Source organism: Rutidosis leptorrhynchoides, chromosome 2 (genome assembly GCF_046630445.1).
Source record: "Rutidosis leptorrhynchoides isolate AG116_Rl617_1_P2 chromosome 2, CSIRO_AGI_Rlap_v1, whole genome shotgun sequence".
Lineage (NCBI taxonomy): Eukaryota > Viridiplantae > Streptophyta > Magnoliopsida > Asterales > Asteraceae > Rutidosis > Rutidosis leptorrhynchoides.
The window spans coordinates 279731896-279876074 of NC_092334.1; positions in this window are offsets into that span (position 1 = coordinate 279731896).

Sequence of the window (144179 nt, forward strand, 5' to 3'; positions counted from 1 at the left end):
ATTGTATTGCAGTGGAAATAAATAATTGTTTACATCATAATCCAAAATATAATATAAATGTTTAATGCAAAGTAAATATGGTAAAATGAGGACTCCAAGTAGGCAGGAATCAAGTCACCAAGTAGCACAAAAGCTAGCAGTCACCCGAGACAAAACATGCTTAAAAGTATCAACTAAAAGGTTGGTGAAGTTCATAGGTTTATTAATAGTAACCAAATTTTTAGACCACAAGATTTACTTTAATAGCAAATTGATATATATATATATATATATATATATATACAAATTCAAAAGTAATGTTGTGTTATATGATGTCGAGACTAAACAAATTTACCTCATGACACTTTATCCGTTTGATCAATCCTTAATTAATGATGTTGGTTAATTACGGATTGAGTGCAATAAGATTATAATGGAGGATGGGATGTTCGATGATTATTTTGGGCCCCGATGATCGTTTTTCACTTTAACTATCAAGTGATCAACCACCCCGACCCGGTCTTCGTTATCGATTAGCATGATTCAGCTTAACTCAATGTAAGAAGTCCTTGGGCAAAGTCACAAGTGAAATCTACAAAGGCTTAGGCAAATGGCAGAGAATCAACAACCCATAAATGAGAGGCCAAGCTCCCTATTTATAGTATCCGTGATATCCGCGGTCTGCGAGATGCTCGGCTCTCCACGGAAAGTCAGCGGATCAAACCGCAGTTTGATATTTCAGCTAATACATAACCGCAGTATTTATTTTCAGCGAATATTGCATAACTGTGCCTTATAATCCGCGTAGTTCTGTCCTTAGCTTTTAGAAAATAAAATATACATATACAATGCTATGTATATGATCAAGTCCCCCCAGTTTATTATGATGTATTTTCGCGAAGCAAATGCATCATGATAAACTCTAAAATTCGCAATGTTCGCAGTTATTTTCCTCTTTAATTAATGTCGCGTTAGCATAGTTACCGTTGTAAAAGTTACCGTTGTTTCCTGCTAACTCAAATATTACCGTTTGAGTTTTTTACAACGGATAATTAAAACACTTGATTACCCCTTGCATTCGCCTATATATATTGTGGTTCACAATCACCAACGTCACACTTACCCTCGTTATTCTCACTTTCTTTCGCTTATTCTCAATTCATTTGTTCTCTTTGAAACATTATCAAGTCGACAATCACAACCTTCAATCATTAATCATGAAGATGGATGAAGTTGATCGAAAGGTGGACCCAAAAACGCTAATTAACAAGCTACTCGTAAGCCCGGAGGCGAAGTCAGTATTATCCAGCCGTCAAATTAAACAAGAGAAGCCTGACATTCCTCTTGTGGATTTGACGGCAAAGTTGAAATGTCCCGTTCTTATTGATTAAAAACGTTCCATATTAATTGATTTCGTTGCGAGGTTTTGACCTCTATATGAGACATTTTTCAAAGACTGCATTCATTTTTAAAACAAACCATAACCTTTATTTCATAGATAAAGGTTTTAAAAAGCTTTACGTAGATTATCAAATAATGATAATCTAAAATATCCTGTTTACACACGACCATTACATAATGGTTTACAATACAAATATGTTACAACAAAATAAGTTTCTTGAATGCAGTTTTTACACAATATCATACAAGCATGGACTCCAAATCTCGTCCTTATTTAAGTATGCGACAGCGGAAGCTCTTAATAATCACCTGAGAATAAACATGCTTAAAACGTCAACAAAAATGTTGGTGAGTTATAGGTTTAACCTATATATATCAAATCATAATAATAGACCACAAGATTTCATATTTCAATACACATCCCATACATAGAGATAAAAATCATTCATATGGTGAACACCTGGTAACCGACATTAACAAGATGCATATATAAGAATATCCCCATCATTCCGGGACACCCTTCGGATATGATATAAATTTTGAAGTACTAAAGCATCCAGTACTTTGGATGGGGTTTGTTAGGCCCAATAGATCTATCTTTAGGATTCGCGTCAATTAGGGTGTCTGTTCCCTAATTCATAGATTACCAGACTTAATAAAAAGGGGCATATTCGATTTCGATAATTCAACCATAGAATGTAGTTTCACGTACTTGTGTCTATTTTGTAAATCATTTATAAAACCTGCATGTATTCTCATCCCAAAAATATTAGATTTTAAAAGTGGGACTATAACTCACTTTCACAGATTTTTACTTCGTCGGGAAGTAAGACTTGGCCACTGTTGATTCACGAACCTATAACAATATATACATATATATTAAAGTATGTTCAAAATATATTTACAACACTTTTAATATATTTTGATGTTTTAAGTTTATTAAGTCAGCTGTCCTCGTTAGTAACCTATAACTAGTTGTCCACAGTTAGATGTACAGAAATAAATCGATAAATATTATCTTGAATCAATCCACGACCCAGTGTATACGTATCTCAGTATTGATCACAACTCAAACTATATATATTTTGGAATCAACCTCAACCCTGTATAGCTAACTCCAACATTCACATATAGAGTGTCTATGGTTGTTCCGAAATATATATAGATGTGTCGACATGATAGGTCGAAACATTGTATACGTGTCTATGGTATCTCAAGATTACATAATATACAATACAAGTTGATTAAGTTATGGTTGGAATAGATTTGTTACCAATTTTCACGTAGCTAAAATGAGAAAAATTATCCAATCTTGTTTTACCCATAACTTCTTCATTTTAAATCCGTTTTGAGTGAATCAAATTGCTATGGTTTCATATTGAACTCTATTTTATGAATCTAAACAGAAAAAGTATAGGTTTATAGTCGGAAAAATAAGTTACAAGTCGTTTTTGTAAAGGTAGTCATTTCAGTCGAAAGAACGACGTCTAGATGACCATTTTAGAAAACATACTTCCACTTTGAGTTTAACCATAATTTTTGGATATAGTTTCATGTTCATAATAAAAATCATTTTCTCATAATAACAACTTTTAAATCAAAGTTTATCATAGTTTTTAATTAACTAACCCAAAACAGCCCGCGGTGTTACTACGACGGCGTAAATCCGGTTTTACGGTGTTTTTCGTGTTTCCAGGTTTTAAATCATTAAGTTAGCATATCATATAGATATAGAACATGTGTTTAGTTGATTTTAAAAGTCAAGTTAGAAGGATTAACTTTTGTTTGCGAACAAGTTTAGAATTAACTAAACTATGTTCTAGTGATTACAAGTTTAAACCTTCGAATAAGATAGCTTTATATGTATGAATCGAATGATGTTATGAACATCATTACTACCTTAATTTCCTTGGATAAACCTACTGGAAGAGAGAAAAATGGATCTAGCTTCAATGGATCCTTGGATGGCTCGAAGTTCTTGAAGCAGAATCATGACACGAAAACAAGTTCAAGTAAGATCATCACTTGAAATAAGATTGTTATAGTTATAGACATTTAACCAAAGTTTGAATATGATTATTACCTTGTATTAGAATGATAACCTACTGTAAGAAACAAAGATTTCTTGAGGTTGGATGATCACCTTACAAGATTGGAAGTGAGCTAGCAAACTTGAAAGTATTCTTGATTTTATGAAACTAGAACTTTTGGAATTTATGAAGAACACTTAGAACTTGAAGATAGAACTTGAGAGAGATCAATTAGATGAAGAAAATTGAAGAATGAAAGTGTTTGTAGGTGTTTTTGGTCGTTGGTGTATGGATTAGATATAAAGGATATGTAATTTTGTTTTCATGTAAATAAGTCATGAATGGTTACTCATATTTTTGTAATTTTATGAGATATTTCATGCTAGTTGCCAAATGATGGTTCCCACATGTGTTAGGTGACTCACATGGGCTGCTAAGAGCTGATCATTGGAGTGTATATACCAATAGTACATACATCTAAAAGCTGTGTATTGTACGAGTACGAATACGGGTGCATACGAGTAGAATTGTTGATGAAACTGAACGAGGATCTAATTGTAAGCATTTTTGTTAAGTAGAAGTATTTTGATAAGTGTCTTGAAGTCTTTCAAAAGTGTATGAATACATATTAAAACACTACATGTATATACATTTTAACTGAGTCGTTAAGTCATCGTTAGTCGTTACATGTAAATGTTGTTTTGAAACCTTTAGGTTAACGATCTTGTTAAATGTTGTTAACCCAATGTTTATAATATCAAAAGAGATTTTAAATTATTATATTATCATGATATTATGATGTACAAATATCTCTTAATATGATATATATACATTAAATGTCGTTACAACGATAAACGTTACATATATGTCTCGTTTCAAAATCATTAAGTTAGTAGTCTTGTTTTTACATATGTAGTTCATTGTTAATATAATTAATGATATGTTTACTTATCATAATATCATGTTAACTATATATATAACTATATATATGTCATCATATAGTTTTTTTACAAGTTTTAACGTTCGTGAATCACCGGTCAACTTGGGTGGTCAATTGTCTATATGAAACCTATTTCAATTAATCAAGTCTTAACAAGTTTGATTGCTTAACATGTTGGAAACATTTAATCATGTAAATATCAATCTCAATTAATATATATAAACATGGAAAAGTTCGGGTCACTACAGTACCTACCCGTTAAATAAATTTCGTCCCGAAATTTTAAGCTGTTGAAGGTGTTGACGAATCTTCTGGAAATAGATGCGGGTATTTCTTCTTCATCTGATCTTCACTCTCCCAGGTGAACTCAGGTCCTCTACGAGCATTCCATCGAACCTTAACAATTGGTATCTTGTTTTGCTTAAGTCTTTTAACCTCACGATCCATTATTTCGACGGGTTCTTCGATGAATTGAAGTTTTTCGTTGATTTGGATTTCATCTAACGGAATAGTGAGATCTTCTTTAGCAAAACATTTCTTCAAATTCGAGACGTGGAAAGTGTTATGTACAGCCGCGAGTTGTTGAGGTAACTCTAGTCGGTAAGCTACTGGTCCGATACGATCAATAATCTTGAATGGTCCAATATACCTTGGATTTAATTTCCCTCGTTTACCAAATCGAACAACGCCTTTCCAAGGTGCAACTTTAAGCATGACCATCTCTCCAATTTCAAATTCTATATCTTTTCTTTTAATGTCAGCGTAGCTCTTTTGTCGACTTTGGGCGGTTTTCAATCGTTGTTGAATTTGGATGATCTTCTCGGTAGTTTCTTGTATAATCTCCGGACCCGTAATCTGTCTATCCCCCACTTCACTCCAACAAATCGGAGACCTGCACTTTCTACCATAAAGTGCTTCAAACGGCGCCATCTCAATGCTTGAATGGTAGCTGTTGTTGTAGGAAAATTCTGCTAACGGTAGATGTCGATCCCAACTGTTTCCGAAATCAATAACACATGCTCGTAGCATGTCTTCAAGCGTTTGTATCGTCCTTTCGCTCTGCCCATCAGTTTGTGGATGATAGGCAGTACTCATGTCTAGACGAGTTCCTAATGCTTGCTGTAATGTCTGCCAGAATCTTGAAATAAATCTGCCATCCCTATCAGAGATAATAGAGATTGGTATTCCATGTCTGGAGACGACTTCCTTCAAATACAGTCGTGCTAACTTCTCCATCTTGTCATCTTCTCTTATTGACAGGAAGTGTGCTGATTTGGTGAGACGATCAACTATTACCCAAATAGTATCAAAACCACTTGCAGTCCTTGGCAATTTAGTGATGAAATCCATGGTAATGTTTTCCCATTTCCATTCCGGGATTTCGGGTTGTTGAAGTAGACCTGATGGTTTTTGATGCTCAGCTTTGACCTTAGAACACGTCAAACATTCTCCTACGTATTTAGCAACATCGGCTTTCATACCCGGCCACCAAAAATGTTTCTTGAGATCCTTGTACATCTTCCCCGTTCCAGGATGTATTGAGTATCTGGTTTTATGAGCTTCTCTAAGTACCATTTCTCTCATATCTCCAAATTTTGGTACCCAAATCCTTTCAGCCCTATACCGGGTTCCGTCTTCCCGAATATTAAGATGCTTCTCCGATCCTTTGGGTATTTCATCCTTTAAATGTCCCTCTTTTAAAACTCCTTGTTGCGCCTCCTTTATTTGAGTAGTAATGTTATTATGAATCATTATATTCATAGATTTTACTCGAATGGGTTCTCTGTCCTTCCTGCTCAAGGCATCGGCTACCACATTTGCCTTCCCCGGGTGGTAACGAATCTCAAAGTCGTAATCATTCAATAATTCAATCCACCTACGCTGCCTCATATTCAGTTGTTTCTGATTAAATATGTGTTGAAGACTTTTGTGGTCGGTATATATAATACTTTTGACCCCATATAAGTAGTGCCTCCAAGTCTTTAATGCAAAAACAACCGCGCCTAATTCCAAATCATGCGTCGTATAATTTTGTTCGTGAATCTTCAATTATCTAGACGCATAAGCAATCACCTTCGTTCGTTGCATTAATACACAACCGAGACCTTGCTTGGATGCATCACAATAAATCACAAAATCATCATTCCCTTCAGGCAATGACAATATAGGTGCCGTAGTTAGCTTTTTCTTCAATAACTGAAACGCTTTCTCTTGTTCATCATTCCATTCAAATTTCTTCCCTTTATGCGTTAATGCAGTCAAGGGTTTTGCTATTCTGGAAAAGTCTTGGATGAACCTTCTGTAGTAACCAGCTAGTCCTAAAAATTGGCGTATGTGTTTCGGAGTTTTCGGGGTTTCCCACTTTTCAACAGTTTCTATCTTTGCCGGATCCACCTTAATACCTTCTTTGTTCACTATGTGACCGAGGAATTGAACTTCTTCCAACCAAAATGCACACTTTGAAAACTTAGCGTACAATTCTTCCTTCATCAATACTTCTAACACCTTTCTCAAATGTTCACCGTGTTCTTGGTCATTCTTTGAGTAAATAAGTATGTCATCAATGAAAACAATGACAAACTTGTCAAGGTATGGTCCACACACTCGGTTCATAAGGTCCATGAACACAGCTGGTGCATTAGTTAAACCAAACGGCATGACCATAAACTCGTAATGACCGTAACGTGTTCTGAAAGCAGTCTTTGGAATATCATCTTCTTTCACCCGCATTTGATGATACCCGGAACGTAAGTCAATCTTTGAATAAACAGACGAGCCTTGTAGTTGATCAAATAAGTCATCGATTCTCGGTAGTGGGTAGCGGTTCTTGATGGTAAGTTTGTTCAACTCTCGGTAGTCGATACACAACCTGAATGTACCATCTTTCTTCTTGACAAACAAAACAGGAGCTCCCCACGGTGATGTGCTTGGTCGAATGAAACCACGCTCTAAAAGTTCTTGTAATTGGCTTTGCAGTTCTTTCATCTCACTGGGTGCAAGTCTGTAAGGAGCACGAGCTATTGGTGCAGATCCTGGTATAAGATCTATTTGAAATTCAACGGATCGATGTGGGGGTAATCCCGGTAATTCTTTCGGAAATACATCAGGAAATTCTTTTGCGACGGGAACATCATTGATGCTCTTTTCTTCAGTTTGTACTTTCTCGACGTGTGCTAGAACAGCATAGCAACCTTTTCTTATTAGTTTTTGTGCTTTCAAATTACTAATAAGATGTAGCTTCGTGTTGCCCTTTTCTCCGTACACCATTAAGGGTTTTCCTTTTTCTCGTATAATGCGAATTGCATTTTTGTAACAAACGATCTCCGCTTTCACTTCTTTCAACCAGTCCATACCGATTATCACATCAAAACTCCCTAACTCTACTGGTATCAAATCAATCTTAAATGTTTCGCTAACCAGTTTAATTTCTCGATTCCGACATATATTATCTGCTGAAATTAATTTACCATTTGCTAATTCGAGTAAAAATTTACTATCCAAAGGCGTCAATGGACAACTTAATTTAGCACAAAAATCTCTACTCATATAGCTTCTATCCGCACCCGAATCAAATAAAACGTAAGCAGATTTATTGTCAATAAGAAACGTACCCGTAACAAGCTCCGGGTCTTCCTGAGCCTCTGCCGCATTAATATTGAAAACTCTTCCGCGGCCTTGTCCATTCGTGTTCTCCTGGTTCGGGCAATTTCTAATAATGTGGCCCGGTTTTCCACATTTATAACAAACTACATTGGCATAGCTTGCTCCGACACTACTTGCTCCGCCATTACTCGTTCCGACACCATTTGTTCCTTTTGTTCTATTAACCCCTGGTCCGTAGACCTCACACTTCGCCGCGCTATGACCATTTCTTTTACACTTGTTGCAAAATTTGGTGCAGAACCCCGAGTGATACTTTTCACACCTTTGGCATAGCTGTTTCTGATTGTTGTTGTTGTTGCGGTCATTATTGTTGTTGGGATGATTGTTGTAGTTGCTGTTGTTGTTGTTGTTGTTGTTGTTGTTATTGTTGAGCCGTTTGTTGTAGTTGCGATTAATGTTGCGATTGTTGTTGTTGTTGTATTGGTGATTCTTATCACCGTTTTCCTCCCACTTTCTTTTGACTTGCTTCACATTGGCCTCTTCAGCAGTCTGTTCTTTAATTCTTTCTTCAATTTAGTTCACGAGTTTGTGAGCCATTCTACATGCCTGTTGTATGGAGGCGGGCTCGTGTGAACTTATATCTTCTTGGATTCTTTCCGGTAATCCTTTCACAAACGCGTCGATCTTCTCTTCCTCATCTTCGAATGCTCCCGGACACAATAGGCACAATTCTGTGAATCGTCTTTCGTACGTGGTAATATCAAATCCTTGGGTTCGTAACCCTCTAAGTTCTGTCTTGAGCGTATTGACCTCGGTTCTGGGACGGTACTTCTCGTTCATCAAGTGCTTGAATGCTGACCACGGTAGTGCGTACGCATCGTCTTGTCCCACTTGCTCTAGATAGGTATTCCACCATGTTAACGCAGAACCTGTGAAGGTATGCGTAGCGTACTTTACTTTGTCCTCTTCAGTACACTTACTTATGGTAAACACCGATTCGACCTTCTCGGTCCACCGTTTCAATCCGATCGGTCCTTCGGTTCCATCAAATTCCAAAGGTTTGCAGGCAGTGAATTCTTTGTAGGTGCATCCTACACGATTTCCTGTACTGCTAGATCCAAGGTTATTGTTGGTATGTAGCGCAGCCTGTACTGCGGCTATGTTTGAAACTAGAAAAGTATGGAATTCCTCTTCATTCATATTCACGGTGTGTCGAGTAGTCGGTGCCATTTCCTTCAAAATAGTTAAATGGAACAAGTTAATCATACAGAATATTAAGAGTAGTTAATAGTATTTCGTAGCATAATATGAACTCATTTATAAAAGCTTTTTCTTCATATTAGCGTTTTATAAGTTTAAATTCGGGTAGTACCTACCCGTTAAGTTCATACTTAGTAGCTAATATACAATTCAACTACTACAATTCTATATGAAAAACTGATTATAATAATATTTCGCGTTCAAACTTTTATACAATATTTTACAAACTTACAATACCGCTTATTTTACATAAAGCATGAAATATAGCACACAATAACTTTGATACAAGATAGTTGTGAAGATAATTCTAGCTAGTACACAAGTCGTTCAGCAAAGGCAATAAAGACACGTAATTCATACGTCCAGAAACAAGTCATGCATTCTGGTTTTACTAGGACTACTTCCCATCCTTGGTCTTGTGCAACATAACCATTATGGCCATTGATAAGACAGCGTGTTGTAGCGTCGTCAAAGGGACGAGGGTTACGTAATGTCCAACAGTCCCGTAATAATCTAAAAACCTCATTTCTTACCCCAATTACCGACTCCGTCACTTGTGGAAACGTTTTGTTTAATAGTTGTAGCCCGATGTTCTTGTTCTCACTTTGGTGAGAAGCGAACATTACTAATCCGTAAGCATAACATGCTTCTTTATGTTGCATGTTAGCCGCTTTTTCTAAATCACGAAGTCCAATATTCGGATATATTGAGTCAAAATAATTTCTTAACCCGTTGCGTAAAATAGCATTTGGGTTCCCCGCAATATATGCGTCAAAGTAAACACATCGTAACTTATGGGTTTCCCAATGTGATATCCCCCATCTTTCAAACGAAAGTCTCTTATAAACCAAGACATTCTTGGAACGTTCTTCGAATGTCTTACAAACTGATCTCGCCTTAAATAGTTGTGCCGAGGAATTCTGGCCGACTCTAGACAAGATTTCATCAATCATGTCTCCGGGTAGGTCTCTTAAAATATTGGGTTGTCTATCCATTTTGTGTTTTTAAACTGTAAAATAGACAAGAGTTAGATTCATAAAAAAATACTTATTAATACAAGCAATTTTTACATATATCATAAAGCATACGAACACTATATTACATATATTACACCACACGAATACAACTATCTTATTCCGACTCGCTCGTTTCTTCTTCTTCGGTTTTGGTTCGTTTTGCCAAGTTTCTAGGGATATATGATGTTCCCCTAATACGAGCCGTCGTGATCCACATTGGTTTAGAAAAACCTGGTGGTTTAGAGGTTCCCGGGTCATTGTTACAACTTAAGGACTTCGGGGGTTAATGATACATATAAAGTTCATCGGGGTTGGAATTAGATTTCTCTATTTTTATGCCCTTTCCCTTATTATTTTCTTTTGCCTTTTTAAATTCAGTTGGGGTAATTTCTATAACATCATCGGAATTCTCGTCGGAATCCGATTCATCGGAGAATTGGTAATCCTCCCAATATTTTGCTTCCTTGGCGGAAACACCATTGACCATAATTAACCTTGGTCGGTTGGTTGAGGATTTTCTTTTACTTAACCGTTTTATTATTTCCCCCACCGGTTCTATTTCTTCATCCGGTTCCGATTCTTCTTCCGGTTCCGATTCTTCTTCCGGTTCCGACTCTTCTTCCGGTTCCTCTTCGGGAACTTGTGAATCAGTCCACAAATCATTCCAATTTACATTTGACTCTTAATTATTATTAGGTGAGTCAATGGGACTTGTTCTAGAGGTAGACATCTATCACATAATATCAAACGCGTTAAGAGATTAATATATCACATAATATTCACATGTTAAAAATATATAGTTTCCAACAAAATTTGTTAAGCAATCATTTTTCAAGTAAACACGGTCGAAGTCCAGACTCACTAATGCATCCTAACAAACTCGATAAGACACACTAATGCAAAATTCTGGTTCTCTAAGACCAACGCTCTGATAGCAACTGAAATGTCCCGTTCTTATTGATTAAAAACGTTCCATATTAATTGATTTCGTTGCGAGGTTTTGACCTCTATATGAGACATTTTTCAAAGACTGCATTCATTTTTAAAACAAACGATAACCTTTATTTCATAGATAAAGGTTTTAAAAAGCTTTACGTAGATTATCAAATAATGATAATCTAAAATATCCTGTTTACACACGACCATTACATAATGGTTTACAATACAAATATGTTACAACAAAATAAGTTTCTTGAATGCAGTTTTTACACAATATCATACAAGCATGGACTCCAAATCTCGTCCTTATTTAAGTATGCGACAGCGGAAGCTCTTAATAATCACCTGAGAATAAACATGCTTAAAACGTCAACAAAAATGTTGGTGAGTTATAGGTTTAACCTATATATATCAAATCATAATAATAGACCACAAGATTTCATATTTCAATACACATCCCATACATAGAGATAAAAATCATTCATATGGTGAACACCTGGTAACCGACATTAACAAGATGCATATATAAGAATATCCCCATCATTCCGGGACACCCTTCGGATATGATATAAATTTCGAAGTACTAAAGCATCCAGTACTTTGGATGGGGTTTGTTAGGCCCAATAGATCTATCTTTAGGATTCGCGTCAATTAGGGTGTCTGTTCCCTAATTCATAGATTACCAGACTTAATAAAAAGGGGCATATTCGATTTCGATAATTCAACCATAGAATGTAGTTTCACGTACTTGTGTCTATTTTGTAAATCATTTATAAAACCTGCATGTATTCTCATCCCAAAAATATTAGATTTTAAAAGTGGGACTATAACTCACTTTCACAGATTTTTACTTCGTCGGGAAGTAAGACTTGGCCACTGTTGATTCACGAACCTATAACAATATATACATATATATTAAAGTATGTTCAAAATATATTTACAACACTTTTAATATATTTTGATGTTTTAAGTTTATTAAGTCAGCTGTCCTCGTTAGTAACCTATAACTAGTTGTCCACAGTTAGATGTACAGAAATAAATCGATAAATATTATCTTGAATCAATCCACGACCCAGTGTATACGTATCTCAGTATTGATCACAACTCAAACTATATATATTTTGGAATCAACCTCAACCCTGTATAGCTAACTCCAACATTCACATATAGAGTGTCTATGGTTGTTCCGAAATATATATAGATGTGTCGACATGATAGGTCGAAACATTGTATACGTGTCTATGGTATCTCAAGATTACATAATATACAATACAAGTTGATTAAGTTATGGTTGGAATAGATTTGTTACCAATTTTCACGTAGCTAAAATGAGAAAAATTATCCAATCTTGTTTTACCCATAACTTCTTCATTTTAAATCCGTTTTGAGTGAATCAAATTGCTATGGTTTCATATTGAACTCTATTTTATGAATCTAAACAGAAAAAGTATAGGTTTATAGTCGGAAAAATAAGTTACAAGTCGTTTTTGTAAAGGTAGTCATTTCAGTCGAAAGAACGACGTCTAGATGACCATTTTAGAAAACATACTTCCACTTTGAGTTTAACCATAATTTTTGGATATAGTTTCATGTTCATAATAAAAATCATTTTCTCAGAATAACAACTTTTAAATCAAAGTTTATCATAGTTTTTAATTAACTAACCCAAAACAGCCCGCGGTGTTACTACGACGGCGTAAATCCGGTTTTACGGTGTTTTTCGTGTTTCCAGGTTTTAAATCATTAAGTTAGCATATCATATAGATATAGAACATGTGTTTAATTGATTTTAAAAGTCAAGTTAGAAGGATTAACTTTTGTTTGCGAACAAGTTTAGAATTAACTAAACTATGTTCTAGTGATTACAAGTTTAAACCTTCGAATAAGATAGCTTTATATGTATGAATCGAATGATGTTATGAACATCATTACTACCTTAATTTCCTTGGATAAACCTACTGGAAGAGAGAAAAATGGATCTAGCTTCAATGGATCCTTGGATGGCTCGAAGTTCTTGAAGCAGAATCATGACACGAAAACAAGTTCAAGTAAGATCATCACTTGAAATAAGATTGTTATAGTTATAGACATTTAACCAAAGTTTGAATATGATTATTACCTTGTATTATAATGATAACCTACTGTAAGAAACAAAGATTTCTTGAGGTTGGATGATCACCTTACAAGATTGGAAGTGAGCTAGCAAACTTGAAAGTATTCTTGATTTTATGAAACTAGAACTTTTGGAATTTATGAAGAACACTTAGAACTTGAAGATAGAACTTGAGAGAGATCAATTAGATGAAGAAAATTGAAGAATGAAAGTGTTTGTAGGTGTTTTTGGTCGTTGGTGTATGGATTAGATATAAAGGATATGTAATTTTGTTTTCATGTAAATAAGTCATGAATGATTACTCATATTTTTGTAATTTTATGAGATATTTCATGCTAGTTGCCAAATGATGGTTCCCACATGTGTTAAGTGACTCACATGGGCTGCTAAGAGCTGATCATTGGAGTGTATATACCAATAGTACATACATCTAAAAGCTGTGTATTGTACGAGTACGAATACGGGTGCATACGAGTAGAATTGTTGATGAAACTGAACGAGGATCTAATTGTAAGCATTTTTGTTAAGTAGAGGTATTTTGATAAGTGTCTTGAAGTCTTTCAAAAGTGTATGAATACATATTAAAACACTACATGTATATACATTTTAACTGAGTCGTTAAGTCATCGTTAGTCGTTACATGTAAATGTTGTTTTGAAACCTTTAGGTTAACGATCTTGTTAAATGTTGTTAACCCAATGTTTATAATATCAAAAGAGATTTTAAATTATTATATTATCATGATATTATGATGTACGAATATCTCTTAATATGATATATATACATTAAATGTCGTTACAACGATAAACGTTACATATATGTCTCGTTTCAAAATCATTAAGTTAGTAGTCTTGTTTTTACATATGTAGTTCATTGTTAATATAATTAATGATATGTTTACTTATCATAATATCATGTTAACTATATATATAACTATATATATGTCATCATATAGTTTTTTTACAAGTTTTAACGTTCGTGAATCACCGGTCAACTTGGGTGGTCAATTGTCTATATGAAACCTATTTCAATTAATCAAGTCTTAACAAGTTTGATTGCTTAACATGTTGGAAACATTTAATCATGTAAATATCAATCTCAATTAATATATATAAACATGGAAAAGTTCGGGTCACTACAAAAGTCACCACCGCCCCAGTCAAGTACTGGTAAACAACCGCTCGAAAACCCGCCTTCTACGCAAAGCAAGAGGGCCAAACAAAGTTCTCCCCTTTTCGATAATCCAATATCAGCGGATTATGAAGGAGAACAACAAACATGTATAAATCTAATAACCTTGATCTCATACCTTTATCTGAAATATTTATTGTTATGATTATAATCCGCGTTTCTTTTTTTGTTTGCAGAAGGCGCATCCTTCAATCCTTTGTTTCCCAGCCCGAACACTGTGGTGCAGATCACAGAGCTTTTTCGCACTCCTCCTGATTCATATGGAGTGCGAATTGATGGGTTATCGGGATATACTTACGCTTCTCCCGGTGCTGCTGCAGATCAGCACGAACAAATGAAGCTTGCAATTCCGAGCGAACTTCGTCGTGAATTCGCCAAACGCTCTGCCGTTGATGCACATAATAGTTTTGTACAAAACTTTTACATGTGCTTTAACTCGGCATATGATATGATTTTGCGCGAAGAAAAATTCTTCGACATCCTCGGCACTGAGCAGCAAAAATATAACTCTGAGCGGATCAGAGCTGAAAATAGCGAGAAGCGCGCTGTTGACTTTGCTTATCAACTTACTGCGGTGAAGACTACCGCAGAGGATTTGCAATCTCAAGTTTCAGCCGCTGCTGAAAATGAGAAGAAACTGGAATCTTCTATTTCCTCACTCAAGTTTCAGCTCACTGCAGAGCGGGATAATGCTCTGGCTAAAGCGGCTGCTGCAAAGCATGAATTTTCTCTACTCTGCCAACACTTACCGTTGTTTTCGAAAAAGGTGCTTAATTCAGCACCCGTGAACGCGCAGTTCACAACTTATGCATCTGCCTTGCAATTACGTGAAAGGGTAGAGTTTCTGCATGAAATTGCACCGCTTTGCACCATACCAGACCCTCTTCCCTCCGCAATTAGTGACCGCATTTGTGCTCTTGAAGACGCATGGAACGCAGCTGCTGTGGCAGAAGCTAAGTTAGCGGATATCCCTATTGACAAAGTCGTTGCTATTAGTTATGCATAGGATGCTACTGCTCAAGACATCATAGCACTTGACTTGTCAAAATTAGATTAGGGATATGTAATATAGCACGCAGCTATCTCTGCGGTTTTGTTAATAAAATTTTAGTGTTTTATCTTTATTTGCGAGTACTCAATATTTATATAGCGCTTTTTATTTTAGCAATATTCATAACAAAAACTTGTCCTTTGCAATTTACAACACTTTATTATGGTGCACATAATAAGCGCGTACTTTCGCGAAACAATTTGTATGCGTATATACTTATACGTTATGAATCTTCTAAGTCCGTCGTAACGATCCTTAGGTATGTAATCAGCATTGCGAAGCATCTAAATATTGGCAAGATCAAATATTTAGGAGATAATATTCCTTTCGCAATAATTCGCGTGCAAAAGTGGGCAATTTCATCACTTTGCTATATAAACAATGCGGAATATAAAAATATGAAATTAACTGCAAAACATATCATATTTATTCGCATTAGAACTTTCGCATACTTTTACAAGTGAGTATTCTTAAAATTTTAACAAGCGTGATCAAGACTTGCAAAAAATTAAAAACAAGGACACTTAAAAAGTATTTCAGCCATGTGTATTGAATATAATTTTCGCGATTTTTTACATATACAATTGCTAATTTCCGCAAAACTATGCATAATATCGCTTTAAAAGGACAGCATGCCATGCATTAGGAAAAGTTCACCCTTCCACGTCCGCGAGCTTATATGAGCCTGCCGCATTAATTGCCACAATTTGATAAGGGCCTTCCCAATTAGGACCCAATTTGCCTAGCTTTTCTGCTCTGCTTGCCTCATTATTACGCAACACCCATTCACCTATAGCGAATGATAAAGCTCGCACTCTTTTATTATAATACTTAGCAATTTGCTGTTTATTATTCGCTTCTCTGATAGCAGCTATTAATCTCCGCTCTTCTATAAAATTGAGATTTTCGCACAACGCAACATCATTTGCTTCTTCATCAAAGTTAGCGATTCGATGCGTTGGTACTAAAATTTCAGCGGGGATTACTGCCTCAGAGCCATAAACCAGGCTAAATGGTGTTTCACCTGTACTCTTTTTGAAAGTTATACGATGTGCCCATAAGACATTGGGTAATTCATCTACCCAACCAGTTCGCCTTTCGCACAACCTCTTTTTTATTCCACTTACAATATCGCGATTTGTTACCTCGCATAAACCATTAGCTTGCGGGTGCGCTACTGACGTGAACTTTTGTATTATGTTTAAGTCAGTGCACCACGTCTTAAATGGATCTTTCGCTATTTGTGCGCCATTATCGCTAACCAATTCTCGCGGAATACCAAATCTGCACACAATGTATTCCCACACAAAATTTCGCACCTGCACACTAGTGATTGTACGAACCGCTTTCGCTTCAACCCATTTAGTAAAATAATCAATTGCAACGATTAGGAATTTAACATTGCCAGGTCCTGCAGGAAATGGCCCCAAAATGTCAATGGCCCATTTACTAAACGGCCATGGCGAATTAACAGGGATCATATCATGCCGCGGCATTCGATTCTGCGGAGCATGCCTTTGACAACTTTTACAGCGTTTAACAATTTTTGCCACATCGCGGTATAGGGACGGCCAAAAGTATCCCATCCGCATAATTTTCGCAGCAATAGTCTTGTATCCTGAATGTAGCGCAAAAGTACCATTATGCACTTCTTCAACAATCATTTCCGCCTCAATTGGTCCAACACACCGCATCATCGGTCCGCAGTACGATTTGCGATATAAGACATCATCTTGTATGAGATACATCGGCGTTCGCTCTCGCACTAAACGAGCTTCGCGACTATCCTCTAGCAAAATATCATTGCGAATATATTGCAGGATTGGTTCCATCCAATTTGGCTGCGCCTCTGTAACAGATGCTACCATTAAATCACTATCAATTGACTTACTTGGCAATTCCTCAACCCATACTTGTTTTTGAAAATGCGAAAATGTTAGAGCGGCTAATTTGCTCAAAGCATCTGCCTTTTGTTTTAACTTCTAGGCACTTGCGCGAGTTCAAAGTATTCGAACCGCGCATTAGTTTCTTTTAGCAGTTGCAAGTACTTCTGCATAGAAGGATCATGCGCTTCAAAAGATCCGCTAAACTGATTCGCTACTAGTTGCGAATCTGTAAATGCACGCAACTTAACAATATTCATTTTTTGCGCAATATTTAAGCCTGCAAGCAATGCTTCATATTCTGCCTCATTGTTTGTCACATCAAAATTAAACCGCAGTGCGTAAGTGTGCTCTTCGCCATTAGAACTTACCAAAACTAAACCCGCACCTGCACCTTCTGCACAAGAAGCACCATCAGTATATAACTCCCAAGTTTCATTAACTGCTGGTTTTAGCGCGGTTCGCTCATTAATTGTAGTGACCCGAACTTTTCCATGTTTATATATATTAATTGAGATTGATATTTACATTATTAAATTTTTCCAACATGTTAAGCAATCAAACTTGTTAAGACTTGATTAATTGAAATATGTTTCATATAGACAATTGACCACCCAAGTTGACCGGCGATTCACGAACGTTAAAACTTGTAAAAACGACATGAAGATATATATATGGATATACATATGGTTAACATGAGATTATGATAAGTATGTATCTCCATAAGTATATTAACAATGAGTTATATACATATAAACAAGACTACTAACTTAAGGATTTCGAAACGAGACATATATGTAACGATTATCGTTGTAACGATATTTAAATGTATATATATCATATTAAGATATATTAATATATCATAATATCATGATAATATAATAATTTAACATCTCATTAGATATAATAAACAATGGGCTAACAACATTAATTGAGATCGTTAACTTAAAGGTTTCAAAACAACACTTACATGTAACGACTAACGATGATTTAACGACTCAGTTAAAATGTATATACATGTAGTGTATTTAGATGTATTAAAATACTTTTGGAAGACTTCAAGACATATATCAAAACACTCATACTTAATGAAAATGGTTACAGTTACTTTTCCATTCTTTTCTTTCATCAAGAATTCTAGTCGTATTGTTACCCGTATTATACACAGCTTCAAAACGTACTTACTATGAGTATATACCAATAGGAACTAGCATGGGATTCCACTCTTGATTATGTCATGTATGACTAATCAATTTTAACTTCTACCATGAGCTAGTCAACTAACTAGAACTCCTTTTAACCCCACTCACCACTCACCAATTACCACTCATCATTCACTCCATTTCACTTCCAATTCTCTTTCTAATTCTCTCTCAACACACACACACACTATTATGAACGTATTTTTCCAGTAGTTAATCATCATCTTCATCAAAAATCACTTCAAGAATCAAGCTATAATCATCATAGGAAGAACACTTCAAGAACACTTCAAAAATCCCTTCAAGTTTACTAATTTACTTCCAAGCTTTCTAATCCATTCCAAGTAATCATCTAAGATCAAGAAACCTTTGTTATATATAGTAGGTTATCTTTCTTATTCAAGGTAATATTCATATTCAAACTTTGATTCAATTTCTATAACTATAAACTATCTTAATTCGAGTAAAAATCTTACTTGAACTTGTTTTTGTGTCATGATCCTACTTCAAGAACTTTCAAGCCATCCAAGATCCTTTGAAGCTAGATCATTTCTTGTCACTTCCAGTAGGTTTACCTACTAAACTTGAGGTAGTAATGATGTTAATAACATCATTCGATTCATATATATAAAACTATCTTATTCGAAGGTTTAAACTCGTAATCACTAGAACATAGTTTAGTTAATTCTAAACTTGTTCGCAAAAAAAAGTTAATCCTTCTAACTTGACTTTTAAAATTAACTACACACATGTTCTATATCTATATGATATGTTAACTTAATGATTTAAAACCTGGAAACACGAAAAACACCGTAAAACCGGATTTACGCCGTCGTAGTAACACCGAGGGCTGTTTTGGGTTAGTTAATTAAAACTATGATAAACTTTGATTTAAAAGTTGTTATTCTGAGAAAATGATTTTTATTATGAACATGAAACTATATCCAAAAATTATGGTTAAATTCAAAGTGGAAGTATGTTTTCTAAAATGGTCATCTAGACGTCGTTCTTTCGACTGAAATGACTACCTTTACAAAAATGACTTGTAACTTATTTTTCTGACTATAAACCTATACTTTTATGTTTAGATTCATAAAATAGAGTTCAATATGAAACCATAGCAATTTGATTCACTCAAAACGGATTTAAAATGAAGAAGTTATGGGTAAAACAAGATTGGATAATTTTTCTCATTTTAGCTACGTGAAAATTGGTAACAAATCTATTCCAACCATAACTTAATCAACTTGTATTGTATATTATGTAATCTTGAGATATCATAGACACATATACAATGTTTCAACCTATCATGTCGACACATCTATATATATTTCGGAACAACCATAGACACTCTATATGTGAATGTTGGAGTTAGCTATACAGGGTTGAGGTTGATTCCAAAATATATATAGTTTGAGTTGTGATCAATACTGAGATACGTATACACTGGGTCGTGGATTGATTCAAGATAATATTTATCGATTTATTTCTGTACATCTAACTGTGGACAACTAGTTGTAGGTTACTAACGAGGACAACTGACTTAATAAACTTAAAACATCAAAATATATTAAAAGTGTTGTAAATATATTTTGAACATACTTTAATATACATGTATATATTGTTATAGGTTCGTGAATCAACAGTGGCCAAGTCTTACTTCTCGACGAAGTAAAAATCTGTGAAAGTGAGTTATAGTCCCACTTTTAAAATCTAATATTTTTGGGATGAGAATACATGCAGGTTTTATAAATGATTTACAAAATAGACACAAGTACGTGAAACTACATTCTATGGTTGAATTATCGAAATCAAATATGCCCCTTTTTATTAAGTCTGGTAATCTAAGAATTAGGGAACATACACCCTAATTGACGCGAATCCTAAAGATAGATCTATTGGGCCTAACAAACCCCATCCAAAGTACCGGATGCTTTAGTACTTCGAAATTTATATCATATCCGAAGGGTGTCCCGGAATGATGGGGATATTCTTATATATATGCATCTTGTTAATGTCGGTTACCAGGTGTTCACCATATGAATGATTTTTATCTCTATGTATGGGATGTGTATTGAAATATGAAATCTTGTGGTCTATTGTTACGATTTGATATATATAGGTTAAACCTATAACTCACCAACATTTTTGTTGACGTTTAAAGCATGTTTATTCTCAGGTGAATACTAAGAGCTTCCGCTGTTGCATACTAAAATAAAGACAAGATTTGGAGTCCATGTTTGTATGATATTGTGTAAAAACTGAATTCAAGAAACTGATTTCGATGTAACATATTTGTATTGTAAACCATTATGTAATGGTCGTGTGTAAACAAGATATTTTAGATTATCATTATTTGATAATCTACGTAAAGCTTTTTAAACCTTTATTTATGAAATAAAGGTTATGGTTTGTTTTAAAAATGAATGCAGTCTTTGAAAAACATCTCATATAGAGGTCAAAACCTCGCAACGAAATCAATTAATATGGAACGTTTTTAATCAATAAGAACGGGACATTTCAGTTGGTATCCGAGCGTTGGTCTTAGAGAACCAGAAAATTTGCATTAGTGTGTCTTATCGAGTTTGTTAGGATGCATTAGTGAGTCTGGACTTCGACCGTGTTTTCTTTAAAAATGATTGCTTAACATTTTTGTTGGAAACTATATATTTTTAACATATGAATATTATGTGATATATTAATCTCTTAACGTGTTTGATATTATGTGATAGATGTCTACCTCTAGAAGAAGTCCCATTGACTCACCTAATAATAATGAAGAGTCAAATGTAAATTGGAATGATTCGTGGACTGATTCACAAGTTCCCGAAGAGGAACCGAAAGAAGAGTCGGAACCGGAAGAAGAATCGGAATCGGAAGAAGAATCGGAACCGGAAGAAGAAATAGAACCGGTGGGGGAAATAATAAAACGGTTAAGTAAAAGAGAATCCTCAACCAACCGACCAAGGTTAATTATGGTCAATGGTGTTTCCGCCAAGGAAGCAAAATATTGGGAGGATTACCAATTCTCCGATGAATCGGATTTCGACGAGAATTCCGATGATGTTATAGAAATTACCCCAACTGAATTTAAAAATGCAAAAGAAAATAATAAGGGAAAGGGCATAAAAATAGAGAAATCTAATTCCAACCCCGATGAACTTTATGTGTATCGTCAACCCCCGAAGTCCTTAAGTTGTAACAATGACCCGGGAACCTCTAAACCACCAGGTTTTTCTAAACCAATGTGGACAACGACGGCTCGTATTAGGGGAAAATCATATATCCCTAGAAACTTGGCAAAACGAACCAAAACTGAACAAGAAGAAACGAGCGAGTCGGAATAAGATAGTTGTATTCGTGTGGTGTAATATATGTAATATAGTGTGCTTATGCTTTATGATATATGTAAAAATTGCTTGTATTAATAAGTATTTTTTTATGAATCTAACTCTTGTCTATTTTACAGTATAAAAACACAAAATGGATAGACAACCCGATATTTTTAGAGACCTACCCGGAGACATGATTGATGAATTCATGTCTAGAGTCGGTCAGAATTCCTCGGCACAACTATTTAAGGCGAGATCAGTTTGTAAGACATTCGAAGAACGTTCCAAGAATGCCTTGGTTTATAAAAGGCTTTCGTTCGAAAGATGGGGGATATCACATTGGGAAATCCATAAGTTACGATGTGTTTACTTTGACGCATATATTGCGGGGAACCCAAATGCTATTTTACGCAACGGGTTAAGAAATTATTTTGACTCAGTATATCCGAATATAGGACTTCGTGATTTAGAAAAATCGGCTAACATGCAACATAAAGAAGCATGTTATGCTTACGGGTTAGTAATGTTCGCTTCTCACCAAAGTGAGAACAAGAACATCGGGCTACAACTATTAAACAAAACGTTCCCACAAGTGACGGAGTCGGTAATTGGGGTAAGAAATGAGGTTTTTAAGTTATTACGAGACTGTTGGTCATTACGTAACCCTCGTCCCTTTCACGACGTTACAACACGCTGTCTTATCAACGGCCATAACGGTTATGTTCCACAAGACCAAGGATGGGAAGTAGTCCTAGTAAAACCAGAATGCATGACTTGTTTCTGGACGTATGAATTACGTGTCTTTATTGCCTTTGCTGAACGACTTGTGTACTAGCTAGAATTATCTTCACAACTATCTTGTATCAAAGTTATTGTGTGCTATATTTCATGCTTTATGTAAAATAAGCGGTATTGTAAGTTTGTAAAATATTGTATAAAAGTTTGAACGCGAAATATTATTACAATCAGTTTTTCATATAGAATTGTAGTAGTTGAATTGTATATTAGCTACTAAGTATGAACTTAACGGGTAGGTACTACCCGAATTTAAACTTATAAAACGCTAATATGAAGAAAAAGCTTTTATAAATGAGTTCATATTATGCTACGAAATACTATTAACTACTCTTAATATTCTGTTTGATTAACTTGTTCCATTTGACTACTTTGAAGGAAATGGCACCGACTACTCGACACACCGTGAATATGAATGAAGAGGAATTCTGTACTTTTCTAGCTTCAAACATAGCCGCAGTACAGGATGCGCTACATACCAACAATAACCTTGGATTTGGCAGTACAGGAAATCGTGTAGGATGCACCTACAAAGAATTCACTGCCTGCAAACCTTTGGAATTTGATGGAACCGAAGGACCGATCGGATTGAAATGGTGGACCGAGAAGGTCGAATCGGTGTTTGCCATAAGTAAGTGTACTGAAGAGGACAAAGTGAAGTACGCTACGCATACCTTCACAGGTTCTGCGTTAACATGGTGGAATACCTATCTAGAGCAAGTGGGACAAGATGATGTGTATGCACTACCGTGGTCAGCATTCAAGCACTTGATGAACGAGAAGTACCGTCCCAGAACCGAGGTCAATAAGCTCAAGACAGAACTTAGAGGTTTACGAACCCAAGGATTTGATATTACCACGTACGAAAGACGATTCACAGAATTGTGCCTATTGTGTCCGGGAGCATTCGAAGATGAGGAAGAGAGGATCGACACGTTTGTGAAAGGATTACCAGAAAGAATCCAAGAAGATATAAGTTCACACGAGCCCGCCTCCATACAACAGGCATGTAGAATGGCTCACAAACTAGTGAACCAGATTGAAGAAAGAATTAAAGAACAGACTGCTAAAGAGGCCAATGTGAAGCAAGTCAAAAGAAAGTGGGAGGAAAACGGTGATAAGAATCACCAATACAACAACAACAGCAATTACAACAATAATCGCAACAATTATCCCAACAATCGCAACATCAATCGCAACTACAACAAACGGCCCAACAACAACAACAACAACAACAACAACAACAACAACAGCAACTACAACAATCATCCCAACAACAATAATAACCGCAACAACAACAATCAGAAGCAGCTATGCCAAAGGTGTGAAAAGTATCACTCGGGGTTCTGCACCAAATTTTGCAACAAGTGTAAAAGAAATGGTCATAGCGCGGCGAAGTGTGAGGTTTACGGACCAGGGGTTAATAGAACGAAAGGAACAAATGGTGTCGGAACGAGTAATGGCAGAGCAAGTAGTGTCGGAGCAAGTTATGCCAATGTAGTTTGTTATAAATGTGGAAAACCGGGCCACATTATTAGAAATTACCCGAACCAGGGGAACACGAATGGACAAGGCCGCGGAAGAGTTTTCAATATTAATGCGGCAGAGGCACAGGAAGACCCGGAGCTTGTTACGGGTACGTTTCTTATTGACAATAAATCTGCTTACGTTTTATTTGATTCGGGTGCGGATAGAAGCTATATGAGTAGAGATTTTTATGCTAAATTAAGTTGTCCATTGACGCCTTTGGATAGTAAATTTTTACTCGAATTAGCAAATGGTAAATTAATTTCAGCAGATAATATATGTCGGAATCGAGAAATTAAACTGGTTAGCGAAACATTTAAGATTGATTTGATACCAGTAGAGTTAGGGAGTTTTGATGTGATAATCGGTATGGACTGGTTGAAAGAAGTGAAAGCAGAGATCGTTTGTTACAAAAATGCAATTCGCATTATACGAGAAAAAGGAAAACCCTTAATGGTGTACGGAGAAAAGGGCAACACGAAGCTACATATTATTAGTAATTTGAAGGCACAAAAACTAATAAGAAAAGGTTGCTATGCTATTCTAGCACATGTCGAGAAAGTAAAAACTGAAGAAAAGAGCATCAATGATGTTCCCATTGCAAAAGAATTTCCCGATATATTTCCGAAAGAATTACCGGGATTACCCCCACAGCGATCCGTTGAATTTCAAATAGATCTTGTACCAGGAGCTGCACCAATAGCTCGTGCTCCTTACAGACTCACACCCAGCTAGATGAAAGAACTGCAAAGCCAATTACAAGAACTTTTAGAGCGTGGTTTCATTCGACCAAGCACATCACCGTGGGGAGCTCCTGTTTTGTTTGTCAAGAAGAAAGATGGTACATTCAGGTTGTGTATCGACTACCGAGAGTTGAACAAACTTACCATCAAGAACCGCTACCCACTACCGAGAATCGATGACTTATTTGATCAACTACAAGGCTCGTCTGTTTATTCAAAGATTGACTTACGTTCCGGGTATCATCAAATGCGGGTGAAAGAAGATGATATTCCAAAGACTGCTTCCAGAACACGTTACGGTCATTACGAGTTTATGGTCATGCCGTTTGGTTTAACTAATGCACCAGCTGTGTTCATGGACCTTATGAACCGAGTGTGTGGACCATACCTTGACAAGTTTGTCATTGTTTTCATTGATGACATACTTATTTACTCAAAGAATGACCAAGAACACGGTTAACATTTGAGAAAGGTGTTAGAAGTATTGAGGAAGGAAGAATTGTACGCTAAGTTTTCAAAGTGTGCATTTTGGTTGGAAGAAGTTCAATTCCTCGGTCACATAGTGAACAAAGAAGGTATTAAGGTGGATCCGGCAAAGATAGAAACTGTTGAAAAGTGGGAAACCCCGAAAACTCCGAAACACATACGCCAGTTTTTAGGACTAGCTGGTTACTACAGAAGGTTCATCCAAGACTTTTCCAGAATAGCAAAACCCTTGACTGCATTAACGCATAAAGGGAAGAAATTTGAATGGAATGATGAACAAGAGAAAGCGTTTCAGTTATTGAAGAAAAAGCTAACTACGGCACCTATATTGTCATTGCCTGAAGGGAATGATGATTTTGTGATTTATTGTGACGCATCAAAGCAAGGTCTCGGTTGTGTATTAATGCAACGAACGAAGGTGATTGCTTATGCGTCTAGATAATTGAAGATTCACGAACAAAATTATACGACGCATGATTTGGAATTAGGCGCGGTTGTTTTTGCATTAAAGACTTGGAGGCACTACTTATATGGGGTCAAAAGTATTATATATACCGACCACAAAAGTCTTCAACACATATTTAATCAGAAACAACTGAATATGAGGCAACGTAGGTGGATTGAATTATTGAATGATTACGACTTTGAGATTCGTTACCACCCGGGGAAGGAAAATGTGGTAGCCGATGCCTTGAGCAGGAAGGACAGAGAACCCATTCGAGTAAAATCTATGAATATAATGATTCATAATAACCTTACTACTCAAATAAAGGAGGCGCAACAAGGAGTTTTAAAAGAGGGAAATTTAAAGGATAAAATACCCCAAAGGATCGGAGAAGCATCTTAATATTCGGGTAGACGGAACTCGATATAGGGCTGAAAGAATTTGGGTTCCAAAATTTGGAGATATGAGAGAAATGGTACTTAGAGAAGCTCATAAAACCAGATACTCAATACATCCTGGAACGGGGAAGATGTACAAGGATCTCAAAGAACATTTTTGGTGGCCAGGTATGAAAGCCGATGTTGCTAAATACGTAGGGGAATGTTTGACGTGTTCTAAGGTCAAAGCGGAGCATCAGAAACCATCAGGTCTACTTCAACAACCCGAAATCCCGGAATGGAAATGGGAAAACATTACCATGGATTTCATCACTAAATTGCCAAGGACTGCAAGTGGTTTTGATACTATTTGGGTAATAGTTGATCGTCTCACCAAATCAGCACACTTCCTGCCAATAAGAGAAGATGACAAGATGGAGAAGTTAGCACGACTGTATTTGAAGGAAGTCGTCTCCAGACATGGAATACCAATCTCTATTATCTCTGATAGGGATGGCAGATTTATTTCAAGATTCTGGCAGACATTACAGCAAGCATTAGGAACTCGTCCAGACATGAGTACTGCCTATCATCCACAAACTGATGGGCAGAGCGAAAGGACGATACAAACACTTGAAGACATGCTACGAGCATGTGTTATTGATTTTGGAAACAGTTGGGATCGACATCTACCATTAGCAGAATTTTCCTACAACAACAGCTACCATTCAAGCATTGAGATGGAGCCGTTTGAAGCACTTTATGGTAGAAAGTGCAGGTCTTCGATTTGTTGGAGTGAAGTGGGGGATAGACAGATTACGGGTCCGGAGATTATACAAGAAACTACCGAGAAGATCATCCAAATTCAACAACGGTTGAAAACCGCCCAAAGTCGACAAAAGAGCTACGCTGACATTAAAAGAAAAGATATAGAATTTGAAATTGGAGAGATGGTCATGCTTAAAGTTGCACCTTGGAAAGGCGTTGTTCGATTTGGTAAACGAGGGAAATTAAATCCAAGGTATATTGGACCATTCAAGATTATTGATCGTGTCGGACCAGTAGCTTACCGACTTGAGTTACCTCAACAACTCGCGGCTGTACATAACACTTTCCACGTCTCGAATTTGAAGAAATGTTTTGCTAAAGAAGATCCCACTATTCCGTTAGATGAAATCTAAACAACGAAAAACTCCAATTCATCGAAGAACCCGTCGAAATAATGGATCGTGAGGTTAAAAGACTTAAGCAAAAACAAGATACCAATTGTTAAGGTTCGATGGAATGCTCGTAGAGGACCCGAGTTCACCTGGGAGCATGAAGATCAGATGAAGAAGAAATACCCGCATCTATTTCCAGAAGATTCGTCAACACCTTCAACAGCTTAAAATTTCGGGACGAAATTTATTTAACGGGTAGGTACTGTAGTGACCCGAACTTTTCCATGTTTATATATATTAATTGAGATTGATATTTACATGATTAAATGTTTCCAACATATTAAGCAATCAAACTTGTTAAGACTTGATTAATTGAAATATGTTTCTTATAGACAATTGACCACCCAAGTTGACCGGCGATTCACGAACGTTAAAACTTGTAAAAATGACATGACGATATATATATGGATATACATATGGTTAACATGAGATTATGATAATTAAGTATCTCCATAAGTATATTAACAATGAGTTATATACATATAAACAAGACTACTAACTTAAGGATTTCGAAACGAGACATATATGTAACGATTATCGTTGTAACGACATTTAAATGTATATATATATATATCATATTAAGATATATTAATATATCATAATATCATGATAATATAATAATTTAACATCTCATTAGATATAATAAACAATGGGTTAACAACATTAATTGAGATCGTTAACTTAAAGGTTTCAAAACAACACTTACATGTAACGACTAACGATGACTTAACGACTCAGTTAAAATGTATATACATGTTGTGTATTTAGATGTATTAAAATACTTTTGGAAGACTTCAAGACATATATCAAAACACTCATACTTAACGAAAATGGTTACAGTTACTTTTCCATTCTTTTCTTTCATCAAGAATTCTAGTCGTATTCTTACCCGTATTATACACAGCTTCAAAACGTACTTACTATGAGTATATACCAATAGGAACTAGCATGGGATTCCACTCTTGATTATGTCATGTATGACTAATCAATTTTAACTTCTACCATGAGCTAGTCAACTAACTAGAACTCCTTTTAACCCTACTCACCACTCACCAATTACCACTCATCATTCACTCCATTTCACTTCCAATTCTCTTTCTAATTCTCTCTCAACACACACACACTATTATGAACGTATTTTTCCAGTAGTTAATCATCATATTCATCAAAAATCACTTCAAGAATCAAGCTATAATCATCATAGGAAGAACACTTCAAGAACACTTCAAAAATCCCTTCAAGTTTACTAATTTACTTCCAAGCTTTCTAATCCATTCCAAGTAATCATCTAAGATCAAGAAACCTTTGTTATATACAGTAGGTTATCTTTCTTATTCAAGGTAATATTCATATTCAAACTTTGATTCAATTTCTATAACTATAAACTATCTTAATTCGAGTAAAAATCTTACTTGAACTTGTTTTTGTGTCATGATCCTACTTCAAGAACTTTCAAGCCATCCAAGATCCTTTGAAGCTAGATCATTTCTTGTCACTTCCAGTAGGTTTACCTACTAAACTTGAGGTAGTAATGATGTTAATAACATCATTCGATTCATATATATAAAACTATCTTATTCGAAGGTTTAAACTCGTAATCACTAGAACATAGTTTAGTTAATTCTAAACTTGTTCGCAAACAAAAGTTAATCCTTCTAACTTGACTTTTAAAATTAACTACACACATGTTCTATATCTATATGATATGCTAACTTAATGATTTAAAACCTGGAAACACGAAAAACACCGTAAAACCGGATTTACGCCGTCGTAGTAACACCGCGGGCTGTTTTGGGTTAGTTAATTAAAAACTATGATAAACTTTGATTTAAAAGTTGTTATTCTGAGAAAATGATTTTTATTATGAACATGAAACTATATCCAAAAATTATGGTTAAACTCAAAGTGGAAGTACGTTTTCTAAAATGGTCATCTAGACGTCGTTCTTTCGACTGAAATGACTACCTTTACAAAAACGACTTGTAACTTATTTTTCTGACTATAAACCTATACTTTTATATTTAGATTCATAAAATAGAGTTCAATATGAAACCATAGCAATTTGATTCACTCAAAACGGATTTAAAATGAAGAAGTTATGGGTAAAACAAGATTGGATAATTTTTCTCATTTTAGCTATGTGAAAATTGGTAAAAAATCTATTCCAACCATAACTTAATCAATTTGTATTGTATATTATGTAATATTGAGATACCATAGACACATATACAATGTTTCGACCTATCATGTCGACACATCTATATATATTTCGGAACAACCATAGACACTCTATATGTGAATGTTGGAGTTAGCTATACAGGGTTGAGGTTGATTCCAAAATATATATAGTTTGAGTTGTGATCAATACTGAGATACGTATACACTGGGTCGTGGATTGATTCAAGATAATATTTATCGATTTATTTCTGTACATCTAACTATGGACAACTAGTTGTAGGTTACTAACGAGGACAGCTGACTTAATAAACTTAAAACATCAAAATATATTAAAAGTGTTGTAAATATATTTTGAACATACTTTAATATACATGTATATATTGTTATAGGTTCGTGAATCAACAGTGGCCAAGTCTTACTTCTCGACGAAGTAAAAATCTGTGAAAGTGAGTTATAGTCCCACTTTTAAAATCTAATATTTTTGGGATGAGAATACATGCAGGTTTTATAAATGATTTACAAAATAGACACAAGTACGTGAAACTACATTCTATGGTTGAATTATCGAAATCGAATATGCCCCTTTTTATTAAGTCTGGTAATCTAAGAATTAGGGAACAGACACCCTAATTGACGCGAATCCTAAAGATAGATCTATTGGGCCTAACAAACCCCATCCAAAGTACCGGATGCTTTAGTACTTCGAAATTTATATCATATCCGAAGGGTATCCCGGAATGATGGGGATATTCTTATATATATGCATCTTGTTAATGTCGGTTACCAGGTGTTCACCATATGAATGATTTTTATCTCTATGTATGGGATGTGTATTGAAATATGAAATCTTGTGGTCTATTGTTACGATTTGATATATATAGGTTAAACCTATAACTCACCAACATTTTTGTTGACATTTAAAGCATGTTTATTCTCAGGTGAATACTAAGAGCTTCCGCTGTTGCATACTAAAATAAGGACAAGATTTAGAGTCCATGTTTGTATGATATTGTGTAAAAACTGCATTCAAGAAACTGATTTCGATGTAACATATTTGTATTGTAAACAATTCTGTAATGGTCGTGTGTAAACAGGATATTTTAGATTATCATTATTTGATAATCTAAGTAAAGCTTTTTAAACCTTTATTTATGAAATAAAGGTTATGGTTTGTTTTAAAAATGAATGCAGTCTTTGAAAAACGTCTCATATAGAGGTCAAAACCTCGCAACGAAATCAATTAATATGGAACGTTTTTAATCAATAAGAACGGAACATTACATTAATTACTTCCAACTCTCCAAACAGCTCTGCGAGATAATCTGCCATAACTTGACCTTTTTCCGCACTTCGAGGAAAGTAGGATATTTGATAGGCACCCAACTCCACTGCCCATAATGCGAGTCTACCAGAAATCTCCGGTTTTGTTAAGACTTGCCTGATTGGCAGATTGGTTAGCACATGCACTGGATGCCCCTGAAAATATCTACGTAGCCTTCGCGTTGTTAAAATGAGCGCATATACAAACTTTTCGATCGGCGCATAGTTTATTTCGCTTCCCGTAAGAGCTTTGCTAACAAAATACACTGGCTTTGGTATTTTGTTCCTTTCCGCTATCAAGACTGAGCCAAACGCTTCATTTTCTACTGAAATATATAGATAGAGAATTTCACCATGAATTGGCACTGTTAGTGTAGGCAAAGTTTTCAACAGGTTTTTCATCTCTTGAAACGCAGAATCTGCTTCAGCGGTCCAAACAAAATTCTTCTGCTTCAAGCAACCTTTTAAAGTTTTGAAAAATGGCAATTGTCACTCAGCAGCTTTAGACAAAAAACGCGTTAGGGCGGCCAATTTGCCTGTTAAACTTTGCACTTCCTTAACCGTCTTTGGCGCGGTCATATTTTCGATAGCCACGATCTTTTTTGGATTTGCTTGAATACCTTGTTCCGTAACAAGATATCCTAAAAACTTTCCTTCAGTTTCACCGAAACTGCATTTCAGCGGATTGAGCTTCATGTTTATCTCACGCAGTTTATCAAATATTTCGCGCATATCTTCAACGATTCGCTCTTGCGTTGTACTTTTGATGACTAAATCATCGACATAGGCCTCAAGATTACGCCCTATTTTCTTATCAAACGCGGTGTCAATCAAGCGCTGATCTGTCGCACCCGCATTTATTAGTCTAAAAGGCATCATTATATAACAATATATGCCTTTGCCTGTGTGAAACGCGGTTTTATCTGCGTCCTCTTGCGCCATAGGGATTTGATGATAACCTCTTGCCGCATCCAGAAAACATTTATATGGAAATGCATGCAAAGATTCCACCTTTAAATCAATTTCTGGCAGCGGATAATTATCTTTGGTGCACGCTTTATTCAGATCTTTGTAGTCAATACACATTCGCCAGGAATTATCTGGTTTTTTCAACAATACTGGATTCGCGATCCATGACTAATATTGTACTTCGCGCAAAATTCCAGCTCGGACTAATTTTGTGACTTCTTCGCTCAACCATTTGACGCGATCTGGGGCCATACCCCTTCGCTTTTGCACTACTGGTTTTAGAGCTGGATTTACATTTAGCTTGTGTTCCGAATGTGACGTGGAACACCGGTCATATCATTTTCGCACCATGCAAAAACATGCATATATTCATCAAGTAATTGCACAATTTGCTTTCGAGTATCCGTACTAAGATTGCGACCTACTTTGATTTTCTGTTCTGGATATGCAGGATTAACTATTTCCATGCTATCCTCCTTATCCGCAGTATCCTCAGGTTTCTGACCTGCGGTTTTTACATTGACAGCCGCGCAAATAGGCACTATGCTCACTGAACATATTGCGGCGATTCCTTTATATGTTGGAAATTTAATCATGCCATGAATTGTGGACGGTACAATTCCAAATTTGCTTATAGCGGTCCTTCCTAGCAACATGTTATAGCGAGAAGAAGCTCGCATAACATAGAAATCTAGCCGTGCTTGTCGCGCTAAAGCATTATCATTTACATCTGCTAGCTCGATGTTCAGCGACAAGACACCGATTGGTAGCTAAAATTCTCCTGCAAAACCGGTTAGCGAAACCGCAGTCGTTTATAGATTTGCTTTAATATCCTCTGGCAACTGAGCGAAACATTGTTCGTAAATAATATCAACGCTACTACCATTATCAACATGAACATTCATCACTGTGATATTAGCGTCCACAATTTTACACAATACTATTATCGGCATTTCAGAAAAATCGTCGCTCTGCATTTTTGGAAAGCTAATTGGCGCTGATTGCCAATTATGATACATTTTGGCAGATTTTCGCTTCTTTCCTCTTTTTTGGACATTCATTCGCATAGTCGCCATGTTATCACTATTATCGCCAATGTTATTCATTATTTACTGCCAATTTGAAAACACGCACCTGCAAATCATCGCAACAAAAACACGATTGAAATTAAACCGCCTAATTAATTGTTTAACAGCGTAAAACAAAAATTTTTAGTTTAATTCGTAAAACGTGTCCCACGGATGGCGCCAATTGATCAATCCTTAATTAATGATGTTGCTTAATTACGGATTGAGTGCAATAACATTATAATGGAGGATGGGATGTTCGATGATTATTTTGGGCCCCGATGATCGTTTTTCACTTTAACTATCAAGTGATCAACCACCCCGACCCGGTCTTCGTTATCGATTAGCATGATTCACCTTAACTCAATGTAAGAAGTCCTTGGGCAAAGTCACAAGTGAAATCTACAACGGCTTAGGCAAATGGCAGAGAATCAACAACCCATAAATGAGAGGCCAAGCTCCCTATTTATAGTATCCGTGATATCTGCGGTCGGCGAGATGCTCGGCTCTCCGCGGAAAGTCAGCGGATCAAACCGCAGTTTAGTATTTCAGCGAATACATAACCGCAGTATTTATTTTCAGCTAATATTGCATAACTGTGTCTTATAATCCGCGTAGTTCTGTCCTTAGCTTTTAGAAAATAAAATATACACATACAATGCTATGTATATGATCACCGTTCGTGTCGTTAAATCATTATTATGTATCCAAAGATCAGCGTTCAAATGAATAGAGACTTTACGCTAAATAGGCATACTCACAATAATTAAGCTTTCATTTATACGTAGCAACTAACGATATCATGGTAGTGATTTAGCATGAATCAAAGCATGTAATAGCATATAAGTTTGAGTACTTGTTTCTAAAGTGTAAAGCAGTTTAAAAGCATGTATCTCACCCCAAGTTGTAAAACAGTTATGAAATAGCAAAAAGTGGGGCTATGAAGTTCACCTTAAATAGCACGATGAAGTTATTCTATTAATGAAATGAAAGCAAGTAGATGACCGGGATCTCAACCTAGAGATAAAAGTTAGGTTATTAGTTTGTCCAACCAACAAGTAGAAAGTTCATAATTGATCATATGATTTTATTAAACATGTTTGCGTGTCCACCATAATCATGTTTAGATGTTATACAACTTTGCCCAAACCTCGGTGCTATGAAGTATGCCAAGGGATGACCAGATGTAACCGGGGGTTAGAAACTTTCAGTTGGACTATAAGTCTACAACCTTCCGTTTAATCTAAAACTTTATTCCCATTATGGCAACCTAGACATCGTCCACTCAACCGTAAGTAGCGGTGAAGTTTGTATAAGCTATATGTTATCGCTATGATTATAGCTTTCACTTGTTGCGTGTGTATAGGAATACAACACATTAATAAGTTGCTTGTATAATAGTATAATTCATATACTTTTAAGTATAATAATGTAATAATAGTTTAATTAAGGTTGCTTTAATATATATTAATAATGTAACTATATAAGTTTTAGGTTTATTAATATTAGATTAGTATAATATATTAGTAGGTATATTATATTTATAAGGTATTTTATAACTTAAATATAGATTATAATCATATATTAATTACGTTCGGATAACAATCCTAATAATTAATACACATAACCATGCTTTGTATAAGTCATACGTTATCGTTATGATTATAGCTTCACTTGTTGCGTGTGCATAGGAAATCAACACCTTAATAAGTTGCTTGTATAATAGTATAATTCATATACTTATAAGTATAATAATATACTAATAGTTTAATTAAGGTTGCTTTAATATATATTAATAATGTAACTATATAAGTTTTAAGTGTATTAATATTAGATTAGTATAATATATTAGTAGGAATATTATATTTATAAGTTATTTTATAACTTAAATATAGATTATAATCATATATTAATTATGTTCGGATAACAACACTACCAAATTATTACACATAACCATGCAAAAAACCCTAGGGGCAATCTAGTCATTTCAGAAGTGAAAAAATGAGGGTTGTTATAGTACCTCCTCGTTAGTGAAAACTTCGTCCCGATGTTTTAGGTAGACTTCTTGGATGCATCAGCGGTTGAGAAGAGATCGGGATATTTCTATTTTATTTGGTCTTTACGTTCCTAGGTATACTCGGGGCCTCGTCGTGAATTCCAACGGATCTTAACAATAGGAATATTGCTTTGTTTCAAGTGTTTAACCTCACGATCCATAACTTCCACAGGTTATTCAAAGAAGTGCATTTTATCATCAATGCGGAGATCATCTAAAGGAATAACAAGTGTATCATCAGCAAGACACTTTTTCAGATTCAAGACGTGAAATACTTCGTGTACACTACTAAGCTCAGCATGCAGTTCTAATCGATAAGCAAAGCGACTAATTCTCTCAGTAATCATGAAAGGTCCAACAAAACGCGGACTTAATTTACTTCTTTTACCAAAACAAATGACATCCTTTCAAGGGGATACTTTTAACATGACATTATCATCGACTTGAAATTCTAAAGGTTTCCGACGATTATCAGCATAGCTTTTCTATCGGCTACGGGCAGTATCCAGTCGTTTCTTAATCTGAACGATCTTTTCCGTAGTTTTGTGTATGATTTCAGGACCAGTTAACTGTCTGTCCTCTAATTCATCCCAACACAGTGAGGATCTACATTTTCGTTCGTATAAGGCCTCAAAAGGTGCAGCCTTAATACTTGTGTGGTAACTTTAGTTGTAGGAGAATTCAGCTAATGGAAATTGTCTATCCCAACCTTTTTCGAAGTCGATAACACAAGCACGAAGCATATATTCCAACGTTTGAATGATTTTTTCACTTTGACCATCGGTTTGCGGGTGATAAGCAGTACTCATGTCGAGTTGAGTTCCAAGAGAGATTGTAAGGATTTTTAGAATGTTGAAGTGAATCGACTGTAATGTGACTAAAAATACCATAACACAAGTGTAATAAATGAGAACGACTCTAAATGAGACGTTTTAAAAAAATATAAATTGTATTGCTGTAACGACCCGGAAATTTCCGACCAAATTTAAACCTTAAACTCTATATGTTTCCGACACGATAAGCAAAATCTGAAATGTTGAGTCTAGAAAGTTTGAAATCCACATTCGGATAATTAGTTACCCTTTGACCAAGCCTGACGATTCACGAACAATTAATTATACATAGATTGTGTGTAAATATATATATATAAATAATTATTGAACTCTTTTTGATCAGGTTTTAAACAGGTAATGAGTGAAATAATTAAATATATTTAATCTAAAAATTTAGAGTTTTTAGGAACAACTTTATACGTTACCTGTTTAGCAATAGACACGATATAACACTCTTAATAGGACAAACCTCTACTTAGCTATTTAATTGTGTTACTATTTATCCTGTGATTCTTATTTGTTCTTGTCCCGTGATGTTTTTATCCATCATCTATCTTTTTATATATACACATATACATGTCTTACATATACATATATCATTATATATAGGCTCGATCAAACCCACAAAACATGGTATCCAAATCATTGTTTGACTACTTTCCTAAAAATTATGAACTATCTTATACCCACCACTAAACACCCACTTAATCATTTGTCTTCGGTCTAGAACCATCATCACAAATCGAGCCACCCTAATGACCACCATGAACAACCACATCGACCACCCATCATCAAACCACCATAATCACCATAGTAAACTACCTTGTGTATCCTAGCTTCTATTTCGGTTTATGATCGAACCCATCATCACCATGACAACCACGATTCACCAATTCACCCCGTTCATTAGAATCGATCACCTCATGTCTCTCTTCTTTGAATCAACCACCACTTTGAACCACCACAACCATAAACCGCCATCTTTCTCTCTTTACATCTCTCTCTCCTCTCTCTTAAACCTCATCGCCACCACTTCACACCTTGAATCCCTACAAAACCGTCACCATTAAACCATCATGATACCGCCGCCGTTTGCTTCTGTTTCACCACCATACAACTGCCCCTCAACCAACATAATTACTACTGCTTTACAGCTTATCCAACAAATCATGTATTTGTTTCCATCTATTTCTGTTTTGTTGTTCGAAGGTCTAAAACCCAACATAATCATCACCGCTACTATAATTTTTTTTATTTCCTCCTGTTTGTCGCTATAGCTACAACCTGTTTTGGTTTTGGTGTTGTGAAAATCATATCACGACCACCATCAAGAGCCTGATACGATTACTGCAATACCACCGTATCATATATTTATTCTTCTTTCTTTTCCTCTACTTTGTTCACCCTCATTCGATACATGTTGTAACCATCCCCGTCTGTTTCTATAAATATTTTCTGTTAACGATGATGATAAATAATGATGGTGAGTGGCTGTGATGACACATGATAATGATATTATATATAAAAAAAAGAGATAATATTAATAAACGATAGGCTGTAAACCACTTGTGGTGTTTGTCCCTTTGTGTGTACCGAATTGTTTTTTAAAACCTATCCATAATAATAGCCGTCGGTGGACTTCCAGAATGGAATTAGGATATCGATCTCATGGGCTAATCTTTAGGTCGAAGAATTAATTTGCTGTTTGTGCCGAAGATATTTTGTTGGGATGTGACCCGAAATTCAAGCAGGCTGCTGTTAATCCGGCCATATAGAAATAAATTAGGAGTTGATTCAAGAAAATAGAAGGCAGATGGACGGTCTAGGGTGTTGCTGAGTTATCTAGAGGTCTGGAGTTCAATCCTAGCTTTCAGCAGTTTTTTTTTATTTAACAATCAACCTGCTATTGGACTGGAGCAACATGTTGGGCCGAGGTCCAGCTTATATCTGCTGTTGGGCCGTGTTTCGTTTCTGTAACTGGACCGAGAGATTTAATAACGAGGACAATACTTGATAAAAAAAATTGAAGTCGATATTATAACAAATAAATTCGGACAGAGGAGTGGTTAGGAGTATTTTGTGTTGAGCGGGAGGTCGCGGGTTCGAGCCCTGATTTGTGCATTTTATTTTTAAAAGGAGCTTTCTAAGGTAGATTTCAGTTTTATTATTATTATTATTATTATTATTATTATTATTATTATTATTATTATTATTATTATTATTATTATTATTATTATTATTATCATTATTAATATTACTATTATTATTATTATTAATATTTTTATTATTGAAATTTTTTTTTTTTAAAATATTATTATTTTTAATATTATTATCATTAATTTACAATATTATTAAAAACTATCATTATTATTATCATTTTTATTTTAACTATCATTATTAATTTAATTATTATTTTTGTTATTAGTTTTATAACAAATAAATATTATATTTATATTACATATAATTATATACTAAACATAACAACATCATTTTTATAAATATTACAAATAACAAATTATTGATAAAAATACTAATATACATATTAAGATATTTATATGCATTAATATTAATTATTTTAAATATATACAAATTAAATACATATAAAATAAATTAGGATATATTATATATATGTTCGATTACAATTACGTGTATTAATATATATATATATATATATATGAATGATATAGGTTCGTGAATCCGAGGCCAACCTTAAACTTGATCAATGATGTTATATGTATTTTTACTACAAAATACAGTATGGTGAGTATATAGTCCCACTTTTAAACTCTAAGTATTTCGGGATGAGAATACATGTATTTTATGTTTTACGTTATGGACACAAGTAACTGAAAAATATATTCTACGTTGAGTTGTACCACTGGCATACTTCCCTGTAGCTTGGTAACTGCTATTTACAGCGGTATTGTAAACGCGAATCCTGTTGATAGATCTATTGGGCCTGACAACCCCAACCGGACTGGACGACCAGTATTCAACGGTTGCACAGTACTTCGTTTCGTGACTACACTTGGTACAGTGTAGTAAGATTTCATAATAAAGGGAGTATGCGACGTGATTAAATGTTAAGTATGGTTACCAAGTGCTCAACCACTTAGAATATTTTTATTAAAATGTTTACATATGAAATCTTGTGGTCCATAGTTATAACGCTGCTAGCATCAAACCTATATGTCTCACCAACTTTATGTTGACATTTTAAAGCATGTTATTCTCAGGTACAAATTAAGTCTTCCGCTATGCATTTGCTCATGTTAAGGACATTACTTGGAGTCGATCATCGCAATGGAACCAAATGTTGATGATTTTGTCCAGGGGGATAAGGACGGGTCATTACAGGTGGTATCAGAGCGTTGGTCCTAGCGAACCAGGTCTTGCATTAGTGTGTCTAACTGATAGTTGTTAGGATGCATTAGCGAGTCTGGACTTCGACCTTAGCTGCATATTATATGTATTGTTTATCATACCTAGTGTAAAATTATCTGCGTATCATTCCTAAGTCTAGACACGCCTTATTGCCTTTATTGCATAGATAGTGTATAGACAAATTTATATCTTAGCGTATCTATTACGGTAAACTTTACCTGATATCTTCCGTAAATTTCTCCGTAATTTAAGGGATCCTGGTACTATATATATCTAGGCATATTATGCATTAAGAATACCACCCAACTATCATTTGCTGTCACAAAGCTTTTCATATCAAAAATCTTTTCTGTGATCGCGTACGATGGCCTCTACGAATCGACCAAGTTCTTCTGACTCCGAAGATAGCGTGACGGGAGCGCACCAACCGATCAACTACCGTGATTTCTTTAGAAAGTGGGGATGGGTTCGCGAAATACTTACCCTATGGAGAAATGAAGAAGGTACTCCATATCACGAGCCGAACTTACCACCTAACGTCGGAGTGCTCGACCCGCTCATCGGCGAACCTGTTTGCAACACCGTTTATACCCTTTTTGCAAGAATTTTTCGTCTTGAGGCTACCATTAACGGAACTAGAGAAGATATCCGACCTCTACCTCACACTGATAACCAACCAGGGTTAGTAGAAGAAGTTAAAGAACTTCGAGCTCGAGTGTTAACTTTAGAGAGCACGGTACACAATTTGCAAGCACTAGCAGTATCATCAACACCAGTAACATCACCAGCCTCAGCACCAACAGCACTAGTACCACCAAGAACAACATTCGCGTCACCAGCTTCGACATTTCATTCTGTACCTCGAGTATAATCATCGTTCTACGAATCGTTCTACATCGATTATCTTCGCTCGACATGGCGATTATGTAATTTCTAAAGTTTTAGAGATTATGTAATCTAGTATTAACGGTAAATCAAATGAGTTTAATATCTTATTGACTCATTAAATCCATGATTACATCTGAAGAAAATATATATGCAAGTATATTTTCATAAAGATTGTAATTAAAATTCTTTTGTACAAACTGTTAATGGTGAAAATATTTTAACGAGTAGGTAATACCCGAGGAATATTTAGATTTCACATTAATCAGCTACACGGTACATTCTTCGACTCTGATTCAACAGTCAGTCACTATCCTACTTTTATCCATCGATATACGTATCCGTTCACCACAGAATCCATTTTCGTTCAATTTCATATTTGGATTTTGACCTATCAGAATCCAACAAGTGGCATAATGAAGAAAACATTGGACAAAATAAAATTTGTTAGAAACAAACGAATTAACTAACTGAAATTTTGTTAAGAATCTACGCTAAGTGTTCCAGCTAACTGTTCCTAGCTAACTGATTACATTTTATTTATCGCAATTTAATTATCGCAATTTTATTTATCGTCATTTAATTTCTGTTATTTACTTTACGCATTTAATTTATCGTCATTTAATTTCTGTTATTTATTTTACGCACTTTAAATATCGGGACACGTATACAAGGTTTTGACATATCATATCGACGCATCTATATATATTATTTGGAATAACCATAGACACTCTATATGCAGTAATGCGGGAGTTAGCTATACAGGGTTGAGGTTGATTCTCAAATAATATATATACTTTGAGTTGTGATCGAGTCTGAGACATGTACACGGGTCACGATAAGTATTAATTAATTCGAATGTTATATATTAAACTATGTACGAACTATTGGACTGTTAAATGTGGACTATAGACTGTGGGCAAATAATATTGGACAATTAAAATGAATTAAAATATTGATTGTAACATATGAAACTAAACATTTCTTCAAGTTTGCCACTTGATCTCATTTTAAACCTCATTTGTATCTTGACGATTACAATCTGCGTTCAAATCTTTCATGATTCTTGAAAACACCTCGATCGAGAGGATGAACCAGCCGCATTTCATCTACGGAAGAAAAGGTTGATGCATATAGTTATACACCTGAAAAACCCTCGGAAACTGAATAAACGTTTAACACATAGCTGTGTTAATTTCTTTAGTGTTATTATTATCCAAAATAACTTTGCAATTCTTCTTCAAATTAGCCAAATTTGTCACAGCTCCAGCAAGTCAATTCCGACTTTTCATCCGAAACAACCTTATTATAACCTTGATATATATGCGTACTCTTTATTGATACTGGGGAACCTTTCATATTTCACCATATTACCATCAGCGTTTAATCATCTAAAAACACAATTCTCTTGAAATCACCTCGGATTGATAACCGATGATTCAGATACGGCTGCATTAAATGCAGAGGAAACAGTGAAATTATAGATGGCCTAAATGGTCAAGAGTTTAATGATAAAGAATGGAGTGTTGGGAACGCTCGATAGAAAATTTGGTACTGAAAAAAAAAAAAAGAGATTTAGCTAACCATGAAGGAAACAAAGAACAAATACAAGGACCAAACTCTATAAAATCCAGGAAAATCTGGATCCGATGAAATCTTTAGAAAATATTTTGCTCCGAGCCCACGTTAAAATCTTGCGGAAAAATTTTTCTTCATCAAGCTTCGAACTTAGAAACTCTAAAATATCATCAAAAATATCTTCGATATTTCAGAGGATATTTTCATAAATATTCTTGTCCGAAATTATCTACCTCTTCGTGTTTTCTGTATTTCATTATATGGGAAACTCTGTAAAATCTAAGTATAAATTATGAATGAATTGTGGAGAAGTGTTGGGAATTGAAGCATGAGTTAGTATAATATAATGACGCTCGGCCAACGTGATTATATCACAGTAAGTCATGCTGAGTTTCTAATGAAACATGATGATGTTTCACAGTAGATTATACCATCATCATGTGTCATGTAACCTAACTCTTTCATTCTACATAACCTCCGAACATATCAAGAAGAATATATTCTTGACAGTTCTATCTTCAGTAATTTTGATAAATTTGAAAATCAAATCGTGCTATCACGTTCCTTCCTGCTTAGAACATTATAATCATTCGAAATTCTATATCTACGAATTCTGGACCATTATTCGCTTGACTAGAAGCCGGGAAGAGAAAACAAAAGCATAGAGCCTCGAAATATAAGGGAGAATATAAAGCCCGATAACAACGCATAAATTACAAACCTTGTATGTCAACGTTTATCGCAACATAAAGACACGGAAGAATTAAAAACACTATAACCCCAAAGGCGAAGTAAAAGAAAGTAGATTCCTCTGGTGGAAGTTGAAAAAGGAGAATGAATGTTGCGATAGTAAGGATGAGGACAAGGATCAGAACTGGATTAAGCATTTTCATAATCGTTTGAAAGTATGGACCGAGAAAGAAAGAATTGGAGTGATGAAAATAATGGAACGAAAGAAGTTCATTTATAGAGAAGATACCAGACAAAGCAATCGAGACAGATAATCGCATTAAATTAAAGAGGATCTTAATTTTCCATAAATTCTGAGGAATCATATCCTATAGATTTCCAAGATTTTCTTTTAAATCCCTTGAATTCCGGAATTCAATCGACACAATGTCAAAAGTTAAGACAAACCTTATTCTCCAAAAATTCAACTATGACTAGTCAAAAGTTATGATGAAATTTGCCTTTCTCGTTTCACTCTTTTGTGATAGCTTCACTCGTGCGCTTCACATGATCGAATTATTTTATCTATATCTTTCAATACTGATAAAACTCCATTAATACCTCATATTTGTCATGAAAACATTCCTATTGTTTCTATGACAACCTCTACTAAATTTCGGGGACGAAATTTCTTTAACGGGTGGGTACTGTAACGACCCGGAAATTTCCGACCAAATTTAAACCTTAAACTCTATATGTTTCCGACACGATAAGCAAAATCTGAAATGTTGAGTCTAGAAAGTTTGAAATCCACATTCGGATAATTAGTTACCCTTTGACCAAGCCTGACGATTCACGAACAATTAATTATACATAGATTGTGTGTAAATATATATATATAAATAATTATTGAACCCTTTTTGATCAGGTTTTAAACAGGTAATGAGTGAAATAATTAAATATATTTAATCTAAAAATTTAGAGTTTTTAGCAACAACTTTATACGTTACCTGTTTAGCAATAGACACGATATAACACTCTTAATAGGACAAACCTCTACTTAGCTATTTAATTGTGTTACTATTTGTCCTGTGATTCTTATTTGTTCTTGTCCCGTGATGTTTTTATCCATCATCTATCTTTTTATATATACACATATACATGTCTTACATATACATATATCATTATATATAGGCTCGATCAAACCCACAAAACATGGTATCCAAATCATTGTTTGACTACTTTCCTAAAAATTATGAACTATCTTATACCCACCACTAAACACCCACTTAATCATTTGTCTTCGGTCTAGAACCATCATCACAAATCGAGCCACCCTAATGACCACCATGAACAACCACATCGACCACCCATCATCAAACCACCATAATCACCATAGTAAACTACCTTGTGTATCCTAGCTTCTATTTCGGTTTATGATCGAACCCATCATAACCATGACAACCACGATTCACCAATTCACCCCGTTCATTAGAATCGATCACCTCATGTCTCTCTTCTTTGAATCAACCACCACTTTGAACCACCACAACCATAAACTGCCATCTTTCTCTCTTTACGTCTCTCTCTCCTCTCTCTTAAACCTCATCGCCACCACTTCACACCTTGAATCCCTACAAAACCGTCACCATTAAACCATCATGATACCGCCGCCGTTTGCTTCTGTTTCACCACCATACAACCGCCCCTCAACCAACATAATTACTACTGCTTTACAGCTTATCCAACAAATCATGTATTTGTTTCCATCTGTTTCTGTTTTGTTGTTCGAAGGTCTAAAACCCAACATAATCATCACCGCTACTATAATTTTTTTTATTTCCTCCTGTTTGTCGCTATAGCTACAACCTGTTTTGGTTTTGGTGTTGTGAAAATCATATCACGACCACCATCAAGAGCCTGATATGATTACTGCAATACCACCGTATCATATATTTATTCTTCTTTCTTTTCCTCTACTTTGTTCACCCTCATTCGATACAGGTTGTAACCATCCCCGTCTGTTTCTATAAATATTTTCTGTTAACGATGATGATAAATAATGATGGTGAGTGGCTGTGATGATACATGATAATGATATTATATAAAAAAAAGAGATAATATTAATAAACGATAGGCTGTAAACCACTTGTGGTGTTTGTCCCTTTGTGTGTACCGAATTGTTTTTTAAAACCTATCCATAATAATAGCCGTCGGTGGAATTCCAGAATGGAATTAGGATATCGATCTCATGGGCTAATCTTTAGGTCGAAGAATTAATTTGCTGTTTGTGCCGAAGATATTTTGTTGGGATGTGACCCGAAATTCAAGCAGGCTGCTGTTAATCCGGCCATATAGAAATAAATTAGGAGTTGATTCAAGAAAATAGAAGGCAGATGGATGGTCTAGGGTGTTGCTGAGTTATCTAGAGGTCTGGAGTTCAATCCTAGCTTTCAGCAGTTTTTTTTTATTTAACAATCAACCTGCTATTGGACTGGAGCAACATGTTGGGCCGAGGTCCAGCTTATATCTGCTGTTGGGCCGTGTTTCGTTTCTGTAACTGGACCGAGAGATTTAATAACGAGGACAATGCTTGATAAAAAAAATTGAAGTCGATATTATAACAAATAAATTCGGACAGAGGAGTGGTTAGGAGTATTTTGTGTTGAGCGGGAGGTCGCGGGTTCGAGCCCTGATTTGTGCATTTTATTTTTAAAAGGAGCTTTCTAAGGTAGATTTCAGTTTTATTATTATTATTATTATTATTATTATTATTATTATTATTATTATTATTATTATTATTATTATTATTATTATCATTATTAATATTACTATTATTATTATTATTAATATTTTTATTATTGAAATGTTTTTTTTAAAAAAATATTATTATTTTTAATATTATTATCATTAATTTACAATATTATTAAAAACTATCATTATTATTATCATTTTTATTTTAACTATCATTATTAATTCAATTATTATTTTTGTTATTAGTTTTATAACAAATAAATATTATATTTATATTACATATAATTATATACTAAACATAACAACATCATTTTTATAAATATTACAAATAACAAATTATTGATAAAAATACTAATATACATATTAAGATATTTATATGCATTAATATTAATTATTTTAAATATATACAAATTAAATACATATAAAATAAATTAGGATATATTATATATATGTTCGATTACAATTACGTGTATTAATATATATATATATACGAATGATATAGGTTCGTGAATCCGAGGCCAACCTTAAACTTGATCAATGATGTTATATGTATTTTTACTACAAAATACAGTATGGTGAGTATATAGTCCCACTTTTAAACTCTAAGTATTTCGGGATGAGAATACATGTATTTTATGTTTTACGTTATGGACACAAGTAACTGAAAAATATATTCTACGTTGAGTTGTACCACTGGCATACTTCCCTGTAGCTTGGTAACTACTATTTACAGCGGTATTGTAAACGCGAATCCTGTTGATAGATCTATCGGGCTTGACAACCCCAACCGGACTGGACGACCAGTATTCAACGGTTGCACAGTACTTCGTTTTGTGACTACACTTGGTACAGTGTAGTAAGATTTCATAATAAAGGGAGTATGCGACGTGATTAAATGTTAAGTATGGTTACCAAGTGCTCAACCACTTAGAATATTTTTATTAAAATGTTTACATATGAAATCTTGTGGTCCATAGTTATAACGCTGCTAGCATCAAACCTATATGTCTCACCAACTTTATGTTGACATTTTAAAGCATGTTATTCTCAGGTACAAATTAAGTCTTCCGCTGTGCATTTGCTCATTTTAAGGACATTACTTGGAGTCGATCATCGCAATGGAACCAAATGTTGATGATTTCGTCCAGGGGGATAAGGACGGGTCGTTACAATTGCAGCGAAATAAATAATTGTTTACATCATAATCCAAAATGTAATCTAAATGTTTAATGCAAAGTAAATATGCTAAAATGAGGAGTCCAAGTAGGCAGCAATCAAGTCACCAAGTAGCACAAAACCTAGCAGTAACTTGAGACAAAATATGCTTAAAAGTGTCTACCAAAATGTTGGTGAAGTTCATAGGTTTATCAATAGTAACCAAAAATTTAGACCACATGTTAGGACCCCAAAAGGTATATAGTGTTAATGTGAAATAAGTTAAATAGATGGTTCCTTAAAAGAGGACAAAATAAGGAACCTAAGTAGTCCTAATTAGATTGCCATTGCATTGTAATTGAGTTTAAGAAGCTATGGAATGTAAACTTACCGAAACTCTCTAATAACGAATCTGCTCTTTTTCATACCGAGTCTCATTCTAACATTCATTTCTTCAATTTTCACCATGACTAGACCTATCATTTGGTATCAAAGCTTCCAGGGAGTGATATTACATTACTATATCGATCCAGAGATTGGAGATTACAAATATGAACATACTCGGTTAGATTGAATCATATTCGGTATCATTGAATTTGATAATCTGACATTCAGATTAGTGTGAGAAGATCAGTGAAGGTTAATTTGGTGTATTATAAAGTGTTTCAATCACCATTACAGCTTTACAACAACGATTATGAAGATTCAAGCTTAATTTTAGAGTTTGTGGCTAAAACTCTCTAGTTTGATCAATTTCAGCTTGTTTCTATGTTCAACTGAAAATTAGTGGATTCAGTTGTATTCGTGAGGTGTTTATTCATCATTTTGACAGTTCAATTTCATCAATTCATCAATTATTGATGTTTTGACCCTCATTCGGTATATCAATTGCCATACCGAGTCTGCTTCAAGTCAGAAATTCTCTTAAAGTGTTGCAGATTGTAGTTTGTTTGTGGTTCAATCACATTCGGTTTGATCAAACGCAGCTAGTTCGAGTGGTTGAGCAAGGAAGCGATCGTATTTCTAAGTTTCATACTTAGACTCGGTTTGTCAACTGCTACAGTTGACATTCGGTATATTCAGATTCGGTATACTTGATATTATACTTGTTACTAACTTGTTTCCTTGTGCAGTGAGGTTACCGAATATGATTCAAAGTGTTAAGCATTGGATTTGATTCATTTGTGTGTAAATTTTACAGAATCTGGTTATCGAACCAGATACCAAAATCAAATCTCAAATATACTTGATATATTGGTATTTAAGTGTTCTACGGCTTCAAGTTATGTACTTACCAAATCTGTGTGAGATACTTATCACTTTTATTGGTTTCTGATACAGAATCTGATATACCAAACCAGATACCAAACACGAATCTGCTATAGTACCTAACCAGATACCGAACTCAATTCTGCTACAGTACCGAAACCGAATATGACATTCTATTATATTTTTGATATTGAATCTTGGTTTTTGTGATCTACCGATTCCGACCGAATCTACCTCTATTTTTATCAAGATGTCTACTCAAGATAGCTTAATCATTGGATCTGGTTCCAGACCTCCTGTCTTGTTTGTTGGCAAGTATTACCAGTGGCTACATCGTATCACTCAGTACATAGATTACAATGGTGAGAAAGCAAAATTCATTTGGGCTTCTTTAAGAGATGGACCAATTTCTGAATTTCATCCAGAAATCGGTTTACCAATTCCAATCTATGAACTCTCTGGTGAGAGAGGTGAGCGTGCTCAGGGTAATATGGAAGCCAAGAATATCATCATGCAAGCTATTCCTTATGAACTATTTGAGAATGTTGATAGCAATATATCTGCTAAAGACATATGGGATGAGATCAGGAGACAACATGAAGGTTATGACATGAACAGTGTTACTAAGCTAAATAAGGCCCTGGGACGTTATGAAGATTTTAAGCAAGAACCTGGAGAATTACTCAAGGATACCTACAGACGTTTCAATGGTGTTCTGAATGAGTTGAAAAAGTGCAAGATCATAAAGGTGAATTCTAAGATCAACATGAAGTTTCTCAAAAAGCTTAATTCTGATTGGACTCCTTATGGAACCATAATTCAATCCACCAAGAAGATTGTCACGCTTAACATTCATGAGCTTGTTGGGGTTCTTATGCATTATCAACCAGCTCTGTCTACCCTTCAAGTGGAAAGGAATGAGTCTTCTCCGGGTGATCCACTTGCTCTCATTGCTAAGAAGATGAACAAATCCTTCACCACTTCCAAAAGCTTATCAAAGAAACTGCTTGTTGAAGAATCACCTTATTCTAAAGAAATTGATCTTTCGGATGTTGATTAATCTCACCGTGAATTAGTCAAGATGGCTGCAATGTTCACCAAAGCTTTGAGCAAGTACAAGTTCAAAGGCAAATTAACCAACCAACGCTAGAATTCATCATCTTCTTCTTACTACAAGAAACCTCAACCTCAACCTCAACAATCTGATGATTCCAAGAAGGAATATTCCATATATTTCAATTGTGGCAAAGCTAGCCATTTCTCTCATGATTGTAAAATGCCAAAGAAGAAGAATACAACTTACTACAAGAAGAAAATGTTGATGGAAAAGGTTATGGAAACTGGGGGAGAGCTGAAATCGGTTGATGATACTTGGTTCAATTTGACGGATGAATCAGAATCCGAGGAGGAGCATGCTAATGTTTGCAAGGTGACCAAGCTTATCAAAGCTAAGGAAGCTATGCAGAATCTTGACTCAACATATGATGATGATGAGGTACAATTAATCGAAATCCCACCTAATTTTATTAATATCCAAAACACATTGATGAAGAATTTACTCTCAATCACTAAAGAAGTTAAAAGTTTGAAAACTGAAAACAGAACTTTAAAGGATAAAATCAAACTTAATGAGACTAAACCTTCTTCATCACAATCGGAAGTGAATCATTTGAGAATCCAACTCAGTGCAAGGGACACTAAGATGATAGAACTTATGAAATCAGTTCTTCCAATCAAAATTGAAAGAACTGATTATTATTTAAAATCCGAACGTCTTGAGAAAAAGGTCAAATTCTTAGAAAAAGATATATCTGACCTAAAGGAGCATCATGAACCCACAATTTCCATGTTGAATAAGAAAATTATTCAATTGGAAGAAATCATCATTAAAAAGAAATCTGAAATTTCTCAATCAATAAAGATGTGCTAGAAATGAAAGCTCAGCTTGTAAAATATGAAGATAAACTTTATCGAACTGAGCATTTAAAAGCTATAAATAAAATGGAACTTTCAAAGAAAACTATCTTTATAAATAAACCAAAAACTATTCATGGTAAAAAGTGGGGGTTGGGTATGAAGACCCCAAAACGTTGGATGAAATTTCAAAGAAAGTCCATGGTTTATACCATTCTAATTACATTCAAGATGGTTTACCAAAGCATTTTGTTCATGCTTCTGATGCTGAAATTGATGAGATTATTACTAATCGTTCATCTAAGAAATATGCTCAAATTGTCTCGATGTATAAAAAGATAAATGAAAAAATGGGAAAACATAATCCTAGTTTCTTACATGAACTGATTGAACATGAAAAGAATTCGAACATGCTGATTATGTGCCTAAATGTAGGTTGGTTTATATTCCTACACCCATGCTAGAGAAATACATAGTAATGATTGAGAATGAAGTATTTAACAAACCTAGTTCTAGCATTATTACCATAGATGAGGTGTTTGATCAACCTATTTTTGATGTAAAACTAATTCTACCAGCCTTACCTGCATGTCCTATTTCTGATGATAAAATCTGTGAAGACCTAGCACATGAACTAACTATCTTCTTTGAGATAGAATCACTAGGTCACAAAACTTTATATGTAAAAGTAGAACCTCAGGAAGAACCAAAGGATGAACCTAAGATAGATTTAAATGATGAAAAACCTCAAATATTGGACTTGAATCATCTAGTTGATAAACTTGAAAAGGAAAATATTGAGTTGCAACTTAAGTGTACTTATTTGAAACAAATGCTTGCCTTGTGTGATAAATTGCCTCCACTTCCTAAGAAAGAATGTACTTATGCTTTTAAGGAAGGTGAAGTTTTAGTTATTGTGAAGGAAATATGTCTTGAAATTAAAAGTTTAAATCACAAGATAATTCAACTAAAACAGGCTAACACACTAAAGCAAGTTTCTCCAAGTGAGAACAAAATGACTGAATGTGTTTGTGAGATTACTAAGAAGGTTAAGGGGACAACAATCTCTAAGGATGTTAAACCCATTACTATTCTTAATAATCCTTTACACTCTCAATTTGAAAAAAGTACTTCACAAGTTGCACCTTAAACACAGTTTTTGTTAAGAAGATTCATTCTCCGGATGGTTCTTACTCTACTGAAAAAATTCCTATGATGATAATGTCAAATCAATCAAAGGAAAGTATTTTAAAGAAACCAGTATAGTCTAAATAACACACAAGTCCAAAACCTGATTTGTGTGAGTATGATAAGAAAGAACATCAAATCAAAATGGAAATTTTGAAAAATAAATCATCTCACATGTCAACTGAAAAGTTTGGACGTCTAACTAACAAAGGTGTTTTTCATGTCACAGGTTATAATCCAAACTTGAATTACAAGTCCAAATGGGTACCTAAGTCAAAGACTAAGAAAGTAGCAAACAAAACAAAGAAATCTGCTAGTCAACCTAGGAAACCATCTCATGTATTTCATTTTACTTCTGTTAACGAAAAATCATCTTGGAATAATCTGTGTGTTAAGACTTCTGATTCTGTAAACCTTGAGATTGCTTATGCAAAAGATATGTGTAATGTGCTTATGAATGATGCTTTGAAATCTAAATTGCATGAAGCATTACATTTTACATATTTGTGCAATCCAAAGTTTGTTCTTATAACTAACCGTAGAGGACCAAAATAAGTTTGGGTACCTAAACTCTAGGAACCTTAACATTTACAGGGTTTCGACATTTGTGTGTGGTATATTGATTCTGGATATTCACGACATATGACGGGCGATAAATCCTTGCTCATGAATTTTGTTGAAAATTTCCTTGGAAAGGTTACTTTTGGAAACGATAAAATTGCGGCGATAACGGGTTATGGAGATTATGTGAAAAATAACATAACGATCAAACGGGTCTCTTACGTTGAAGGCCTGTGTTGCATTTTATTTTGTGTAAGCCAATTTTGTGACGGAGATCTCAAAGTCACATTCGAACGTCTTCAATGCTCGGTGCAATCCACCGATGGCAATGATCTCCTTGTTGGTAAACGTAGTGCTTCACTTTATACCATTGATCTAGATCATGCACCAACAAACGATAATTTGTGTTTGGTTGCTAGATCTACAAAAGAAAATCCGTGACATCACTGGATGTCTCACTTGAATTACAAGGGTATCAATCGATTAGTCTCTAAAGACTTAGTTGATGGTATTCCTAGCTTTTAATATGATAAGCATCATGTGTGTCTATCCTGTGAAATGGGTAAGCTCATTCGGACTAAACATCCGCTTAAGCAAGTTCCAAGTACTCAACATCATTACAATTGTTTCATATAGACTTATGTGGACCTATGGGGGTTTCTAGGCTCGGTGGCCGGAAACATGTGCTTGTCATAGTTGATGATTATACACGATTTACATGGATTTTTCTTTTACGGACTAAATATGAAACGCCCGCCATTATCATTGAGTTCATTAAGAAAACTCAACGCTATTTTAAAAAAACTGTTAAGAGCATCAGAATTGATAATGGGACAGAATTTAAGAAAAATCTGAACGTTGTGTGAGGCAGCACGAACTATGCTTGCCTACTCCAAATTACATCTGAAAATGTGGGGGAGGCCATTTCAACTGCATGCTATACCCAAAATCGTTGTATCATAAATAAACATTTTGATAAAACTTCGTATGAGTTACTATATGGTAACGCCCGAACGTTAAATATTTCCGCGTTTTTGGTTGTATATGCTATGTTCTTAACGATATTGATAGTCTTGAAATTTTGATGCTCATGGCGATCAAGCCATATTTCTCGGTTACTCGTTGAACAAAGTAACTTATCGTGTGTATCATAAAAGAACATGGATGATAAAAGAAAGAATTAATGTTCATTTTGATGAGTTATCGAGAATGGCTTTTGAACATCCCAGTTCAAAACCTGATCTTAACTTGGCTACTACTTCTTCAGCACATAACTCAATTTTCTCGAAGAAGGGTGTTCTTACGGTAACTACAGAGGAACTGGATCTATTGTTTGATTCTTTATATACTCCTCATCTTAGACGACCCGTCCTAATCCATAAGGACAAATTTAAAAAACAAACTTTCATTACATCGAAAGTTGAAAGGCATGCATACCATTTCATAATATCCAACAATAAATGATCTAATCTTTATTGAACTCAATGACTTGAATTCAACGTCTTTTGAAATATGCCATGAATGACTCCAAGTAATATTTTTAAAATGAGCAAATGCACAGCGGAAGATTTCTTTCAATCCTGAGAATAAACATGCTTTAAAGTGTCAACCAAAAGGTTGGTGAGTTCATTAGTTTATCATCAATATTCATTTCCATCATTTTTAATAGACCACAAGATTTTCATTTTAATTTCTCATAAATATACATCCCATACATAGAGATAAAAATCATTCATATGGTGAACACATGGTAATTGACCTTAACAAGATGCATATAGAATATCCCCATCATTCCGGAACTCCCTTCGGACATGATAAATTCAAAGTACTAAAGCAGTTCAAATTCTCTGACTTGGGCTTGTTAGTGCCCATAGATGTATCTTTAGGATTCGCGTCAATTAGGGGCCAGTTCCCTAATTCTTAGATTACCAGTCTAAAAAGGGGCATATTCGATTTCAATAATTCAACCATAGAATGTAGTTTCAGTTACTTGTGTCTATTTCGTCAAACATTTATAAAAGCAGCGCATGGATTCTCAGTCCCAAAAATATATATTGCAAAAGCATTTAAAAAGGGAGCAAATGAAACTCACAATACTGTATTTCGTAGTTAAAATACATATGAAGGCATTGAACAAATGCAAGGTTGGCCTCGGATTCACGAACCTATATTAAGTATGTATATATATATATATATATATATATATATATATATATATATATATATATATATATATATATATATATATATATATATATATATATATATATATATATATTTATATATATATTTATATATATATTAGTCAATATATGTCTAGCAATTTAGGTCAGGTCGTAGTGTATCACAATCCTAATGCTCGAGACTGATATGCAAAAGTTGACAAAAGTCAATTTGACTCAAAATGACTTTCAAAAACTATACATGTTTACTATATAATTTAACTATAGTCGTTTATATATATAAATATATTTATCATATTTTTTATACTAAATAATACAAACCATTTATTAATAAATAAAAATTTATATGAAAGTTTATATATATAAAAATATAATTTTATATATCTCAAGTAATAACATTTATTAAGTTCACTTAATATCATAAAAATATAGTGGTAGGTATTATTAATGTAATTATATTACGTGTGGTAAAAATATCTTTGTATCACATAATTGTTTGGTAAAATAATATTGATAATAATAATGAGTAAAAGTTGTATTATTTTGTGATAATAATAATATTAATTATAATAACAATATTATATTTACTAATGTAAGTAATAATTTTTATAATTAATAATAATCTTTTATAATAATACCAATGTCATAATAATAATATTACTAATAATGATAAAAATATTATAATCATGTTAATGATAATAACAATGTTAATAATATTGTTGTTAATAATAATAATAATAATAATAATAATAATAATAATAATAATAATAATAATAATAATAATAATAATAATAATAAAAATGATAGTTTAAATGTAAATATAAGTTTTAAGATTTATAATGATATTTTCTAACAACCATGATAATTATAATAATAATGATACTTTTTTAATATTAACTATAGTAATAATAATATTTTATATAAGAATAATAATCCTATTCAAAATGATAATTTTTAATAATAATACTAAAATGCTTATAATAATGATATTTTATAATAACAACGATATTTCTATTAAAAATGATAATTTTAATAAAAATGAAGGTTTTAATATTTAATGATACTTTTAATAATAATAATGATGATAAAATAATAAAATGATAGTTTTGATAAAAAATATTAATTATTTTAATAATAATAATAATAATAATAATAATAATAATAATAATAATAATATTGATTATTCGATAATAATAATAACGATAATAACGACGATAACAATAACGATAATGATAACGATAATGATAATCATTTTAACAATAATACTTAAAATTATAGATAATTCAATTGACGATATCTTTTAGTTCGTTCATCGAAATCATACGCTTTCTAAATGAAAAGTTATTAATTTTTCGACAGCTTTCCAACGACATGCATATCATATACCTTATATCAATAATATATGTATTAAATGAAATGTCCCATTCATATTGATTATAAACGTTCCATATTAATTGATTTCGTCGCGAGGTTTTGACCTCTATATGAGACGTTTTTCAAAGACTGCATTCATTTTTAAAACAATCATAACCTTTATTTTATCGATAAAGGTTTAAAAGCATTACGTAGATTATCAAATAATGATAATCTAAAATATACCGTTTTCACACGACCATTACATAATGGTTTACAATAAGAACATATTACATCAAAAATAAGTTTCTTGAATGCAGTTTTTACATAATATCATACAAGCATGGACTCTTAATCTTGTCCTTATTTCAGTATGCAACATCAGAAGCTCTTAATAATCACCTGAGAATAAACATGCTTAAAATGTCAACAAAAATGTTGGTGAGTTATAGGTTTAACCTATATATTATCAAATCATAATAATAGACCACAAGATTTCATATTTCAAAATACATCCCATACATAGAGATAAAATTCATTCATATGGTGAACACCTGGTAACCGACATTAACAAGATGCATATAAGAATATCCCCTATCATTTCGGGAAATTCTTCGGACATGATAAAAACGAATTCGAAGTACTAAAGCATCCAGTACTTTGGATGGGGTTCGTTAGGCCCAATAGATCTATCATTAGGATTCGCGTCAATTAGTAGATCAGTTTACTAATTCTTAGGTTACCAAGCAAAAGGGGCATATTCGGCTTCGATCATTCACCCATATAATGTAGTTTCAATTACTTTGTCTATTTCGTAAAACATTTATAAAACTGCATGTATTCTCATCCCAAAATATTAGATTTTAAAAGTGGGACTATAACTCATTTTCACAGATTTTTACTTCTTCGGGAAGTAAGACTTGGCCACTGGTCGATTCATGAACCTATAACAAATATGTACATATATATCAAAGGATGTTAAAAATATATTTACAACACTTTTAATACATTTTGATGTTTTAAGTTTATTAAGTCAGCTGTCCTCGTTAGTAACCTACAACTAGTTGTCCACAGTTAGATGTACAGAAATAAATCGATATATATTATCTTGAATCAATCCACGACCCAGTGTATACACGTCTCAGGCTAGATCACAACTCAAAGTATATATATTTTTGGAATCAACCTCAACCCTGTATAGCTAACTCCAACATTACTGCATATAGAGTGTCTATGGTTGTTCCAAATAATATATATACATGGGTCGATATGATATGTCAAAACATTTGCATACGTGTCTATGGTATCCCAAGATTACATAATATATTAGAATACATGTATAATACAATATAAGTTAGCTAGGATATAATTTGTATAGAATTGTTAATATTTCCCGTAGCTACAAAAATCAAAAAAATATCCAATCTTGTTTTACCCAACTTCTTCATTTTAAATCCGTTTTGAGTGAATCAAATTGCTATGGTTTCATACTGAACTCTATTTTATGAATCTAAACAGAAAAAGTATAGGTTTATGGTTGGAAATATAAGTTACAAGTTGTTTTTTGTAAGAGGTAGTCATTTCAGTCGAAAGAACGACGTCTTGATGACCATTTTGAAAAACATACTTCCACTTTGAGTTTAACCATGATTTTTGGATATAGTTTCATGTTCATAAGAAAAGTCATTTTCCCAGAAGAACAACTTTTAAATCAAAGTTTATCATAGTTTTTAATTATCAAATCCAAAACAGCCCGCGGTGTTACTACGACGGCGTATGTCCGGTTTTACGGTGTTTTTCGTGTTTCCAGGTTTTAAATCATTAAGTTAGCATATAATATAGATATAGAACATGTGTTTAGTTGATTTTAAAAGTCAAGTTAGAAGGATTAACTTTTGTTTGCGAACAAGTTTAGAATTAACTAAACTATGTTCTAGTGATTTCAAATTTAAACCTTCGAATAAGATAGCTTTAGATGTATGAATCGAATGATGTTATGAACATCATTACTACCTCAAGTTTTGTGGATAAACCTACTAGAAAATAAACAAATGGATCTAGCTTCAAAGGATCTTGGATGGCTTGAAAGTTCTTGAAGTAGAATCATGACACGAAAACAAGTTCAAGTAAAATTTCCACTCGAAATAAGATTGTTATAGTTATCGAAATTGAATCAAAGTTTGAATATGAGTATTACCTTGTATTAGAAAGATATCTTAATGTAAATAAAAAATATTTCTTGAGGTTGGATGATCACTCTACAAGATTGGAAGTAAGCTAGCAAACTTGGAAGTATTCTTGATTTTATGAAACTAGAACTTGTAGAATTTATGAAGAACACTTAGAACTTGAAGATAGAACTTGAGAGAGATCAATTAGATGAAGAAAATTGAAGAATGAAAGTTTTTTTAGGTGTTTTTGGTCGTTGGTATATGGATTAGATATAAAGGATGTGTAATTTTGTTTACATGTAAATAAGTCATGAATGATTACTCATATTTTTGTAATTTTATGAGATATTTCATGCAAGTTGCCAAATGATGGTTCCCACATGTGTTAGGTGACTCACATGGGCTGCTAAGAGTTGATCATTGGTGTGTATATACCAATAGTACATACATCTAAAAGCTGTGTATTGTACGAGTACAAATACGGGTGCATACGAATAGAATTGTTGATGAAACTGAACGAGGATGTAATTGTAAGAATTTTTGTTAAGTAGAAGTATTTTGATAAGTGTCTTGAAGTCTTTAAAAAGTGTATTAATATATATATTAAAACACAACATGTATATACATTTTAACTGAGTCGTTAAGTCATCGTTAGTCGTTACATGTAAATGTTGATTTGAAACCTTTAAGTTAACGATCTTGTTAAATGTTGTTAACCCAATGTTTATTATATCTAATGAGATGTTAAATTATTATATTATCATGATATTATGATATATTAGTATATCTTAATATGATATATATACATTTAAATGTCGATACAACGATAATCGTTACATATATGTCTCGTTTCAAAATCATTAAGTTAGTAGTCTTGTTTTTACATATGTAGTTCATTGTTAATACACTTAATGACATGTTTAATTATCATTTATCATGATTAAACATAGTGTATCAATATCTTAATATGATTCATATGTATTTAGTAAGAAGTTGTTATAACGATAATCGTTATATATATCGTTTCGAGTTTCTTAATTCAATAAACTCAATTTTATGTATATAACTCATTGTTAAAATACCTAATGAGATACTTACTTATCATAATATCTTGTTAACTATATATATATAATCATATATATGTCATCATATAGTTTTTACAAGTTTTAACGTTCGTGAATCACCGGTCAACTTGGGTGGTCAAATGTCTATATGAAACCTATTTCAATTAATCAAGTCTTAACAAGTTTGATTGCTTAACATGTTGGAAACACTTAATCATGTAAATAAAAATTTCATTTAATATATATATATATAAACATGGAAAAGTTCGGGTCACTACATTACCTACCCGTTAAATAAATTTCGTCCCGACGTATCTTCTGGAAATAAATGCGGGTATTTCTTCTTCATCTGATCTTCTTGTTCCTAGGTGAACTCGGGTCCTCTACGAGCATTCCATCAAACCTTAACAATTGGTATCTTGTTTTGCTTAAGTCTTTTAACCTCGCGATCCATTATTTCGACGGGTTCTTCGATGAAGTGAAGTTTTTTGTTGATTTGGATTTCATCTAACGGAATAGTGAGATCTTCTTTAGCAAAACATTTCTTCAAATTCGAGACATGGAAAGTGTTATGTACAGCCACGAGTTGTTGAGGTAACTCAAGTCGGTAAGCTACTGGTCCGACACGATCAATAATCTTGAATGGTCCAATATACCTTGGATTTAATTTCCCTCGTTTACCAAATCGAACAACGCCTTTCCAAGGTGCAACTTTAAGCATGAACATCTCTCCAATTTCAAATTCTATATCTTTTCTTTTAATGTCATCGTAGCTCTTTTGTCGACTTTGGGCAGTTTTCAACCGTTGTTGAATTTGGATGATCTTCTCGGTAGTTTCTTGTATTATCTCCGGACCCGTAATCTGTCTATCCCCCACTTCACTCCAACAAATCGGAGACCTGCACTTTCTACCATAAAGTGCTTCAAACGGCGCCATCTCAATGCTTGAATGGTAACTGTTGTTGTAGGAAAATTCTGCTAACGGTAGATATCGATCCCAACTGTTTCCGAAATCAATAACACATGCTCGTAGCATGTCTTCAAGCGTTTGTATCGTCCTTTTGCTCAGCCCATCAGTTTGTGGATGATAGGCAGTACTCATGTCTAGATGAATTCCTAATGCTTGCTGTAATGTCTGCCAGAATCTTGAAATAAATCTGCCATCCCTATCAGAGATAATAGAGATTGGTATTCCATGTCTGGAGACGACTTCCTTCAAATACAGTCGTGCTAACTTCTCCATCTTGTCGTCTTCTCTTATTGGCATGAAGTGTGCTGATTTGGTGAGACGATCAACTATTACCCAAATTGTATCAAAACCACTTGCAGTCCTTGGCAAGTTAGTGATGAAATCCATGGTAATGTTTTCCCATTTCCATTCTGGGATTTCGGATTATTGAAGTAGACCTGATGGTTTCTGATGCTCAGCTTTGACCTTAGAACACTTCAAACATTCTCCTACGTATTTAGCAACATCGGCTTTCATACCCGACCACTAAAAATGTTTCTTGAGATCCTTGTACATCTTCCCCATTCCAGGATGTATTGAGTATCTGGTTTTATGAGCTTCTCTAAGTACCATTTCTCTCATATCTCCAAATTTTGGTACCCAAATCCTTTCAGCCCTATACCGGGTTCCGTCTTCCCGAATATTAAGATGCTTCTCCGATCCTTTGGGTATTTCATCCTTTAAATTTCCCTCTTTTAAAACTCCTTGTTGCGCCTCCTTTATTTGAGTAGTAAGGTTATTGTGAATCATTATATTCATAGATTTTACTCGAATGGGTTCTCTGTCCTTCCTGCTCAAGGCGTCGGCTACCACATTTGCCTTCCCCGGGTGGTAACGAATCTCAAAGTCGTAATCATTCAACAATTCAATCCACCTACACTGCCTCATATTCAGTTGTTTCTGATTAAATATGTGTTGAAGACTTTTGTGGTCGGTATATATAATACTTTTGACCCCATATAAGTAGTGCCTCCAAGTCTTTAATGCAAAAACAACCGCGCCTAATTCCAAATCATGTGTCGTATAATTTTGTTCGTGAATCTTCAATTGTCTAGACGCATAAGCAATTACTTTCGTTCGTTGCATTAATACACAACCGAGACCTTGCTTTGAGGCGTCACAATATATCACAAAATCATCATTCCCTTCAGGTAATGACAATATAGGTGCTGTAGTTAACTTTTTCTTCAATAACTGAAACGCTTTCTCTTGTTCATCTTTCCATTCAAATTTCTTCCCTTTATGCGTTAATGCAGTCAAGGGTTTTTCTATTATGGAAAAGTCTTGGTTGAACCTTCTGTAGTAACCAGTTAGTTCTAAAAACTGGCATATGTGTTTCAGAGTTTTCGGGGTTTCCCACTTTTCAATGGTTTCAATCTTTGCTGGATCCACCTGAATACCTTCTTTGTTCACTATGTGACCGAGGAATTGAACTTCTTCCAACCAAAATGCACACTTTGAAAACTTAGCGTACAGTTTTTCTTTCCTTAACAACTCTAGCACTTTTCTCAAGTGTTCTTCGTGCTCTTGATCATTCTTCGAGTAAATAAGTATGTCATCGATGAAAATAATGATAAACTTGTCAAGATATGGCCCACACACTCGGTTCATGAGGTCCATGAACACAGCTGGTGCGTTAGTCAATCCAAATGGCATAACCATAAACTCGTAATGACCGTAACGCGTCCTAAAAGCAGTCTTTGGAATATCATCCTCCTTCACCCGCATTTGATGATATCCAGAACGTAAATCGATCTTCGAATAAACAGACGAGCCTTGTAGTTGATCAAATAAGTCGTCGATTCTCGGTAGTGGGTAGCGATTCTTGATGGTAAGTTTGTTCAACTCTCGGTAGTCGATACACAACCTGAATGTACCATCTTTCTTCTTGACAAACAAAACAGGAGCTCCCCACGGTGATGTGCTTGGTCGAATGAAACCACGCTCTAAAAGTTCTTATAATTGGCTCTGAAGTTCCTTCATTTCGCTAGGTGCGAGTCTGTATGGAGCAGGAGCTATTGGTGCAGCTCCCGGTACAAGGTCTATTTGAAATTCAACGGATCGGTGTGGAGGTAATCCCGGTAATTCTTTCAGAAATACATCGGGAAATTCTTTTGCGACGGGAATATCATTGATGTTCTTTTCTTCGGAATTGACTTTCTCGACGTGTGCTAGCACAGCATAGCAACCTTTTCTTATTAGTTTTTGTGCCTTCAGGTTACTAATAAGATTTAACTTTGTGTTGCTCTTTTCTCCGTACACCATTAAGGGTTTTCCTTTTTCTCGTATAATGCGAATTGCATTTTTGTAACAAACGATCTCTGATTTCACTTCTTTCAACCAGTCCATGCCGATTATCACATCAAAACTCCCTAACTCTACTGGTATCAAGTCAATCTTAAATGTTTCGCTAACCAGTTTAATTTCTCGATTCCGACATATATTATCTGCTGAAATTAATTTACCATTTGCTAAGTTGAGTAAAATTTACTATCCAAAGGCGTCGATGGGCAACTTAATTTAGCACAAAATTCTCTACTCATATAGCTTCCATCCGCACCCGAATCAAATAAAACATAAGCAGATTTATCGTCAATAAGAAACGTACTCGTAATAAGCTCCGGGTCTTCCTGTGCTTCTGCTGCATTAATATTGAAAACACTTCCACGGCCCTACCCATTAGTATTCCCCTGATTCAGGCAATTTCTAATAATGTGGCCTGGTTTTCCACATTTATAACAAACATTGTTGGTATTACTTGCTCCGACACTATTCGTTTCGGCATTACTTGTTCCGGCATTATTTGCTCCCTTAGTTCTGTTAAACTTTGGTCCGTAGACCTCACACTTTGTCGCGCTATGACCATTTCTTTTACACCTGTTGCAAAATGTCGTGCAAAACCCCTGGTGATTTTCTTCACACCTATGACATGGCTGTTTTTGGTTTTTTTTGCCGTTGTTGTTATTGAGGTTGTTGTTGGGATTGTTATTGTTGTTGAAACGGTTGTTGTAGTTGTTGGGATGTTTGTTGTAGTTATTGTTAGGATTGCGATTATTGTTGCGATTGTTGTTGCAGTTGTTGGGATAGTTGTTGCGATTGTGGTTGTAATTGTTATTGTTGTTGTACTGGTGACTCTTGTCACCGTTTTCCTCCCACTTCCTCTTGAGTTGTTTCGTGTTGGCTTCTTCGGCCGCCTGCTCTTTAATTCTTCCCTCAATCTGATTTATGAGTTTATGAGCCATTCGACTTGCCTTCTGTATAGAAGCGGGCTCGTGTGAACTTACATCTTCTTGAATCCTTACTGGTAACCCTTTTACAAACGCGTCGATCTTCTCTTCTTCATCTTTGAATGCTCCCGGATACAATAGGCACAACTCTGTGAATCGTCATTCATATGTGGTAACGTCGAACCCTTGTGTTCGTAACTCTCTAAGTTCTGCCTTGAGTTTATTGACTTCGTTTCTAGGACGATACTGCTCGTTCATCAATTGCTTGAATGCCGACCACGGTAGTGCGTAAGCAGCGTTTTGTCCTACCTGTTCAAAATAGGTGTTCCACCACGTTAACGCAGTACCTGTGAAGGTATGCGTAGCGTACTTAACTTTGTCCTCTTCAGTACACTTACTTATGGCAAACACCGATTCGACTTTCTCGGTCCACCGTTTCAATCCAATTGGTCCTTCGGTTCCATCAAATTCCAAAGGTTTGCAGGCAGTGAATTCTTTGTAGGTGCATCCTACACGATTTCTTGCGCCGTTAGCTGCATTGCTAGATTCAGCGTTATTGTTGGTATGTAGCGCAGCCTGTACTGCGGCTATTTTTGCAGCAAGAAAGGTACGAAATTCCTCTTCGTTCATATTCCTGGTGTGTCTAGTAGTCGGTGCCATTTCCTTCAAAATAGACAACTGAATCGAGTTAATCATACAGAATATTAAGAGTAGTCAATAGTATTTCGTAGCATAATATGAACTCATTTATAAAAGCTTTTTCTTCATATTAGCGTTTTATAAGTTTAAATTCGGGTACTACCTACTCGTTAAGTTCATACTTAGTAGCTAATATACAATTCAACTACTACAATTCCATATGAAAAACTGATTATAATAATATATCACATACAAATATTCTTCAAACTTACAACTTCACTATAATACATATAACATGAAATATAGTACACTATGATACAGGACAGTTTTGAAGATAAATCTAGTTAATACGCAAGTTGTTCAGCAAAGGAAATAAAGACACGTAATTCATAAGTCCAGAAACAAGTCATGCATTCTGGTTTTACTAAGACGACTTCCCATCCTTGGTCTTGTGGAAAATAACCGTTATGACCATTGGCTAGGCAGCATGTTGTAACGTCGTCAAAAGGACGAGGGTTTCGTAGTGTCCAACAGCCCCGTAATAATCTAAAAACCTTGTTTCTCACCCCAACTACTGAATCCGTCACTTGTGGGAAGGTTTTATTTAAAAGTTGTAATCCGATATTCTTTTTCTCACTTTGGTAAGAAGCGAACATCACTAACCCGTAAGCATAACTTGCTTCTTTATGTTGCATGTTAGAAGCTCTTTCTAATTCAAGAAATCCTATGTTGGGATATGTTGAGTCAAAATAGATTCTTAACCCGTAGCGTAAAATTGCATTTGGGTTCCCCGCATTTAACGCTTTAAATAAAACACGGCGTAACTTACGGTCTCCCAAATGTGATATACCCCACCTATCAAAGGAAAGCCTTTTATAAACTAAGGCATTTCTGAAAAGTGTTTCAAATGTTTGACAAGTTAATTTCGCCATGACTAAATGTGCTGATGAATTCTGACCGACTCTAGACAAGATTTCCTCAATCATATCCTTTGGTAGGTCTTCTAAAATATTCGGTTGTCTACCCTTAACGTCCATTTTGTTTTTATATAGTAAAATAGACAAGAATTAGATTCATAAAAGATAATTAACAAACAATACAAGCAATTTTTACATAGAACACAAAAAATACAAGCAAACTACAATACATATAATACACGACATGATTACAACCCTCTAATCTGAATCACTGGTTTCTTCTTCTTCGGACTTGATTCGTTTTCCTAATTTTCTAGGAATATATGGTGTTCCTCTAATACGAGCTGTCGTTTTATATATTGGTTTAGAAAAACCTGGTGGTTTAGAGGTTCCCGGGTCATTGTTACATTTTAAGAAATACGGATGTTGTCGATACATATAAAGTTCATCGGGGTTGGACTCGGGTTTCTCTATTTTTATACCTTTTCCCTTATTATTTTCTTTCGCTTTATTAAATTGGGTCGAGGTAATTTCTATAACATTATCGGAATCCTCATCGGGATCCGATTCATCGGAAAATTGGTAATCTTCCCAATATTTTGCTTCCTCGACGGAAACACCATTGACCATTATTAACTTTGGTCCGTTGGTTGAGGATTTTCTTTTATTTAATAGATTTACTATAGGTATCAATATTTCTTCCTCCGGAACCTCTTCTTCTTCTTGTTCCTCCTCTTCCGATTCCTCCTCTTCTGGTTCCTCTTCTTCCGGTTCCTCTTCGGGAATTTGTGAATCTTCCCAAAATATATTCGACTCTTCATTATTATTAGGTGAATCAATGGGATTTGTACTAGAGGTAGACATCTATCACACAATATCAAACACTTTAAGATATTAATATATCACATAATATTTACATGTTAATAATATATAGTTTCCAACAAAAAAAAATGTTAAGCAATCGTTGTTTTTTTTTTTTTTGAAGAAAAACACGATCGAAGTCCAGACTCACTAATGCATCCTAACAAACTCGGTAAGACACACTAATGCAATTTTCTGGTTCTTTAAGACCAACGCTCAGATACCAACTGAAATGTCCCGTTCATATTGATTATAAACGTTCCATATTAATTGATTTCGTCGCGAGGTTTTGACCTCTATATGAGATGTTTTTCAAACACTGCATTCATTTTTAAAACAACCATACCCTTTATTTTATCGATGAAGGTTTAAAAAGCATTACGTAGATTATCAAATAATGATAATCTAAAATATACCGTTTATACACGACCATTACATAATGGTTTACAATAAGAACATATTACATCAAAAATAAGTTTCTTGAATGCAGTTTTTACATAATATCATACAAGCATGAACTCCAAATCTTGTCCTTATTTTAGTATACAACAGCGGAAGCTTTTAGTAATCACCTGAGAATAAACATGCTTAAAATGTCAACAAAAATGTTGGTGAGTTATAGGTTTAACCTATATATTATCAAATCATAATAATAGACCACAAGATTTCATATTTCAATATACATCCCATACATAGATATAAAATTCATTCATATGGTGAACACCTGGTAGCCGAAATTAACAAGATGCATATAAGAATATCCCCAATCATTACGAGAAATCCTTCGAACATGATAAAAACGAATTCGAAGTACTAAAGCATCCGGTACTTTGGATAGGGTTCATTAGGCCCAATAGATCTATCTTTAAGATTCGCGTCAATTAGTAGATTGGTTTACTAATTCTTAGGTTACCAAGCAAAAGGGGCATATTCGGCTTCGATCATTCACCCATATAATGTAGTTTCAATTACTTGTGTCTATTTCATAAAACATTTATAAAACTGCATGTATTCTCATCCCAAAATATTATATTTTAAAAGTGGGACTATAACTCACTTTCACATATTTTTACTTCATCGGGAAGTAAGACTTGACCACTGGTCGATTCACGAACCTATAACAAATATGTACATATATATCAAAGTATGTTCAAAATATATTTACAACACTTTTAATACATTTTGATGTTTTAAGTTTATGAAGTCAGATGTCCTCGTTAGTAACCTACAACTAGTTGTCCACAGTTAGATGTACAGAAATAAATCGATATATATTATCTTGAATCAATCCACGACCCAGTGTATACACATCTCAGGCTAGATCACAACTCAAAGTATATATTTTTGGAATCAACCTCAACCCTGTATAGCTAACTCCAACATTACTGCATATAGAGTGTCTATGGTTCTTCCAAATAATATATATACATGGGTCGATATGATATGTCAAAACATTTTCATACGTGTCTATGGTATCCCAAGATTACATAATATATTAGAATACATGTATAATATAATATAAGTTAGCTAGGATATGATTTGTATAGAATTGTTAATATTTCCCGTAGCTACAAAAATCAAAAAAATATCCAATCTTGTTTTACCCAACTTCTTCATTTTAAATCCGTTTTGAGTGAATAAAATTGCTATGGTTTCATATTGAACTCTATTTTATGAATCTAAACAGAAAAAGTATAGGTTTATAGTTGGAAATATAAGTTACAAGTCATTTTTTGTAAGAGGTAGTCATTTCAGTCGAAAGAACGACGTCTTGATGACCATTTTGAAAAACATACTTCCACTTTGAGTTTAACCATGATTTTTGGATATAGTTTCATGTTCATAAGAAAAATCATTTTCCCAGAAGAACAACTTTTAAATCAAAGTTTATCATAGTTTTTAATTATCAAACCCAAAACAGCCCGCGGTGTTACTACGACGGTGTATGTCCGGTTTTACGGTGTTTTTCGTGTTTCCAGGTTTTAAATCATTAAGTTAGCATATCATATAGATATAGAACATGTGTTTAGTTAATTTTAAAAGTCAAGTTAGAAGGATTAACTTTTGTTTGCGAACAAGTTTAGAATTAACTAAACTATGTTCTAGTGATTTCAAGTTTAAACCTTCGAATAAGATAGTTTATGTGGATAACTAAACTATGTTCTAGTGATTTCAAATTAACTAAACTATGTTCTAGTGATTTCAAGGATTAACTTTTGTATGAATCGAATGATGTTATGAACATCATTACTACCTCAAGTTTTGTGGATAAACCTACTGGAAAAGATATAAATGGATCTAGCTTCAAAGGATCTTGGATGGCTTGAAAGTTCTTGAAGTAGAATCATGACACGAAAACAAGTTCAAGTAAGATTTCCACTCAAAATAAGATTGTTATAGTTATAGAAATTGAATCAAAGTTTGAATATGAGTATTACCTTGTATTAGAAAGATATATTACTGTAAATAAGAAAGATTTCTTGAGGTTGGATGATCACTCTACAAGATTGGAAGTAAGCTAGCAAACTTGGAAGTATTCTTGATTTTATGAAACTAGAACTTGTAGGATATATGAAGAACACTTAGAACTTGAAAATAGAACTTGAGAGAGATCAATTAGATGAATAAAATTGAAGAATGAAAGTGTTTGTAGGTGTTTTTGGTCGTTGGTATATGGATTAGATATAAAGGATGTGTAATTTTGTTTACATGTAAATAAGTCATGAATGATTACTCATATTTTTGTAATTTTATGAGATATTTCATGCTAGTTGTCAAATGATGGTTCCCATATGTGTTAGGTGACTCACATGGGCTGCTAAGAGCTGATCATTGGAGTGTATATACCAATAGTACATACATCTAAAAGCTGTGTATTGTACGAGTACGAATACGGGTGCATACGAGTAGAATTGTTGATGAAACTGAACGAGGATGTAATTGTAAGCATTTTTGTTAAGTAGAAGTATTTTGATAAGTTTCTTGAAGTATTTCAAAAGTGTATGAATACATATTAAAACACTACATGTATATACATTTTAACTAAGTCGTTAAGTCATCGTTAGTCGTTACATGTAAATATTGATTTGAAACCTTTAAGTTAACGATCTTGTTAAATGTTGTTAAACCAATGTTTATTATATCTAATGAGATGTTAAATTATTATATTATCATGATATTATGATATATTAATATATCTTAATATGATATATATACATTTAAATGTTGATACAACGATAATCGTTACATATATGTCTCGTTTCGAAATCATTAAGTTAGTAGTCTTGTTTTTACATATTTAGTTCATTGTTAATACACTTAATGACATGTTTACTTATCATTTATCATGATTAAACATAGTGTATCAATATCTTAATATGATTCATATGTATTTATTAAGAAGTTGTTATAACGATAATCGTTATATATATCGTTTCGAGTTTCTTAATTCAATAAACTTAATTTTATGTATATAACTCATTGTTAAAATACCTAATGAGATGCTTACTTATCATAATATCATGTTAACTATATATATAATCATATATATGTCATCATATAGTTTTTACAAGTTTTAACGTTCGTGAATCACCGGTCAACTTGGGTGGTCAAATGTCTATATGAAACCTATTTCAATTAATCAAGTCTTAACAAGTTTGATTTCTTAACATGTTGGAAACACTTAATCATGTAAATAACAATTTCATTTAATATATATATAAACATGGAAAATTTCGGGTCACTACATTAAATTCGTGATTCATTATATACTATCTAACGAAAATAATAAGCGTACAAGCTTGCATAATCAAATATACTCGAGCACTAGTCAGGGATACACTAACAATATATAAAAGTTAAGTTATGAGTGCTCACGTATCAATATTGTGATTCAATATTGCAGGAAAGTACGTAGACGCAACGGGATGATAAACACAAGATTTGACTCACGAGCATACCCTCGAACAATACCAATAATCTCCATAGCTATAACCCATAATTTCCTTAGATCTATCCCTCTCGAAAATCATTTTGAAATCATTTGGACATGACCTCGCCGTAGTATTTTATGTAAAATACTAATATTAATAATACTACTAATATTAATATCATAATATTAATAATAATCTTTAATAATAATATTAGTAAATAAATAAAATAAATAACATAAGTAATACGGTGTAATATCTAGAGATAGATAGATGAAAAAATGAATCAGAAACTGAGAACATCCGACCATTAAATGGACTTGGCCTCACCAAAAACCTCATGCGATCGCATGAAGGTGTGAGGGGGAACCCATGCGATCGCATGTGGCCCTCTTCCAGCTCATGATCGATTAATTATGCTTGCCGACAGTTTTTATTAATATTATATATATATTTAATTAATTTATGTAATTATATATATTATATTATATTTACGAACATATGTGACTTGAAACATTAGTTCCAAAAACTTGTACATTAACGCTCAACTTAAGTCTCGGTTCCGGTTTCTCGAACGTCCTTTCGTACACTGAGAAAACTTGTATTTTACATTTCATGTAACGTACATTTATCAAAACATAGCCTTAAGTTATCGATAAACTATCTCATTCAAAATGTAACCTTAACACTCGAGTGTTTTGGTTATTTGCTTCTTTAAATCGACGTCTCATTATTTACTAATATATATATATATATATATATATATATATATATATATATATATATATATATATATATATATATATATATATATATATATATATATATATATATATATATTATTTTAAATCAAAGCGTTATATAACTAAGTTAATATTATATTTTATCACATTGTAAAATATATATATATATATTTTTATTAAGAAATATAAAATTTATATATATTAGAAATACTTTCTCAAACTATTTATATTTCAAGGTTTATTATAACATAAATTGGTACGAATCATTTATGTACTAATGTTTACTCTAACTCGTCAAATGTTCTAATATTAATCGACTCACTAATCGAATACTAATATCATTTATTAAATAATTTGAAATATATATAAACACATTTTTAATTACACGTTGGAAGTTATTTATATATTTATATTTAATTAAATCACGTACCGTTATCATTTGTAATTTTTCAAAAGGGTTCTAGAAAAATTCTGAAATTCAGAATAACGTTAAAACCTTTATCTTTATCATAATGATTCAATAACAAGTTTTCAAAAGTGGTTCTAAATATTTTAACATTATCCGTTTTAAAGAAGACGTGACACTCAAATCGTTTTATATAATTTTTAAAATTTATAACAATAAAGATAATAGTAATAATTTTAATAATCTTAAAGTTTTATAATATGTTTATACTTGTAGACCATTTATTCCGCATATTGTTAAAAAGAATAGATTTCTCAAATCATAGTGGACCTCATAACAGAGACCCTTAATCATAAACACAATGTATCTGATAATTCAATCATTTGATATTATCTTTTAATTCCGTCGATAATTATATTAAATATATTTTGAAACAATTACGTTCATGTAAAGTATTATACATCTAATACTTTGTTAACGTTTTCAAGTTATAATATATACACATATACATATATAATCATATCCGTTCATATAATGGTTTGTGAATCGTCGGAATTTGGTTGAGGTTAAATGAATGTATGAATACAATTTACACTTCTCGAGATTCAACTTAACAAACTTTGCTTATCCTGTCGGAATAATATAAAGATAAAGTTTAAATCTGATCGGAAATTTCCGGGTTGTCACAGTACCTACCCGTTAAAGAAATTTCGTCCTGAAATTTGATTGGGATGGTCATGGCTGCCAATAAGTATGTTTTCTTGACTCATACGAGCTGAAAATTAGAGTTTTATCATCAACGGGTAACATGGATAAAATATTTCATTTAAGTGGAGCGTACAAGTGAAGTTATCACAAAAGAGTGAAATGAGTAAATGCAGATTCGTTTTAACCAGTGACGTAGTCACGGTTGATTTCCAGAATTTAAGGGATTTTTGAGAAAATCTTCGTAATAAGATTTGGTTCTTCAGTAATTAAGGAAATTAGAATCCTCTTTGGTTAAACGCGATGATCTGTCTTGATTGCTACGTCTGATATTTCACTATAAATTCACCCTCTTCATTTTCTTATTTTCACAGCTCATATCTTCTATTCTTTTTCTCTTAATTCATACTTTAAAGTATTTGTCCATATGCTTAATCCAGTTCTGATTCTTGATATTTTCTTGGCTATCGTATCCTTCATTCTTCTTTTTCATCTACCACCGGAAGAATTTATTTTCTTCTACTATTACCTCGGGGTTATAGTGTTCTTAATTTTCCCGTGCCTTTACGTTGAAATACCTATTGATATGCACGGTTTGTAATTTATGTGTCATTATCGGGCTTTATTATTATTATTTTTTCCTTTTAAGAGTTTCATGCTCTTGTCTCCTCTTCCCGACTTCAAGTCAAGCGAATAATGGTCCAGAATTCGTAGATATGAATTTCGGAATAAACATAGTTAGTGTTATAAGAAAGAAATGGTAATAGCACAATCTGACTTGTCAAATTACCATAATATCCGAAAAAATAGAATTATCAAGAAGATATGTTCTCAATATGTTTGGAGATTAGATAGAATGTAAGAGTTGTGTAACATAGCACATGATGACGTTATGATCTGTGAATCATCACGTTCCATTTAGAAACTCAGCATGATTTACTGTAATATAATCACGTTGATCAAGTGTCATTATATTATACTAAATCATGCTTCAGTTCCCAACACTACTTCAAAAACATTCATATTTTAAACTCCAAGGTTTCAGAATTTAGAAACTAAAATAGTTTCTTTTATGATGTAACATAGATAGCGCGAAGAGGTAAATGATTTTGAATAACAATAGTTATGAAGATATCTTCAGAAATATCGAAGATATTTATAATGAAAGATATGATGATATCTTAGAATTTCTAACATCGATGGATGATGATGAAGATTTGTCCGTACAAGTTTAGAGTCAGGAGTAAGGTATTCGCTAAAACTTCAGCAGACACTGAATCATTTGGATTCTTTGAAGGAAGATTTAGTCGTTGTGATTTGTCCACAGCCTCCTTCATGGTTTTCTCAATTTGTTTTTCAGTTCCAAACCTTCTCTTTTTCTGAGCTTTGCCAATACACTATTCTTTTTTAACTGTTACGGTTGTCTACAGTTTCTGCTGCTTCATTCAATTTTCTAAAAATTCGGAAAACTAATTCGTAGATTGGGATGTTTTTGAGAAACTTCACAATCGAAGTATGTAAGTCTTGGAGATAGACGTTATATGTGTATATATATATATATATATATATATATATATATATATATATATATATATATATATATATATATATATATATATATAACTGTTGGCGTAAAATTGCTGCGAAATTCTAGAATAATGATGCAAGTTTTTTGGTATGGTAACTACTATTACAAGATACAGATGAATTCATGATAGGGTTTCAATGAATAAGTATCGTGATTTTTCAGAGAGGCTTAAAGATCCATGAAGTTGTTGGTAAGTTTACTGCTGATGTGGCGAGATATAACAAGTTTCCCGGTAACAATGATGAAGGGGTAATCGTTATAATAAGGCTTATTCGAATGAACAATTGAAGTTGATTTGCCGGAGCTATGACAAAGCTGTCTACTTTGAAAAGGGATTGAAAAGTTATTTTTGCTAATAAATGCCAAAGGGTCTGACACGGGTACGTGTTAAACTATGACTTTGATTTCGAGAGTTTTTCAGGTGCAAGACTGTGGATAATATGTGGTAGGATCATCATCTCGATTGTTCATTATTTGAAGTGTCTTTAGGAATTTAGAAGGGTTTGAACACAGATTGTAATCCTTAATATACATATAATGTTCTAGAATTTTGAATGATACGAATATTTTTCTGGGTAGAGATGATGTTCTAGCACAATTTTTGAAGTCAAAGTATGTCTTTGAAAGATGTAGAGATTTGAGAGTGATGCCTCTTGTTGAGTCTTGACTTAGATTCTGATCTTGTCAGAATATGTAATCGAATTTGTATGAAAATGGTTGTTATGATTTCTATGAAAGAATATATATCCTTGTGAAAGTAATGAGTATAGTTGTTGATTTGTTGAATCAGAATCGAAGAATGTAACATATTAATTGTGAATTTATATATCTCCCCGGTATTACCTACCCGTTAAGAGTTTCACAAGTAACATTTTGTACCAGAAATTTTTTTACAGTCTTTATGAAAATATATGTATATTCTCTTCAGATGTAATACAGAATTGATGAGTTAATACTAAATTAAGCTCATTTGATTTTCGGCTGGAATTAGAAATGAATAATCTCTAAAACTTTAGAAATTTTGTAATTTTCGTGGATTATCATATCAACGTAAATGAAATTATGAATCAATACTTCATTATTCATTTTTATTGAAATTTACTCGGTGAACAATGTTGGTGTCCGTAGAATTCTTGTGAACTTTGCAAGGAACGGATGATGTTGTCTAGAAAGTTTCGAGTACATCGAGGATGAAAGTGTAAAACCAAACATATAATTGAATAATACACTTGATTTATTATGAAATGGAATTCATTGAATTGAAACAGAAATTGTAGTTAACGATCGTTAAGTCGTTAATCGAAGGTTTATAGCATATTAGTAATATGAATATAACCGAATAGTATCTATCCTTTTTCAATTCATACATAATAGCTTAATACGAAAAGATTTATGATGGTTTCAAAATTTATATACATATATATATATATATATATATATATATATATATATATATATATATATATATATATATATATATATATATATATATATATATATATATATATATATATATATATATATATATATATATATATATATATATAAGGTACACATATAAATTCTTCAGAGGAATTGATTTAATACTTCATAACTCATTGATACAATATACTCGTTATTGATTCGTAATGATGTCCACGGTGATTTTTGAACTGACGGAGATTGTGATGTTATAGGTGCTGCTAGTGCTGATGATGCTGATGGTATTGACGACGCTGGTGATGCTTGTAGTGACCCGAACTTTTCCATGTTTATATGTATTAAATGAAATTGATATTTACATGATTAAGTGTTTCCAACATGTTAAGCAATCAAACTTGTTAAGACTTGATTAATTGAAATAGGTTTCATATAGACAATTGACCACCCAAGTTGACCGGTGATTCACGAACGTTAAAACTTGTAAAAACTATATGATGACATATATATGATTATATATATAGTTAACATGATATTATGATAATTAAGTATCTCATTTGGTATTTTAACAATGAGTTATATACATAAAATTGAGTTTATTGAATTAAGAAACTTGAAACGATATATATAACGATTATCGTTATAACAACGTCTTACTAAATACATATGAATCATATTAAGATATTGTTACACTATGTTTAATCATGATAAATGATAAGTAAACATGTCATTATGTATATTAACAATGAACTACATATGTAAAAACAAGACTACTAACTTAAGGATTTCGAAACGAGACATATATGTAACGATTATCGTTGTAACGAAATTTAAATGTATATATATCATATTAAGATATAGTAATATATCATAATATCATGATAATATAATAATTTAACATCTCATTAGATATAATAAATATTGGGTTAACAACATTTAACAAGATCGTTAACTTAAAGATTTCAAATCAACATTTACATGTAACTACTAACGATGACTTAACGACTCAGTTAAAATGTATATACATGTAGTGTTTTAATATGCATTCATACACTTTTGAAAGACTTCAAGACACTTATCAAAATACTTCTACTTAACAAAAATGCTTACAATTACATCCTCGTTCAGTTTCATCAACAATTCTACTAGTATGCACCCGTATTCATACTCGTACAATACACAGCTTTTAGATGTATGTACTATTGGTATATACACTCCAATTATTAGCTCTTAGCAGCCCATGTGAGTCACCTAACACATGTAGGAACCATCATTTGGCAACTATCATGAAATATCTCATAAAATTACAAAAATATTAGTAATCATTCATGACTTATTTACATGTAAACAAAATTACACATCCTTTATATCTAATCCATATACCAACGACCAAAAACACCTACAAACACTTTAATTCTTCAATTTTCTTCATTTAAGTGATCTCTCTCAAGTTCTATCTTCAAGTTCTAAGTGTTCTTCATAAATTCTATAAGTTCTAGTTTCATAAAATCAAGAATACTTCCAAGTTTGCTAGCTTACTTCCAATCTTGTAAAGTGATCATCCAACTTCAAGAAATCTTTCTTATTTATAGTAAGATATCTTTATAATACAAGGTAATACTCATATTCAAACTTTGATTCAATTTCTATAACTATAACAATCTTATTTCGAGTGGAAATCTTACTTGAACTTGTTTTCGTGTCATGATTCTGCTTCAAGAACTTTCAAGCCATCCAAGGATCCTTTAAAGCTAGATCTATTTTTCTAATTTCCAGTAGGTTTATCAACAAAACCTGAGGTAGTAATGATGTTCATAACATCATTCGATTCATATATATAAAACTACCTTATTCGAAGGTTTAAACTTGAAATCACTAGAACATAGTTTAGTTAATTCTAAACTTGTTCGCAAACAAAAGTTAATCCTTCTAACTTGACTTTTAAAATCAATTAAACACATGTTCTATATCTATATGATATGCTAACTTAATGATTTAAAACCTAAAAACACGAAAAACACCGTAAAACCGGATATACGCCGTTGTAGTAACACCGCGGTCTGTTTTGGGTTAGTTACTTAAAAACTATGATAAATTTTGATTTAAAAGTTGTTCTTATGGGAAAATGATTTTTCTTATGAACATGAAACTATATCCAAAAATCATGGTTAAACTCAAAGTGGAAGTATGTTTTCCAAAATGGTCATCTAGACGTCGTTCTTTCGACTGAAATGACTACCTTTACAAAAATTACTTGTAACCTGTAATTCTAACTATAAACTTATAATTTTTCTGTATAGATTCATAAACTTAAGTTCAATATGAAACCATAGCAATTGAATTCACTCAAAACGGATTTAAAACGAAGAAGTTATGGGTAAAACAAGATTGGTTATTTTTGCTTGTTGTAGCTACGTGAAAATTGGTAACAAATCTATATTAATCATATCCTAGCTAACTTATATTGTATTATACATGTATTCTAATATATTATATAATCTTGGGATACCATAGACACGTATGCAAATGTTTTGACATATCATATCGACCCATCTATATATATTATTTGGAACAACCATAGACACTCTATATGCAGTAATGTTGGAGTTAGCTATACAGGGTTGAGGTTGATTCCAAAAATATATATAGTTTGAGTTGTGATCTAGCCTGAGACGTGTATACACTAGGTCATGGATTGATTCAAGATAATATATATCGATTTATTTCTGTACATCTAATTATGGACAACTAGTTGTAGGTTACTAACAAGGACAGCTGACTTAATAAACTTAAAACAGTAAAATGTATTAAAAATGTTGTAAATATATTTTGAACATACTTTAATATATATGTACATATTTGTTATAGGTTCGTGAATCGACCAGTGGCCAAGTCTTACTTCCCGACGAAGTAAAAATCTGTGAAAGTGAGTTATAGTCCCACTTTTAAAATCTAATATTTTGGGATGAGAATACATGCAGTTTTATAAATGTTTTACAAAATAGACACAAGTAAATGAAACTACATTATATGGGTGAATGATCGAAGCCGAATATGCCTCTTTTGCTTGGTAACCTAAGAATTAGTAAATCGATCTACTAATTGATGCGAATCCTAAAGATAGATCTATTGGGCCTAACGAACCCCATCTAAAGTACCGAATGCTTTAGTACTTCGAATTCATTTTTATCATGTCCGAAGGATTTCCCGGAATGATAGGGGATATTCTTATATGCATCTTGTTAATGTCGGTTACCAGGTGTTCACCATATGAATGATTTTTATCTCTATGTATGGGATGTATATTGAAATATGAAATCTTGTGGTCTATTATTATGATTTGATAATATATAGGTTAAACCTATAAGTCACCAACATTTTTGTTGATGTTCTTAGCATGTTTATTCTCAGGTGATTATTAAGAGCTTCCGCTGTTGCATACTAAAATAAGGACAAGATTTGGAGTCTATGCTTGTATGATATTATGTAAAAACTGCATTCAAGAAACTTATTTTTGATGTAATATATTCTTATTGTAAACCATTATGTAATGGTCGTGTGTAAACGGTATATTTTAGATTATCATTATTTGATAATCTACGTAATGCTTTTTAAACCTTTATCGATAAAATAAAGGTTATGGTTGTTTTAAAAATGAATGCAGTCTTTGAAAATGTCTCATATAGAGGTCAAAACCTCGCGACGAAATCAATTAATATGGAACGTTTATAATCAATATGAACGGGAAAATTCAGTTGGTATCCGAGCGTTGGTCTTAGAGAACCAGAAAATTGCAGTAGAGTGTCTTACCGAGTTTGTTAGGATGCATTAGTGAGTCTGGACTTCGAACGTGTTTTTCTTCAAAAACTATTGCTTAACATTTTTTTTGTTGGAAACTATATATTATTAACATGTAAATATTATGTGATATATTAATCTCTTAACGTGTTTGATATTGTGTGATAGATGTCTACCTCTAGTACAAATCCCATTGATTCACCTAATAATAATGAAGAGTCGAATATATTTTGGGAAGTTTCACAAATTTCCGAAGAGGAACCGGAAGAGGAGGAACCGGAAGAGGATGAATCGGAAGAGGAGGAACCAGAAGAAGAAGAGGTTCTGGAGGAAGAAATATTGATACCTATAGTAAATCGATTAAATAAAAGAAAATCCTCAACCAACGGACCAAAGTTAATAATGGTCAATGGTGTTTCCGCCGAGGAAGCAAAATATTGGGAAGATTACCAATTTTCCGATGAATCGGATCCCGATGAGGATTCCGATGATGTTATAGAAATTACCTCGACCCAATTTAATAAAGCGAAAGAAAATAATAAGGGAAAAGGTATAAAAATAGAGAAACCCGATTCCAACCCCGATGAACTTTATATGTATCGACAACATCCGTATTTCCTAAAATGTAACAATAATCCGGGAACCTCTAAACCACCAGGTTTTTCTAAACCATTATGGAAAACGACGGCTCGTATAAGAGGAACACCATATATTCCTAGAAAATTAGGAAAACGAACCAAGTCCGAAGAAGAAGAAGCCAATGATTCAGATTAGAGGGTTGTAATCATGTTGTGTATTATATGTATTGTAGTGTGCTTGTACTTTTATGTTCTATGTAAAAATTGCTTGTATTGTTTGTTAATTATCTTTTACGAATCTAATCCTTGTCTATTTTACAGTATAAAAACAAAATGGATGTTAAGGGTAGACAACCGAATATTTTAGAAGACCTACCAGAGGATATGATTGAGGAAATCTTGTCTATAGTTGGTCAGAATTCATCAGCACATTTAGTTATGGCGAAATTAACTTGTCAAACATTTGAAAGACTTTCCAGAAATGCCTTAGTTTATAAAAGGCTTTCCTTTGATAGGTGGGGTATATCACACGGGGGAGACCGTAAGTTACGCCGTGTTTTCTTTAAAGCATTAAATGCGGGGAACCCAAATGCAATTTTACGCTACGGATTAAGAACCTATTTTGACTCAACATATCCCAACATAGGATTTCGTGAATTAGAAAGAGCTTCTAACATGCAACATAAAGAAGCATGTTATGCTTACGAGTTAGTGATGTTCTCTTCTTACCAAAGTGAGAAAAAGAACATCGGATTGCAACTTTTAAATAAAACCTTCCCATAAGTGACGGATTCAGTAGTTGGGGTGAGAACCAAGGTTTTTAGATTATTACGGGGCTGTTGGACATTACGAAACCCTCGTCGTTTTGATGACATTACAACATGCTGCCTAGCCAATGGTCATAACGGTTATTTTCCACAAGACCAAGGATGGGAAGTCGTCTTAGTAAAACTAGAATGCATGACTTGTTTCTGGACTTATGAATTACGTGTCTTTATTTCCTTTGCTGAACAACTTGCGTATTAACTAGATTTATCTTCAAAATTGCCCTGTACCATAGTGTACTATATTTCATGTTATATGTAATATAGCGAAGTTGTAAGTTTGAAGAATATTTGTATGTGATGTATTATTATAATCAGTTTTTCATTTGGAATTTTAGTAGTTGAATTGTATATTAGCTACTAAGTATGAACTTAACGGGTAGGTAGTACCCGAATTTAAACTTATAAAACGCTAATATGAAGAAAAAGCTTTTATAAATGAGTTCATATTATGCTACGAAATACTATTGACTACTCTTAATATTATGTATGATTAACTCGATTCAGTTGGCTATTTTGAAGGAAATGACACCGACTACTCAACACACCATGAATATGAGCGAAGAGGAATTTCGTACTTTTCTTGCTGCAAACATAGCTGCAGTACAGGCTGCGCTACATACCAACAATAACTCTGAATCTAGCAATGCAGATAACGGTGCAAGAAATCATGTAGGATGCACCTACAAAGAATTCACTGCCTGCAAACCTTTAGATTCTGATGGAACCGAAGGACCAATTGGATTGAAACGGTGGACCGAGAAAGTCGAATCGGTGTTTGCCATAAGTAAGTGTACTGAAGAGGAAAAAGTTAAGTACGCTACGCATACCTTCACAGGTACTGCGTTAACGTGGTGGAATACCTATCTTGAACAGGTAGGACAAAATGCTGCTTACGCACTACTGTGGTCGGCATTCAAGCAAATGATGAACGAGCAGTACCGTCCTAGAAACGAAGTCAATAAACTCAATTCAGAACTTAGAGAGTTACGAACACAAGGGTTCGACGTTACCACATATGAATGACGATTCACAGAGTTGTGCCTATTGTGTCCGAGAGCATTCGAAGATGAAGAAGAGAAGATCGATGCGTTTGTAAAAGGGTTACCAGTAAGGATTCAAGAAGATGTAAGTTCACACGAGCCCGCTTCTATACAGAAGGCAAGTCGAATGGCTCATAAACTCATAAATCAGATTGAGGGAAGAATTAAAGAGCAGGCAACCAAAGAAGCCAACACGAAACAACTCAAGAGGAAGTGGAAGGAAAACGGTGACAAGAGTCACCAGTACAACAACAACAACAATTACAACCACAATTGCAACAGCTATCCCAACAACCGCAACAACAATTGCAACAATAACCGCAATCCTAACAATAACTACAACAAACATCCCAACAACAATAACAACTACAACAACCGTTTCAACAACAATAACAACCCCAACAATAACCTCAATAACAACAACGGCAACAAAAACCAAAAACAGCCTGTCATAGGTGTGAAGAAAATCATCAGGGGTTTTGCACGACATTTTGCAACAGGTGTAAAAGAAATGGTCATAGCGCGACAAAGTGTGAGGTCTATGGACCAAAGTTTAACAGAACTAAAGGAACAAATAATGTCAGAACAAGTAATGCCAAAATGAATAGTGTCGGAGCAAGTAATACCAACGCTGTTGGTTATAAATATGGAAAATCGGGCCACATTATTAGAAATTACCCGAATCAGGGGAATAATAATGGGTAGGGCCGTGAAAGAGTTTTCAATATTAATGCGGCAGAAACACAGGAAGACCCGGAGCTTGTTACGGGTACGTTTCTTATTGACGATAAATCTGCTTATGTTTTATTTGATTCGGGTGCGGATAGAAGCTATATGAGTAGAGAATTTTGTGCTAAATTAAGTTCACCATTGACACCTTTGGATAGTAAATTTTTACTCGAATTAGCAAATGGTAAAATAATTTCAGCAGATAATATATGTCGAAATCGAGAAATTAAACTGGTTAGCGAAACATTTAAGATTGACTTGATACCAGTAGAGTTAGGGAGTTTTGATGTAATAATTGGCATGGACTGGTTGAAAAAGGTGAGAGCAGAGATCATTTGTTACAAAAATGCGATTCGCATTATGCGTGAAAAAGGAAAACCTTTAATGGTGTACGAAGAAAAGAACAACGCGAAATTAAATCTTATTAGTAGTTTGAAGGCACAAAAACTAATACAAAAAGGTTTTTACGTCATTCTAGCACACATCGAGGAAGTTAAACCTGAAGAAAAGAACATCAGTAATGTTCCCGTTGCAAAAGAATTTCCCGATGTATTTCCGAAAGAATTACCGGGATTACCCCCACATCGATCCGTTGAATTTCAAATAGACCTTGTACCAGGAGCTGCACTAATAGCTCGTGCTCCAGACAAACTCGCACCCAGAGAAATGAAAGAATTACAAAGTCAGTTACAGGAACTTTTAGAACGTGGTTTCATTCGACCAAGCACATCACCATGGGGAGCTCCTGTTTTGTTTGTCTAGAAGAAAGATGGTACATTCAGGTTGTGTATCGACTACCGAGAGTTGAACAAACTTACCATCAAGAACCGCTACCCACTACCGAGAATCGACGACTTATTTGATCAACTACAAGGCTCGTCTGTTTATTCAAAGATCGATTTACGTTCTAGATATCATCAAATGCGGGTGAAGGAGGATGATATTCCAAAGACTGCTTTTAGGATGCGTTACGGTCATTACGAGTTTATGGTTATGCCATTTGGATTAACTAACTCACCAGCTGTGTTCATGAACCTCATGAACCGAGTGTGTGGGCCATATCTTGACAAGTTTGTCATTGTTTTCATCGATGACATACTTATTTACTCGAAGAATAATCAAGAGCATGAAGAACATTTGAGAAAAGTGCTAGAGTTGCTGAGAAAAGAAAAATTGTACGCTAAGTTTTTAATGTGTGCATTTTGGTTGGAAGAAGTTCAATTCCTCGGTCACATAGTGAATAAAGAAGGTATTCAGGTGGATCCAGCAAAGATTGAAACCGTTGAAAAGTGGGAAACTCCAAAAACTCCGAAACATATACCCCAATTTTTAGAACTAGCTGGTTACTATAGAAGGTTCATCCAAGACTTTTCCAGAATAGCAAAACCCTTGAATGCATTAACGCATAAAGGGAAGAAATCTGAATGGAAAGATGAACAAGAGAAAGCGTTTCAATTGTTAAAGAAAAAGTTAACTACGGCACCTATATTGTCATTACCTAAAGGGAATGATAATTTTGTGATATATTGTGACTCCTCAAAGCAAGGTCTCGGTTGTGTATTAATGCAACGAACGTAAGTAATTGCTTATGCGTCTAGACAATTGAAGATTCACGAACAGAATTATACGACGCATGATTTGGAATTAGGCGCGGTTGTTTTTGCATTAAAGACTTGGAGGCACTACTTATATGGGGTCAAAAGTATTATATATACCGACCACAGAAGTCTTCAACACATATTTAATTAGAAACAACTGAATATGAGACAGCGTAGGTGGATTGAATTGTTGAATGATTATGACTTTAAGATTCGTTACCACCAGGGGAAGGCAAATGTGGTAGCCGACGCCTTGAGCAGAAAGGACAGAGAACCCATTCGAGTAAAAGCTATGAATATAATGATTCACACTAACCTTACTACTCAAATAAAGGAGGCGCAACAAAGAGTTTTAAAAGAGGGAAATTTAAAGGATGAAATACCCAAAGGATCGGAGAAGCATCTTAATATTCGGGAAGATGGAACCCAGTAAAGGCCTGAAAGAATTTGGGTACCAAAATTTGGAGATATGAGAGAAATGGTACTTAGAGAAGCTCGTAAAACCAGATACTCAATACATCCTGGAACGGGGAAGATGTACAAGGATCTCAAGAAACATTTTTGGTGGCCAGGTATGAAAGCCGATGTTGCTAAATACATAGGGGAATGTTTGACGTGTTCTAAGGTCAAAGCGGAACATCAGAAACCATCAGGTCTACTTCAACAATGTAACATCCCGCGTTTTTCCGTTGAAATTTATTTTTAACACTATCTTTTTTTTTTAATAATATCTTTCATTATTTAAATTCGTAGTTTTCGTTAACTAACATTCTTAATATTTCTGCTATTTAATTTTAACATCTCTCAGTTACTTTAGCATTTTTAAAATATTCGTTCGGTTAATTCACGCACCCGCTTTGAAACTTGAGGGACCAAAGTTGTCAAGTGGGCAAACTAGTTGTGACGATCGCTCCAAATCCATATGGACGAACACGTCATTCATCGATTTCATTGTGAGGTATTTGACCTCTATATGATACGTTTTGTAAACATTGCATTCTTTTGAAAAGGCACACCATCAATGAATATTTAAATCAAAGGTTCTCGACATCTGATGATTTCTATATATAGACAATCACAGTAAATAATAGTTTACAATAGTAATTCCGTTGACAATGCAGTCAAAATAAGATACATGGTGATGATTTTGTGAATGCAACGTTTTCTTGAATAAAGCATGCAAGACTCCATGCACATAGCTTGTATAACATGTAAGCAAACAGCGGAAGACTTCTAGGGAACCTGAGAATAAACATGCTAACAAGTGTCAACACAAAGGTTGGTGAGTTCATAGTTTTAGTGTTTCGCATAATCTGTATATAAAAGTGGATCACAAGATTTCAGTTGTTTCATCCAGAAATGTTTATCAATAGATTCTACATAACAGAGCACCCTGGTAACTAAGCTTTAACGTTATAATGATAAATACCCCATTCGTTTTAATACACGCAAACCAACGTGTCCTAAACTCAAATAACACACGTCCGTTAAAAGGCTAGTGCTCTAGCTCGGACGGGGATGTCAAGCCCTATGGATCCATATACTGTTATTCGCGCCCACCAGTCCATATCCTATGTACTGGCAGCTACTAGTTACCAAAGCTAAGGGATTTTTGGTTCAAACTCAGTGTAGAATTAAGTATGTACTTGTATCCACTGCGTTTAAAATAAATTACATGTATTCTCAGCCCAAAAATATATATTGCAAAAGCAATTAAAAAGGGAGCAATGAAACTCACGCATATAAATATTGTATATCGGTTAATAAAGCATTTGCATGTATTCTCAGCCAAAAAATGTAAAGAGTAAAAGGGATCTTATGAAACTCACCTTAGCAGCACATAAAGTTGTTCATCGTAATGTGACCGAAACTCGGAATATCAAATAATCGTAGATCTCAACCTAGAGAACATATGTTGGTCAATAAATGTCTATCAAGCTAGGTCAGGTCATAGTGTATCACAATCCTAATGCTCGAGATCGACATACAAAAGTTATCCAAAGTAGTTTCAAAAAGTTAATTTTGACAATAGTTCAATAAAACGAGATATACCTTGTATAAGGATTCATTTACTCGGTTGGTAATATTCAAAAATCCATTTTATCAATCTCGTAAACAAGTTGTTTAAATCTTAATTGTAGATTCAAAAGCAATTTCAATTAACGTCAGTCATAATTCAGTTGATCATATCTTTTAATCCGTTCATCGAAACTATTCGATATCTAAATAAAAAGTTATTGATTTTTCGTTAGCTTTCCATAAACATGCATATCATATACCTTTTACCAGTAATATATGTATTTAATTCATGATTCATTATAAACTATTTAACGACGAAATTTAGCATACTAGCATGTATAAATATATAAACTCGAGCACTAGACATGGATACACTATTAATTTATAAAAGATAAAATATAAATGCTTACGTATCAGTATTGAGATTCAATATTTCAGAAAAGTACGTAGACGCAACAGAGATGATAAACACTAGGTTTGATTCATAAATATACCCCCGAACATTACCCATAACTTCCTTGGCAATAACCCATAATTTCCTTAGCTCTATCCTGCTCGTAAAACTCATTTTTAAAATGACACGCTCATGACCTCGTCGTAGTATTTTATGTATATATACTACTAATAATAATATTAGGATTAATAATAATATTATTCTTAATAATATAAATAATAATAATAATAATAATAATAATAATAATAATAATAATAATAATAATAATAATAATAATAATAATAATAATATAAATTATAAGTTACAGAGAAAAGAAAAAGAAATGTGGAAGTGTGTGAGAGTGTCGAGCAAACTGGCCAATTTATAGAATGTTTCTGAATCCTGACTGCCATGCGATCGCATGGGTTTTATGTCTATTTCTCATGCGATCGCATGGCCCCAAAATCCAGCTCACAAATTTTTGTTGTTTTGTTTGTCGACATAATTAATAATAATATATATAATATATATAATTTAAATAATTAATTATATATTATATTAAATTCATGTGCATAGTTGACTTGTAGTTTTTGTTCCGATAAGTCGTATGTCATCACTCGACTTATGTCCCGGTTCCGGTTTTTCGAACGTCCTTTCGTACGCTGAGAAAACTTGCATTTTACGTTTTGGGATACGTACCTTTGTCAAAATATAGCCTTAAATTATCCCTAAACTATATCACTCGAAATATAATTTATACATTTGAGTGTTTTGGTCATTTACTTCTATAAATCATTGTCTCGTTATTTATTAATATTATAATATTTATCAAACGTTTCATAACCAAGTTAATATCTATTCTCAATATTTATAAACACGTTTTAAAATACATATCGCAAGTTATTCATATAATTAATTCTTAACAATTAATATTCTAATTATTGTATGTGTCCAAATTACGTTATTTAAACAAACACTTTATCATTTATTCCGAATACCGTTAAAAAGGAATAATTTCTCAAATCAGTGTGGTCCTCACAACAAAGACCCGTAACAATATCATAATCATTAAGAGACTTAATAAATATCTTTTCATTCAATCGTTTGGCATAATATTTTACTCCGTAGTTAAATATATCAATCAAATAATCAAACCAATAAGGTTAATGCACAGTATCGTTTTCATAACACTTTGTTACATTTTCAAGTTATAGTATATGTATCTATTTACATATAATTGTTCGTGCATCATCGTGAATAAACGAAGGGTAATTGAATATTTCAAAAGTTTGAGATTTAACTTCATAGACTTTGTTTATCATGTCGAAAACGTTAATCATACAAGATTAAGTTTAAATTTGGTCAGAAATTTCCGGGTCATCACAGTACCTACCGGTTAAAGAAATTTCGTCCCGAAATTTCAGTGAGGTCGTCATGGCTAACAATAAAAATGTTTTCATGACGTATGTAAGTTGATAAATAGAATTTTATCATCGTTGAATAATATGGATAAAATAATCCAGTTACTCGAAGCGTATGAGGGAAGCAATCGTAATAAAGTGAAATGGAGATTCGTCTTATCTTTTGACGTAGTAACAATTGGTTTTCGGAATTTAAGGAATAGAGAATCTTCATAATCCAAATAAGATTTGATTCTTCGGGAATTAAGGAAATTAAGATTTCCTTTGATTAAATGCGTAATCTGCCTCGATTGCTATGTCTGATATTTTACTATAAATTAACCACTTCCGTTTTATTATTTTCACCACTCCTACATCTTTTTCCTCATTTCATACCTTCAAAAGATTGTGAAATGCTTCATCCAGTTCTGATTCTTGATATACTCCTAACCTTCATATCTGTTATTCTTCTCTTTCATTTACCACCAGAGGATTTTATTTACTTTTACTTTTATCTTGGGGTTATAGTGTTATTAATTTTCCCGTGTCTTTACGTTGCAATACGTATTGATATACACGGTTTGTAAATTTTTGGGATTGTTATCGGGCTTTTATTCTCCTTTATATTTCAGAGCTCTATGCTTTCGATTTCTCTTCCTGACCTTAAGTCAAGCGAATAATGGTCCGAAATTCATAGGTATGGATTTCGGAATGAACATAGTTAATGTTCTAATAAAGAAATTGTAATAACACGATCTTGATTTGTCAAATTACCAGAATATTCGGAAAAGACCGAATCATCAAGAAATATATTTTCTTGATATATTTAGAGGTTAAATACAATGAAAGAGTTATGTAACATGGTTCATGATAATGGTGGGATTTGTGAACCTTTATCACGTTCTATTAGAAACTCAGCATGACTTACTGTAATATAATCACGTTGATCAAGTGTCATTATATTATACTAATTCATGCTTCAGTTCTCAACATTACTTTAAAACATTCATAATTTGAGTTCGAATTTTTCAGAATTTAGAAACCAAAACAGTTTCTTTTATGACGTAATACAGATAGCGTGAAGGAATGAATAATTTCAGATAGTTACGAAATTATCCTCAGAAACATTGAGGATATTTATAATGAAAGATATGATGATATCTTAGAATATTTAAGATAATGATGATGATGATGAAGAATATTGTTCGTAGAGGTTTTGGAGTAAGGAGCAAGGTATTTGCTAAAGATTTCAGCAGATACTGAATCATTTGGATTCTTTGAAGGCAGGTTCAGTCTTTGTGATTTATCCACAGCCTCCTTCATACTTTGCTCAATCCGTTTTCCAGTTCCAAACCTTCTCTTTTTCTCAGCTTTACCACCATACCATTCTTTATCATCAAACTTTTGATTGTTAAAGTCGTTTACAGTTTTTGCTGCTTCATCAGCATTTTTCCAAAATTCAGAGGGCTAGTTCACAGTTTGGGATGTTTTTCAGAAACTTCACATTCGAAGTATGTAAGTCTGGGAGATAGACATTATATGTGTATATATAACTGTTGACGTAGAATTGCTGCAAAATTCGAAATACTGATTGCTAATTCCCGGTGGTTGGTATGGCAATTATTGTTACAAGATATGGACGAGTACATGATAGGGTTTCAATGAGTATAAGGATTTTTCGAAAGGTCAAAGATCAGTGGAGTTGTTGGTAAATTTACTGCTAATGTGGTGGAACATAAAATGTTTCCCAGTAACAAGAACGTATATGTCAAGGTTACAATAAGGCTAATCTGAAAAGTCAAAGTTGACTAGACTGGATACTTTGAAAAGGAATTGCAAGATTATTTTCGATATTAACAACGCTAAAGGATCTTGCACAGTTTTGAAGTCAAAGTATAGCCTTGAAAGATGTAGAGATCTAAGAATGATGTCACTTGTTAAATCTTGACTTGGATTCTGCTCTGTCAATATCAGAATATGTAATTGAATTTGTATGGAAACGATTGTATATCGCTGTGAGCATAGTTAAAAATTTTTGAATCAAAGTTGAAGAATGTACAGTGTAACATATTAATTGCGAACTTATATATTTCCCGGGTATTACCTACCCGTTAAAGATTTCACAATTAATACTTTGTACAAAAGAATTTTTATTACCGTCTTTATGAAAATATATGTATGTATATTTTCTTCAGATGTAACACAGATTTAATGAGTTAATATCATATTAAGCTCATTTAATTTTCGGCTTGACTTAGAAATGATTAATCTCTAAAACATTAAAGATTACATAATCTTTGCGGAGTATTTCGCTAATGTAATTGATACTTCATTATTTATTCTTATTGATATTCCTCGGTGAAGGATGTTGGTGCTCGTGGAATTTTTGTGAACCTTAGAAGGCACATATGATGTTTTCTGAAAAGTTTCGAGTATATCGAAATTGAAAATGTAAAATCAATTATGTAATTGATTAATACACTTGGTTTATTATGAAATGGAATTCATTGGGTTGAAACAGAGATTGTAGTTAACAATGGTTAAGTTGTTAAGGAAGGATGTACATCATTGCATATTATTAATATGAACTAACCGAGTAGTACCTACCAGTTAAGATTCACACGTAATAGCTTAGTACGAAAAGATTTATTTTGATTTCAAAATTCATATATATTAAATATACATAAAATTTCTTCAGGGAAAAAAATGAGTTAATACTTCATCGGTTATTGTTGCTGGTATTTCTTGGTAATTATGGCGCGTATGACGTTGATGCTCGTGGAACAGATTGTGAAGTTGAGGTTTGCGATGCGGATGTTGTTGGTGGTGGTAATGGTACTGTTGGTGTTGTTGTCGGTGGTACTGTTGATGCCGGTGATGCTGCTGGTGCTTGTAACCTTTGCACCATATTCTCCAAAGCCACTACCCGAGCGCGAAGCTCGTTGACTTCTTCTACTACACTGGGATGATTGGCGGTTCGGACGAGCGGATGAATAAGATCCAGAATTTGAGATAGTATATTATCGTGACGAGATACTCTGGAAATGAGAGAGAAAATGGTGTCTCGAACAGGTTCGCCGGTAAGTGCTTCAGGTTCTTCGCCAAGAGGTCAATGTGGTGGATGGAAGGGATCGCCTTCTTCTTGTCTTCAATAATTAAGTAAGCTACGAACCCATCCCCAATTCATCCAGAATAGATGATGGCTAATTGGTTGATCCATTCCAGTTACACTGTCTTCGGAATTCAGGTGAATATCCATATCGGAATAGCTGTCAGAGTTTAAGGAATTTGAACTAGATACGGGATCCATCTTGTATAATTAGGGAGATGATTTTTGATATGAATTAGATTATAGAATTTAGTTTGGTATTCTTCAATACATAATTTACCTATGTATATATAATACCAAATTCCATAAATCATGGAGAAATTTTCGGAAGATGTCAGGAAAAGTTTACAGTAACAGATACGCTAAGATATGAATTTTGTCTATACACTATTCATGCAATCAATGCAGTAAAACGTGTCTAGACTAGGAATGATAAACAGGTAATTTCCGACAAGAAATGATAAGCAAAACTTTTAACATGCAGACACGGTCGAAGTCCAGACTTACTAATGCATCCTAACAACTATCAATTAGACACATTCATGCAAGATCTGGTTCACTAGGACCAACGCTCTGATACCAACTGTGACGATTGCTCCAAATCTATATGGACGAACACGTCATTCATCGATTTCATTGCGAGGTATTTGACCTCTATATGATACGTTTTGTAAACATTGCATTCTTTTGAAAAGGCACACCATCAATGAATATTTAAATCAAAGGTTCTCGACATCTGATGATTTCTATATATAGACAATCACCGTAAATAATAGTTTACAATAGTAATTCCGTTGACAATGCAGTCAAAATAAGATACATGGTGATGATTTTGTGAATGCAACGTTTTCTTGAATAAAGCATGCAAGACTCCATGCACATAGCTTGTATAACATATAAGCAAATAGCGGAAGACTTCTAGGGAACCTGAGAATAAACATGCTAACAAGTGTCAACACAAAGGTTGGTGAGTTCATAGTTTTAGTGTTTCGCATAATCTGTATATAAAAGTGGATCACAAGATTTTAGTTGTTTCATCCAGAAATTTTTATCAATAGATTCTACATAACAGAGCACCCTGGTAACTAAGCTTTAACGTTATAATGATAAATACCCCATTCGTTTTAATACACGTAAACCAACGTGTCCTAAACTCAAATAACACACGTCCGTTAAAAGGCTAGTGCTCTAGCTCGGGCGGGGATGTCAAGCCCTATGGATCCATATACTGTTATTCGCGCCCACCAGTCCATATCCTATGTACTGGCAGCTACTAGTTACCAAAGCTAAGGGATTTTCGGTTCAAACTCAGTGTAGAATTAAGTATGTACTTGTATCCACTGCGTTTAAAATAAATTACATGTATTCTCAGCCCAAAAATATATATTGCAAAAGCAATTAAAAAGGGAGCAATGAAACTCACGCATATAAATATTGTATATCGGTTAATAAAGCATTTGCATGTATTCTCAGCCAAAAAATGTAAAGAGTAAAAGGGATCTGATGAAACTCACCTTAGCAGCACATAAAGTTGTTCATCGTAATGTGACCGAAACTCGGAATATCAAATAATCGTAGATCTCAACCTAGAGAACATATGTTGGTCAATAAATGTCTATCAAGCTAGGTCAGGTCATAGTGTATCACAATCCTAATGCTCGAGATCGACATACAAAAGTTATCCAAAGTCGTTTCAAAAAGTTAATTTTGACAATAGTTCAATAAAACGAGATATACCGTGTATAAGGATTCATTTACTCGGTTGATAATATTCAAAAATCCATTTTATCAATCTCGTAAACAAGTTGTTTAAATCTTAATTGTAGATTCAAAAGCAATTTCAATTAACGTCAGTCATAATTCAGTTGATCATATCTTTTAATCCGTTCATCGAAACTATTCGATATCTAAATAAAAAGTTATTGATTTTTCGTTAGCTTTCCATAAACATGCATATCATATACCTTTTACCAGTAATATATGTATTTAATTCATGATTCATTATAAACTGTTTAACGACGAAATTTAGCATACTAGCATGTATAAATATATAAACTCGAGCACTAGACATGGATACACTATTAATTTATAAAAGATAAAATATAAATGCTTACGTATCAGTATTGAGATTCAATATTTCAGAAAAGTACGTAGACGCAACAGAGATGATAAACACTAGGTTTGATTCATAAATATACCCCCGAACATTACCCATAACTTCCTTGGCAATAACCCATAATTTCCTTAGCTCTATCCTCCTCGTAAAACTCATTTTTAAAATGACACGCTCATGACCTCGTCGTAGTATTTTATGTATATATACTACTAATAATAATATTAGGATTAATAATAATATTATTCTTAATAATATAAATAATAATAATAATAATAATAATAATAATAATAATAATAATAATAATAATAATAATAATAATAATAATAATAATAATAATAATAATAATAATATAAATTATAAGTTACAGAGAAAAGAAAAAGAAATGTGGAAGTGTGTTAGAGTGTCGAGCAAACTGGCCAATTTATAGAATGTTTCTAAATCCTGACTGCCATGCGATCGCATGGGTTTTATGCCTATTTCTCATGCGATCGCATGGCCCCAAAATCCAGCTCACAAATTTTTGTTGTTTTGTTTGTCGACATAATTAATAATAATATATATAATATATATAATTTAAATAATTAATTATATATTATATTAAATTCATGTGCATAGTTGACTTGTAATTTTTGTTCCGATAAGTCGTATGTCGTCACTCGACTTATGTCCCGGTTCCGGTTTTTTGAACGTCCTTTCGTACGCTGAGAAAACTTGCATTTTACGTTTTGGGATACGTACCTTTGTCAAAATATAGCCTTAAATTATCCCTAAACTATATCCCTCGAAATATAATTTATACATTTGAGTGTTTTGGTTATTTACTTCTATAAATCATTGTCTCGTTATTTATTAATATAATAATATTTATCAAACGTTTCATAACCAAGTTAATATCTATTCTCAATATTTATAAACACGTTTTAAAATACATATCGCAAGTTATTCATATAATTAATTCTTAACAATTAATATTCTAATTATTGTATGTGTCCAAATTACGTTATTTAAACAAACACTTTATCATTTATTCCGAATACCGTTAAAAAGGAATAATTTCTCAAATCAGTGTGGTCCTCACAACAAAGACCCGTAACAATATCATAATCATTAAGAGACTTAATAAATATCTTTTCATTCAATCGTTTGGCATAATCTTTTACTCCGTAGTTAAATATATCAATCAAATAATCAAACCAATAAGGTTAATGCACAGTATCGTTTTCATAACACTTTGTTACGTTTTCAAGTTATAGTATATGTATCTATTTACATATAATTGTTCGTGCATCATCGTGAATAAACGAAGGGTAATTGAATATTTCAAAAGTTTGAGATTTAACTTCATAGACTTTGTTTATCATGTCGAAAACGTTAATCATACAAGATTAAGTTTAAATTTGGTCAGAAATTTCCGGGTCATCACACTAGTTGACTAGGTCAACTAGTCAACCCACCATTCTCATCCATTCATTTCCATCCACCTTCCACCTCCTTTCTCCTCCTTTTCTCTCTAGTTGCAAGAACAACCATAACACCCAATTCATTCAATCATCATCTAAATTCGATCTAGGAGGCCAACATCAAAACAAATTACATATTCGTGATCCTCTCTTCATCCTCTACATTTTGGTACCAATTTCATCTCGTTTGGGTAACATTTCTAAAACTCTAGATTTCTCTAAATTCGTGTTTTTGACTTGAAATGATGTTAGTTAGTGTCTATGGCTCATTGTGATGTCGTGTATGTAATTTGTATGCTCAATCTTGTTATTTGGTGTAACTAGCATGAACACTTGAAATGGGTTAGTTTAATCTTTGATTTTGATTGATTAAATGTTGTTAGATGTTAAACCCATTGTGTTAAAAGTGTTACTAGCATCGTTAGTTTCGTTTTGGTATGTTGGATGATATGAAAACCTTGCGTTAACATGATTATTGATTTTGTGATTCTTGATTAGGGTTTGATGAACTTGAAATGAACTTTTGATACTTTGGATGCCATGAAATGTTGTTAGTAAGTGTTTAGTTGTAATGCACGTTTCATTACCTTCAAAACGGCATATCATATGTGTGAATTGGATTCCCGAATCTTAAAATGCATTTGATGAACTTGCACTTTGAAAATAAACCTTTATTGATCAATTGACGAGTTTTCGGTTATTGTAATTGATGTTTTTGCTTGGTGAAAAGTAGTTTGTTGTATTCCTCGTCAAAATACTTTTCCAACGATATAAGATACTTGTTTTGGATGTTTACGGTTTAGGATTTATGGGTATTTGAAGTTGGATTCGTGCTTGAGTGTGAAAACTGCCAGAATTCTGTGCACAGGTAATGGCGCGGCGAGCCATATACCCGCGCGGCGCGCCAAAGTGGTCTGTCCAACTTTGTTGATTTTTGAATAATGTTTGCTATGCTACGCACCTCCGATTCACATGTAACTTGTTCTAACATGCTCATATATGATTTCTAAGCTTAGGAAAATAGTTCGGGACCCGACCCGACCCCATTGACTTTTTCGTTGACTTTGACCAAGTTTGACTTTTAGTCAAACTTAACAAAACACTTATGCAATAGTTTTAATCTTATTTTATACTTGATTCTTGCATGAAACTTGATAACGTGATTCACATGCTATTTATTCGAGTCGTAACGAGCCATAGGACTAATTGAGCACATTTCACCCGACCTTGTGTCGTAACCGGTAAATTGATACAACTTACTTGTTTAGGTCAAGGCTAAGCAACTTTCATGCACACGTTTACTTTGTGAAGTACTTTTATACTCGTGCACTCGAGGTGAGATCATAGTCCCACTTTTTCAACAACTTTTATATTTTTAAATCGTGGGCTGAGAAACATATACGTTACATGCTTATATACATTTCATATGTATATATACCTTTCATACTTTTATACATCGAACACGAATACGAATACAAAGATACGGACGAGTTTGAACGAAAACCCTCAATTCAATTATCATTAATTACATCAGATGGTGTAAGCGAGACTATGTTGTGTGGATCCATACGGGTTTGACTAACCCTCATTCGGACGGTTCGCTACCGTTAAGCGAATGAAATATATTCTGGTACGGTGTATGTTCTAACACTTTTATGCTGTGGTAAATGATACGGTTAAGCTTTGATAATTGGGTGCTCGGTAAACAACAATACTTATGGAATTCAAACGATTCGGAAAATCGACTTATACTATAACTTGTGCTTCAACTTATTTTACTTACATACTCATTTACTAAACCTATGATTTCACCAACGTTTTCGTTGACAGATTCTCTATGTTTTCTCAGGTCCCTGAATGCTATATGATACATGCTTCCGCACTCTTTTTGATACTTGCTTGGATATCGAGTATACATGCATATTTGGAGCTCTTGACTTGCTTTTAAATTGTGTCGCATAGGTTTCAATTGTACGTTAAACATTGTAATGTAACTAGTCATTGAACTACTTTTGTAAACTTGAAACGTCCTTTACATTTGAAATGAATGCGACATATTTTTGGTCAAACGTCATCTTAAGGACTTATGACCACGTAACGGGACCTAAGTAGACGGCGCCGTCAATGGCGATTTTGTCGGGTCGCTACAGATGGTATCAGAGCGTTGGTTGTAGTGATTTAGAGTTCATTGGTGTCGACCCCGAGTCATAGGGTACATTAGTGAATCTAGACTACAACCGACATATAGACTGAAGTAGGAACTACTTGACTATTTGTGCATTATACTCGAACTCTCCTATCATATCTAACTCTTATTCGATCTTGATATCACGTTGTTAAATTTGATTGACACGCCACCTTGACTTTATGAAGTAATGTTAAATGCACATGTGAATAAGGGTAATATAATTTCCGGGATTATATTACGGTGGTTCACATGGACGTTCCGACATTATGACATAAAGAATTTAAGGCGGGTTAAGGAAATTTTCTCTTTATCCTTATTCCATATCATGGTTGGTATTATTGAGAATACTAACCAACGATATTCTTGTGTCTTGAAGGAACAATGGCTCGTCGACGCGCTCCTCCCGAAACTCCCGAACAAGCTCTACAATGAATGATAGCCACCGCCGTGGATGCGGCCATGGCCGGTCACTCTTCCAACCACAATAACAATAACAACAATCACAACAACAACAACAATGGAGTCGGTAATTCAAACGAAGGGTGCTCCTATAAGAACTTCATGGGGTGCAAACCTCACACTTTTGATGGAACCGGGGGACCGGTCGTGCTCACCCGATGGTTTGAGCAAACAGAAGCCGTCTTTAGCATAAGCGGTTGTCGGGACCAAGACAAGGTCAGATTTTCCACTCACACCTTCGCCGGTATCGCTCTCACATGGTGGAATACATATGTACAATCGGTGGGTATCCACGAAGCCCACGCTCTCTCTTGGGTCGACTTAAGAGGAAAGATGATCACCGAATACTTCCCGCGCGAAGAGACCCGCAAGCTTGAACACGAGCTAAGAACTTTAAAAGCGGTCGGGAATGACCTAAAGGCCTATAATCAACGATTTTCTGAGCTAGCCTTGATGTGCCCAAATCTCGTGAGTACCGAGTCTCTAAGGGTTGAGCTTTACATGGATGGTCTTCCTAAGAGCATCAAACAAGGAGTAATGTCATCCAAACCCGCTAATCACCAAGAGCCTTTGAATATGGCCCGCCAATTGATCGAAACGGTGGACGAAATTGAGGTGTCGGCATATAAAGCCGAGGATAAGTCGGGTGGCAACAAAAGAAAATGGGAAGCCCCCGAATTGAGCAACTACAACAACAACCCCGCCAAGAAGCCTTTCACCTCCAACGACAAGAAAGGCTATGCCGGAAGTCTACCATCTTGCAACAAGTGCCACAAACATCATTATGGCGAATGTAGCAAACCATTTTGCAACAAATGCCGCAACCGTCATTATGGTGAATGTGGTAAGTTAACTTGCCACTGGTGCCAAGGAAGTGGTCATACGGCCAACGATTGTAGGAGTGTTGCCCCCGTCGCCCAAAAGGCGCCCAATGCACACCGGACGGGCGTTTGTTTCGAATGTGGCCAACCGGGTCATTTTAAGAATGCGTGCCCGGAGAAGAAGACAAACCCCAATACACATGGCCGAGCTTTCAACATTAACACTGAGGAAGCCCGAGATGACAACTAGTCACGGGTACGTTTCTTCTCAACAACCCTTATATTTCATGTTTATTCAATTTGGGTACCGTTAGACGTTTTATAACCAAGGCCTTGACTCGTACTTTTTGCACACCACCATATCCCCTAGACACTACCTATGCCATTCAAGTGACCGACGGAAAACTATTACGTTAAACTTTTTGGGTGGAGAATTTGAATTTTGACTTGACACCTATAGAACTAGGGAACTCAAAACCTATTCGTTAAGAAGAAAATGATCCCTTACATGTGTATAGATTATCGTGAACTAATTAATTTCCTATTAAGAACCGATATTCCTTTCCCGTACAGATGACCTCTTGATCAATCACAAGAATTCCGTGTGTATTCCAAAATCGACCCCCATTCCGGTTATCTCCAAAACGGTTTTCAAAATTCGTTACGATAGTTATGAATTTCTTATAGTGTCGTTCAGTTTAACAAAGGCTTCCTCCGTATTCATGGGCCTGATGGGTCGCATATGTAAACTTATCTAGACAGATCCGTCATCATATTCATAGGTGATGTTTAACCTATTCAACTCAAGCAAAGAAGAAAACGAACAACATCTTTGTCTTACGCTTGAACTCTTGAGGAAAGAGCAACTCTATACCAAAATCTCCAAGTGTGAACTTTGGTTAAACAAAGTCCAATTTCTAGACCATGTTGTTAGTGGTCAGGTATTACAATAAATCTCGCAATCGAAGCCACACGTAATCGGGAAACCCTCACGACTCTGACTTGTACTCGTAAAATCTTAGATCTCGCCGATTATTACCGCAGATTCATTTTTGACTTTTTCTCGTGTTACTCGTCCTTTAACCCCGTTAACTCCCCCAGGAAAGGACTAAACCTCTCTGTGTCCGAACTTTTAACGCGATTATTCACCCCAACCTTACTAACTAAATTCATTTAACACAATGAAATTCAAATATGGAAATATTTCTACTCGAACGCCCGAAAGGCATACTCTCTCGACTCGAAATCAAGGAAACTGAAATTCGTTATTTTTGCACGAACGATTGGAATACTTAATTATGGATCCGATCAATCTTCTCATCACCACGTACCACGTTACATAACACTGTTATTTCACTATGACCGTCTGATATTACTGGGACCCAAGATAACACACAATCCAAGGATACTTCCTTTCTCTTTGACTTATCGTCCTCATGCTCCTGATACGGACAACTACTACTCAACCCCGAACTATACAACTACGTGTTCTATCTCGTTTTCCCACCAGGTCTCAACATTTGACCACTAGATGCGCGATATGGCTACCTCAGGATGTGAGATCATCCTATTCTAAGTTCTCATTCCACTCCTGTCCTTTCGCTTGTACTTTTGTATAAGGAAACCTTTTATATACTTTCTCAATGGAGAGAGAGACTCATCATGTATTACTAGTATTCACCACGAGGGTGAATAGCCCTGAAAAATGTTCTCTGTAGCCGGTAAGGAACTTGTTCCAATGAACGTTTTCAAACCCTAACTAGCTTGTTCAAACATATCTTAATTCTATTCCAACACGGTGTACCATTGTCGATTATCTCGGATCACAATACTCGTTTCACTTCTAGTGTTACAAGAAGCCTTAGAGACACGTTTAAACATGAGTACCATGTATCATCCACAACCAACGGACCAAACAAACGTACGTTTCACATCTTGGAAAGACATGTTACAAACATGTATTGTTGCCTGTAGTTGTCTCCTCTCACACAACAGTTACCATTCGTGTATTAACGCCGCACTTCCGAAACCCTATATGACCGCAAATGTCATACCCCTATTCGTTGGACCAAAGCATGTGGCAAGCATATCATCGAATCCGAAATCATTCAAGAAATGACCGTTGAGATAGTTCATGTCCGAGAAGGGCTCTAGACGGCCCGTAGTCGCCAAAAAGGACTATACCAATGTTAGACATAAACCTTCCAAATTCCCAGCCAAAAATTGTGTAATATTGAAAAACCGCACCTTGGAAAGGTGTAATCCGTTCGGGAAATCAAGGGAAGCTATATCCGCAATATTGATCCTTCTAAAATCTTGGGGCGTATTGGAACCGCCTCCTACCGTATAGGTCTCCTGACTCAATTAAGATTTCCGTTTACCTTACATTTCGTGTAACAAACTTAGAGACGTATCCTGCGTAACAGGAACGTGCTATCCTTCTAGATAAACTTACTATTGATGACAAACTCCCCTTCGTGGGAAAACCAGTTGAAATTGTGGATCGTAAAATCAAGCCTTAATACAACGTGAAATCCCGAATGTCAAAGTTCATGAGAATGCCCAAGGACGTATCTTCACTTATTCATAGCATTGACAACGTAAGGTCTCGAGTAAGAGACATCGACTATTACTTCCAACTAAATTTCGAGACGAAATTTCTTTTAAGGTGTAGGTAATGTAACATCCCGCGTTTTTCCGTTGAAATTTATTTTTAACACTATCTTTTTTTTTAATAATATCTTTCGTTATTTAAATTCGTAGTTTTCGTTAACTAACATTCTTAATATTTCTGCTATTTAATTTTAACATCTCTCGGTTACTTTAGCGTTTTTAAAATATTCGTTCGGTTAATTCACGCACCCGCTTTGAAACTTGAGGGACCAAAGTTGTCAAGTGGGCAAACTAGTTGACTAGGTCAACTAGTCAACCCACCATTCTCATCCATTCATTTCCATCCACCTTCCACCTCCTTTCTCCTCCTTTTCTCTCTAGTTGCAAGAACAACCATAAAACCCAATTCATTCAATCATCATCTAAATTCGATCTAGAAGGCCAACATCAAAACAAATTACATATTCGTGATCCTCTATTCATCCTCTACATTTTGGTACCAATTTCATCTCGTTTGGGTAACATTTCTAAAACTCTAGAGTTTTCTCTAAATTCGTGTTTTTGACTTGAAATGATGTTAGTTAGTGTCTATGGCTCATTGTGATGTCGTGTATGTAATTTGTATGCTCGATCTTGTTATTTGGTGTAACTAGCATGAACACTTGAAATGGGTTAGTTTAATCTTTGATTTTGATTGATTAAATGTTGTTAGATGTTAAACCCATTGTGTTAAAAGTGTTACTAGCATCGTTAGTTTCGTTTTGGTATGTTGGATGATATGAAAACCTTGCGTTAACATGATTATTGATTTTGTGATTCTTGATTAGGGTTTGATGAACTTGAAATGAACTTTTGATACTTTGGATGCCATGAAATGTTGTTAGTAAGTGTTTAGTTGTAATGCACGTTTCATTACCTTCAAAACGGCATATCATATGTGTGAATTGGATTCCCGAAACTTAAAATGCATTTGATGAACTTGCACTTTGAAAATAAACCTTTATTGATCAATTGACGAGTTTTCGGTTATTGTAATTGATGTTTTTGCTTGGTGAAAAGTAGTTAGTTGTATTACTTGTCAAAATACTTTTCCAACGATATAAGATACTTGTTTTGGATGTTTACGGTTTAGGATTTATGGGTATTTGAAGTTGGATTCGTGCTTGAGTGTGAAAACTGCCAGAATTCTGTGCACAGGTAATGGCGCGGCGCGCCATATACCCGCGCGGCGCGCCAAAGTGGTCTGTCCAACTTTGTTAATTTTTGAATAATGTTTGCTATGCTACGCACCTCCGATTCACATGTAACTTGTTCTAACATGCTCATATATGATTTCTAAGCTTAGGAAAATAGTTCGGGACCCGACCCGACCCCATTGACTTTTTCGTTGACTTTGACCAAGTTTGACTTTTAGTCAAACTTAACAAAACACTTATGCAATCGTTTTAATCTTATTTTATACTTGATTCTTGCATGAAACTTGATAACGTGATTCACATGCTATTTATTCGAGTCGTAACGAGCCATAGGACTAATTGAGCACATTTCACCCGACCTTGTGTCGTAACCGGTAAATTGATACAACTTACTTGTTTAGGTCAAGGCTAAGCAACTTTCATGCACACGTTTACTTTGTGAAGTACTTTTATACTCGTGCACTCGAGGTGAGATCATAGTCCGACTTTTTCAACAACTTTTATATTTTTAAATCGTGGGCTGAGAAACATATACGTTACATGCTTATATACATTTCATATGTATATATACCTTTCATACTTTTATACATCGAACACGAATACGAATACAAAGATACGGATGAGTTTGAACGAAAACCCTCAATTCAATTATCATTAATTACATCAGATGGTGTAAGCGAGACTATGTTGTGTGGATCCATACGGGTTTGACTAACCCTCATTCGGACGGTTCGCTACCGTTAAGAGAATGAAATATATTCTGGTACGGTGTATGTTCTAACACTTTTATGCTGAGGTAAATGATACGGTTAAGCTTTGATAATTTGGTGCTCGGTAAACAACAATACTTATGGAATTCAAACGATTCGGAAAATCGACTTATACTATAACTTGTGGTTCAACTTATTTTACTTACATACTCATTTACTAAACCTATGATTTCACCAACGTTTTCGTTGACAGATTCTCTATGTTTTCTCAGGTCCCTGAATGCTATATGATACATGCTTCCGCACTCTTTTTGATACTTGCTTGGATGTCGAGTATACATGCATATTTGGAGCTCTTGACTTGCTTTTAAATTGTGTCGCATAGGTTTCAATTGTACGTTAAACATTGTAATGTAACTAGTCGTTGAACTACTTTTGTAAACTTGAAACGTCCTTTAGATTTGAAATGAATGCGACATATTTTTGGTCAAACGTCATCTTAAGGACTTATGACCACGTAACGGGACCTAAGTAGACGGCGCCGTCAATGGCGATTTTGTCGGGTCGCTACAAACAACCCGAAATCCCGGAATGGAAATGGGAAAACATTACTATGGATTTCATCACTAAATTGCCAAGGACTGCAAGTGGTTTTGATACTATTTGGGTAATAGTTGATCGTCTCACCAAATCAGCACACTTCCTGCGAATAAGAGAAGATGACAAGATGGAGAAGTTAACACGACTGTATTTAAAGGAAGTCGTCTCCAGACATGGAATACCAATCTCTATTATCTCTGATAGGGATGGCAGATTTATTTCAAGATTCTGGCAGACATTACAGCAAGCATTAGGAACTCGTCTAGACATAAGTACTGCCTATCATCCACAAACTGATGGGCAGAGCGAAAGGACGATACAAATGCTTGAATACATGCTACGAGCATGTGTTATTGATTTCGGAAACAGTTGGGATCCACATCTACTGTTAGCAGGATTTTCCTACAACAACAGCTACCATTCAAGCATTGAGATGGCGCCGTTTTGAAGTACTTTATGGTAGAAAGTGCAGGTCTCCAATTTGTTAGAGGGAAGTGGGGGATAGACAGATTACGGGTCCAGAGATAATACAAGAAACTACCGAGAAGATCATCCAAATTCAACAACGGTTGAAAACCGCCCAAAGTCGATAAAAGAGCTACGCCGACATTAAAAGAAAAGATATAGAATTTGAAATTGGAGAGATGGTCATGCTTAAGGTTGCACCTTGGAAAGGCGTTGTTCGATTTGGTAAACGAGGGAAATTAAATCCAAGGTATATTGGACCATTCAAGATTATTGATCGTGTCGGACCAGTAGCTTACCGACTTGGGTTACCTCAACAAATCGCGGCTGTACATAACACTTTCCACGTCTTAAATTTAAAGAAATGTTTTGCTAAAGAAGATCTCGCTATTCCGTTAGACGAAATCCAAATCAACGAAAAACTTCAATTCATCGAAGAACCCATCAAAATAATGGATCGTGAGGTTAAAAGACTTAAACAAAACAAGATACCAATTGTTAAGGTTCGATGGAATGCTCGTAGAGGACCCAAGTTCACCTGGGAATGAGAAGATCAGATGATGAAGAAATACCCGCACTTATTTCCAGAAGATACGTCAACACCTCCAACTGCTTAAAATTTCGGGACGAAATTTATTTAACGGGTAGGTACTGTAGTGACCCGAACTTTTCCATGTATATATATATATATATATATATATATATATATTAAATGAAATTGATATTTACATGATTAAGTGTTTCCAACATGTTAAGCAATCAAACTTGTTAAGACTTGATTAATTGAAATAGGTTTCATATAGACAATTGACCACCCAAGTTGACCGGTGATTCACGAACGTTAAAACTTGTAAAAACTATATGATGACATATATATGATTATATATATAGTTAACATGATATTATGATAAGTAAGTATCTCATTAGGTATTTTAACAATGAGTTATATACATAAAATTGAGTTTATTGAATTAAGAAACTCGAAACGATATATATAACGATTATCGTTATAAAAACGTCTTACTAAATACATATGAATCATATTACGGTATTGTTACACTATGTTTAATCATGATAAATGATAAGTAAACATGTCATTATGTATATTAACAATGAACTACATATGTAAAAACAAGACTACTAACTTAAGGATTTCGAAACGAGACATATATGTAACGATTATCGTTGTAACATCATTTAAATGTATATATATCATATTAAGATATAGTAATATATCATAATATCATGATAATATAATAATTTAACATCTCATTAGATATAATAAACATTGGGTTAACAACATTTAACAAGATCGTTAACTTAAAGGTTTCAAATCAACATTTACATGTAACGACTAACGATGACTTAACGACTCAGTTAAAATGTATATACATGTAGTGTTTTAATATGTATTCATACACTTTTGAAAGACTTCAAGACACTTATCAAAATACTTCTACTTAACAAAAATGCTTACAATTACATCCTCGTTCAGTTTCATCAACAATTCTACTCGTATGCACCTGTATTCGTACTCGTACAATACACAACTTTTAGATGTATGTACTATTGGTATATACACTCCAATGATCAGCTCTTAGCAGCCCATGTGAGTCACCTAACACATGTAGGAACCATCATTTGGCAACTAGCATGAAATATCTCATAAAATTACAAAAATATTAGTAATCATTCATGACTTATTTACATGTAAACAAAATTACACATCCTTTATATCTAATCCATATACCAACGACCAAAAACACCTACAAATACTTTCATTCTTCAATTTTCTTCATCTAAGTGAACTCTCTCAAGTTCTATCTACAAGTTCTAAGTGTTCTTCATAAATTCTATAAGTTCTAGTTTCATAAAATCAAGAATACTTCCAAGTTTGCTAGCTTACTTCCAATCTTGTAAAGTGATCATCCAACTTCAAGAAATCTTTCTTATTTATAGTAAGATATCTTTCTAATACAAGGTAATACTCATATTCAAACTTTGATACAATTTCTATAACTATAACAATCTTATTTCGAGTGGAAATCTTACTTGAACTTGTTTTCGTGTCATGATTCTGCTTCAAGAACTTTCAAGCCATCCAAGGATCCTTTAAAGCTAGATCTATTTTTCTCATTTCTAGTAGGTTTATCCACAAAACCTGAGGTAGTAATGATGTTCATAACATCATTCTATTCATATATATAAAACTACCTTATTCGAAGGTTTAAACTTGAAATCACTAGAACATAGTTTAGTTAATTTTAAACTTGTTCGCAAACAAAAGTTAATCCTTCTAACTTGACTTTTAAAATCAACTAAACACATGTTCTATATCTATATGATATGCTAACTTAATGATTTAAAACCTAAAAACACGAAAAACACCGTAAAACCGGATATACGCCGTTGTAGTAACACCGCGGGCTGTTTTGGGTTAGTTACTTAAAACTATGAAAAACTTTGATTTAAAAGTTGTTCTTATGGGAAAATGATTTTTCTTATGAACATGAAACTATATCCAAAAATCATGGTTAAACTCAAAGTGGAAGTATGTTTTCCAAAATGGTCATCTAGACGTCGTTCTTTCGACTGAAATGACTACCTTTACAAAAACGACTTGTAACCTGTAATTCTTACAATAAACTTATACTTTTTCTGTATATATTCATAAACTTAAGTTGAATATGAAACCATAGCAATTGGATTCACTCAAAACGGATTTAAAACGAAGAAGTTAAGGGTAAAACAAGATTGGTTATTTTTGCTTGTTGTAGCTACGTGAAAATTGGTAACAAATCTATATTAATCATATCCTAGCTAACTTATATTGTATTATACATGTATTCTAATATATTTTGGGATACCATAGACATGTATGCAAATGTTTTGACATATCATATCGACCCATATATATATATATATATATTATTTGGAACAACCATAGACAGTCTATATGCAGTAATGTTGGAGTTAGCTATACAGGGATGAGGTTGATTCCAAAAATATATATAGTTTGAGTTGTGATCTAGCCTGAGACGTGTATACACTGGGTCGTGGATTGATTCAAGATAATATATATATCGATTTATTTCTGTACATCTAATTATGGACAACTAGTTGTAGGTTACTAACAAGGACAGCTGACTTGATAAACTTAAAATAGTAAAACGTATTAAAAATGTTGTAAATATATTTTGAACATACTTTGATATATATGTACATATTTGTTATAGGTTCGTGAATCGACCAGTGGCCAAGTCTTACTTCCCGACGAAGTAAAAATCTGTGAAAGTGAGTTATAGTCCCACTTTTAAAATCTAATATTTTGGGATGAGAATACATGCAGTTTTATAAATGTTTTACGAAATAGACACAAGTAAATGAAACTACATTATATGGGTGAATGATCGAAGCCGAATATGCCCCTTTTGCTTGGTAACCTAAGAATTAGTAAACCGATATACTAATTGACGCGAATCCTGAAGATAGATCTATTGGGCCTAACGAACCCCATCTAAAGTACCGAATGCTTTAGTACTTCGAATTCATTTTTATCATGTACGAAGGATTTCCCGGAATGATAGGGGATATTCTTATATGCATCTTGTTAATGTCGGTTACCAGGTGTTCACCATATGAATGATTTTATCTCTATGTATGGGATGTATATTGAAATATGAAATCTTGTGGTCTATTTTATCTCCATGCTTGTATGATATTATGTAAAAACTGTATTCAACAAAATTATTTTTGATGTAATATATTCTTATTTTAAATCATTATGTAATGGTCGTGTGTAAACGGTATATTTTAGATTATCATTATTTGATAATCTACGTAATGCTTTTTAAACCTTTATCGATATAATAAAGGTTATGGTTGTTTTAAAAATGAATACAGTCTTTGAAAAACGTCTCATATAAAGGTCAAAACCTCGCGACGAAATCAATTAATATGGAACGTTTATAATCAATATGAACGGGACATTTCAATGCTGACAGTACTGTTGATGCTGCTGGTAAAACAAGTCTATCTTGTAAATCGTGCACCATTCCGGTCATGGTTTCTTCTATCATTTTGGTCCACTCATCTGATTTATGGTTAGGTCTAGAATAAGTAATCTCTAAAATTTTAGAGATTACATATTAACCGTAGAATATTTCTCGGATGAAGTTATGAATTAATACTTTATCGGTTATTGTTGTTGGTAGTCCTTGGTATCTATGGTGCGTACGATGTCGATGCTCGAGGTACAGATTGTGATGTTAAGGTGTGGGTTGCGGATGTTGTTGTTGGTGATGGTAATGGTACCGTTGATGTTGTTGATGGTGGTACTGTTGCTGTCAGTGCTGCTGTTGGTGCTTGTAAGCTTTGCACCATATTCTCCAAAGCCACTACCCGAGCGCGGAGCTCGTTGACTTTTTCTATTACACCGGGATGATCAGTTGTTCGGACGAGCGGATGAATAAGATCTATAATTTTAGATAATATATAGTTATGATGAGATACCCTGGAAATGAGAGAGAAAATAGTATTATGAACAGGTTCACCGGTAAGTGCTTCAGATTCTTCGCCAAGAGGACAATGTGGTGGATGGAAGGGATTGCCTTCTTCTTGTCTCCAATGACTAAGTAGACTACGAACCCATCCCCAATTCATCCAGAATAGATGATGGCTAATTGGTTGATCCACTCCAGTCACACTGCTTTCGGAGTTCAAGTGAAACTCCATATCGGAATAGCTGTCGGAATTCGGAGAACTGGAACTGGTTGCAGGATCCATCTCCTTCAGAGTAGGGAAATGATTTTTCGATATGAGGAAGATTATAAGACTTAGATTTGGTATTCTTTAATACATAAATTACATATGCATATATAATACCAAAATCCCATGAATTACGGAGGAATCTTTGAAATATGTCAGGAAAAGTTTACAGTAACAGATACATTAAGATATGAATTAGTAGATACGCTAAGATATGAATTTTGTCTATACACTATTTATGCAATCAATCCAGAAAGATGTGTCTAGACTAAAAATGATAAGCATGTAATTTTCGACAAGAATTGATAAGTAAAACTTTTTGACATGCAGCTAAGGTCGAAGTCCAGACTCACTAATGCATCTTAATAACTATCCGTTAGATACACTAACGCAAGACCTAGTTCGCTAAGACCACCGCTCTGATACCACATGAGATGACCTGTCCTAATCCATAAGGACAAATAAAATAACATATGATTACATTGCGAGGTATTTAACCTCTATATGATACATTTTACAAACATTGCATTCGTTTTAAAAAACAAACTTTCATTACATCGAAAGTTGACAGGCATGCATACCATTTCATAATATCCAACAATAAATGATCTAATATTTATTGAACTCAACGACTTGAATGCAACGTCTTTTGAAATATGCCATGAATGACTCCAAGTAATATCTTTAACATGCTTTAAAGTGTTAACCAAAAGGTTGGTGAGTTCATTAGTTTATCATCAATATTCATTTCCATCATTTTTAATAGACCACAAGATTTTCATTTCCATTTCTCATAAATATACATCACATACATAGAGATAAAAATCATTCATATGGTGAACACCTGGTAATTGACCTTAACAAGATGCATATCGAATATCCCCATCATTCAGGGATTCCCTTCGAACATGATAAATTCGAAGTACTAAAGCAGTTCAAATTCTCTGACTGGGGTTTGTTAGTGCCCATAGATCTATCTTTAGGATTCGCGTCAATTAGGTGCCAGTTCCCTAATTCTAAGATTACCAGACTAAAAAGGGGCATATTCGATTTCGATAATTCAACCATAGAATGTAGTTTCAATTACTTGTATCTATTTCGTCAAACATTTATAAAAGCAGCGCATGTATTCTCAGTCCCAAAAATATATATTGCAAATGCATTTAAAAAGGGAGCAAATAAAACTCACAGTACTGTATTTCGTAGTAAAAATACATATGACGGCATTGAACAAATGCAAGGTTGGCCTCGGATTCACGAACCTATATTATATATATATATATATATATATATATATATATATATATATATATATATATATATATATATATATATATATATATATATTGGTCAATATCTGTCTAGCAATTTAGGTCAGGTTTTAGTGTATCACAATCCTAATGCTCGAGACTGATATGCAAAAGTTGACAAAAGTCAATTTGACTCAAAATGACTTTCAAAAACTATACATGTTTACTATATAATTTAAATATAGTCGTTTATATATATATATAAATATATTTATCAGATTTTATTATAGTAAATAATACAAACCATTTATTAATAAATAAGAATTTATATTAAAGTTTATATATATATATAAATATACTTTTTTATATCTCAAGTAATAACATTTATTAAGTTCACTTAATATCATAAAAATATAGTGGTAGGTATTATTAATGTAATTATAATACGTGTGGTAAAAATATCTTTGTATCACATAATTATTTGGTAAAATAATATTGATAATAATAATGAGTAAAAGTTGTATTATTTTATGATAATAATAATAATATTAATTATAATAACAATATTTATATTTACTAATGATAGTAATAATTTTTATAATTAATAATAATCTTTTATAATAATACCAATGTCATAATAATAATATTACTAATAATGATAAAAATATTATAATCATGTTAATGATAATAACAATGTTAATAATATTGTTGTTATTAATAATACTAATAATAATAAAAATGATAGTTTAAATGAAAATATAACTTTTAAGATTTATAATGATATTTTCTAACAACCATGATAATTATAATAATAACGATACTTTTTTAATATTAACTGTAGTAATAATAATATTTTATATAAGAATAATAAAACTATTCAAAATGATAATTTTTAATAATAATACTAAAATGTTTATAAAAATGATATTTTATAATAACAATGATATTTCTATTAAAAATGATAATTTTAATAAAAATTATGGTTTTAATATTTAATGATACTTTTAATAATAATAATGATTATAAAAATAATAAAATGATAGTTTTGATAAAAAAAATATTAATTATTTTAATAATAATAATAATAATAATAATAATAATAATAATAATAATAATAATAATAATAATAATAATAATAATAATAATAATAATAATAATAATAATATTGATTATTAGATAATAATAATAACAATAATAACGACGATAACGATAACGATAACGATAATCATTTTAACAATAATACTTAAAACTATAGATAATTCAATTGACGATATCTTTTAATCTGTTCATCGAAATCATACGCTTTCTAAATGAAAAGTTATTAATTTTTCGACAGCTTTCCAACGACATGCATATCATATACCTTATATCAGTAATATATGTATTAAATTCGTGATTCATTATATACTATCTAATGACAATAATAAGCGTACAAGCATGCATAATCAAATATACTCGAGCACTAGTCAGGGATACACTAACAATATATAAAAGTTAAGTTATGAGTGCTCACGTATCAATATTGTAATTCAATATTGCAGGAAAGTATGTAGACGCAACGGAATGATAAACACAAGATTTGACTCGCGAGCATACCCTCGAACAATACCCATAATCTCCATAGCTATAACTCATAATTTCCTTAGCTCTATCCCTCTCGAAAAATCATTTTGAAATCATTTGGACATGACCTCATCGTAGTATTTTATGTAAAATACTAATATTAATAATACTACTAATATTAATATCCTAATATTAATAATAATCTTTAATAATAATATTAGTAAATAAATAAAATAAATAACATAAGTAATACGGTGTAATATCTAGAGATAGATAGATGAAAAAATGAATCAGAAACTAAGAACGTTCAACCATTAAATGGACTTGGCCTCATCAAACAACTCATGCGATCGCATGAGGGTGTGAGGGGGAACCCATGCGATCGTATGAGGTCCTCTTCCAGCTCATGATCGATTAATTATGCTCGCCGACAGTTTTTATTAATATTATATATATATTTAATTAATTTATGTAATTATATATATATATATATATATTATATTATATTTACGAACATAGGTGACTTGAAGCATTAGTTCCAAAAACTTGTACGTTAACGCTCAACTTAAGTCTCAGTTCCGGTTTCTCGAACGTCCTTTCGTACGCTGAGAAAACTTGTATTTTACGTTTCATGTAACGTACCTTTATCAAAACATAGCCTTAAGTTATCGATAAACTCTCACACTCAAAATGTAACCTTAACACTCGATTGTTTTGGTTATTTGCTTCTTTAAATCGACGTCTCATTTTTTACTAATATATATATATATATATATATATATATATATATATATATATATATATATATATATATATATATATATATATATATATATATATATATTATTTAAAGTCAAAGCGTTATATAACTAAGTTAATATTATATTTTATCACTTTGTAAAATATATATATATATTTTTAGTTAGAAATATAAAATTTATAAATATTAGAAATACTTTCTCAAACTATTTATATTTCAAGGTTTATTATAACATAAATTGGTACGAATCATTTATGTACTAACGTTTACTCTAACTCGTCAAATGTTCAAATATTAATCGACTCACTAATCGAATACTAATATCGTTTATTAAATAATTTCAAAATATATATAAACACGTTTTTAATTACACGTTGCAAGTTATTTATATATTTATATTTAATTAAATCATGTACCGTTATCATTTGTAATTTGTCAAAAGGTTTCTAGAAAAATTCTGAAATTCAGGATAACATTAAAACCTTTATCTTTATCATAATGATTCAATAACAAGTTGTCAAAAGTGGTTCTAAATATTTTAACATTATCCGTTTTAAAGAAGACGTGACACTCAAATCGTTTTATATAATTTCTAAAATTTATAACAATAAAGATAATAGTAATAACTTTAATAATCTTAAAGTTTTATAATATGTTTCTACTTGTAGACCATTTATTCTGCAAATTATTAAAAAGAATAGATTTCTCAAATCATAGTGGACCTTATAATAGAGACCCGTAATTATAATCACAATTTATCTGATAATTATCTTTTAATTCTGTCGATAATTATATTAAATATATTTTGAAACAAATACATTCATGTAAAGTATTATACATCTAATACTTTGATTAACGTTTTCAAGTTATAATATATACACATATACATATATAATCATATCCGTTCATATAATGGTTCGTGAATTGTCGGATTTTGGTCGAGGTTAAATGAATGTATGAATACAATTTACACTTCTTGAGATTCAACTTAACAAACTTTGCTTATCGTGTCAGAATAATATAAAGATAAAGTTTAAATCTGGTCGGAAATTTTTGGGTTGTCACATCATCCGCACTCAACTGTTCATGTCGTACCAGAAACACCAACACAATCAATTACAATTGAGACACAACCAAGTCTCATTGATGAAGATACTACACCAACTGATTCACCAGTTGTGTCTTTATCCTCCCTCCCACCTCCTGATATTAATCTTGAACCAATTCAAGAAATATCTGTTGATACAACTCCAGAAATTTCTCCTGAAATTCAAACAAACCCATTAGACAATGTTACTTTAGAGCTGGAGGATCATGGCTGAACGTTAACAACAGTTTATGTTTTAATGGATACCAATACTACTGGACCTCTTCCACATTCCAACTAATGGACTAGAAGTCATCCAATTGATCTTATTATTGGTAATGCTACTTCTCCAGTTTCAACTCATAGGGCTACTCGAAATATGTGTTTTATGCCTTTCTTAGTAAGATTGAACTATCTTCGGTGGGTCAAGCCTTACCTGATCCAAACTGGGTAATAGCAATGCAAGAAGAGATAGGTCAATTTGACTATGATGTCAAAACCGTTTTTTTAATGGACATCTTCAAGAGGAAGTTTATGTTGACCAACCTGAAGGATTTGTCGATCCTATTCATCCGAATCATGTTTACTACTTGGAGAAAGCTTTGTACGGTCTAAACTAAGCACCGCGTGCATGGTACGAGACCTTGAGAAAGTATTTGCTGGAAAATGGCTTCTCTCGTAGGATGATTGATACAACGCTCTTCATCCGTAAAAACCACAGTCACATTCTCTTGGTTCAAATTTACGTTGATGATATTATTTTTGTTTCTACGTCCCCGGCCTTATGCAAAGAATTTGGTGACCTTATGACCAACAAATTTGAAATGAGCGTGCTTGAACAACTTAATTTCTTCTTGGGGTTACAAGTCAAACAATTACCAAATGGGATTTTTATCAATCAAACCAAATATATCAACGATATATTGAAATGTTTTAAAATGTCTGCTTTAAAACTCATGACAACCCCAATGAGGAAATTGTTAAATGCTGATGAAAAAGGGGAACCCTTTGATATAACTCTTTATAAAAGCATGGTTGGTTCTCTATTGTATTTAACTGCGAGCAGACCGGACATTACACTTTCTGTAACGTGTTGTGCTCGTTTTCAATCGAACCCTAAGAAATCACACTCCGAAGCAGTGGTTAGAATTTTCCAATACCTAAAAGGTACACCTAACCTTGGAATTTGGTATCCACATGGATCTGATTTCAATCTCACTGCTTATATGGATGCGGATCACGGTGGTTGTCATGTAGATAGAAAAAGCACATCCGGATCCATACAGTTGTTGGGAAGTAGACTAGTTGGTTGGTCATCCAAAAAGCAAAACGGTGTATCACTGTCAACAACTTAGTCTGAGTATATTTCTGCAGCTCACTGTTATTCACGAGTTTTGTGGCTTCAAACTAAACTTTTATACTATGGATTTAGGATCACAAAGACCCCAATTTACTATGATTCACAAAGTGCAATTGCAATTACTAGAAACCCGGTCCAACATTCTAAGACGAAACACATAGATGTTCATTATCACTTTATCAGGGACCATGTAGAAAAAGGAGATGTAGAATTATACTTTGTGCCTACAAAAGTGTAATTAGCCGATATGTTCACTAAACCTTTAGATGAAGTTAGGCTAAAGTTCTTGATCCAACAAATTGGCATGGTGGAGTATAGTGCTTAATTTCCTTAATACATATGGTACTTATACCTGGGATCTTGTGTTTAGGGGGAGTAAATATTTTCTATGGGGAGCAACTGATCTCTTATGCTTTAGAAATTATCATTCAAGTGGGAGCTTCTAGTTTCCTGTTAACTCCCTTGGCTTATATTTTAATAGTTACAAAAGGAGGAGGCAACTGATTGATATCTTATTTTAAGGGGGAGTTATTAAATTCTTGTGGAAATATCAAAATGATGATTTACTTAACTGTATATCACATTTTGAGGGGGAGAAAGGGAGATAATGAAAAAGAAAATTGATTTTGAAAGAGTGAATACATAAAAATATTATGTTTTAATGTTTAAAATTCACTTTCAGTTGTATACATCTCAGTATGCAACCTGTTTTATCAACTGGTATAACTGAAGATTTGTGCTTTATACATATTTCAAAATTTTCATAAGTACAAATCTTGATTTTAGAAAATTCATAAAAATTTGAAATGATTAAATTAAAAAAAAAATTGAATTTTTCATGAATAAATGCTATTTTTAGCATAATACCGAGTCTGACAACCAAATAGTGCAGATTCAATAAGTCTTGAAATGTTCAAAATTCAATTAATCTTGAAGTTTAATGGAAGTATAATAAGCTTGTGAATTTATTGATATTGATTTTTCAAAGTTTGAAGTTAAATTGAATAAAATTTTTAAATGGACTGATATTTGGTATGTAATGCCCATTCGGTATAGCCTATGTTTGAATTAAATTTGGTATATATGAATAGTAGAGTCAAAGTAAAAAAACTCTTATATTTTCAAAAGCATATACCGAGTCTGCATAATATACAGAGTCTGAGCCTAATCTACCGAATCTGTTCTCACGTTACTTCAAATCTATGGTAAATCACTCTTTTAATCAAGTTTATGTATTACAAAGTATAGATCTGGGTTGAATGTATGTAAATAAACCAGAAAATATCACTAATTACATGGATTAGCCATTTAATTTGTAAAATCTCCGGAAAAAACTGAATCTGGATTTGGAACTTTAAATCTTCGATTAAAATAGATTCATGTGGTTGATTGATGTGAGATAAAGTCTACTCGATGTATGATAAGTTGATCCACCATAAAAGCAACTTAGATTGCATGATTAACTCGTATTTAATGGATTCAGTATACACCGAAGGTGTTTAAGCTACAGTTACAGAATCTGTTCTAACATGATTATCTGATTTTTTGTGTGCTTAAATTTGATTCTGGTTAAGAACATAAGAGTTATATGACTAGAGATGCATGTTAAGGATATAATGTCTGAAGTTTGATGTTATCGAATCTGATACCGAGTCTGAATTCTAGTAGTTTAAGACTTCATGCATTGAACTTTTACTTTAAATTTGAAAATATTACATGCTTCATCTAGTTCATCAATGTAAAATGAAAAGTATATTTGGTAACCAAATCTGAGAAATTTCATAGTTACCGAATCTGCTCATTGTTTGAAAAAAGGACTAAGTGTTGTTGGAATTTTGGTCATTTCATTTGTCTAATCATGATGAATTAGGAAATGTTTAAGTCTTTAAAGGCTCAACTTGAATTTCATGATAGTCAAATACTTGTGAATATTTGGAATAAAAGATTTTTATAACTTATAAAATCTATAAAAAATCATAAAATGATAAAATACAAAGGAATTTAAAGGAAATAAGAATAGAGATATGTGCTTAATATTAAGATATTGTGGTCTATTTCTTATTAAAAAACTAAATGACGAACAATCACTTATTTCTGAAACCAACATACCTGGAAATTACTGACTAGCTATTCTGGAAAGGCATCAACTATGGGGTGCATTAAGCAATACTGTCAGTGTACCAGAGACAGATCTGAGGGTTCTAAACAGAACAATTAAGTTTGTTGAAGCTACACTACCATCAACTACTAACCTCAAGGAGAACCCGCTCGATTTGAGTTTGAGCTAAGAGGGGTGAATGGTTTAAGGAGAATAACCAAGGTTAACTTTAGGAGATTATTTCAACTTCCTTTTGTGAACAATACTTCTGCATTTCCTTCCACTCAACATATGATCAACTCTATTTTCCAACTAGAATATAGTGGAGATACTTCTGTTACACAAGCTAAATTTCAAAAGAAGTATTTACACTTCAGGTGGTATGTGATCTTCTCGATCATCAACCGGTGTTTTTTAATGACACGCAGTGGATCTGACAGCTTAACAATCCCTATGCTGAAGGTATTCTATTCTTTCACAAGAGTAGAAAATTCAAACTATGCTGAACTCTTGTGGGATCTGGTTCAAGCACAATTTGATAAGATAAGGAATGCTTATGTTCCTTGTGAAAGGTTTTTCTGTATTTTTATACATGATGCACTAACATCTTGCAGAAATGCCAATAACCCAGTTTCAGATACTCAGGGTATGAGAATGGTGAGATTTGTGGAGGTGAAAATGAATACTCTGGTGCTATTTGATAATCAATTCACTACACCAATTCCAAATTGGTTGGTGAGATTAGCAAATCCCTTAGACTCTAGAATGCGTGTATACGTTGAGCCAGTAGGAATACCTATTCTGAACCTGGTACAACAAGACAAAGTTGAACCAGCTTCGGTTCCAGCCCCAGAGGTTGTGGAAGAATCTAGAATCCAACCCAGACCAGCCAGCACCTCACTTAGGATAAACCTGAAACGCCCTATGATTATCCAACAAGCTCAACCCGTGAGGATCAGAGATCCTAGTCCAACTAGGGATGCTCCTACCTTATCAACTACACCTGAGGGAAGTGACACCGATTCTTTAGCAACTGAATCATTTCTTGAAAAAACGAAGAAGGAGGACATGATACATACCCGATGAGATGATTTAGACGTCGCCTACTCAACGCGTAACTAGATCTAGGACTTCGACTCCTCTCTTTCGCCCAACAGATACTGAACCTATTGGTGATACGGACCAATACTTAGAGCCTTCTAGGACTCCTTCACCCATTTTGGTATCACATCCAATAATAATAACAGTAAGCCCTACACTAAATGAGGCTTCGGATTTGGTAGGAAAGAGAGCTGAACGCAAGGATGGTAAAAAGATCACTAAGCCCATCCAATCTAAATATGATTTAAGAATAAATCTCACCGACAAAGATGCTTCGGCATCTTAAAAGGAAGTAAAGTCTTCCTCTGTAGTAAAGTCTGTGTTGACTTAATCGATTGAGGAAACTCAGTCATTGAAGTCCAGAACGGCCGAAGGGGAGCCGAAAAACCTTGAACCAAAACCCTGTTTATCAACCGGAAATCCTCTTGATATACTTCATCCTAGTGATATTGCATTGCCTCAACGTACAACAGGGCCTGGAGGTTCGTCTTATATTGATGAGGGAGATCTGCCGCGTCCCATGGAAATGAATCAACTTGACATTTCTTCGGGAAATTTATCAGACTTCCAATAGACTGTTCCTTTGGTTCAAGAACTTAATCCATTGGTTCAAGCCACTTCTCATCAGGATCTTGAAATTCAGGGTCTGGGTGATGAGTCTTTAACTGAAAAAGATGTGCTACCTCATGGTACATTGATGACTTCAGGAGTCGGAGATATAAATATCTTTGCGAGAGCTAAAGCGACGGGTAGTTCTTCTACTCTATCAGAATCCCATGAGACTAATATCATGGAGGCGAGCGACTTGAAAGAGTCTTCGCCCGTTACAACTCCGGTTGTTAACCGACCTACATCAGAAGGGGATAATCTGACTAGTAGTACGTATCACCATACAAATAATAATAATACCACACTCTTATCCTCACCTTCCCTCACGGCAACTCAAACACTTCCACCGACATCACTGAAAACATCAGATGCTGCTACTACTGTTCCTATTATTACTTTTCCACCATCACCCCCGTGTTCACCAAATTATTATAATGCTTTGGAGCAAGCATACTTTAATCGTTTGTTTTCTAAGATAAATATTGAGGTTCTTCGACGTACTTCTCTTCAAGAAATTTTTCGTGCTGGTTTAAGACATCCACTTACTTCTTGTTCTTCTCCTCTAAGTCCTCAACGAGACAATGAACATGACAATTCTGATCCTTAGAATAGCCACGAGGGGGAGATAGGAGTAGATGGAGAATTTATAACGGTGAACATTTCCTCTAGGGATGGTGGTGTGAGGTCTACTTCAACTTCACAAGCTCAAACGGTTAATGTTGAATCTGAGATGATACAAACTCATGATGAGAATGTAGAATCTGAACAAGTGATTTTTCTTATATTTGAAACAACTCATGTTGAGGTTGAAGGCGGACTAGTTGATGAGGATTTGAACTTAAGTGACTTCTATCTTGAAGAAACTGATGATGATGGATTTGTCGTTCTTAGTAAATTATCTTCAATATCTACTATTCCTAACAATGTAGACATTGTTGATGAAGGGAATCCTGATCGAATTATTGAAAGTGATGATGAAGAGGGTTCTACTGATGAAGTTGGAGATAATCTATATGTTAATCCAAACATATATGATATCTTTAATCATATTGAAGATGATAATGCTCCAATAGATAACACAACAAATCCTACTGATCAATCAACAAATTCAACAACATCATCAAGTTCAAATCCAACCAATGTAAATGAGAGTTCAACTTCTGATGCAACAACATCAAGTTCTACAGTTAATTCTTGGTTTAAGTATAATGACGGTCTATTATTCAATAATCGGGATCAACGATTTCAATTGGGAGTTGAACATGATTTTATGACATTAAGAAACACATTCATTGAAGAAAATGCTTATAAGATCTTCTGCATCAACGAGACTCCAAGAAGTGAAAGGTTTACCTATATTGGTTCACAATTGCTTCCAGCTGATAAAAGAAATTGGTATCATTTTATGTGGAGGAAACATATCAACAGAAATGAAGATGATTTGTGGTTACAACGAAAGTATCAGTTGTCAGAGGTATTGGATATTCTCGAGTTGGAGTAGAGATTAGTGTAAAGAAAGACGTCATCAGTTAGTTCCATGTTATTCGAGAAGATGAAAAGGAGTATAAGTTTACAGAAGCTAATTTTCAAAATCTGGATATGGTTGACATCATTCACATCTATAACTACCTCAATATTCGCACAAATCGACATTATGCTAAAAATCAAGCTTTAGAAGCTGTAAAGAGATACATGATGGACACAATAGCACTGATGAGATGTGAGGACTTTCAAATCGATCTTGAAGCTAAAAGGAAAAAGATTCAGATAACTTGTCCGGATCAATTGTAGCGACCCGACCAAATCATGTTTGACGGCGCCGACTACTTAGGTCCCGTTACGTGGTCATAAGTCTTTAACATGACGTTTGACCAAAATATGTCGCATTCATTTCATAAGTAAAAGGATGTTTCAAGTTTACAAAAGTAGTTCAAAGACTAGTTACATTACAAAGTTTAACTTACGAATGAAACCTATGCGACACAATTTAAAAGTTGTCAAAAGACGCTCCAACTATGCATGTATACTCGACATCCAAGCAAGTATCAAAAAGAGTGCGAAAGCATGTATCAAGTAGCGTTCAAGGACCTGAGAAAACATATAGAAAACTGTCAACGAAAACGTTGGTGAAATCATAGGTGTTTTAGTAAACGTTGCATTTGAACCACAAGATTTAATATAATATGATTTTCAAAATCATTTGCATTCCAAAGTTGTTATATGTTTCGCGGGCACCCAATTATCAAACTTAACTATTTTGCACCCTTTGTGTAGTGTTAGAACATACACTAGACCCGAAAATATATTTCATCCTCTAACGGTAGCGAACCGTCCGAATGAGGCTCGTCAAGCCCATGTGATCACATAATATAAGTTCACGTTTACACCCTGCAAGTGTAACTAATGATAATTGAATTGAGGATTTTCGTTCAAACCCGTACGTGGAATGTTCGTTTTTGTACTTGTGTTCAATGTGAAAAAGTATGATACGTATATGTTTCTCATCCCATAGTTTAAAGCATAAAAGTTGTTTGAAAGATGGGACTATGATCTCACCTTGAGTGCACGTATGAAAAGTACTTCACAAAGTAACGTGTGCAAAGGATAATGCTAGTCTTGACCTAAACAAATAGGTCGTATCAATAACGGTAAACACGATAGGTCAAAGATGTTCAATTAGTCCTATGGCTCGTTATGACTCGATTATGTAGCATGTGAATCAAATTGTCAAGTTTCATGCAAGATACAAGTATAGAAACAAATTAGAAAGATTGCATAATCATTTGGTTAAGTTTGACAAAAAGTCAAACTTTGGTTGGTCAAAGTCAACGAAAAAGTCAACACGTTCGGGTCGGGTCCCGAACTATTTTTCTGAGATTTTTATTCATATTTAAGCATGTTAGAACAAGTCTCATGTGAATCGGAGGTCCATAGCGTGCCAAACATTTTTCGTATTTTGACCAAGGAGGTCAGAACCTGGACACGCCTTATGTCGCGCCACGATATAGGCTGGCCGCGCCGCGGCACATAACGTGTGCTGGTACCTGGTTAGTTTCAATCGTTCAAGTCTTTTTCCGAACTTCGATCAAACACAAATCACAAACCGTAAACACTTACGACACGCATTTTATATCCTTGGAAAGCTAATTTAACAAAAAACACAACTAAACACATTTCATCAACCAAAAACATCATTTGCAATAAATGACTTTCCAACATTTAATGCTCAATTAATACTCAAGTTCATAAATGTACAAAATAGGATTCGGGAATTAAATGCATACATATGACACGCCGTTTCGTAGGTAATCAAGCATACAATCTAACTAACCACTTACCAACCACAATTCATGGCATTCAATACATTAAATGTTCACATTCAATTCTATCAAACCCTAACCAACAACATCAAAATCACTAATCATGTTTATGAAGTTTTCTAAAACAACCTATACATCAAATTGAAGCTAGTGATGTTAGGAACACATTTAATAAATGCATTTATAACATTTAACATCATCCACACAACCAAATCACCAAATCAAACACACCAAAGTTTATATTCATGCTAGTTACTTCAAATAACAAAATCGAACATATAAATTGTATATTCATGTTAGACTTGAGCCATAGACACTAATTAACAACTTTATAAGTTAAAAACATCAAGAACACAAAATCTAGTGATTTTAGAAAGTTACCCAAACTTGATGAAATCGGTATGGAATCGAAGAGAAAGTTGCAAGGATTCCAAATATGTAATTTGTTTTGCAAGATACCCGCTAGCTTGGATTTAGATGATGATTCTTTGAAATGGTGTTTTGAGAGAAAATAAGAAAGTAGTGAAGAAAATGGAAAAAGAAAAGAGAATTAATGAATGGATGAGAGTGAAGGGTTGACTAGTTGACTTAGTCACCTCTTTGCTCTCTTGGCAACAATGGTCCCTCTAGTTTCATTCGGGTGCGTGAAGTACCTAAACGAGATATTTTAAAACGCGTATTAACGAGGGATGTCATAAACATATAACGGAATTTAAATAGTTAAACGGAAAAGTAAACGGAAAAAGGCGGGATGTTACATTACCTACTCCTTAAAAGAAATTCTGTCCCGAAATTTAAGTAGGCGTAGTAGTCGTTGTTTCTTCCTCGGGATCTTGCGTTTCTGGAACCGGGAACAATTGAGGTTATTTCTTTTGCATTTGATCTTGCCTTTCCCAAGTAAACTCGGGTCCTCTTTTGGCATTCCAACGAACCTTGACAATCGGGATTCGGCTTTGTTTCAATGTCTTGACGGAGGTGTCCACAATTTCAACCGGTTCCTCCACAAAATGAAGTTTGTCATCAATAGTAAGTTCCTCGAGAGGGATGACGATATCGGGTTCGGCAAGACACTTTTTCAAGTTAGATACATGGAAGGTAGGATGAACGGAGCTCAATTGGGGTGGAAGATCTAAACGATAAGCAACGGTTCCAATACGCTCCAAGATTTCGAAAGGACCAATATACCGCGGATTTAATTTCCCACGTTTTCCAAAACGAATGACACCTTTCCAAGGTGCGACTTTTAACATGACGCGGTCATCGACTTGAAATTCAAGGTCGTTGCGTCTTTTGTCGGTATAGCACTTTTGACGACTCCGGGCCGTCCGAAGCCTATCTCGGATTTGAACGATCTTCTCGATGGTTTTGTGAATGAGTTCGGGTCCGGTGATTTGTATGTCGCCTACTTCGGCTCAACAAAGAGGAGAACGACATTTTCGGCCATATAACGCTTCGAATGGGGCGGCTTTTATACTCGCGTGACAACTATTGTTGTAGGAGAATTCGGCGAGAGGTAAGTGCTTGTCCCAAGCTTTTCCAAAATCAACAACACAAGCCCGTAACATGTCCTCTAAGGTTTGAATTGTGCGTTCGCTTTGCCTATCGGTTTGAGGATGATATGCGGTGCTCATGTCTAAACGCGTTCCCAACGCTTCTTGCAAGGTACGCCAAAATCTAGAAACAAAACGGCCATCTCGGTCAGATATAATCGATAAAGGTACACCGTGTCATGCTACAATCTCCTTGATGTAAAGTTGTGCAAGTTTCTCCATTTTGTAGGTCTCCTTCATGGCGAGAAAGTGTGCGGATTTGGTGAGATGGTCAACAATAACCCAAACGGTATCATAACCGCCCGTTGTCTTTGGTAACTTGGTAATGAAGTCCATCGTTATTCTTTCCCACTTCCATTGCGGGATTTCGGGTTGTTGAAGTAACCCGGATGGTCTTTGGTGTTCGGCTTTGACTTTGGAACATGTCAAACACTTGGAAACATAAGTAGCTACGTCCCTTTTGATGTTCGGCCACCAATATTGTTGTTTAAGGTCGTGGTACATCTTATTGGCACCGGGGTGAATCGAGTATCATGACTTATGGGTTTCATCTAAAATAAGATTTCGTAGGTCCCCATAACTAGGCACCCAAATCCTTCCAGCGAAATATCGGAGTCCAGTTTCCTTAGTTTCGAATCGAGAGACGAGAATGTTCAAGAGCTCGCGTGAAACGTTTTCATCCTTGAGAGCTTCATCTTGGGTTACCCGAATTTAGCTATTAAGGTTTGTGTGGATGGTGATGTTTAAGTCTCGGACACGAAGAGGCACCGCTCTTTCTTTTCGACTTAAGGCATCGGCTACTACATTTGCCTTTCCGGGATGGTAACGAAGATCGCAATTGTAATCGTTTAAGGTTTCCATCCACCTTCGTTGTCTCATGTTTAGTTGCTTTTGATCGAAGATGTGTTGGAGACTTTTGTGATCGGTAAAGATAGTACTCCTGGTTCCATAAAGATAGTGTCTCCACATTTTAAGTGCAAAGACAACGGCTCCGAGTTCGAGATCATTTGTCGTATAGTTTCGTTCATGAATTTTGAGTTTTCGAGAAACATAAGAAATGACTTTCGTTCGTTGCATCAACACACACCCAAAACCATGTTTCGAGGCATCACAATACACAACAAAATCATCATTGCCTTCGGGAAGTGACAAGATAGGAGCGGTGGTTAGCTTCGTTTTCAAGATTTGAAATGCGGATTCTTGTTCGGTCGCCCAAACGAATTTCTTTCACTTGTGAGTTAAGGCGGTTAGAGGACGAGCAACCAAAGAGAAATCCTTGATGAATCTACGATAGTATCCGGCGAGACCCAAGAATTGACGAATGTGGGTAGGAGTAGTAGGTGTTTCCCATTTACTAATGGCTTCGATTTTTTATGGATCGACTTTAATACCTTGATCACTTACAACATGACCAAGAAATTGAACTTCCTTCAACTAAAATTCACACTTGGAGAATTTGGCATAGAGTCGTTCTTGTCTTAAAAGTTTAAGCACAAGTCGGAGATGTTCCTCGTGTTCTTCTTTGCTTTTAGAATAAACCAAAATATCATCGATGAACACGATAACGAATTTGTCAAGATACGGTTTGCACACGCGGTTCATAAGATCCATGAACATCGCCGGTGCGTTAGTGAGACCAAATGGCATAACAAGGAATTCATAACTACCATAACGAGTTCGGAAAGTGGTTTTGGAGACATCTTCTCCCTTAACCCTTAGTTGATGATAACCCGACGGAGATCGATTTTCTAATATACACAAGACCCTTGTAGTTGATCAAACATGTCATCGATGCGAGGAAGAGGATATCGGTTCTTAACCATCAATTTGTTTAGTTCACGATAATCAATGCACATTCGTAGGGATCCGTCTTTCTTTTTAACAAACAAAATCGGAGCGCCCCAAGGTGAATGGCTAGGTTGGATAAAACCACGATCAAGTAGTTCTTGGATTTGACTTTGCAATTCTTGCATTTCGGATGGAGCGAGTTTATATGGTGCACGTGCTACGGGTGCGGCTCCCGGAATAAGATCGATTTGGAATTCAACTGGTCGATGAGGTGGAAGACCCGGCAATTCGTCGGGAAATACATCGGAATAGTCACTAACAATTGGCACATCATCGATGTGCTTCTCATCGGACTCGACTTTCTTAACGTAAGCAAGGATCGCAAAACAACCCTTACGGAGTAGTTTTCTAACTTTAATGCATGAAACGAGGTTGAGTCCGGTGCAACTCTTATCGCCATAGACGATCAAAGGTTCACCATTCTCGATAGGAATTCGGATTGCGTTAAGATCACAAAGGATGTGAGATTTCGTTTTAGCTAGCCAATTCATACCGATTATTACATCGAAGCTTCCTAGTTCCATGGGTATCAAGTCAATTTCAAACTCATTACCCAAAATGTTTAACGTACACCCCCGGTAATATGTGTCGGCACTCAATAGTTTTCCATTGGCCACTTCAATGGTATAAGTGGTATCTAGTGGAAGTGGTGGAGTGTTAAAAGAATGAGTCAAAGTCTTGGATACAAAACTCTTATCGGCACCCGAATCGAATAAACAAGTAACATAAGTGTTGTTGAGGAGAAACGTACCCGTGACTAATTCATTGTCATCTCGGGCTTCCTCGGTGTTGATGTTGAAAGCTCGTCCGCGTGTTTTGGTGTTGGCTTTCTTCTTCGGACATGCATTTCTAAAATGACCCGTTTGGCCACATTCATAACAAGTACCCGGTTTTGGTGCATTGGGCACCTTTTGAGTGACGGGGGCGGCACTTCTACAATCGTTGGCCACATGACCACCCCTTTGGCACCGGTGGCAAAATAGATTGCTACATTCACCATAGTGGTGTTTGTGGCATTTGTTGTAAAAGGGTTTATTTCCGCCATAACTTTTCTTGGCGTCGGAGGTGAAAGGCTTTTTGGTGAAGTTGTTGTTGTAGTTGTTGCTTGATTGGGGGGCTTCCCATTTTCTTTTATTGCCGCCCGATTTATCCTCGGCCTTAGGTGCCGGAACTACGATTTCGTCAACCGTTTCGATCAATTGGCGGGCCATGTTTAAGGCTTGTTGTAGGTTAGCGGGTTTGGATGACATCACTCCTTGTTTGATGCTCTTTGGAAGACCATCCATATAGAGTTCAACCCTTTGAGATTCGGGGTTCACGAGGTTGGGACACTTCAAGGATAGCTCGGCGAATCGTTGATTGTAGGCCTTGAGATCGTTTCCGACCTCCTTCAAATTTTCTTAGCTCTTGCTTGAGCTTTCGGGTTTCTTCACGAGGGAAAAATTCGACGATCATCCTTTCCCTTAAATCGGCCCAAGAGAGGGCGTGAGCTTCATCGGTACCCACCAATTGTACATACGTGTTCCACCACGTGAGGGCGATATGGGCAAAGGTGTGGGTGGAATATTTGACTTTATCTTGGTCCCAACAACCGCTTATGCTAAAGACGGCCTCCGTTTGTTCGAACCATCGAGTGAGTACAACCGGTCCCCAGGTCCCATCAAAAGTATGAGGTTTGCACCCCATGAAGGCTTTGTAGGAGCACCCTTCGCTTGAGTTACCGGCCCCTTGATTGTCGTTGTTGTTATTGTTATTGTTGTTGGTGGAGTGATCGGCCATGGCCGCCTCTACGGCGGTGGCTACCATCCGTTGTAGAGCTTGTTCGGGTGTCTCATGGCGTGGCACACCACGAAGAGGCATTTTTCCTTCAAAACACAAGAATACCGTTGATTAGTATTCTTAATAATACTAACCATGATATGGAATAAGGATAGAGAGAAATTTTCCTTGACTCACCTTAAATTCTTTATGTCATAATGTCGGAATGTTCATATGAGTCACCGTAATATAATCCCGGAAATTATATTACCCTAATTCATATGTGCATTCGACACTAATTCATATAGTCAAGGTGGCACGTCAATTAAATCAAGTAACGTGAGATTAAGATTGAATAAGAATTAGATATGATAGACGAGTTCGAGTATAATGCACAAGTAGTCAAGTAATTCCTACTTCAAGTCTATATGCCGGTTGTAGTCTAGACTCACCAATGTACCCTATGACTCGGGGTTGACACCAATGAACTCTAAATCCCTACAACCAACGCTCTGATACCATCTGTAGCGACCCGACCAAATCATGTTTGACGGCGCCGACTACTTAGTTCCCGTTACGTGGTCATAAGTCTTTAACATGACGTTTGACCAAAATATGTCGCATTCATTTCATAAGTAAAAGGATGTTTCAAGTTTACAAAAGTAGTTCAAAGACTAGTTACATTACAAAGTTTAACTTACGAATGAAACCTATGCGATACAATTTAAAAGTTGTCAAAAGACGCTCCAACTATGCATGTATACTCGACATCTAAGCAAGTATCAAAAAGAGTGCGAAAGCATGTATCAAGTAGCGTTCAAGGACCTGAGAAAACATATAGAAAACTGTCAACGAAAATGTTGGTGAAATCATAGGTGTTTTAGTAAACGTTGCATTTGAACCACAAGATTTAATATAATATGATTTTCAAAATCATTTGCATTCCAAAGTTGTTATTTGTTTCGCGGGCACCCAATTATCAAACTTAACTGTTTTGCACCCTTTGTGTAGTGTTAGAACATACACTAGACCCGAAAATATATTTCATCCGCTAACGGTAGCGAACCGTCCGAATGAGGCTCGTCAAGCCCATGTGATCACATAATATAAGTTCAAGTTTACACCCTGCAAGTGTAACTAATGATAATTGAATTGAGGATTTTCGTTCAAACCCGTACGTGGAATGTTCGTTTTCGTACTTGTGTTCAATGTGAAAAAGTATGATACGTATATGTTTCTCATCCCATAGTTTCAAGCATAAAACTTGTTTGAAAGATGGGACTATGATCTCACCTTGAGTGCACGTATGAAAAGTACTTCACAAAGTAACGTGTGCAAAGGATAATGCTAGTCTTGACCTAAACAAATAGGTCGTATCAATAACGGTAAACACGATAGGTTAAAGATGTTCAATTAGTCATATGGCTCGTTATGACTCGATTATGTAGCATGTGAATCAAATTGTCAAGTTTCATGCAAGATACAAGTATAGAAACAAATTAGAAAGATTGCATAATCATTTGGTTAAGTTTGACAAAAAGTCAAACTTTGGTTGGTCAAAGTCAACGAAAAAGTCAACACGTTCGGGTCGGGTCCCGAACTATTTTTCTGAGGTTTTTATTCATATATAAGCATGTTAGAACAAGTCTCATGTGAATCGGAGGTCCATAGCGTGCCAAACATTTTTCGTATTTTGACCAAGGAGGTCAGAACCTGGACACGCCTTATGTCGCGCCGCGACATAGGCTGGCCGCGCCGCGGCACATAATGTGTGCTGGTGCCTGGTTAGTTTCAATTGTTCAAGTCTTTTTCCGAAGTTCGATCAAACACAAATCACAAACCGTAAACACTTACGACACGCATTTTATATCATTGGAAAGCTAATTTGACAAAGAACACAACTAAACACATTTCATCAACCAAAAACATCATTTGCAATAACCGACTTTCCAACATTTAATGCTCAATTAATACTCAAGTTCATAAATGTACAAAATAGGATTCAGGAATTAAATGCATACATATGACACGCCGTTTCGTAGGTAATCAAGCATACAATCTAACTAACCACTTACCAACCACAATTCATGGCATTCAATACATTAAATGTTCACATTCAATTCTATCAAACCCTAACCAACAACATCAAAATCACTAATCATGTTTATGAAGTTTTCTAAAACAACCTACACATCAAATTGAAGCTAGTGATGTTAGGAACACATTTAATACATGCATTTATAACATTTAACATCATCCACACAACCAAATCACCAAATCAAACACACCAAAGTTTATGTTCATGCTAGTTACTTCAAATAACAAAATTGAATATATAAATCATATATTCATGTTAGACTTGAGCCATAGACACTAATTAACAACTTTATAAGTTAAAAACATCAAGAACACATAATCTGGTGATTTTAGAAAGTTACCCAAACTTGATGAAATCGGTATGGAATTGAAGAGGAAGTTGCAAGGATTCCAAATATGTAATTTGTTTTGCAAGATACCCGCTAGCTTGGATTTAGATGATGATTCTTTGAAATGGTGTTTTGAGAGAAAATAAGAAATTAGTGAAGAAAATGGAAAAATAAAAGAGAATTAATGAATGGATGAAAGTGAAGGGTTGACTAGTTGACCTAGTCACCTCTTTGCTCTCTTGGCAACAATGGTCCCTCTAGTTTCATTCGGGTGCGTGAATTACCTAAACGAGATATTTTAAAACGCGTATTAACGAGGGATGTCATAAACATATAACGGAATTTAAATAGTTAAACGGAAAAGTAAACGGAAAAGGGCGGGATGTTACATCAATCTCTAGAGGGACTGGAGGACATGAGAATGTTTCATATGCATTTTGAACCCGAAGGGTTTGTATTTGTTAATTCTTAAAAGGAAAAGGTGTTCATTAGAACGAAAGAGCTAAACAAATATTCTGATGGAACACTCAAAGTTGCACTAAAGTATCTCAAATTTTATCAAAGCAAGTTTGATGACATAGACATGAAAATGGGTCTTGAAGAATTCATAAACACGTCAATGATTGGGGTGTCTGGAAATTAAATTGTGGTTAAAGAAAGAGAAGGTATTTCAAGGAAATGGATGAATATCCATTGCATGAGCGTGATCCAAGAAAAGTGTGGGGTGTCTGGAAACCATCAAAGCAGATTTCAGATCATCAAGTTGAAGTTTCTAAACCATACGGGTCACGATGGAAAATCACGTATGGACCCCTCAAGATTATAATATAGGATTACATTGTATTTTTCACATTTAACACTAAGGGGAGATTGTTAAGACCTCAAAAGGTATATAGTGTTAATGTGAAATAAGCTAAATAGATGGTTCCTTAGAAGAGGACTATATAAGGAACCGAAATAGTCCTAATTAGATAGCCATTGCATTGTAACTGAGTTTAAGAAGCTGTGGAATGTAAACTTACCGAAACTCTCTAATACCGAATCTATTCTTCTTTCGACCGAGTCTCATTCTAAAATTCATTTCTTCAATTCTCACCATGACTTGACCTATCACCACAAGATTTAGTTTAAAAGAAAATTGATATTGATATACTAACCAAAAGTAATGATGTGTTGTATCATATCGAGACTAAACAAATTTTACCCCATGACACTTTATCCGTTCGTGTCGATAAATCATTATTATGTAACCAAAGACCAGGGGTCAAATTTGTGATGACCCGGGAATTTCCGACTAAATTTAAACTTAATCTTTATATGATTTCGATACGATAAGCAAAGTGTGTAATATTGAGTCTCGAAAATTTTGAAGCTATATTCATGTAATCAAATACCCTTTGACTGTTCCCGACGATTCACGAACAAATATTTGTAAATAAGCTATGTATATATATATGTAAATATATATATATATATATATATATATATATATATATATATATATATATATATATATATATATATATATATATATATATATATATATAATAAATGTTATTAATTGTTTGTATGAAATTATTATTATAAATAAATAATAATGTTAATGTTAATATCATTATTATGAATATTATCATTTTAACAAAATATATAGAAATAAAAATACGATACATTTAATTTGTCATAATATTATTATTACTAATATTATTGTTATTATTATTAAGATATATATATTAATTATCATTTATTATTATTATTGTCTTTACTATTATTATATAAATATGATTTATTATTATTATTGTCTTTACTATTATTATATAAATATGATTTTTGTTATTAAGATAATTATTATTATTATGAGTATTAATTTGATATTATTATTATTATTATTATTATTATTATTATTATTATTATTATTATTATTATTATTATTATTTATTATTGATTCTATTATTACCATTTTAAATACAGTATTATAATTAATAAATAATACTTTGTTTTATGTCTTTTTTCTTCTTCACCTTTTGATTCTGTCAATTTAATGTCAGAGAGTGTTAAACGTCCACATCCCAATTCACTACACAACAATTTTGATCAATCATATGTACTACATATTCAATTACTCAAACAAAATAGAGTACAAAATCATATAAAGGATCAATTCCGTTTAACATCACCATCAAACTTTCTTCATTTTTGTTTCCTGTCTCCAGTTTGTTATACGTTGATATCAAATTATCAATACAAATAAAATCCATTGCCAATCGATTTCAACTTTATCTTTTCATCTATTTCTTTCTCTTGAACTCTTTTTCTACTCAAGATTCTCTACCGACAACTTTCTTCACTACAAAACAATCGAGGACAAATTCTGACAATGTATAATCAACCAAATAGTTATAAACTCACTAATTCTATTCAAGTGTACAAAGAGAAAGGGAGATAGAACAAAACCCACTTCAATACCACAAACCATTTGTCTCTCTTTTGTTAAAACCGAACACCATGTAAACACAATCACGACACCACCACCTTGCCTTCTTCAAACCAATCGTCCATCTCAACCATGATAAACCACCACCTACGATCACTACTATGTTGGTGCTACTAAACTATTTCGTTTCTGTTTTGGAGCAGACCCTACACCACCACATCACCTCACTCTCTATTCTTTGTAAACCGTCACCCACCTCACTGCATAAAAACGAACCCCTTTTTATTTATGATTCGTTACTATCGTGTAAACCACCACCATCGTGAACCCAAATCACCACCATGACCCGCTTGATTTCTTCTAGTTGTCCAGGAGGCAGCTACTAAGTTCATATAATCATTATATGGTTTCATGTTTTAAAGAAAGGATATAGAAGGAAGCATACCTCGATGTTTTGGAGCCACATACACACAACTCATATTCAATTTAAATGTGTGGAGCTTGTAAGTGTAAACTCTTTTTTTTGTTTGAGGCCGACAATCACAAAAGAACACCCCCACTTATAGTTGTTTCAACCTATGATTCGTTTGCTTTTATTTTATTTTTTTCAAATCTGCTTTTGTTTTCTTTTTGTTTCTTCCTTTAGTCGACAAGCACTAATCAAATGCAAACCCCACTTAAGTGATTGTTATAAATTATTCGCTGCACTATCTTCTAAACCATGACTTGGGCCGATAACAATTAAAAAGGAAGTTGTGCCGATCCATCATGGTTACTATCAAACATTCACGAAACAAAGGAAAACAAACCGTTTCTTTAGAAAAGCAATAATATGGGCTTCTAATGAGCTGTACTGTAGCACGCAGACCCAATTCAATTTCCAGTCACACAGATCCATCGGTTTTATTGTTGTAGTGTATTATTATTGATGATAATGTTAAACGGGTATGAGGAAAGGATACAGTAGTGTATAGGTGGTGAGGAGGATAAAATGATAAAGAGAGTTACGGATACGATAATGATTAAGATGATGATGATAAAGAAAGTCGAGAGCAATGCTGATCGAATGATTATAATTATGATTCACGATAAGGATCATGATGATTTAGATAATGAAAATGTAGACGATAATGATAACCGATGATATTCAATGATGATGATAATGGGTAAGAAGAAGAAGACAGTCGTAGTGGTTATAAGAATTTATCCCGTGTATTTAATCAGAGAAACAGAAATAGACGAATGGTTAGGAGTGTGGTTGTTAAGCTAGAGGTTGCGAGTTCAATTCTGGTTTGTGACATTTTTTTTATACAAGAAGAGAGAGGAAACAGAAAAACAGGTTAAATGAATTCAGATAGCAAATTTAAATAGAAATATGTTATAGCTTGGATGGTTAGGGGTGTTTGTGCGTTTGCAAAAGGTCTCAGGTTCGACCCTGACTGGTGTCATCCATTTTAATCCAATTTTTCTTTGAGGTATAACTCCTATTATTATTATTATTATTATTATTATTATTATTATTATTATTATTATTATTATTATTATTATTATTATTATTATTATTATTATTATTATTATTATTATTATTATTATTATTATTATTATTATTATTATTATTATTAGTATTAGTAGTAGTAGTAGTAGTAGTAGTATTATCATTGTAGTTATTAATATAACTAATAGTATCATTATTATTATTAGTAAAATCATTATTTTTTTTAGTTATTATTATTAGTATTCATTATTATTAAAGTTAACATTTTTATTAAAAAGTATCATTTTTATTTAAGTTATCATTTTTATCATTAATATTACAAGTATCATTTTTAACTCTATTATCATTATTATTATTTTTATCATTATTAATACTATTATTATATTTTTAATAAACAAACGATATATATATATATATATATATATATATATATATATATATATATATACACACACACACAAAGATATATTTAATACACATAATATAACAAACGTAATATTTTTATTTACTTTAAATATATAAAAAGAATATATGAAACATATAGGTTATTAATCTAAAAATGGTATAACTAATAAATTTATATATATATATATATATATATATATATATATATATATATATATATATATAAATTTGTACGATTACAATTATGTGTGTTAATATATATATAAATAATATAGGTTCGTGAATTCGAGGCCAACCCTATACTTGTTCAATGTCGTTCTATGTATTTTTACTACAAAATACATTAGGTGAGTTCATTTGCTCCCTTTTACTCTTTACATTTTTGGGACTGAGAATGCATGCGCTGTTTTTACAACTGCTTTATTAAATGCCTTTGAAATATATTTTGAACTGGGAATATATGAAATGCTTTTATAAATGTTTGACGAGATAGACACAAGTAAAACATTCCTCGAATGAATTATTATGCAGACAGAAGTTCTGTGGATTATTATTGAATTATGTGGACATGATAGTTGCCACTATTGAATTATGTGGACATGATAATTGCCACCATTGAATTATGTGGACATGATAATTGCCACCATTGAATTATGTGGACATGATAATTGCCACCAATTGATATGAATGTTATGTATCGAGAGAATGATTTTATACACAGGTTATGTGTATGTTATTTTTGTGCACAAGATATGTGTACGGTTACTAAGATTTATGAAAAATGATTTCGTACACGAGAAAGGTGTACTGTATTTAAAAGATATCGCATGTGCATTACAGGTGGGTATAGGATTCGGACCCATTTGTACCATGCAACATTTAAATTTTGTGGTCTATCAAAATGATGAATTTTATTGTTTTAAGATAAACCTATGAACTCACCAACCTTTTGGTTCACACTTGAAAGCATATTTATTCTCAGGTATGAAAGAAATCTTCCGTTGTGCGTTTGCTCATTTTAAGGACATTATTTGGTGTCGATCATCGCTCTGGGATCAAATGTTGATGACTTCGTCCAGATAGATTAGGACGGGGCACTTTAGTTGGTATCAGAGCGGTGGTCTTAGCGAACCAGGTCTGCATTAGTGTGTATAACTGATAAGTCGTTAGGATGCATTAGTGAGTCTGGACTTCGACCGTGTCTGCATGTCAAAAGTTTTGCTTATCATTTCGTGTCAGAAATCATCTGCTTATCATTCTTAAGAAATTACCTACTTATCATTCTTAGTTTAGACAAGTCTTACTGCCTCTATTGCATAGACAGTGTATAGATAAATTCATATCTTAGCGTATCTGTTATTGTTACCTTTGCCTGATAGTTTCCGTAGATTCCTCCGTAACTTATGGGATTTTAGTATTATATATGCATATGTAAATTATGTATTGCAGGGTACTAATCTACATCCTATGATCTATTTTTTTATCGAAAATAATTCATCTGATCGTACAAGATGAATCCTTCAACCAGTTCGAGTCCCTCAGATTCTGACAGTTATTCCGATAGTTATTCCGATAGTTATTCCGACAGCTATTCCGATATGGATTTCCACTCGAACTCTGAAAGTAGTATAACCAGAATGAATCAACCAATCATCCATCCCCAATTCATCTGATGAATTCGTAGTCGACTTAATCAATGGAGACGCGAAGAAGGCGATCCTTTTCACCCACCGAATTTACCTCTTGGCGATGAACCTGAAACACTTATCAGCGAACCAGCCCGAATCATTATTTTCACCCTCATTTCCTGAATATCTCACCACGATTATATTCTATCCACAATTCTAAACCTTATTCATCCGCTAGTTCCGGCTGACAATCATCCCGGAATAATGGAAGAAATCAACGAGCTTCGCACCTAGTTGTAGCCTTGGAAAAATATGGTGCAAAACATACCAGCTTCAGCAAAATCACCGGCACCAACAGTACTATCAGTAACAGCACCAGTAGCATCAACAATCCATGCCTCAACATCCCATTCAGTACCTCGAGTATAATCATCGTTCTATGAATCGTTCTACATCATTTATATTCGTTCGACATGGCGATTATGTAATCTCTAATGTTTTAGAGATTATATATTCTTGTTCTAACGATAAATCAAATGAGTTTAATATCATATTGACTCATTAAATCCATGATTACATCTGAAGAACATATATATGTATATATGTTTTCATAAAAAAATTATAATTAAAAATCTTTTTGTACAAACTGTTAACGATGAAAATATTTTAACGGGTAGGTAATACCCGAGGAATATTTAAGATTCACATTAATAAGTTACACTGTACATTCTTCAAAGCTGATTCAACAATCGTTTACTATCCTACTTACATCCATCGATATACAAATCCGTTCACCACAGAATAACCATATTCATCCAATTTCATCTTGGAATCTTGATTTATCAGAATTCAACAAGTGGCATAATGAAGAAAACATTTGACAAAATAAAATTTGTTAGAAACAAACAGATTAACTATGGGAAATTTTGTTAGGAATCCACGCTAACTGTTCCTAGCTAATTGTTCCTAGCTAACTGATTACATTTTATTTATCGCAATTTACATTTTCGCAATTTTATTTATCGTCATTTAATTTCTGTTATTTACTTTACACACTTTATTTATCGTCATTTATTTTCTGTAATTATTTTACGCACTTTAAATATCGGGACACGTATACAAGGTTTTGACATATCATATCGACACATCTATATATATTATTTGGAATCACCATAGACACTCTATATGCAGTAATGATCGAGTTCTCTATACAGGGTTGAGGTTGATTCTACAATAATATATATAGTTTAAGTTGTGATCGAGTCTGAGACGTATACGGGTCACGACATGTATTAATTAATTCGAATATTATAAATTAAACTATATATGAATTATTGAATTGCTAACTGTGGACTTTGAACTATGGACTACCAACATCGGACAATTAAAATGAATTAAAATATTGACTATAACATATGAAACTAAACAATTCTTCAAGTTTGCCATTTGATTCCATCTTAAACCTCATTTGTATCTTGACGATTACAATCTACGTTCATACCTTTCATGATTCTTGAAAACACCTCAATCGAGAGGATGAATCAACCGCACTTCATCTATGGAAGAAAATATTGATGCATATAGTCATACACCTGAAAATACTCGAAACCTGAGTAAACATTTAACACGTATCTGTGCTAGCTCCTTTGGCATTGTTATTACCGAAAATAACATTGCAATTCTTTTTCAAATTAGCCAATTTTTTCACAGCTTCAGCAAATAAATTTTGACTTTTCATTCGAATGAACTCTACTATAACTTTGATATATAAGTTCGCCCTTCGTTATCATTACCGGGGAACCGTTTATATCTCATCACATTAGTAGTAAATTTACCAACAACTTCGTTGATCTTTGAATTTCTGAAAGATCATAATATTTATCGAAACCTTATCCGCATCTTATAACGAGAATTACCATACCAATTACCGAGGACTAACAATCAGTACTTTGAAAACTCACAGCATATCTACATCAACAATTATATGTATAACATTTATCTCTTAGAATTATGATCTTTCATGCTGAAATTCTGAAAAGCACTCAAGTCTACAAATCAATACTCTGAATGTTGAAAAAGCTTAATGAAGCAGCAGAAACCGTAAACAGCCTTAATCATCAGAAGTTTGATGATAAAGAATAGTATGTTGGAAAAGCTAAGAAAAGTTGGAACTGGAAAATGGATTGAGGTAACCACGAAGGAGACCAAGGAAAAATACAAGGACCATACCCTATATTCAAAGAATCCAGTTAATTCTGGATACGATGAAATCTTCAACAAATATCTTGCTCAGTACTCATATTATAATCTTGTGAAAAATCTTTCTTCATCAATCATCGAACTTAGAAATTCCAAAATATCATCATAAATATCTTCGATTTTTCTGAAGATATTTTCATAAATATTCTCGTCCGAAATTATTTATCTATTCATGCTATCTATATTACATCATAAAGGAAACTACTTTAGTTTCTAAAATTCTTTAAAATTCAAGTTTAAATTATGAATGTTTTTAAAGTAGTGTTGGGAATTGATGCAGGAGTTAGTATAATATAATGACACATGATCAACGTGATTATATTACAGTAAGTCATGCTGAGTTTCTAATGGAACGTGATGATTCACAGATCATAACATCATCATGTGCCATGTTACACGACTCGTTCATTCTACTTCACCTCCGAACATATCAAGAAAATATATTCTTGATAGTTCTATTCTCAGTGATTCTGGTAATTTGACAAATCAAATCGTGCCATTACGATTTCCTTCTTAGATCATTAACAATGCTCATTCCGAAGTTTATATCTGCGAATTCTGAACCATTACAAGCGGTGTTTAATTGCAAGAAGAAGAAACGAAGGGACAAAGCTCCAAAATATAAGAGAAAATATGAAGCCCAATAACAACACGGAGGTTACAAACCGTGGATATTAATACGAATAACAATATAAAGACATGGTATAATTAAGAATAGTATTACCTCCAAGGTAATAGTAGGAGTAAACAGATTCTTCTGGTGGAAGATTGAAAAGAAGGATGACATAAATGATAATTAAGAAAACATCAAGGATTAGAACGGGGTTAAGCATTTCACAATCTTTTGGATGTATGGACTAAGAAAGAAAGTATGGGAATGGTGAGAATAATGGCACGGAAGAGTTTGATTTATAAGGGAAATATCAGATAGAGTAATCGAGACAGATCACCGTACTTAATTATAGAGATCTTAATCTCCTTATTCGCCGAAGAATCAAATCTTTTAGATTTCGAAGATTTTCTTTAAATCCCTTGAATTCAGGAATTCAATCAAGACAATGTCAAAAGTTAAGACACACCTTATTTTTTTTAAATTCAACCATAACTCTGCCAAAAGTTAAGACGAATCTTTACTTTTCCTATTTCAATCTTTTGTGATAGCTTCATTCGTACTCTTCGATTAATCAAATCATTTTATCCATATTACTCAATGATGATAAAACTCTATTTATCAACTCCATTTTCGTCATGAAAACATTTTTATTGTTAACCATGACCACCTCACTCAAATTTCGGGACGAAATTTCTTTAACGGGTAGGTACTGTGATGACCCGGGAATTTCCGACTAAATTTAAACTTAATCTTTATATGATTTCGATACGATAAGCAAAGTGTGTAATATTGAGTCTCGAAAATTTTGAAGCTATATTCATGTAATCAAATACCCTTTGACTGTTCCCGACGATTCACGAACAAATATTTGTAAATAAACTATGTATATATATATATGTATATATATATATATATATATATATATATATATATATATATATATATATATATATATATATTATAAATGTTATTAATTGTTTGTATGAAATTATTATTATAAATAAATAATAATGTTAATGTTAATATCATTATTATGAATATTATCATTTTAACAAAATATATAGATATAAAAATACGATACATTTAATTTGTCATAATATTATTATTACTAATATTATTGTTATTATTATTAAGATATATATATTAATTATCATTTATTATTATTATTGTCTTTACTATTATTATATAAATATGATTTATTATTATTATTGTCTTTACTATTATTATATAAATATGATTTTTGTTATTAAGATAATTATTATTATTATGAGTATTAATTTGATATTATTATTATTATTATTATTATTATTTATTATTGATTCTATTATTACCATTTTAAATACAGTATTATAATTATTAAATAATACTTTGTTTTATGTCTTTTTTCTTCTTCACCTTTTGATTCTGTCAATTTAATGTCAGAGAGTGTTAAACGTCCACATCCCAATTCACTACACAACAATTTTGATCAATCATATGTACTACATATTCAATTACTCAAACAAAATAGAGTACAAAATCATATAAAGGATCAATTCCGTTTAACATCACCATCAAACTTTCTTCATTTTTGTTTCCTGTCTCCAGTTTGTTATACGTTGATATCAAATTATCAATACAAACAAAATCCATTGCCAATCGATTTCAACTTTATCTTTTCATCTATTTCTTTCTCTTGAACTCTTTTTCTACTCAAGATTCTCTACCGACAACTTTCTTCACTACAAAACAATCGAGGACAAATTCTGACAATGTATAATCAACCAAATAGTTATAAACTCACAAATTCTATTCAAGTGTACAAAGAGAAAGGGAGATACAACAAAACCCACTTCAATACCACAAACCATTTGTCTCTCTTTTGTTAAAACCGAACACCATGTAAACACAATCACGACACCACCACCTTGCCTTCTTCAAACCAATCGTCCATCTCAACCATGATAAACCACCACCTACGATCACTACTATGTTGGTGCTACTAAACTATTTCGTTTCTGTTTTGGAGCAGACCCTACACCACCACATCACCTCACTCTCTATTCTTTGTAAACCGTCACCCACCTCACTGCATAAAAACGAAACCCTTTTTATTTATGATTCGTTACTATCGTGTAAACCACCACCATCGTGAACCCAAATCACCACCATGACCCGCTTGATTTCTTCTAGTTGTCCAGGAGGTAGCTACTAAGTTCATATAATCATTATATGGTTTCATATTTTAAAGAAAGGATATAGAAGGAAGCATACCTCGATGTTTTGGAGCCACATACACACAACTCATATTCAATTTAAATGTGTGGAGCTTGTAAGTGTAAACTCCTTTTTTTGTTTGAGGCCGACAATCACAAAAGAACACCCCCACTTATAGTTGTTTCCACCTATGATTTGTTTGCTTTTATTTTATTTTTTTTCAAATCTGCTTTTGTTTTCTTTCTGTTTCTTCCTTTAGTCGACAAGCACTAATCAAATGCAAACCCCACTTAAGTGATTGTTATAAATTATTCGCTGCACTATCTTCTAAACCATGACTTGGGCCGATAACAATTAAAAAGGAAGTTGGGCCGATCCATCATGGTTACTATCAAACATTCACGAAACAAAGGAAAACAAACCGTTTCTTTAGAAAAGCAATAATATGGGCTTCTAATGAGCTGTACTGTAGCACGCAGACCCAATTCAATTTCCAGTCACACAGATCCATCGGTTTTATTGTTGTAGTGTATTATTATTGATGATAATGTTAAACGGGTATGAGGAAAGGATACAGTAGTGTATAGGTGGTGAGGAGGATAAAATGATAAAGAGAGTTACGGATACGATAATGATTAAGATGATGATGATAAAGAAAGTCGAGAGTAATGCTGATCGAATGATTATAATTATGATTCACGATAAGGATGATGATGATTTAGATAATGAAAATGTAGATGATAATGATAACCGATGATATTCAATGATGATGATAATGGGTAAGAAGAAGAAGACAGTCGTAGTGGTTATAAGAATTTATTCCGTGTATTTAATCAGAGAAACAGAAATAGACGAATGGTTAGGAGTGTGGTTGTTAAGCTAGAGGTTGCGAGTTCAATTCCGGTTTGTGACATTTTTTTTATACAAGAAGAGAGAGGAAACAGAAAAACAGGTTAAATGAATTCAGATAGCAAATTAAAATAGAAATATGTTATAGCTTGGATGGTTAGAGGTGTTTGTGCGTTTGCGAAAGGTCTCAGGTTCGACCCTGACTGGTGTCATCCATTTTAATCCGATTTTTCTTTGAGGTATAACTCCTATTATTATTATTATTATTACTATTATTATTATTATTATTATTATTATTATTATTATTATTATTATTATTATTATTATTATTATTATTATTATTATTATTATTATTATTATTATTAGTAGTAGTAGTAGTAGTATTATCATTGTAGTTATTAATATAACTAATAGTATCATTATTATTATTAGTAAAATCATTATTTTTTTAGTTAGTATTATTAGTATTCATTATTATTAAAGTTAACATTTTTATTAAAAAGTATCATTTTTATTTAAGTTATCATTTTTATCATTAATATTACAAGTATCATTTTTAACTCTATTATCATTATTATTATTTTTATCATTATTAATACTATTATTATAGTTTTAATAAACAAACGATATATATATATATATATATATATATATATATATATATATATATATATATATATATACACACAAAGAAATATTTAATACACATAATATAACAAACGTAATATTTTTATTTACTTTAAATATATAAAAAGAATATATGAAACATATAGGTTATTAATCTAAAAATGGTATAACTAATAAATTTATATATATATATATATATATATATATATATATATATATATATATATATATATATATATATATATATATATATATATATATATATATATATATATATATATATATATATATATATATAAATTTGTACGATTACAATTATGTGTGTTAATATATATATAAATAATATAGGTTCGTGAATCCGAGGCCAACTCTATACTTGTTCAATGTCGTTCTATGTATTTTTACTACAAAATACATTAGGTGAGTTCATTTGCTCCCTTTTACTCTTTACATTTTTGGGACTGAGAATGCATGCGCTGTTTTTACAACTGCTTTATTAAATGTCTTTGAAATATATTTTGAACCGCGAATACATGAAATGCTTTTTTAAATGTTTGACGAGATAGACACAAGCAAAACATTCCTCGAATGAATTATTATGCAGACAGAAGTTATGTGGATTATTATTGAATTATGTGGACATGATAGTTGCCACTATTGAATTATGTGGACATGATAATTGCCACCATTGAATTATGTGGACATGATAATTGCCACCAATTGATATGAATGTTATGTATCGAGAGAATGATTTTATACACATGTTATGTGTATGTTATTTTTGTGCACAAGGTATGTGTACGGTTACTAAGATTTATGAAAAATGATTTCGTACACGAGAAAGGTGTACTGTATTTAAAAGATATCGCATGTGCATTACAGGTGGGTATAGGATTCGGGCCCATTTGTACCATGCAACATTTAAATTTTGTGGTCTATCAAAATGATGAATTTTATTGTTTTAAGATAAACCTATGAACTCACCAACCTTTTGGTTGACACTTGAAAGCATATTTATTCTCAGGTATGAAAGAAATCTTCCGTTGTGCATTTGCTCATTTTAAGGACATTATTTGGTGTCGATCATCGCTCTGGGATCAAATGTTGATGACTTCATCCAGATGGATTAGGACGGGGCACTTCAAAATTAATATAGACGTTACGCTAACTAGGCCTACTCACAATAATTAAGCGTGCATTTATACGTAGCAACTAATGATATCATGGTAGGGATTTAGCTTGAATCAAAGCATGTAATAGCATATAAGTTTGAGTACTTGTGTCTAAAGTGTAAAGCAGTTTAAAAGCAATGTGTCTCACCCCAACTTGTATAACAGTTATGAAATAGTAAAAACTGGGGCTATGAAGGTCACCTTAAGTAGCACGATGAAGTTATTTCACAAATAAAATTAAAGCAAGTACATTACCGGATCTCAATCTAGAGATAATAGTTAGGTTATTAGTTTGTCCAACCGACAAGTAGAAAGTTCATAAGTGAACATATGAGTTTATTAAACTTGTTTGTGTGTCCACCATAATCATGTTTAGATGTTATACAACTTTGCCAAACCTCGGTGCTATCAAGTGAGCCAAGGAATGACCAGATGTAACCCGGGGTTAGGAACTTTCAGTTGGAGTATAAGTCTACAACCTTTCGTTTAATCCAAAACCTTATTCCCATCATGGCAACCTAGACATCATCCACTCAAACTTAAGTAGCGGTGAAGTTTGTATAAGCCATACGTTATCGTTATGATTATAGCTTTCACTTGTTGCGTGAGTATAGGAATACAACACATTAATAAATTGCTTGTATAATAGTATAATTCATATACTTATAAGTATAATAATGTGCTAATAGTTTAATTAAGGTTGCTTTAATATATATTAATAATGTAACTATATAAGTTTTAAGTTTATTAATATTAGATTAGTATAATATATTAGTAGGTATATTATATTTATAAGATATTTTATATCTTAAATATAGATTATAATCATATATTAATTACGTTCGGATAACAACCCTAATAATTAATACACATAACAATGCAGAAAACCCTAAGGGCAATCTAGTTATTTCATAAGTGGAAAAATGAGGGTTGTTTTATAACTTTCCACGTTTACCATATCAAATTACCCATTTCCATGGTGAAACTTTCAAATACACTAGTTCACCCTCAAGAAAAGTTACTTATCTTCGACACGGATTAGCATATATTTTCTGCCTATCTCTTGCAGCTTTTAGCTTTTCTCGAGCAATCGCTACTTTCTCTACTGTCTGTGAACTATTTCTGGTCTGACAAACTATTTTTCTGCTGCCTTTAACCAACATGTTAGAGTTCGACACCGTCTACCATACAAAATTTCATAACACGGCATGCATATACTCAAATGATAGGAATTATTATATGCAAATTCAACTAACAACTGATGAGTATCCCAAGAACCGTCATATTCCAAAACACAAGCTCGTAACATATCCTCTAGTGTTTGAGGATAATACCCCTTGCTCGGATTCACACGACTTCCCAGATTCTGCTGTAAACTCTTCCAAAAGTTAGATACAAATCTTGAATCTCAATCAGACATGATAGATAAAGGGATCCCATGGCGTGATACTATCTCATTCAAATATATTTTTGCCAACTTAATCAAAGAAGATGTTTCACTGGTGATCAAACCAAAATCGATTAGTATGGGTAGATTTCGGGTTTGAGTGCTTGATTTGGGAAAAAGAGTGGGTCGAATGTTTTAACTCCAATAATTGTGCAAACCCCGATTTGGAATCTATATTCCAAAGGTGTAAAACAATCGATTCAATTAACCTTATTCGGTCAGAATCGAATAAGTTAATATCTAAGAGTGGGGATTAATTCCGACGATGATCGGAGCACCGGCCAAAATTGATTTAACGACTGGAGTAATGCTATCGCAATTGATTTGGCCAGAGTAGCATTTAATGCATTCAGTGTTGTTTGATTGATGATCTTGCTCACGTATTTATAGATGTTAAGAGGAAATGATGATGTGGCACATGTCCCTTTCATGGTTGTAACGAACTTTTCCAATCCGAAGAGGTGACATGGCACCTGTCCTTTTCATGGGAATAATCGAGCAGATCCTAACAAACTTTCCCTAGATTCGTGGGCTGACGTGGCATGCAACTTGCTTGCATGCTCGTTCCGAGATGGAGTGTTTGTTCCGGGACAGTGTACTTCATCCGAGATGGCGTGTTTGACCCGGGAAGGTGTCCTTATGTCAGGTTGGAATACCGAACCGGGAAGTGGTGACGATGCCGGTGGCATGTTTGAAATGTCCCGTTCATATTGATTATAAACGTTCCATATTAATTGATTTCGTTGCGAGGTTTTGACCTCTATATGAGACGTTTTTCAAAGACTGCATTCGTTTTTAAAACAAACCATAACCTTTATTTTATCGACAAGGTTAAAAGGACACCACCTAGATTATCAGAAATGATAATTTAAAAATATCACACTTACACACTACCAATACATATTGGTTTACAATATTAATATGTTACAACTAAGTAAATTTCGAATGCAGTTTTAAACAATATTATACAAGCATGCTGACTCCAAATCTTGTCCATATATTAGCATGCTACAGTGGAAGCTCTTAATAATTACCTGAGAATAAACATGCTTTAAACGTCAACAAAAATGTTGGTGAGTTATAGGTTTAACCTATATATTTATCAAATCATGATAATAGACCACAAAATTCCATATTTCAATATACATCCCATACATAGAGATAAAAATCATTCATATGGTTTGAACATCTGGTAACCGACATTAACAAGATGCATATAAGAATATCCCCTATCATTCCGGGACATCCATCGGACATGATAAAACAACATCGAAGTACTAAAGCATCCGCTACAACGGATGGGGTTTGTTGGGCCCAATAGATCTATCTTTAGGATTCGCGTCAATTCGGCTTCGATTGTTTAACCATAGAAAGTAGTTTCATTTACTTGTGTCTATTTCATAAAACATTTATAAAACTGCATGTATTCTCATCCCAAAATATTAGATTTTAAAAGTGGAACTATAACTCACTTTCACAGATTTTTACTTCGTCGGGAAGTAAGACTTGGCCACTGGTGGATTCACGAACCTATAACAAATATGTACATATATATCAAAGTATGTTCAAAATATTTTTACAACATTTTTAATACGTTTTAATGTTTTTAAGTTTATTAAGTCAGATGTCCTCGTTAGTAACCTACAACTAGTTGTCCATAGTTAGATGTACAGAAATAAATTGATATATATTATCTTGACCCAATCCACGACCCAGTGTATACACGTCTCAGGCTAGATCACAACTCAAAGTATATATATTTTTGGAATCAACCTCAACCCTGTATAGCTAACTCCAACATTACTGCATATAGAGTGTCTATGGTTGTTCCAAATAATATATATAGATGGGTCGATATGATATGTCAAAACATT